A 118,661-nucleotide genomic window follows, 5' to 3' on the forward strand; every position below is an offset into this window, starting at 1 on the left:
CTCTTGGCTGGGCTGTAGTAATTCATTTTCTGCATCCCGTAATTATCTTCAGAGGCATGCACTGTATTTTATTTTCGGTGTTAAAACTCTTCGCTTCTGCAATGTCTATCACGCTGGCTTGATATCTCTTCACATTTTAGTACATTAGGAACTCGGAAAGTTGAAAGTGGGCCCCATCTACCACCTGTCGTTTTCGCAATTTTCTGTTTCTCCTTTTCCTGGGAGATTTTCTTTCTGAAGATCTTTGTTTATTGTTTCTCACTCCTCTCTCGCTCCTTTGTTGTCTTTTTACCGGCCTGGCTATCTAGGCTGGAAGGGACTCAGAAAAGAACTTCTGGAAGTGGAGATAAACTCAAAGCCAAAAAGGTGGGCCTAAGCAGTCCTAATGCAGTCCCCAAAGACACAGCCTGACTGGGAAGTGAAGTGGTTAGCTTCCCTGACTTTAGCGGAGGGCAAGCAAAACTGAGTGGTCCAGGCAGGTCGGTAACCCGGGCACGGCACCAAAGTGTGTGGGCAGTGAGGCTGTCCCTGCTAGCCCAACAGGAGGGCGCCGGAAAGCAGGGCGTGGCGCTGGCCAGTGCCGGACCGGGACACCGGCGGCGTAGGGGGCGAGGCGTGCTCGGGTCTATTCCGGGAGCGCGCAGGGCGGGGCGGGGGCGTCCTGCGAGCATCCTGTCTGGGGGAGGGGACGAGCCAGCCGCTGGGGCAGCCCCAAGAGCGCACGCCGCCCGTGCGGCAGCTGCTGCGCCCTGGGCTGGGCTCCCCGGGATCCCCGCCGGTGCCATGGACCGAGGCCGGGGTAAGTGGCACCACTGCGGTGGCCCGGAAGGGAGACCTGGGAGATCCGAGAGCAGAGAGGAGCTGAGATAGACGGGGAGAAGCGGCGGTGGGTCTTGGCGGGACCGGCACTGGACCCTTGGGCACAGGTGCCTCCTGCAGCAGGAACAATCTCGTGTGTGTCGTGGCCTAGGTCTGAGTCCCCTCGTGGGTGGAAAATTGGCGTGTTTAAACATGCTATTTCCTAACTTTATGAAAGACTCTTGAGGTCAGCCAACTACCCCCTCCTGGCCACACGGAGGGAGAGGGTTGAATACGGGGTACAGGTTATAGTCCTAGAACAGCCACACTTGTGGCTCCTACTGTGCGCCCTAGGAGAAGTCCCAGGACACCGAAGTTTTCGGCTGCTTTGGGAGAAAAAAGGGCTGCCTGAGCACGCTTCCGCGCGTCTGCCTGTGTTTGTTTGGTGGAGGTTTTAGAGTCCTGCAGACTACTGCAGCTGGGACTACCCTGGGGGCAAAGATAAAGGCTTCTCGGGGCCTTGGGGTGGTTAGAGCGCGCGCGACTTAATAAAGGTTAGGACACTGCAGCGGGCGTGTGCCTACTTGTGCACGGGAGTAGTGTCAAATGCCTGGGTTCAGGCGGCACCTCTGGAATCCAGAGATCACAGGTGTGAAGGCACTTGGCAAACAGAGTGTTGTGTCTTTACCAGGAGCAGTTTCTATTGTTGTTGCTGTTAATGGAAAATTCCTCTCCCTTCCGACAATCAACTTAACAACCCTCCCCCTTGCTTGCTCTGATGCGGCCCCAGGGGCAAAAGGGAGGGTTTGGGCTGGGAGGAGCGCTTGAGCAGGTGTGTAAGTTCAGAGGGCCTTAGAGGACCCTCCACCCCGTCCTCTTCACCACCCTTCTCCAGCACAAAATCCGCCTTCTCCTTCAGGGTCTCAGGAGAGCAGGCTGAGGCATGATTTGAAGGCAGTTTTCACCTGTTAACTGACTTCTGATCGAGGGTACACCCACACACCAGGGCAGAAAAGCAGACTAGGCACTTCCCATTCCTTCTGCTTTCCCCCAATGCTCCAGCCTCACATCTAAAGCCAGGGTCATCCTCATATGTTGCATACCATCCTGTCTGGTTCCCTGTACCAATCAATGGGGCCACTTCAAAATGCAGTCTCCAGACGTCTAGCAAAGAGGTGGAACCTCCCTGAGCATTCAAGGACTCTGACCTTTTCTACCTTTTTTTCTTCTCCTGCATAACTCTTCTCACAGGGTCCTGTTAGTTTTGTAGTGTTAGCTTCCTGAATCTTGCTCCCTTCACCGGAAGTGAGTTTCCAGAAGCCAGGAAGCAGAGCTTGTGAGACAGTGTCTGGCACATGATAGGAACAGACCAATGTGATTTATCAAGTGAGATGAAGCATGCTTCTTATGCATCTCAAGCTAATTCATCAGAATGTCTATTTTTTGTTTGTTTTGTTTTGATTTGTTTTTCGAGACAGGGTTTCTCTGTGTATTTCTGGCAGTCCTGGAACTCACTCTGTAGACCAGGCTGGCCTCAAACTCACAGAGATCCACCTCCCTCTGTCTCTGCTTACCCCTGAATGCTGGGATTAAAGGTGTGCACCACCACCGTCTGACCAAAAGAATCCTGCAAAATTCTCACAACAGCACTGCTCTGTGACCTACTAAAGGCCATGCCGACCCTTGAGTAAAGCGGTATGTGACCAGAGTACACACAACCAAGTCACCCTTGTTTTCTCCCTTGAGAAACAGTTTCAAATACTGTGCTAAAAGCAAACGGGGATTAGAGTTGTGTGAATTCGAGTGCAAAATGCGTCTTTAAGATAAAGTATAAGACTTCAGAAATTATGTTAGCCGACTGTGGCGGCTGGCCTTATCAATTTGACACATTCTAGAATGACCTGAGCCTCTCAGTGAGGGATTGTCTGGATTAGGTTGGCCTATGAACACCTATGCACATGCCTTGGGGGGAGGGGGATGGAGATTCCCTTGGTTCTGTAAACTGATGTGGGAAGACCCAGCCTAACAGTGGGCAGCAGCACTCCCTAGATGTGTGTTGTGTGGACTGTTTAGAAAGGCAGCGGGCGAGCTGAGCACCACAAAGCATGCCTCCTCTCTCTGCCCGTGCCTGTGGAGGTGACTTGCTGCTCTAAATTCCTGCTGCCCTGGCTTCCCTGCAATAACAGACTGTCACCTGGAATCGGGAGATGAAACAAGTCCCCTCTCCCCTAAATTGCTTTCGCCGGCGTATTTTGCCATAGCACAACAGGAAGCAAAAGTTAGACATAGCCTTCCTTGTTGTGCCCCCCATACACATCCTTAGGTAAATGCACACCCCACCACCACCACCACCACATCAAGGAAAGTTTTTAAAAGGCAGGTCTCATTTTAGCCTCTCCCACCATCTCAGGGTAGGGTGATCTTGGGCAGGCTAGGGTCGCCTTGGGCAAGAATACCAACCAGTGTTTGCAGCTACAGCAGTTGAAATCACCACTGGCCCTAGGCTCCCTGTTCGGTCTTTCGCCTTGTGTGCTCTCTGAACAGCTCATGGGTCAGAGGCTGTCCCCTCTCAGGAAAGCTGGCTGTGACACAGTTCCAAACACCGGGTCTCTTTAATAACGGGATCTCTTTTCTCAGCTCTCCGAGCTGGTAGCCCAGGATCAAGGTCGACTTTGGACGAAGTCTTTTCCTGGCTTTCGTCTTCTCTCTGGGTTTTCACACACCTCTTCTCTTCTTAGATGCACACCAGCTCCCTCAGATTTAATGGCCGTTCTCATGACCTCATTTGACCTCAGCTACCTCCTAAAGGTTCTGGCTCCAAATGCTATCATATGGGACTTAGGGCTTCAGTATATGAATGGGTTGAAGGTAGGGGGGTGGACAGGAGATACAAGTCCATCCAGAACAGCCACTGACATTGATCTGCAGTCACTTTCTGTGTGAAACACAGAACAAGGCTTAAACACAGCCTTGATTTTAAGCATACTGCTCACTACCTCCATGGTGGCAAGGGAATAGCCAAGCCCTAAACAAGACTAGATTCCAAATCTTCTGTCTCGGTCACCCTGTGCACGTTCTCTGACACAATTATACCATCAAACCTCCACAGAGAGAATAGGAGCAAACCTGGGAAGGCGGGATTTTCTCTTCTCACAGCACAACGCCTTGGAGAAGCAAAGCAGAATTCACACAACCCCGTCATAGATGTAGAATCTCCCTTCCCTCGGGGTTCCCTGCGGTACGCCAAAGAGAACTGGACACCGGTGAGGTAGCACACAGCTAGGCCTCACGACTCCCACAGGACAAACTTGTGAACTTTCTGGCCCCAGATGAAGCTAAATATGGAAAGCGAGACTGCCCTTTCTTGGAGATACATGTGAACCATATGTATACAGTGTGCGAGGGGCACTCAAGTGCTTGGCGGTCCTCAGTCAGCTTACCTCCAGGGGCTCAGGTTCAGAACTCATGCCCCACCGTGTCAGATGTTCAGCTTTTTCTGTTGCCAGCACAATGGCGTGGGGAGCTGTCAAAGGAAGTGAGGGTATTTGTGAACAAGACCAACTGTGAAGGAGAGATGGGAGCTCACTTTTCCAGCTAGCGTCCCTATAGGAGAGGCAGTAGGATTGTCTTGCAGAAGCTTCTCTTAAAGGCTTGCCAAAGGCTGTGTGGGTTGCGCTTAGAGGTGCATCAATCAAAGAAATGCTCAAAGCTGGAAGCTGGGTGTGGTTAGGGATGCTTGGCATCCCAGACTCAGGAAAGCGAGGCAGGAAGAGGACTACAAACAGAAACGCGGTAAAGAAATGAAAAAGAGATAAAGCAGGTGTTGCTTGGGCACACCGTGAGGCAGAGGTCAAACAGTCTTCACCCAGTACACCTGATGTTCCAGAGGATTCCAGTAACACCTTCCCACACACTGTAGAGAACAGGGCTTCCAGGTTGCATGCAGCAGCGTGGCATTTTTGGGATTGATGGACTAGTGTGTGAAGATGGAGTCAGGGGAGAAGAGGGTGTGATGTAGTTCAGGGCAGTTTAAAACCAGTGAGCATGTGGGGTGACCCGGTGGGTAGAGACATTGCCACCAAGCCCGAGTACCTGAGTTTGATCCTCAGAACTCATACAGTGGAAGGAGAGAATTGACTCACAGGTTGCTCTCCGGCCTTGGCATGTATGGTGTGGTTCGTGACCCCCTCCAACCGTATGTGCTTCTCTCTCTCTCTCTCTCTCTCTCTCTCTCTCTCTCTCACACACACACACACACACACACACACACACACACACAGTGAAAGGTAAAGAGAGTACGGAGGAGTAAGCAGACCTCAACCTCTCTCTGGTTTCCCACTCTACGCCGCCATCTTGTAGTGCCCCCTCCCCCACCCCCCCCCTCCCGCACAGCCACTACCACCACCACCAGGCCTTTGTTATCCTGCTCCGTTCCTGCTAACAGCTCACTTCCTCCTGCTGCTGATGGTTTTACTCCTTCCAGCTTTGAGTACTCTGTTCCTTCCCTGCCTCACTCCAGCCGCCCCTAGTCACTGTGCAAACTTTTCTTCCCCAGGGAAGTGTTTCCCAGTTCCCAGCTGCCTCTGCTCGCCACTGCTCAGAGCACCCTGTGCTGCTGGTGGTCATTTCCACAGCTGCAGTTAATGCAGCATGTCTTGTACTGTTGGTAGGAGCTCTTTGAGGACAAGCATTTCCTAGCTTGTTCGCAGCCTCCTCCTCAGTTCCTCCTGCCATGTTCGGCACTTAGGAAATGTCTATCAAGATGGTGAAGAAATGAAAGGGAGCGGATCCAGTTCTGAGTAGACCCTGAATGCGGTCATTTTCCACACCAGGATTTGCCGTTTCGGTGATCGTGATTTGAGGGACAGAAGTATGGGCTTTATCACGACACATTGCTTCCTCTGTGCCGTCAGATCCCAGATCCTGTTGACTGTTATTGGGAAATGTTATTGGGTGGCTGCTTCTCCTATATCCTGTTCCCCCTACAGGGTCTTCCTGTTTCTACTGCGGACTTCTCCAGCGTGCCTCAAGGACTACTCCCTGTGTGTCTAAAGCTGTGTTTCCCTAATCTACCTGGGCTCCAAACCATGCCCCTGTGGAGCTCAGAGAAAGCACACTTCAGAGATCCCATCCAGGGTTCTGGGATGCGATCTGGAGAATCTGCATTTTGCAAAGCCCTTGGGTAAAATTGTTCTCACTGGTGAATACCACAGCTCCCATACACTGCTCTGCCATGCCCTTTGGCCCTGCTCATACACCCTTCCAGGATTTCCTGTTGCCTGCCCTAGGTAACTGAGGGCTATTCAAAGGCCTTTTCCCACCTTTCAACCAAGTGGAGCTCTGCGGTCTGAACCTGTCCCTCAGTGTAGACTCCTACCAGCTAGTGAACTGTCTGTCCCAGGTGAAGCTAAATGTAGAAAGCGAGACTGCCCTTTCTTGGAGATACATGTGAACCATATGTACACAGAGCTTAGCATGCGAGGGGCACTCAAGTGCTTGGCGGTCCTCAGTCAGCTTACCTCCAGGGGCTCAGGTTCTGAACTCATGCCCCATCGTGTCAGATGAGCCTGCAGCGTTTTCTTTTGCCAACACAATGGCATGGGGGGCTGTCAAAGGAAGTGGGGGTTATTTGTGAACAAGACAAACTGTGAAGGAGAGACAGGAGCTCGCTTCTCCAGCTAAGCATTTTTGGGAAACTTTGGTCAAAGGCTCAACCGCCCTGTGCCAGTGGGCATCAATGTATACTGCCACTTCACCACAGTTTCTGGGCGGGGGAGGGGAACGCCCTGGGAAAGAAGCAGCCATGTGATAGGAGAATCATCAGACTGAGAACTGGTGCTGGAGTTCCTTTTCAGATACCGGTTCATCCTTGAGTTTCTCTTCTGTGGCTCATCCCAGCCGTGGCAGTAGCCCTAGGAAGTGGACTGCACAGCCATTCTCCTTCCATAGGTGAAGCGCCAGAAGTTCAGCACCTTCCTGAAAGAGACCAGTCCCGCATCACCCGCCTGTGGGGTCTTCTGCCACAATCCCCGTTTTAGTTCCCCTAAGACTTTCAGTTACCAGTCCTCCTCGGGAGGCCAGGCTTTTAGAAGATTCCAGTTCTCGCTGGCACGTGTCTTCCATTTCCAGGCGAATCCCAACATGTAGGAGTGTCTTCTGCATTATGTCCTCAGGGTCCAACCGATGCCAAACGCTGAGTGTTTATAGTCACAGCCTACTCACGTTGACACTCACCATGACCCCAGTCCGTGTAGATACTATCATCCCCATCTTACAGATGAAGCTCTAGGGTCTTTAAAAGGCTGTGTTATCCACTCAGCTCTGTCTGCCTGCAAACCTAAGTTCCTTTCTCATTAGCATACGTTTATCATACAAGATGCTACATAACGGCATTTCCTTACACGTGTATAGTTTACTGTGGCCTTAAATGCCCACAACTACCAGCAAGAAGGGGACTATGACTATCAGAGCCCCCAGTTACCAGCCAGAGGGGTACACAAATATTTCCTCTTCCGCTTCTATATTGTTTCTTCTTTTGTTTGTTCGTTTTGTTTGTTTCTTGAAACAGGGTTTCTCTGTGTCGGCCTGGCTGTCCTGGAACTCTGCAGACCAGAATGACCTAGAACTCAGAAAATCTCTTGCCTCTGCCTCCCAAGTGCTGGGATGAAAGGCATGCATCCACCTCCCGGATCCTGTATTGTTTCTTAAATCTAGATTGCCCACACGAGGAAAAAAACCAAACAAACAAACAAAAAAAGCAAACATGTATTTGTCTTCATGAGTCTGGCTTTCTTCACTCAACATGATAATTTTCAGTTCCAGCCACTTCCCTGCAGGTGACATAATTTGGTTTTGGTAGCTGAGTAATGCATACAAACCTCATTTCCCCCAGTTCATTCACGGATAGGCACTGGGGCTGATTTCTTAGCTTGGCAATTGTGAACGTGCCACAGTAAATGTGGTGTGCACGCATCTCTGTGTCATGCAGACTTTTGGGTCTTTGGACATACCCAGGAATGTCCTACCAGATGATATAGTAATTCTAGCTCTTGGGTTTTGAGAAACCCCTTCCCTGATTCCCATTGTGGCTGCATCAACTTTCTTTCCCCCCAGGATTGTATAAGGGTTCTTTTCTCCCCACCTCTTCACAGTCTTGTGTTGTTATTTATTTCTGAGCTGCTGGCCACGACGGAGGTAAGATGGAATCTCAGTGTAGTTAGCAGTTTTGTATTTCCCTGGTGGCTAAGGGTATCTGACATCTTTTCGTGTACTTATTGGTCATTTGTACTTCTTTTGAGGACTATGGTTCACTAGCTCATTTATTAACTGTACTATTGGTTCTTTTGCTGTTTAATTTTAGGGTTCTGAATAGTTTGTCTGGTATTAACCCTTGTCAGCTGTGCAGCTGGCGCAGTGGTCTCTGGACTCTGTTGAACATTTGCTTTGCAGTGTGAACCTTTTTCTTCTCATACTGTCTCATTTATCTTTAACATTGTTTTCTTGATGTTTTGTATGAATGTTGGGGGCAGGGCAGTGCTTACTAGGTAAAGACCACAAGGTAGGGATGGGACAGGTACTGAGAGAAGGAACTCCGAGCCATCCTGAGGGACACCCTCCATCAGTGAAGGGGTACAGACAGGCAGCCCTGTGAGTTGAGGTGATAAGTCTTCCCCCTCCCAACCATCCCATTATAGCTGGTGTTTAGCATTAAAGAGGCCTTCAGAGGCTGATCCAGGAGGGCCCCAGGCTGGCTTAGCCTTCCATGTAAAATTCCATTCCGGAATGCCAGTGACTCCCGGTCATGGGGGATAGAGGGGCAGCACTGGCCAGGCGTGGTTCTTCTCCCTGGCACAGCTGTCAGGCCATGGTGGGGGCAGAATGTGGCACCACATTGCGGTCATTCCAGCTGGGGGAATTCACCAGCAGTCTGCTGCCCAGGAGGCAGGCCAGGGGGCTTTTTATAGCCCTCTAAGAACCTGGAGGAAAACTGATCTGTGAGAGAGCAGCGGAGCACTTGTCTTGTCCCGGCACCTTCTCTCATTCGCAGTTCCCAGAGGACCACAGTCCTGGTTAGGCAGGAGAGGCGGCTAAGTGAGCCTTGTGAGTTAAGGAAGCAGGTGCGCTATTGGAGACTGAAGACGGGGACACAGCCGCTGGCTCTTTGGGTCACCTTCTTGGGCTTCAGTTTCTTCACCTGACAGATTACTGCGCAATGACTACCAGAGTGCAGTGGTCAGCAGACTCAACCCACAGGCCCAATAACAGATTTATTAGTGCTGTTGATGAAGAACTGTGCCCAGTCCTTATGTGTGTGTTGTTGATGAGCTGGTGCAAGACCGCAGCTGAGTACTTGGAACAGACCCTATGCATCCTGCAAAGCCTAAAACACATGAACCGTCAAGGCCAGCGGTTCTCAACCTGTAGGTCACGACCCCTTAGGGGGTCTAACGACCCTTTTGCAGGGGTCGCTTATCAGATATCCTATGTATCGGATATTTACATTACAATTCATAACAGTAGCAAAAATTACAGTTATAAAGTACCAAGAAAAATAATTTTCTGGTTGGGGTCACTACAGCATGGGGAGAACTTTATTAAAGGGTCACTGTGTTAGGAAGGTTGAGAAGCACTGGTCTAGGCCTTCCCAGAGGTGTTTACCCGCTCTTGGGGTGTAGAGAGAGCGCAGAGCATGCTGGGAACACTGAAAACTGAAGCACGGGCTGTAAACAGTGCAAGAAATGGGAACAACCATTTCCCTCTGTTTTCCAGATTATGTTTAGCCTCAAAATTATTTTGCAAACAAAATTTTAAGCAATGGAGAGTTACACTGGGTGAAGTGGGAGTACTGAGTACAACAACCTCCCTCTGTCTTACTCCCAGCACAGCCCCCCCCCCGCCCCGCACCCCGTGGAAGCCAAGCAAACCCCATGGGTTTTGCCCAAAGAACACATGGAAACCATGCGTCCTCCCTGGGTTTTACAGTGGGGACCTGAGGTTCAAGGGCAGGAGCTTTCCTAAGGTCTGTGACAGAGCCCCCAGGTGGCATTGCACAGACCCGTCTCTTCTGGGGACAGGCCTGTCCCTTAGCTGTGCAGAGCCTGCCGTTGGTGTCGGTGCCCTGCTGATTTAGAGTCCCCAGGGGTCAGATCTGAGGCTCTGCTGTACACTTTGTGGGAACCTGCCTGTGCATTACATCACCGCGGCTGAGTCAGGTTTGAGAACCTATTTTCTGAGAGACCCAGAACCAAAAAGAAAAAAATTACAATCTTTATTTTTTATTATTTCATTGGTCCAAAGAGTTTTTTTAAAAGCCTCAGAGTGTATGTTACAATTGACATGTTAATTTATTCACTTTTTTTTCCCTTTCCTGAAAAAGCTGTTATTCAGTAGATAAAAACATCTTCAAATCGGTGGCATCTTAGGAGGGAGAAATTATGATAATTTATACAAAAGCTTTCTTTTGAAGATGGAATCAGATTCATTCATTTGTAGAATAAATATTTACCCTTCCTGCCCATTCTTGTTGGAGGGTGTGCTGAGGGCAGATCCTGCTGATATGAAACCGAGGAAGATTTTTTTTTTTTAGCTGCACTTGAACCAAGAAAACCAATCTCCTGGGACCGTGCCAGGAAACCAGAGAGACTAATGGCGTTTCCTCGCCTCTAGCTAGCAGCCAGGTGTGGCTCTGAAGGGCTGTAGGGAGCAAGCTCAAAAGTGAGACCTGAAATCATATCTGGTTGGCACCCATCAAAGAGAACACATAAAGGACCAGAGGGACAGTGTCAATTGACACTTTGTAGCCAAGACCCTCAGAAACACTGCAGATGGTATTTCAGGTGGGAGAAGAGGTAGAGAGGAGAAAGAGAGGCCCAGAAGGTGCTGAGGAGCAGGCAAAACCACATGCCTGCAGCCCAGAACATCAGCAAGAAGCAAGCAGGGCCTTGGGGACCTACACACACACACACACACACACACACACACACACACACAGTCTCTGGTCTCCAACAGGGTGTGTCCTATTCTTGGAGGCTGTGCTCCTTATGGTGTGCCTAATTATAGACACAGATAAGACCAGAGTCAAGGGCCTTAGCTGCCTGCTAGTGTCTAGTTACCCCTTTCGGATCCTGTCTGTACCTGTTTTCACTTAATCCTCTGTTTCTTCCACGGGAGCCATCAGGAGGCTCCAGGCAGACATGGGAAGGTGCTAAAGCATTCTAGTTCAGTTCTTCAAAGTGAGGCTTGGAGTGCAAGTTTGTATCTGATTTTCTTCCTTAATAAGCAAGAGAGAAACCCTAGTTCTTCCCAGCACCCTCAAGGCTCTCGCTCATGTACACCCTTTATTGACACTGGAGGGAGACAGCAGGATTGGGGATGCTCTGGGAACTGGGTGAGAGGCCATTCTTGTTATAATCTGGCCAAGAATCTGGCTACATTCTGCCTGTATCCTGAGAACTGGAGTCAGGCTAAATTCCAAAGTAAAGGTTAATTTATTTTGCTGAAGGAAATATCAAGACGGGAGCATTCAGGCTGTAGTGTGGTTACTCTTAACTGCTCTTCTTCGGGTCCTTAAAGAGAGAAAACGAAAACAGAGCAGAGACATCAAAGAACCGTGCAGTTTGGCAAGAAAAAGAATTGAGTTTAGGACTGCAGACCATGCCGAGGAGCTGCTGAATGGTTAGAGGTTCTAATTACAGTTCCCCTTCCCCAACTCCTCCCAGATCCTTCCCACTTCCCTACCCACCCAAGTCTACACCCTTTCTCTCTCACCAGAATACAAACAGGCATCAATGTAATAATAATAAATAAAAATAGAGAAAAAGAGTAAAGGAAAAAAATCACAAGAAACCCCCATGCAGGTGGTGAGTTAACATACATATTCTCACATACAGAAACAAAATTGGAAACCATAATATATAAGCAAACGATCTTAAGGTAAAAATAAAATGGTAACTAACAAATAAATAAACACCTAGACAAAACATTATGAGATTTAAAGAAAAAAAAACCCTCCAAAAATACCATTGAGTTGGTTTTGTATTAACAATTGGGCCTGCCCTTCAGTGTGGTTTGTATATCTAGTGAGACTCCATTAGAGAAAATTAATTTTTCTTTTGAGAGCAGTTATCAATTGGAGGTAGCTTCTGGTTGTGGATGGGGGTTGTGCTACTTAACCTCTCCCTTTGGGACCCCATCTGGCTTAGACCTGTGCTGCTCTGTGTGTGCTGCCGCATCTGTGAGTTCATATGCGCAGCAATCCTGCGTGTCTAGAAAACCTTGTTTCCCGGGTGTCATCGTCTGTCCCCACTGACTCTACAGTCTTTCTGTTCCTCTGCCTCCTCTTCCTCTGAGTCCCAGGGGGAGGAGTCTGATGGAGACAGCTCATTAGAGTATTCCAAAGTCTCTCACTCTCTGACACTGCCCAGTTGTAGGTCTCTGTATCTGTACCCATTTATCGCAGGAGGAATCTTCTTGAGATGGGGTATCTTGTTGGGCCAGGACTTGCTAAGTATTAGGGTGGTGGCCAGTGAACCCCAGGAACCCGCCTGCCTCTGCTTCCCCAGAGTTGGAGTTACAAGCTTTTGTCTGAGCTCCTTTTTAATATCTGAGGCAGCTCCCAGTGTTGTTTGCTATGATGTGTTCTCTTTCTGACCTGTGCCCCAGCCGCCACTGCCCAGAAGCCATGTGACCTCAAGCTAGGTGTTTAACATCTGTGTGTCCTTTTCCTCATCTGCAGAATGGAAATGATCGTAGTAGTGCTGTGTGGATCCAGAGCACTGTACGCAAACCAGATCACCCCTCATTACTGCCTAAAGCCCCCGCCCCGCTTTCCTGATGGGCCCTGCTCATCCTCTGACTTAACCAACATTTATTAGAATTTGATCCCTGGAAACCATGGTGGAAGGAGAGAACTGACACCTGAAAGTTGTCCTCTGACCTCAGCTCTTGTGTCATGGTATGTGTATGTCCATATTCTCACACACCCATCATAAACACACATGCATGCACACATGTGTACATGCACTCATGCACGCATACACACACATGCACACGCTCACACACCCATCATATACACATATACACACATGCATTCATACATGCACACACTCACACGCATTATACGCATACATGTACTCATGCACGCACGTGCACACATGCATACACTAACATACCCATCATATATACATGCACACACATGCACTCATACATGTGCACACACTCACACATGCATCATACACACACATGCACTCATGCACGCATATACACACATTCACTCATATACCCATCATACACACACTTCCAAAACACACCCACATGCACACCCATCATGCATATACACATGTACTTATAATTGGATGGCCCAGAGTGGTGACGTTGATCTAGAAACTCTTTTGCCTTAGTCTCCCTACTTCTGGGATCATGGGCCTGTGCCACCACGCCATCCTGTGAGAGTTGTTTTAAAGGCATGTGTTGCCTTCCTGGACAGGTAAGGCCACTCTGCTCACAGTTGCAGAACAGAGTTATCCCATGTCCTTCTCCACTAAGTTGTGAGCCCATGAGGACAGCATCCGTGCTTCACTTAGTGTATGTCACATTGGCACAGTTGTTGCACCTGGAGAGGGGCCAGCAGATCCTTTTCAAATGTTCTACCCAAGGATGGACAGACTCCTGGGTTGGTGGGGAACCTTGAGCTGAGTGCTCCTTGGGTGGAGGAGCAGTGCCGAGACCACAGCATTAGGTGCACTGTATAGAGGAAACTTCCAGCACAGTGAATTGTGGATACACTGTGGACTGTGGTGAGAAGCACCCAGAATCAAGTGGGTTTTCCTTCCTTTCCCCAGCCATCAAGGCAGCTGATATTCTTGAGCAAGCGTCTGTTTTCCCACCTGTAGGACAGAGATCACTCAGAGGGGAACACAGGCAGGAACAGTGATCAGACTGGGGCAGGCACCCATGAAGCAGCTGGAAAGCCTTGTTCTTATTGATAATGGTGCTGAGTTAGTGATCACAACTGGTAAGACAGATAGTTCAGGTAGGCTGTGATGCTCAGGGTGAGCACTGAAGGACCCTTTGGACTGTTTGCCAGATTGCAGATCTGTTTCCCTGCTTCCCTTTCCCTTGCTAGCAGAAACCTTCTGATGTGTATTGGGTTGTTATGAAGTTGGCCCTGGGCCAGGAAAGTCCCAAGACTTCCCCTTAGGAGACCTCAGGGGAGGGTCAAAAAAAAAAAAAAAGGCCATGGAATTAGATGCCTATTAGATGCCTGTGTGTCCAATGATCACAGGCACTTAGAACTTCACTTAACCATTAGACTTGGAGTTCTGCCCCTTTCTCTCCTCCCGAAATGGGAGTTCTCTAGGCTCTACTCTTCTCAGCAAGGTGACTTAATTTTAGGCACCTGCTCCCATCTGAAGTGTTTACCCGGTCCTAATTAGCCACTTCTGACCAATTGCTCTTCTTCCACTACTTATAAGCTCCTTCTTGCTTTAACAACCGACGAACATTGCATCATACCCTAACCCCTTCCAGCCCTCCAGGGCTCAGAACACCATCTTTCTTTTGGGACACAGAATTAAGAGTTGTTGTTTCTCTTTGGGATCTCATGAGTCGGGCTTCTGCTGGCCTTATTTCTCTCCATATTTTGTCTTCCATACTCCCACGAGAATGACCCGCTAAGCTCTGTTTACAGCATCCTAGGGCTTCTCCAGCTCCCAGCTCTTCCATATTCCTCTGGCAAACCAAAAGTCAACAAAGCACACAGTTAGGTCTATCACATAGTAGTACCCCCACTCTTGGTACTAGTTTTATGAATTACTTTTCTTATTATTGGGACCGAATATCTGACGACAAGACACCTAATTTGGCATGCAATTTGAGATGGCTTTCGGTCATAATAAGGCTCAGCGTGGTTAGCATGAGGAGGCTGTGCAGTGCTCTCCTGGATGCTCACAGCAGCTTTATTATTTCCATTCTGCACATGAGAAAACAGACATGGTTTTAAGTTAAAAAAAAAAACTTATTTAAGAAGTTAAATACCTTGCCTGAGGCCACAGGCAAGGAGGTGGCCACTGGAGCAGCGGTCACGAGAAGACAGCGCTAGGAGGTGGTCTCAGATAATAAAGGACGGTTAGACGAAAGCTGGACAGAAAGCATGACTGTGGAACGGATGGTGACATCGGTCTGCAGGGAGGAAGTAGGGTGAAAACTCAAGGCCGACTCCCTGGTGATGTACTTCCTCCATAAAGCCTTTATAGCATAAGGTTCTGTAGCTTTCTAAGACATCAGTTGAGGACAAGTATTCAAATATCTGAGCCACAGCACAGAACAAAGCTATGTGTATGGCTGCTTCCCATTGGTGCAGCCTGAATTTGCACACAGCAGCTTCCCATTGGTGCAGCCTGAATTTGCACACAGCAGCTCCCCATTGGTGCAGCCTAAGGCAGCTGTTGATCCTTTTCTGCTTGCTTTCTCACACTGAGGTTTCTGCCTCTGCCTGAGCTTCCGCATGGGTCGCTACTGAGCCTTGCCTCCTGAATCTTTATGGAGTCTTCCACATGGTGAGAACCATTATTGGCCACCACATATTTATAGTTCATGAGAATTGACGAGTCTGCAAAACCTCAGTTCACACAGTGCTCGCATGCTAAAGCGAGGCAGTAAGACTTTAGTCTCACACAATAGGCAGGCAGTTATGATTACCCACTCTGCTGTCGAGAAAACTGAGGTCCAAACACATGAAGCAGCTTGGCCAAGGCCATGTAGTCAGTGAGGAGGTGGCCAAGATTTGAGCCGCTGGATTCTGGCTCCAGTGCCTGTGTTTTCTCCACTGTACCAAAACACAGCACACCGTGGGCAGCCAGAAAGGTCTCACACTGGCACCTGTGGCCTCCAGCAAATTCTGTAAGCTCACTGGATCTCAGAAAAACTGAATTCCTACCATACAGTGATGCTACAGAGAGGGAGCAAGCGCAAGGTGAGGCACAGAGATGCAGAACAGCGTGTAGCTGTCAAGAGGGAGGAACACAAGGACAGGCAGCAACATGCACACATCTCTCTGCAACGTGATAAAGTAAGAAAGGGTTATCTATAGCATTAGACCCTCTTAATAAAATTTATAGTTAAAACTTTAAAATAGGAATTTTCAGGCTCTCGCCTAGTTACACCAAAACTCTGAACAAAGGAAGCAAATGCCTGAGGAAGGCAGCTCTGAAAATGATGTCAGAGAGCACAAAGTCCAGGGCGGTCAAGATGCTGGCTTAGTGTGGAGTGACGGTGGATGCTTAGGACAGAGAAAATAACCGATTACAAAAATGATAATAATAACCGTTACATAAGTCACAGCTAAATGAGGATGGCTGTGTATGGTCCAGTGATAAGAGTAACTTGTGAGGCTAGAATCAGAATCAATCCCGTTTTCATCTTCCTGAGTCTCCAGTCTCTTCTTATAGAGCCTCCCAACAAGAAGTGCTTAGTAGCGAAGATGGCTAGAAAAAGATTCCGGTATACATACCAGAAGCTTCAGTTGAGTTGGGTCTGAGTGCTAATCACAGCCTGTGCTCCGTGTCTCTGGATAAGTGACTGTGGCCTCTCTGAGTCTCACGGGGGTCCATTCATAGAACAGCAGATCCTACCTTCCTTACGGGCTCAGGAGGAAAAGCTTGGTGACACACGCGGTGCTTAGTGCCACCTCCGGAACATCGCTGAAGAACTGCGAATACGAGCTGTTGTTTTACGGGCGCCCCTGGCACTGCTGCTGCTCCCCCTACCTTTGGTGAGGGAGACAGTGTAGACTGTCCAAACGGAAGCAGGCTCCCATCTTGAGTGGGAGAAGGAGCGGGTGTCACAGTTTCCCACTTCCTCCTAGAACAGTTTCCGTTGTGAGCTAAACAGGGAGGAATCCACAGACAAAGGAACAATTCTGGGAGAGCCCCATCCCACAGCCAGAAGTTATTTCCTCAGAAATGGGAAGTTATAGGCAAGCCCCCACCTCCTCCCATATGCAAGGAAGGTTTCCCTGGGACTCAGAGCTAGGAACTGGTTCTCCAAGCGGGACAGAATTGCTGCTGGGGATGGCAGTGAAGACCCTGGACTTCCCTGAGCCTGTCCCTCAGCCTGACTCCTAGATAGGGCCACCAGATATGCCCACATGACTGCTTCCCCATGATCTGTGACCTTTCTGACTTCCTATCTCCCTATCTTTCTGAAATCGCAGCAGGTTAAAGAAATATACTAGTCTATCATCCTGGTATTAACACTGCTTTAAAAGTCCAGTTCATTCCCCATCACCCTGCGCCAGCACATCTGGAAGTTCCACATCCTCATGCCTAGGAGGAAAATGATGCTCAAAGAGGTTAAGTTGCTTACCCCAAATCACCCTGAGTAAATGAAGGGAGTTAAAACTCAAACCAGGTCCTCTGAGACCAAGTCCCCAACCTATACACACACCCTCCTCTGTCCTTCAGCTTCCTTCCTCCAGAGTCCTCTCCGGCCAGGAAGCCATTGCTCTGATTAACATACACAAGCCTTCCAAAGTGACTTCCACAGGGTCAAGACTGAACTCCTGAAAGATGCTGAGCACTGGACCCTAGCTGGGCAGGCAGGGCGTCTCTACTGCTTCTTTTCCAGTCCATTTATACCACGCTCTTCCTATATCACAGGACGACAGGCAATGTTTATTTTGATGGGAAAAAAAAACCCTTCTAGTCTAACCAATGCTGCTGTCACTTCCAGCATTTTGCCCACTGTCTGGCTGTTCCTTGGTCTTCAAAAGAAGCACTTATAAAGCTACAGGAAGAAGCTGGGGCCCCTGTAGCCCCAGTCAGCAAGTTGAAAAAGACCTTCAACAGGGAAGGAGAGTTTAAACCCACAGATCAAAAGGACAGTTCTCCTAGCCTTTCCTGTGGTGCTGGTGGCCCCAATTGAGCTCCCGTGAGAGCACCATTCTGGAAGAAAGACATCACAACCAGCCCCTCTCATTCTGCCATCCTCCCACTTATAAAGTCCTCACCTATAAAACATGGCTAGCCCACCTGGTACAGGTTAATGCATGTAAATATCATGTAAGTCTCTTAAAGCAGGTAAACCCACTCATGTTGGCTGAATACTTACAATATACTAAATGCCGTTCAGCATATGTTCTCCTGTGTCAAGCCCATTCCTACTGAGGGGCCATACTTGTGGGTTAATAGTGGTATATGTACAGCAGAGGGCTATTGGTCTCAGACATGCAAGGCTATGAAATGGGGGAACAGGACTTGAACTTGGGGGTATATTACTTGTCCTGTTGCTATGACAGTAGCAGCTTATAGCAGAAAACATTTATTTGGGCTCCTGGTTTGAGGTCACAGACTATCATGAAGGATGTGGTAACAGGGGCGTGGGGCAGCTAGTCCCGGAGTATCCAGCAGAGAGCGGTGGATCCTGGCACCTCTTATTCAGTCCAGGTCCATAGCTTGTAGTGTGGTAGCACCCACGTTTAGGGGAGGTTTGCCCACCTCAGCTAATCCAGTCTAGACGCTCACTCTATCACAATCATGTCCAGGGGTTTGCTTCTGTGGTGTCTCTGAATCCCACCAAGTTGACAGTCACAGTGAAACCACCACAGGCCGTTTTCTCAGTATCTTCAGACTCCCACCATTTCCAGTATATGTGTCAGAATTGACGCCCACCACCAACAGACCGCATCCCGCAGTCATTCGCAGCTGTATTCCCATGGGAGATACAAGGCAGCACACAGTCTTTGGGAGCTGAGCCAAGGGAGCAGTTGGACTTTGGTTTCCTTTTTCAACCAGAGTTGTTTGTTTGTTGTTTGTTTTTGTGCTTTTCTTCTTCCAAACACCTCTTTACTATGCTGAGTCGCTACTGGGATGGATGTGATTGTTTAAATCACATCAGCTAGCTGCTAGACTTTATCAACACAAGAAAAAAGTCTGTGCCTATAAATTCATTCCCTTCACCATTCCTTCGGCATTTACTTCATACCGGGCATGAGTATGCTCCTGTCAACATGGAGGAGACACAAATGAGGGAAACTGACCCCTCCCCCAAAAAGACACACAAGGACAATGAGGACCGGATCCCAGCACTGCATTAAACACCCAGTGTGATGATGCTCATAGCAATGCTCGGGAGGATCGGAAGTTCAAGACCGAGGCTACGCTAGGGTACGTGAGATTCTGTTCCCAAAACACAAAACGGTAAGGGGGTTTCCATTTTACTACGTGAGGGCTGGAGAGATGGCTCAGCAGTGAAGAGTATCTGCTGCTCTTCCAGAGGACCTGGGTTGGGTTCCTAGCACCCACATGGTGGCTCACAACCATCTGTAACATCAGTTCCAGGAAGTCCAGTTATATCTCTGGCCTCTGCCACCACCAGGCGTATACATGGTGTACACCCATACATGCAGGCTAAACACTTACATAGAAATAACTAAATAAGGGGCTGGAGAGATGGCACAGTGGTTAAAGAGCATTGCCTGCTCTTCCAAAGGTCCTGAGTTCAATTCCCGGCAACCATATGGTGTGGCTCACAACCATCTGTAATGAGATCTGGTGCCCTCTTCTGACCTGCAGACATACACACAGACAGAATATTGTGTACATAATAAATAAATAAATATTTTAAAAAAAGAAATAACTAAATAAATCTTTTAAAAAAAAAAAGTTTGACCACAGGAAATGCCAGAGGGAGAGCGCTATCAAGATATGATAGCATAAATTAGGAGAAAGCAGTGTGGCCAAAAGAACAGAGATTTCCCTGAGGAAACATAGCAGAGTAGAGAGCAGAGGCCTACTTGGCAGTCAGAGGAGGGAAATCTGGAGGCCAGAAACACGGAGAATGTCTGGGCTGAAAGGATGAGGACCAACCAGCATGGGCATCCTGGGCAAGGTCTCCCTGGTCATAGGGAGACTCCTCCCTCATTTATCTCCAGACCCCAGTGCTCAATTTCACATCTAGTAGGAACCCCAAGGTTTTCACAGGCCATACCCTATTCATGGACCCCATTAATACAGTACACAGAGGGTTGTCTCCTCCTTCTTCCTTCCTTCCTTCCTTCCTTCTTTCCTTCCTTTCTGGTTTTGGTTTTGGTTTTTGGTTTTTTGAAACAGGGTTTCTTGTGTAACAGTCCCTGCCCTGTCACTTTATAGACCAAGCTGGCCTCAAACTCACAGAGATCTGCCTGCCTCTGCCTTCCAAGTGCCAGGACTAAAGGTGTGTGCTATCTGACTTGGCTTTTGAGGGGGAGGGGTTCTGTCAGGTTTTTTGTTGTTGTTGTTGGTTTTTTTTTTTTTTTTTTTTTTTTTAGACAGGGTCTCTCTATGTAGCCCTGGCTGTCCTGGAACTCACTATGTAGACCAGACTGGCCTGGAACTCACAGAGATGAGTTCCTGCCTGTCTTTGTCTCCTGAGTGCTGGGAAAAAGATGTCTGCCACAACGATGGTTTCAGACATCTTGATGAAACAGTTCTAAAGCAATGTCTGGTTCTCTCTCCAGGGAGATGGCTATGAGAAGGAAATTGGGTCATTTTGCTGCTTGGAAATTTGTGTGAGCCGAAAGAAAAAATTGTAGGTCCTTCACGAAACCTCGCAAATGGCTCTTCTTACTTTCCAGTTTAAAATTGTGTTGTGGCTTCTCTGACATCAGACAGGGTGAATTGTCTTTGTGATCTGTCAAGAGGCCTGTCAGGTAGTGGGGCTGGGGAGAAGTGGGCAGGACTAACTTCACACCCAGAGGAGTCCAGGCCCAGTTTCTTTAGCCTGTGGCTTGCAGAAGGGTTTTGAGGTAGACCCGTTTTCTCTTTGAAAATGGAAATTGGGGCTGATTACCTTTGAGCCCCCTCTATACACCCCACATTCCCAGTGTTCTTGCTGGAGTCCTGTGCGTCCCAGTTGCTAAGAATCCTTCTGGCTGAAGCTTTGCTTGAAGTCACTCAGGGCTCTGGGCAAGTGACTGCTTGGGGCCCGAGGTTTAACCTCTGATACATGGTACCCTGTTTTCATTGTTTCAGCAGGGTGTGCGGAGAAGCATAGATCATTGATCTTGGTCCTGGAAGGGTTCTCCCCAGGAACAATACACACTCAGAAGTTTACTCCTAGGTGTATCTGGAAATTCCACTTTTATTTGAGAAAACTCTTCATATCCCAGAGAATAATCACTCATTATCTCAAGCGATTCAATCTTTTCTCTACAGTCACTTGAAAACAAAAAAATCAAAGACTTATGGACAATTAGACCATTTTTCCTGTTTGGTTTTAGTCTTTAGAATTTATTATACCTCTCGAAGACTAAACTAAACCAAATAAATGTATTCTAGATAAACTTCAGACATAAAGATTATTCTGTCCTGATGTGCCAAGTCCTTGCTCAACTCTGTGGACTTGACCGGGGCTAAAGAAATGACAGACAGACACCCACGCGCGCACACTGTAAAGCTGGGATCTGGTAGACTGCACCCTCTGGTTGAGAGACGCGGTACTCTGGAAGCTTATTGTGTTTATTTTATACAGGAGGCAGGGTATATGGTGTGTGTGTGTGTGTGTGTGTGTGTGATATTTGTGGTATATGTGTAATCCATGGCTAGATCATAAAGACACCAGCCTTCAGATTGGGCATCTGGAAAGAAACTATGGCAGATGACTTCTGTACACATGGCCAACTTCACACTTGGACCAAAGGAAGGCTTTGCCATCCCTCTGAGCCTCACCCCTGGGACGCAGGGAGACTGCCATATTTCCCATGAGTCTGAGGCTACTGTTGCCTTAGACATGGCTCGCCCATGTCGGCAGCACGCATTCACTAGGGTTTTCCATGCTGATATCCTAGTCTGACCCACCAAAGACTCATGTTGCCTGGACCGGGAGTAAAGGAGAGGGACAAGTTATAAATGGGTGGCTGAGAACAGTAGAGGCCTGGCTCATGGGTGTCACTGATGGTCCCTCTAACTGAAGAATCATGTCCCCTCACTTGGCTTTGAACCTCTTGAGTAGGGAAGGGGCTCAATGGCTTTCTGTCGCCACCATTGCCAGCTCAGCCCAGGCCCATAAGCTATCCTAATGGTAGGACTAGCAGGTCCCTGTTCTTGCATTACGTACCCCCTCCCGACACACACACACACACACACACACACACACACACACACACACACACACCTGGAGCGCCTTTCTGGGAGAAGACATAGATGAAGACTGACTGTCTGGTCCTATCACTACTTCACCTTCACCTTGTGGGTCAGGAATTCTTAATATTCTCTTTGCTAAGAGACTGGAAGCTTAGGAAAGTTTGGAAATTTTCCCAGGATCCCCCAACTGGAAAATGGCAGTGGTGGGAGAGGAGTCCACAGCCTCCCGGACACGATTCCACGTAAACGTCAGACTCAGGGGAATTGTATGTCAATTTCACACTGGATATTTCCTTTCCCTCGACTAGTTGTGTGACCACAACCAAGTCACACAACCTCTTTGACCCTCGCTTTGTGGATCTTTAAAATGGGAGGGATGGGCTAGGTCATCAAAATATCGTTTTCACACCTACTACTGTGTGCCTTGTGTTAAGTATAACTCATTGTCCACACATATCATCTGGCCAATGCTTTGGAATTCAAAGTTCTGGAAGGTGTTAGTAAACAGAAACAACTTTGACCACAGTGTACAATACAGCAGTCGCTTACTGAGTGTTGCCTACAGGCACAGCAGGGCCTTACCGAGTCCCCAGAGCTCTGAGCTTAGGGGTCCTCTTGAACAGCAAGACCAGAACTCAGCACAAGTGCAAAACACAAGAATCCAAGGACTTGGGGGCTGGAGAGATGGCTCAGCAGTTCAGAGCACTGGCTGCTCTTCCAGAGGACACACAGGTTCAATCAATTCCCAGCACCCACGTGGCAGTTCACAACTATCTAAAACTCTCTGTCATGTTCACAACATGTCAGTTCCAGGGGATCTGACACCTTCATGCCAAAGTACATAAAATAAAATTTAAAACAAAAAAAGAATCCAAGGACACATTTGGGGTTAGACCCAGATCACTAGCCACCGCACCAGACTCTGTCCTGAAGTCACTGATCACCTTCTGTAGGAGTGTCTATCCCTTTGCTCGTTGACTCTCTGGTATCCAGAGAGGGCAGTTCAGTGGCTTCTTACATGATAAAGGTTTTCCTTCAGTCCATATGATTCTCTGATGCTTGCTGGCATGTTTTGCAGACACTGAAATTTGCATTGCCAGGGCAGAAGCACCTGAGTCCTTGCCAAACACCAGCCTCTAGACCCCGGTGCCTCTGAACTCCGGTGCAGATCTATCAAGTCACTCTCTGGCCGAGACGACCAGGAGTCTGCATTTCCAACAACCCTGGAGTCTTAGTCTACCTAAAACTCAAGGCTGCTGACATGGTGGTGGTACAGTATGTCTTCTGCATGACACCCAGAAGCCTTCTCTCTAATGGAATTCTCTGATGGTTTAAATCCCTTAGGAAAATCCCCCACAGCAGGACCATACTTCTGTATCCATTGTTCTTGAGAACACTCTGAACTCCATTATCCTGGAAGAGCCTGGTGCTGGCTGAATGGTTTTGTGTCCACAGTGTTATGTAACATTTTCTCTGGGACGTGGTTCCGTGCAGGAAAGCTCCTCTGAGCGCTGTTGCTGCTGTGTTCAGGGCTGTGAAGTACTGGTAGGCTGCCTGTGGAGATGGCCATGTAGCAGAAACCTCACCCCTCAGAAAGAATCTCACAGATGAAGGTGTAACCCAGCACCCTCTGCAAAGAGGATTTGGAGAGGAAGTCCGGCATTGCCTCTGCCACCTCCCTCCTGTCCTGGTGTGGTTTTTTACTGTTTTATCCCTAGGGGGTCCACCACCCAGCTACAAATAAACACACAGAGGCCTATTCTTACTTATAAGTGCCTGGCCTTAGCTCGGCTTATTTCTTGCCAGCTTTTCTTAAATTATCCCATCTACCTTTGTCTCTGGGCTTTTGTCTTTCTCTATTCTATATACCTTTCTTTACTTCTTGCTTTGTGGCTGGCTGGGTAGCTGGGTGACTGGGTAGCTGGTCCCTGATGTCCTCCTCTTCTTGGTTTCTTGTTCTTTCATCATCTCTTCCCAGAGTCCTCCTCCTGTTTATTTTCCCTGCCTGCTAGCCCCGCCTATTCTTTCTCCTGCCTTTCTATTGGTTATTCAGCTCCTTATCGGACCAATCAGGAGTTTTAGACAGGCAAAGCAACACAGCTTTTTTTTGTTTGTATTTAAACAAATACAACATAAAAGAATGCAACACATCTTCGCATAGTTAAACAAATGTTCCACAACATAAACGAATGTAACACAACTTCAACTAATATTCCACAACCCCCTGGCCTCCAAGCTGTTGGGTTAAGCTGAAGTGTGGTAGGAGATTAAAGCATGGGAGTTTGAGCTTTGAAGAAAAATCCAAGGCCTGTCCTTGGCACTTATTTCTCGTCCTTGGCACTTATTTCTCTTCCTTTGAGCTTCGCTTTCCTCTTTCCTAGAGCAGTGGAGGTTGTCTTCATTACTGTTCTATTACTGTGAAGAGACACCATGACCAAGGCAACCTATAGGAGGAAGTGTTTAATTGAGAGTTGGCTTCCAGTTTCAGAGGATTGGTACATTATCATCATGGCAGGGAGCATGGCAGCAGGAAGGCAAGCATGGTGCTGAAGCGGTAGCTGAGAGCTCACACCTAGTATAACAGTTATAGCCAGAAAGAGAGAGGGAGACTGGGCTTTCCAAGGCTTTTGAAACCCAAAGTCCACCCCCCCCCATGACACACCTCCTCCAGCAAGGTCATACCTCCTAATCCTTCCCAAACAGTTCCTCTGCCTGGGACCAGCATTCAAACAGATGAGCCTTTGGGAGTCGTCCTCATTCAAACCACCTGCGCAGCACAAGGTGACTGCTTAGCTTCAAGGACTGGTCTTGTTCATTTACTGCAAGCGGAGTTTTCTCTCTGGGAAGCAGAAAGCATTGTGTCTGCATGTTCTCCGTCATCTTCTCCCTTAGCTCCTCCTTCTCCTCTGTCTAGTTGGATTATAGTGACCCATGTCTGTTCAGTAATCAGTCTTTGAGGTCTGGGAGGGGGTAGCTCAGTGGGAGGGCACTTGCCTAGCATGTCCAGGTGCCCTGAGTTTAATCCCCAATGAGGAGACAGGGTACTTAGAAGTCAAGGCTTTGCGTGTGTGATCCTGTCAAAGACCAGAGAGGAAACAAACTGCCTTGCAAAGCTTGGTACTAAAGCCGCTGTGATAACCTCAGAGAATTCCCTCAGAACCTAGTTGTTCCTATAGAAAGGGTAACCAAGCGCATGCAGGGCAATAAATATAAGTACGGCTTCTGGAGAAGCCAGACTGATCCTGCCCCTGGGCACTTGCCTGGGGATTAGAAACACCTGGGAATCCCAAAATATTTTCAAGGGGACCACAAAATCAAAGCTACTTTTTTGTTGCCTTTTTGTTGTTTATAGGGATCTCACTGTGATTTCAAGCTAGTCTCTAGCTCCTTGGTCTCAAGCTACCCCCTTGCCTCAGGCTCCCCGATGCTGGAACTTCAAGGGTGCACTGCCAAACCTGGCTCAAAAGTATTTCAACATAGCACTAACATACAGTGTACCTTCCTCGTGCTCTTTCTGCACAAGAGCAGGTACAGTGTCTAGGGGTCTAGGGGCACACGTAAAGATGGCAGCTCTGAAGGCTGCTGGGATGCATGTGTATCTTTGTGGTGGACCAGCCTCTTGGTCTAATTGTCATGCAGCACTGATAGGCACAACCCACTGCAAATGGGAGCTTCTTGGGACCTGAAGAATTTCTAAAAGTATAAAAGAATTTTGGGATAAAAAAAATATCAGAATGCCTGGTATAAGGCTGTTCTGCCCTAGGGTGCTGACAGGGCAGGGGAACAAGGCTACACTGTTGTGTTTACACACTATGAGCATATCCCTGTGAGTGGTTATGTATGGATGTGAATATCAGCTCACGTGTGTGAGTATACAGACAGATAGACAGACACAAAGAGAAAAGAGAAAGCCTGCTGGGACAATATCCTCTTTATTTTCTCTAACCCCCAGAGCAACCAGCTTGCCATATATGTCCTACAAATATTTTGAGATCTTAACTGAAATCCATGCATCCCTGAGGTCCAGCGAGGTCCATGAGTCCTTTGGAAAAGATTGCCTTCCAGGTAGTAGAAGTTTCGCTGCAGTAAAACTTTAAATGGTTCCTGCTCTAAAGACAGGAGCTCCTACCCCATCCAGACCCTTCCCTCTGGGGCACTGGGGACTCAGGTCCTGGGGACAGCAGGTCTCCTTCTCTGCAACCTTGGGAGTCCACAGCTGGGAAGCAGTGAGCTCCACTCCTTTGAAGCTGTGCAGGGCATCCTGGGAAATGGGTCCTCCCATCAGACCACTCACAGCCTGTGGGGGTGAGTTAGGAAGTGCTCCAAAGGTAGCTCCAGCATTGCCAGTGGCTGGAATGCTCTGAGGCAGTCGTCCCATCTGGATTGTCAACCTTGATTTATTTGTTCCATCTTTAGGTTAATGCCTACGTGCCACAGAGAGATGGCATCACTGCCTGTCCTCAACAGTGCCACTGTGCAAGAGATGTCTCTTTGAAACAAAGGCCAGCAAGAAGCACTCTGTGGAGCAGGCTGCAGCCTAGACTCTTAGGAAGTGAGGCACCTAGGTTGGCCCGCACTTGGGAAGCCAACATGAGTGGGCTGCATTCAGGGGCAGCAAGAATGCCTGAGGCGTGCTGTAAAAACCCCTCGCAGTCCCCTGTGAGGTGTGTTAAGGTTTGCCCGATTAGAGAGGAAGAAACCGAATCACTGGGAAGTTAAGTAGCCTGTAGAAAGCCCCACAACCCCAGACTGAACCCTAGTCCTCTGGCCCAGGGTCACCGGTGTGATGACCCTCCTAGGATCCGAGCCTCTGCAGAGTCACATCGACGCCTCCTTGCCCAGTGGATCTGAACTAGAAACTACCGGACCTGAGAGTCCAAGCTCTTCTCGGTGCTTCTCGGTGGCCTCTCTATCTTAGTTCTTTACCTAAAACGTGAGGTGGTCCCGACATCTACCTCAGAATTGTTGGTAGGTTCAAATAAGACGCTTCAAGGCAGTATAGTCCCCTGGCTAAGCAAACGGCGCAAGGAATCGGTGGAGATTCCTCATAGCTATTTGTATTTAACTACTTAGCGTCTTCATTTCATCCTTTATATAACAGGGCCAATAATGATCTGAGGGTCAGATGATAGAAGATAAAGGCTTATTCGCACAGCGCATACTAGCTGTTCGACACAAGTTACCATGTGTCCGTCATAAAGCAGGGATGTGTTACAGCTGTTATGAAGCTGACCATTGTCCCTAAGGCAAAAGAAGTCCTATATGGGACAGAGAAATGCCGATGACATAATGGTCTTGGCATGCTCCCGCCTTTAAAGGACTCTCCGCTCTGAGATCTCATAATTCGCTGGGGTCTCTGACCTGGGGAACTTGTCAGGAACACAGAATCTCAGCTCCCACCCCAGACCTCCTGCAGAACCAGAATCTGCATTTTGGCAAGAATCCACATGATTCCTGTGCACACTTAGGCTCGAGATGCACCCATGTACGGGAGGAAAGAACAGCGGTGTTAGTTCGGACTACGGAGTAGGAAGGGTTAATGCTCCGTTTGGCTCTGTCGCAGGAAACAGAAGGTTCTAGAGATTGAAGCATGTGAATGGATGAAGCAGAAAGGCTTCCTTCCTGCCTGTGTTCTGGGCAGCTGGGGACGCTGGCTGAGATACGTTCGGAGCTCTTGTGCCTGCAAATCAGGCCATCCTGCTCCTGCCCAGGGTGGCCTGGGCTCAGAGGTGCCAACCTGGAGGCCCAGTCAGTCCGCAGACCAAGGCCATCTGAGGTCTAAGGCAGAGTAGGAAGGCTGGAGGAAGGCCACTGGGTTTTGAGCAGGGCCTTCCCCAGAGAGGTTGGGGACGAGCTGTGGAACAGCTGTGTGGAGGGCCCTGTCTGTGTCTCGGTGGTAAACAAGGCACTGTCTTCTGGACCCTGCCGTCCTGGCCTCCAGTGGACAGGAACAAGATCTTAACTCAGGGCTTGACTGTCCCTCCCCAGTGCTGGAGCAGCTCATCCCAGAGCTCACTGGACTCCTCAGCCTCCTGGACCATGAGTACCTCAGTGACAGTACCCTGGAGAAGAAGATGGCCGTGGCCTCCATCCTGCAGAACCTGCAGCCCCTCCCAGGTCAGCCCCGAGGAGTCCCACTTAACACAGACCGCAACGGTACCATTCACCCTGGAGCCTGTGTAAGGGATGTCTAAGCCGGTGCCTGGTTGTGACCCAGCCCCCACCCCTCCCCTGTAGTCTCGGTTGTCCTGTGTGTCCTCCTCCATCCCCAGCCCTCCACAGACTCACACGGAGCTTACGTGTTCATATATTTACCACACATGATCGGTTTTCAGCACAACGCTCTCACACATAACACACTGTATACACCACACATTACACAAGATAAGCACTAACATATACCATACATACATACACACAAGCATATGCTTTGGCTACACTGTAATGTATATGTGTGTGTATGACATGCAGTTGCACATAGACATACACTCCTGTATGCTATCTGACACACGCATCCCCACAGGTTAAACAGTTCCCACAAACTTTGTGCTTGCCCCCTCTAAAAATGTGTATGTGTGCCTCGCTGCCTACCGAGCAGCTTGTCTCAGCCTCTCGGAGATACTTGCAAGTCAGCAGACGGCATACTGTCTCTTCATAACTCACAAACTGTACCCCATCCTTACCAGACTCCAGGAGTCTGAAGGATGAGGTAACTCTGAGCTGGGTAACTCTGAGTCATACTCTCCTCAAACAGAATGTCACCTGTTGCCTCACAAGATCATTGGGGTGGGGGCGGGGAGGCAGGGACAAAGTTCCTCCTCACTGGAGCCCTTTTTCCTCGCCAACCCTGAGCTGGCCTGTAGCAGCTTAGACTTCTGGATACCCTTGTGTGTGGAGGCAGAGATCGCCATCACAGTGGCCGTGCAAAGAACTAGAAAGAGGTGGGGTAGCCTTCTCTCCTCACTGGCGTGTCCTCCTCCCTCAGCGAAAGAAGTCTCCTTCCTGTATGTGAATACTGCAGACCTGCACTCGGGTCCCAGCTTTGTGGAGTCTCTCTTTGAAGAATTTGGTAAGTTCCCTCTCCTGAGCTTGACCAAGAACACACACACATACACACACACACACACACGCATGCACGCACATGCACACATACACACCGGGTCCCCCTTGTGCTGCTCTTGACTTTCACCCTGAGCCCGGGTAGCTCTGAGAGCCTCTGTCTGTAGTTGGAGACCTACCCTAAGCTTGCATGAGGGAATGTGCCGGCCAAACAGCACAGCACAGCCATGGTCACCCATCCGTTGTGGCCCCTGAGCCTGGCTGAGAGGTCCAGCATCTCAGCAGGAAATAGGAACTTGACCAGGGGAGAGTGAGCCTGAGAGCAGCCAGCTTGGCTTGTGGGAGAGAAGGAGCCATGCAGCCATCCTAGTAAGAAAGTGCTGTTTATCTCGGGAGAGATGTATGGTCTAGGAGAGTTTTGAGACAACAGTCCCTGTACGTCAGAGAGATGTAGGAGCCCCATACATATACAGGAGCCCCCCATGCCTCTGTGTCATGTTCTCAAAGACCTCTAAAGCACCCCACAAAAATGTTCTACTGTGACTTCTATCTGGAAGCCAGGCAAGACAGATTAGCACGGCCGACCTACGGAAGAAGCCCAGGGCACACTCTATTCAGCTGCTTGTGCGGGTTGCTAAGGATGGAGGAAGAATGGCCTGGCTTTACAGGCAGGCCTCCAGACCCCAAGCCTAGCCCTCTTTCTCCTCTGCCACCTTGGTTTTCTCTGTAGACTGTGACCTGGGTGACCTTCGGGATATGTCGGATGATGGGGAGCAACCCAGCAAGGGAGCCAGCCCGGAGCCAACCAAGAGCCCGTCTCCAAGAAGTGTAAGTCCTGACCCTGACTAACAAGGGAATCTGAGTTTTTCACACCTACAAAGTAAAGGATTCGTTCTAGTGTTCCCAGCCTCGGGACTACAGAGTTAGAGACAAGCTTTGCGTGTCACACAGACTCTCAGCATCATCACCGCCATCACAGGTACTAGTCGTTAATTCACTTATACACGCATACAGCAACCAGATGTGCATGGCACGCTTGCTGTCCCCATCTCACAGATAAGGCTCAGGGAGAGGGTTAGGTGATGCACCCAGTGTCCTGCAGCGAGTAAAAGAACATGCTGAGCTGAAAAGCTGAGGCTTCCTGACCCCAGATTTCACTGCTCCCTCAATTATAAGCCTCGTGTTTACTTGTTCTGTTGTTCCTCGTGTGGTGGCAGAGCTCACACCAGTGTTGGAGCACTGTGGGTGCACCCACTCAAAACAGCCACTCGGGGCAATTTGCAAAACTCTTGGACGTTATAAAAGCGCCCCGATGCTTACAGAATTTACAGGAGCAGAACAGCATGAATGGGCTCTCCCGTTGCCAACTCTGAGTCTAGTAGATGTGATGGCTATGCCAGGTACAGCATCCCACGCTGTAATCCCAGCATGTAGAAGGGAGAAGTGGGAACATTGCAGCTCAGGGCCAGCCTGGGCTACATAATGAGACCTCAACATACAAAAACAGCTTAGAGCTTCACGTTCAGACTGCATCCTTGGAACCCTGGCCTCCTGGCAACCAGCCTCCCTCCCTCCCTCCCTCCCTCTCTCTTCTCACCTGTTCCCCTCTGCCATGTTCACAGCTGTCTTACTTCACAGGCCTTATTTGTTCCCCTGCAGGCAGCTGTTGTGCCTCCACCACTGCCCAACAAGCCTCCCCCTGAGGATTACTATGAAGAAGCCTTTCCCCTGGGGCCCGGCAAGTCCCCCGAGTACATCAGCTCTCACAGTAAGTTCCGGTCCCCTCGTGGCTTACAGAATTCCCTCCTTGAGGAGCAGCAACTCATAAGCCACTGCCTGCCCAGCTCCATCGCCCTCCTCTGGGATGAGCTGCCCTGAGCTCCAAACCATGGGACCAATAGCATGGCCAGGGGCTTGGCTTCTAGTCTCAGTTCTGTGACTTGAGACGGACCCTTGTCTTCTGAGGATCTCTGATCTCCATCCTCTAACAAGGAGGCGCTAGCTCCATTCATAAAGTGCAGGACATAAGTGACAGATATCAGTCCTGCTTCCCCTTCTCTCGCCCCTTCAGCCTGTAGTGTCATGGTTTTTCTTCTGTGTATACATATGGATGATCGCGTTACTAAGTCAGGACATCATAGGATGTGGCCTACGGCCTAAGCCAAGCTTCATGGTTCAGCCTCCAGCCCTAGAGAGTCACCCAGTGGTATAGGCAGAAATAGGAGAGACTTGATTTATTATAGTTCAACCACCTCTTTAAAAACTATTAATATTTTATATTTGTTGTGATCTACTTACAGCATAATGCTTGCAAATAGCATATATATAATTTATACATAAATATGTACCAAAGAATTCTGTGTGTGTACTTTTACTGATGGGATAAATAACCTTAGAAAATCTCTTAAATTAGCCACAAAAGAGAGTCCTTGTTCTCCCGTTGACTTCCCCAGTGGGCAGCAGGTGGCCCTCCCTTTGCATAAGGACCAGATGCGGAGTCCTCTACTCAGCAGAGGGACTTGACAGTGTCCAGAGAAACTGGGTTTAGATGCCCAAGCATGCACGGCTGGGTTTGCAGCTGGTAATGTCGGTGTTCCACTTCCCTGCTGTCCCACAGCACAGCGGAATGTTCTCCACCCGCCAAACTGCAAATGAAACAGGTCTGCCCCGTGAGAAACTATAAACTCGCATGATCCATGTGAATGACCCAGTCATGGAAGAAAACCAAGCACAGAAGGCTCTGCAGAACACGGTTTCATTTGTTTGCTTTTTCTAACAGGATATACTCACTTGTGCATTGGTTTTCACAATTTTTCTAGGATGTGCAAGAAACTCATAACAGGATTTTCCTATGGGAAATTAATAAAAAAAAAATCCAGGTGGGGTACTGGGCAGATAGCTCAGTGGCAGAGCCCTTGTGCAAAATAAATAATAATGATAGGTAAATGTGATGTGTAATTTGAGAATACTTATTTAAGTCAGTTTGATGCCATTCACTAAAACCCCAGCTACTACGAACCTGAGGCAGGAGGATTACTTGAGCCCAGGAGTTTGAGGCCCCGTCTCAATAGAAGACAGTGAAGGGGGAAGGGAGAAAAGGAGGAAGGCAGGAGATAAGTAAATCTGGGTGAAGGAAAAACGTTCTTTTATTCACACTCTTTTGCACTGCTTATATTTTCCCATGGGCGAAGGTGATAAAATAGAAGATTAGCTGTCTGTCACGCTATTTTGTAAAGTGTCCGTCCCTGGTGTGGCGTGCATTTAGCGTTACACAGCCGCCACTGCTGTCTAGTTCCCAAGCATTTTCATCGCCCCCCAAAAGAAACTGGATCATGAAGCAGTCCCTCCTCAGTCCCTACTTCTCCTCCCCAGTGCCCCCAGCCTCTGCCGTTTCTGGCCATACGGCTTTGCCTATCCTGGACTTTTCATATGAAGGGAGTCACCTGACACGTGACCTTTCTAGATTGACATCTTTCACTTAGCGTAGCATTTTCAAGATCTGTCCAGGTAGGAGTGTGCATCAGAATAGGTTGCCTCTGATGGCTGATAAACTCTTTTCTGAGGACATGCCACATCTGGTGTATCTTTCCATCAGCTGATGACATTTATCGTGTTTATACCTTTTGCCTGTGGAGAGGTTGGACCAAGTGATCTGTGGCCCTCTTCAGGCTATGAGTCTCCAGATGCCTATCGCAGAGGTGAAGCAGGCAACTTTTCCTCTCTGGTTCACTAAGGGCAAAGGAAGAGGGAAGGGACAAGGTACTTGCAGGGACCCAAGTTGCATGTCAAGCGCCTCGGCAGAAAGAGGCTCCCTAACTTTCCCAGAGAGTTTACTTCCTTCATACAAGGCAGAGACGCCCGCTCCTGGGAAGGCTGGAAGGGAAGGCCTCAGGAAGACCATGGACCCAGTCAGGAGAGAGCCTGCCACCAAACCAGCCAGAGTGTCCCTCCTCTCTCACACACAGTGTCCAGCCATGGTATTCGTTTTGCCCCCACATACCCCACTCCCCCATCTGCCAACTCCAGTCCTCCTTGCACACCATGCTGCCAACATGTCGGCCTCAGAGAGGCAGAGGCGGGCTCCGAGACTCGCTTGGGAGTGAGCTGAGTATCCCAATAGCTAGGGACTTCAGTACAGCTTTCCTCAGGAAACAGATGGACAGGAGGAACCCAGAGTCAGCGCTCTGAAGAACAGTATGATGAGAGCGTGAGCCAGCCTGGCTGAATGAAGGTATCCGGCTCAGTTCTGATCCAGACTCAGCAATCTCTATGGGGCCTGCTGCCCCATGTGTAAAATGGAACCAAGCCTCCTTTCTTGCAGCAGGTCCCCTACGCCCTGCAATACCTGGACCAGAGCTATGACAAGGACATTCACACACACTCAGTGCCACTGGGCAATGAGCGAAAACATCTTTGAGCTGGGCCTTGAAGGGTGGGGAGCGATTCTCTGATAAAAATGTAGGAAGGCAGAGAGAATAGGATGAACATAGACCTGGAGGTCTGGCGAGGCCCAACAAAGCAGTTTGTTGTGACGAATATGGAGGGTTAAATGAGGAGCCACAGCAGACCAGGTGCCGAAGTAGAGTGCCCCACTCAGGCCGAGGCTGCCTTGAGCCCCCACTCTCTGTCCCTGGGACTTGCCCAGCCCTGCCCCTGAATTCTACCCATGTGTCTACAAGCTTGACTCTTTCGAACACCTCCACAGATGGCTGCAGCCCAGCCCAGTCGATTGTAGGTGGCTACTATGAGGACGCGGACAGCAGCTACCCCACCACGAGGCTGAACGGAGAGCTGAAGAACTGTATGTACCAGGCAGCTGCTCACACAGCTGTCCTCCCGAAGAGCTGGCCCTCGGCACGCACACACCCACAACCCCTTACCAGACTGTGATCACCAAACAGGTCCCAAAGCCCTTGTTCTCAGTGGGTTCAGTGGGAGGGAAAAGAAAAAACACTGGAATGGGGGAATCACTTGAGTATTTCCCTGATCTAATTCTGGATGGCTGATCTTGTCATCAAAAAGTTCAGTTTCCTTGTCTGTCCCAGGGATTTGGATTTGGAGGGTGGTCTGAGACAATGGCTGTGAGTGGTGATGAGGTCAGGGCAGTAACAGAAGTTTACCAAGCACTGACTGGTAGAAGACACTTAGCTAAACATTGTCCATGCCACGGGGTCCAAGGCACCAGGTGAAGCAGCATCTGGTATATATCATGACTACATAGTGGTGAGGAACTCCAAGAAGTGAAATCACCAAGATGCTGTCCCAGAGGCCGCTCCAAAGCAAAGCTTTTGAGTCAGGCCTCTAGTCCATCCTTGTCCTTCCTCTTCCCCCTGTAGCTCGGGCCCAGAGCAGGCTGCCCGCCAGGGTTAGAAGGGGCACGGAGACCGAGGGTCCTTTCCTGTGACACCCACAGACAATGACTCTGACGCCATGAGTAGCTCCTACGAGTCCTACGATGAGGAGGAGGAGGAAGAGAAGGGGCGGCGGCCCAGGCACCAGTGGCCCTCGGAGGAGGCCTCCATACACCTGGTTAGGGACTGCAGGATATGTGCCTTCCTGCTTCGGAAAAAAGCGCTTTGGGCAGTGGGCCAAGCAGCTGACGGTCATCAAGGAGGATCAGCTACTGGTGAGTGCCTCCCTGGAGACCTGTGGGTGTGCCTGAGGGTGGGAGTGGTCTCTGCACAGACCCTTAGGGCACAGTACATCGAGCTCCAGCACACGCACACTGCACACAGAGCAAAAGAGTGAGTGGTTCTCCTTCATGATGACTGGAGAGAGTGAGTTCCAGCCAGAGCTACACAGAGAAACCCAGAGTAGGAAAATGAACATAGTGTGGAAAAAGATAGTAGCTTATTTCTCTCTCTCTCTCTCTCTCTCTCTCTCTCTCTCTCTCTCTCTCTCTCTCTCTCTCTCTCTCTCTGTCATGTTTTACTCTGTCTGCAAGCCATGCCATGCTCAACACATGGCTTTGAAACCTTTTCTCACCCTGAACAGTGAAAACTGACTGCAGACCAGGGCCAGTCCAAGGGTCATGATAGGTGTGTTTCCAGCTTTTTGTTTGGTTTGGTTTTTTTTGAGACAGGCTGTCTCTGTGTAACCCTAGCTGTCCTGGAACTCACTCTGTAGACCAGGCTGGCCTCGAACTCACAGAGACCCGCCTGCCTTTGCCTCCTGAGTGCTGGGATTAAGGTTGCACATCACCACCCAGCTATGTTTCCACTCTTTGACCTCCCTTTCTGTATTTTGCTTCACTGCCTGCTGCTGCCAGGCCCTCCCGCCCAGAGGATACAGAGTGACCAGAGAAGACAACCAGTCTCAGCCCAACTCCAAAGGGAACCCTTTGATAATCCTCCTGTACGAGCCGGGCAGTGGAAGGGGGTTAGCTGGAGTGGAATGAGAGGGAGGCAGAAGGGTGACGATAAATCAAAATCTAGGCATGTATGGAAATGTTATTCACTGTGAACCCCGTGATTATGTGCTAAAAACTTAAAAACGGGTAGCACAGCTCAGTGGGTAAGGGCGTTTGTTACCAAGCCTGACGACCTGAACTTGACCCCTGAAACCCGCCTGGTGGAGGTTGGGAACCAACTCTACCAAGTTGCCTCTGGCTACTACATGTTTACCGTGGCACACATGCCTCCGTTCCCCCATAAATAAATAAATGAAACAATTTGAAAAAGAAAATTCATAGTCTGATTTCTTTTATAACCTAGTTGAAGGCTCTAAATGAAACACTGGCAAACAGAACTAAATGCTTATAAAAACACAGGACCACTCCCGGTTTATTCTAGTAACACAAGGGTGGCTTAACACTCAAACTATCCTCCCCTACTCACTGTGTGTTTGTGTGTGTGTGTGTGTGTGTGTGTGTATAAACCTGTGAGCTTTCTTAGCATTGTTTAAAGGGGCGTAGGTTAGGGGTTATTTATAGGAATGTAGACACCTTACCAGTATATACCCCTATTGAAAGAAATGCCTCTCCCTCCCCCAGCCACATTATCTACTTACAGATCACCTTTTGTAGCAGTATTGTCAACTTCTGGTGTCAAGGTTAAGGTTGGCCTTCTGGTAAGAAAGCCTGCCTCCCCAAGGTCAGCCCTGCTGTACCTGTTGGGATTCCACTCCAACGTTCTGCCACGCAGCCCTTTCGGCTGGCATCCTCCCAAGCCAACCTATTTGTTCTCTGGTTCTCCAGCCCACATGGTCTTCCTAGTATTGTGCTATAATCTGCCTTTTCCTCACGGACAGCTGTGCTGGAAGATTCCCAGAGACCCCCTCTCCAGCTTCTCGCTGTGAGGCATCGCTCACAGTTGGCCCCGAGGGAGGAATCTACTCTTGTGTGTGTGAGGGCCTTACCCCTCCCACCCCCTACTGCAGGAAGCTCTGACCCCCTTCTCTCCCTGCGCAGTGTTACAAAAGCTCCAAGGACCGGCAGCCGCATCTGAGGCTGGCGCTAGATGCCTGCACCGTCGTCTACGTGCCCAAAGACAGCAGGCACAAGCGACATGAGCTGCGCTTCTCCCAGGGGGCCACAGAGGTGTTGGTGCTGGCTCTGCAGAGCAGGGAGCAGGCAGAGGAGTGGCTGAAGGTATGCTCGCACAGGACACACTGGAGGCTGCCACCCTGCACTCCCTTCCTCTCTGTCCCCAAGCATGGGGTTCTGACCTTTGAAGTTACAAACCTTATCTAGGGGAGAAGGGATGGGGGGTACATGACTAGGGTTCATATCAAATGGGCCTTGGATACTCACAACAAGCAGGCCTCATGGAGGAGGTCTATACTCTCCGTTATTTAACTTCCCTATATAGCAACCTACTGTTAGCCCAACCTACACTCCTGGAATGGTCTGCTTGATGCCTTTAAAACTGATTTCATCATTAGGCCAACTAGCCCTTCTAATTTAAAAATAGGGAGAGGACGAATCTCCTTTGTGTTTTTAGTTGGGAACGTGCATTGTTGTGATAGCCACTGGAGTTCAGCATCTTTCTGGTGTCAGAGGGTGCCACCATGTATTAACCACTTTGTACCGTCCAATGTGCCAAAGCCTCATGCAATGACCATTGGAGCTGTTAATACTGACATTCAAAGGTGAGTCAGCTGAGGCACAGAGAACTTAAAGTGGTCGCCAGAGGTCACAGGCAGCATCACATGATTGGGACCAAGATGTGACACTAAGTAGGTCTACTCCAAAGTCAGCTTGGTGGCACCGTAATGGCGGGGGAAGACTTTGATGGTGCATGGATTTGAGTTCAAGTTCCAGAGAGCCCTAAGACCTTATGCAAATGGCATTAGTTGCCCCGTGCCTCAGTTTCCTCATCTGTTAAATGGTTCTTTTAAGGATTCAACAAGAGTTAACACAGTGCCTACCAGGTAGTAAGTGAGCTGTAGCATTGGTTGGCTTCTGGTGGTGGTGGTCATGGCACTATCCTGCCCCCCAGTCCTCTCCAGCAGACCCCCATCCATCTACTCCACTGGACACCCCGCTCTCCTCTCCTACCTTCAGGTTGGAACAATGAAGCCAGAGTCCTCCTTTTACTTCCTCCTCCCTCCTCCCTTCCTTCCGGTGATAACCAGCTCTCCCTGGAATGTTTGGTATTCCCATCCCTACCTTTGTGTCCAGAGGGGAAGGAAGGGAGAGAACTTGCCTTCAGGAGCCTCAAGCTTCAGGGTCCCTGTGAGCCAAACATAGGAGTCTTAGGCCCAGAGTTCAAAGGGATCTGCCTGGCTGTGCTGGTCCTCTGTACTGGTCCAAGGCTTACCTACCTAGCAGCCACACAGCCTACTTCAGGGTCTGCTCTGCTGCCTCCTACCAGCGCCTTTACCTCCCAGGTCACATCATCCTCACCTGTACCTTGAGGATCACAGACCACTGTGGGGATAAATGCTGTTGTCTAGGAGACCATCAGACGGTGCCTTCTTAGCCCTGGCTGTCCCAGAACTCATTCTGTAGACCAGGCTGGCCTCGAACTCGGAGATCTGTCTGCCTCCGCCTGTGTGCTGGAATTAAAAGCGTGTGCCACCACACCAGCTTAGATGGTGACTTCTTATATTTTATCATCTGCATGCTTATTCCTGGGACCCTGCGTAAGTGAAAGGACCCCGAATCAATTCCCCGTGTCACTGAAAGCAACAGTCCTAGCTGTCACTTAAGCCCCTCACCTTTGTGAGTCTTCAAGATTCACATCTCTCCTACCCACGGCCTCACTCGCCTCTGCAGAGAGCAGTGTTCTTATAGTAGGGATGTGTATAGAAAGCCCTTCCAGACAGGCTCGGAGAATAAGTTTGCATGTGTGCAGATGGCTGTTTCAGCCCTACTCTGCCTCCTGGTGGCCCTAATTCATCTTCACAATAGGCTTGCTCCCACAAATCCCAGCCATGCTTCTGTCCTCAGAGCTTTCCGGCACACCTGTCCCCAGCCCCGTGTTCTCTTCACAGGTTATCCGTGAGGTCAGCCGGCCGTGTGGGGGAGCAGAGGGCTTGGAGGCCCCCAGATCTCCAGTCTTCCTGTGTAAGCTGGATCAGGACAAGGTATGTCTGTCTCCAATTGACTTCTCTGGGTCAGATAATGGGCACTAAGCACAGGCCACACACACACACACACACACACACACACACACACACACACATCCCTGTGGCATCCTACAAGCTAAGCAGCAAAGTGGCAGGTGCCTGGTGGTCAGGTTAGTCTCTGCGACAACATACCTGCCATAAACAGCCAAAAGAGGAATGATTTGTTTCGGTTAAGCCACTCAGTCAGCTGGCAGCGTGCTACAGGCCTTGGGCGAGGCTGAGCATCGCCAGGGTGCTGTATTGCAATAATAGGAAGAGGTGGGAAACAGGGAGACAGGCAGTGCAGCTCACCTTGTAAGAGAGAGAAAGCAGACAGAGAAGCAGGAAAGAACCAGGTGTGTGTCTTCTCAGGCCAGGCCCTGGCCTAACAAGTTCCACTGCCTTCGATCAGTTTCAGAGAGCTAAATTTAGCCATGAGTAAATCCACTGAAGGAAGAGAGCCCTTAGGATCCAGTCGCTTCTCAGAAGTCCCACTTCCTGAATGCTTGTGTTGGAGACGGGTTTTCAGAAGGGAACACTGTAACCAGGTCCCATAGTGAATAAGGAACAGAGCTAGCATTTGAGCCCACACAGGCTGCCTCTTTTAGGGAGACTCCGCCCTTACCAGACCTTCTGCAGAAACCTGTATGACCCCTGATCGCACTACACTATCAGTCCAATGGTCAGGCAGGCATGAGTCAAAACCATCATACTGTATTATATCTGCTACCCTGGGAACATGCTAAAAGAGACAGGACTAGGTTCCTGGTGAGTGTCAGGGAGGCATGATCCTATCTCAGAGGCTTAAGAGTATTCCCAAGGAAGTGATGCCTCAGACAAGGATGAAAAGGGCAAAACTAAAATAAAAAGGTGCTCTAAGCAGCAGGGACGGGCAGAAGAAGAAGCAAGAAAATGTGGAACTGAAAGTGGCCTGTGTGGCATGGTCTAGAGATGGGGAGCTGTGAGAGCTGGCTCTGGACAGGGATGGGAAATGGACCTGGGAGCTTGGGATGGCTGGAGTGTTAGGGAACACGGATTCCTATGAAGTGAACTGAAGGAGAAGCCCAGCCCTGCCCACACTTAGCTTTTACCAGTTAGTAAGGTCGTAGGAAAGCAGCCCTGGAAGAGGGGTATGAGCGTGCAGGTACACACTATGATACAGCCAGCACTGGAAGAGGGGTGTGAGTGTACGGATACACACTATGATACGGCCTCTGGCACAGTGCAGAGGCTCCATAGAGCAACAGTAGGTCAAGCCGTGCAGTGGAGTTCTCTGCCGTGGTTGAGTGGACCAAGAGAGGGTAACTGATGTACTATGGTGGTCATTGTGGTGGAAGAAGAGCTGGGATGTTGTGTTGGTGGGGTCTCTTTCCACGGGATCACGAGATTGAAGGGTCATCCCTGAATTCATTACAAACTCATGGTCTTCCTCTGTATCTGTTTCCCATCTTGGTGGAAAAGTTGCTATATGTGGGCTGGAGAGATGGCTCAGTGGTTAAGAGCAATGCCTGCTCTTCCAGAGGTCCTGAGTTCAATTCCCAGCAACCACAAGGTGGCTCACAACCATCTACAGTGAGATCTGGTACCCTCTTCTGGCCTGCAGGCAAACATACAGGTAGAGCACTGTACACATAATAAATAAATAAATATTTTAAAAAGTTGCTATATGCACACTACTGCAGAACAAACAGGGCTGTAACTTCAATTTCAAAACCACAGACAAGGTTCTTCAAACGCTCATTCACTTTCTGCTTGGTGCCTCCCCATACCCACAGCTAATAGGGAATAGTAGCCCTAGGATTTCTTCCATGATTTCTGCTCTACCTCCGTTGTAGCATATGAATTCATGAATGAATCAATGAAGGTATGGCTATTAATAGACTGGCAACAAAGCTTTTGTGTGTGTGTCTGTGTGTCTGTGTGTTTATGTTTGTGTTCCTTCATTCTTTCAAGATAGATCTGTAATGGATGTCTACTGATCATTGGGTCTTATCACAACTTCTTTGAAAGCATCATCACCCCTTTTCTTGTATGCTATCACCTTGGTCCATCCCTTTCTGGAACTTCATCCTGATCAGTTTGCCCAGGGGCTCTTCAGCATCCACGGTTGCCTACTCTTTTTTTTTTAATGTTTATTTATTTATTTATTATGTATACAATATTCTGTCCGTGTGTATGCCTGCAGGCCAGAAGAGGGCACCAGACCCCATTACAAAGGGTTGTGAGCCACCATGTGGTTGCTGGGAATTGAACTCAGGACCTTTAGAAGAGCAGGCAATGCTCTTAACCTCTGAGCCATCTCTCCAGTCCCCACAGTTGCCTACTCTTGTCCATCCCTGCAGTGCTACTGGATTACATTCACATTCCCTGTAAATGCTTGCCCTTTTTCATTTGCCAGATATAGTGCATATTCCAGGACGTCACTGTCAATGCATTATAATTAGGGCTTCCCTTCTCCCCATAGTGTAACCTGAAGACATGATCATTGCTGCCTTCCTGATAATGCTGGGGTGGTATCAGATACATGATCGCTGTTGCTTAGAGAGTTGGAAGAAGACTGGGCTTCTAGGGGAGCTCTTCTAAGAGTCTCACTGATGTGAGGCTGTCTGTGTCCTTCCCCAGAGATTGTCCCAAGAGAAACAGAACTCGGACTCTGACAGCTTGGGCATGAATGACAGCAGTTCCACCCTGAGCCGCCGAGAAGCCTGTGAACATGGTAGGAGTCCACTGTCCATGCTGGAGAATGTCAAAGATGGGAGGGACTTTGCCACAGGTACACAGTGGTAGAGTTATGTCCTGGAGACCTGAGTAAGGCCACTGGGCCTTTCGTCTGCGGAATTACAGGCTAGTCCCTGTGTGCAGCTTGCAAGGGCTGCTGGGAAGGCCAGAAATGGGTAAAAGTGGGACTTTCCCCGTGATCCCCTGTGACCCACTCCTGTGCTGCCAGGCAAAGGGAAGAAGAATAGCCTCGCTGAGCTAAAGGGCTCCATGAGCAGGGCTGCAGGCCGGAAGATCACGCGCATCATCAGTTTCTCCAAGAAGAAGGCGCTGGGCGAGGACCTGCAGACGTTTTCCAGTGAGAATGAGGTTCCGTGCTGCGGTAAGTCCTGACACAGAAGAAGAAAGTGCAGGCCCTTGAATCCAGGCCCTGGGGCTGATGCCAGGAAATCTTGGCCCCTCAGCCCCTGATCTGTTCCTCTGGATGGCTAGGCTCCACTCTGTCAACATCCATGCATGCATCCCTTCACTCCCATGGGTGAAAGGATTGCCCAGGGAAAGGGAAATCCACTGACTATCGTATCGGTGACTCCTGTGAACTCAGTCAAACTGCTATCCATCTGTAGGCTCCAGCTTCCCCTGCTAATGTGAGAGAGGCAGCATCTCACGTGCCAGGTGTGCTGGCCTTGGTGATACATACCCATAATTCCAGAACTAGGGAGCTGAAAGCTGCAGGATCAGGAGTTCAAGGTCATCTGTATGTCTACATAGCAAGTTCAAGGTCAGAGGCCAGCCTGGAGTTCACGGGACCCTATCTCAAAAACAACAACAAAAGTATATGTTTCATGTATATGTTTATGTAGCTTATATCCTGGCCTTTATAAGCTAGAAAAATAAAATAAGATTTACACAGAAACATGGCTGCTGCCTTTGTGGAGCTAGAAGGACCTTAATGCAGTGTGGGAAACTTTGCAGAGACTGGAGTTACTTGCTGGGAGGGTCAAGCATCTTGAAGGGCAGTGGTTTCTGGTTTATCTACATATATATGTAAGTGTATATAGATTGTAGTCTAGTCTGATAAGGAAATTGGAATTAAAATGTTAAGTACTTTTTAAGATAATACATCTTAGTAAAAAGTGTCTGGCAGAGAAGGCATTGCTTCTTTCGTACAAGTGCTGTGGTCCATGTGCTATAATCCAGTAGATAGTCACCTGTTTTAAAGGGGATGGGGTGTGTCTCAACGGCAGAGCATTTGCCTAGCTGTGTGAGATTCCAGGTTCCATACCCAGCATAGCAAAAGATAAAATCATCTATTTCAGATATGCAGAAATACTATATTAGCTTAAATGCTATAATTCTAGCTTAATGGTGGTGGTGCCACACAGCTTTAATCCCAGCACTCGGGATGCAGAGGCAGGCAGATCTCTGTGAGTCCACGGCCAGCCTGGTCTGCAGGACAAGTTCCAATACAACAAGGGCTACACAGAGAAACCCTGCCTTGAAAACCAATAAATAAACAAATAAACAAATTGATTAATTAATTAATGCTGCAGTTATAAAGAAATAGTTCATGGTCATTAAATCATAACATGCTGTGGTAAAGAAAAAAAAACAATAAAAATAAATAAAACCCTGAAATGCTCAGAGCTGATTCTAGCTCCCTCTGTGGTCAGCTGCACAGCTGTCTGCTTAGGTTTACCAATCCTTACGGTGGTGGCGTTTCTGTGTGCTGCCGCTAGGTGCCAGCACCATCCATCACTTTCCATCTTAGCAGGAATTTCAGTTTGGCGGAGTGTAGGGAGCAGCTGCTGCTTTTGTAGGCCTTCTCTAGGATTGTCGGCCATTTCCATCACACGTGGTGTGGTCCTGGGGCCAGAAAAGGATGCATGACTAGCATCGTCAGGGAGCACTCACAGCCGGGCAGCTGAGACTTAGAGAGGAGGATGCCTAAGGTGCCAGGCCTTCCTGCCAGCTCGATCACAAGGTTTGCCCAAGGGGCTATAACAGGTCATTCGACTGTCTCTTTTTCCAGGCTACCTAAACGTGCTGGTAAACCAGGGCTGGAAGGAACGGTGGTGCCGCCTCAAGTGTAACACTCTCTATTTCCACAAAGACCGCACAGACCTGCACACCCACGTGAATGCCATTGCCCTGGGGGGCTGTGAGGTAGCCCCAGGCTTTGGACCCAGGCACCCGTTTGCCTTCAGGATCCTGCGCAATCGGCAGGAGGTGGCCATCCTGGAGGTGAGAGGAGAGAGTCAAGGTAGGGGTAGGGGGTGGGGGTGTCAGCTTGTGCCCACTCTACCACAGGAACTTTGGGGAAAGAACCCAACGTGCTTGCCAGGTGACATAGGGGACACCAGGGATGCTGGAATTCCAAATAAACAAGGAATCGTGTTTTTCATAGGAAAGTATCCTGGGTGGTTTGGAGACACACCTACACTGAAAGGTTATTTGTTGTGTATCTGAAGTTCAAACCCAACACAGCACACTGTGGTTTTCTATCCTAATTCTGGCAGCCCTAATTCTAGATCCCAGGTTTGCTTATTTGCCCTGCCTGACCTTACAGTTCCAGGTCCAACAGGCATCTCCTGCGGTCTGACTGGGATCTGATTCTGGAGTTCTCTCTCAGACCTTCCCAGCAGGAGGCGTCGACCTCAGAAAACCCGCTGCCCTTCAAGGTGCCCGTCCCTGCCCCTGAGCAACTCCAGCCTCTACAGAGAGTTTCCCCACACAGAGTTAAGATCCTTCCGGCTCCATACTGGCAGGGCCGCAGCCACATTTTCGGACACTGTTTCTCTTTCTAGACCTCTGCACCGTGTCCCGCACACAGTGAGCTCAGCAGGCCCATACATGAGTGCCGCCTGCTCACCGGCCCGTCCTACCAGCTGGCACTGCCCTCCTCTCTGAGGCTGTTCAGAGCACACACTCCGTGTGACAGCCCTCAGGATACTTAGAATTCACAATGTTGACACAGGAAAGTTCAAATGTCCACCTGCCCACGTTATAGACAAACAGGCCAGGGCAGCCACGTGATTTTTCAAGGCTGGAGGAGTGTCTGTACCCTTTCCATCTGCCTCGTTGTTTTTCAGCTTCAAACAGTATTATCTCTCCATCTTCCTGTTGAGTTTTTTGTTTCCCTTAACTACAGAGTTTTCTAAGGTTTTTTTCCCCCTTTAAAAACCATGCTTCATTTATTTCTTTATTTAACTTTGCCATTACTAGCTGACTGGTTTGGGAATGCTCTTCCCATCAGAATTAAGGATATGTTTAACTGGCCTGCAGTTTATCCTAGGGAATTTTCCATAAATGGTACTGTAATGCTTTGGTAATTACAGTCTAAGAAAATTTTGAGTTATATGAGCTATTTCCTATGTAGAGAATTAATTATAAATATGGAGGCTGGAGAGATGGCTCAGCAGTTAAAAGCACTTGCTGCTTTGGCAGAGAATCCTGTAGTGATTCCCAGCACCCACAAAGTGGCTCACAGCCATCTGTAACTCCAGTTCCAGGGGTTTTGGCTTCTGCAGACACCAGGCATTAATGCAGTACACATACATACGTGCAGGCAAAACAATTAGTCATACACATAACATAAAAATAATTTTTAAACAATATATGTTTTCGGGCTGGAGATGTGACTCAGTGATAAAGCCAGGCCTTGAATACACAGGGCGCTCTGGGTTTGATCCCCAGCGTGGAAGAAGGAGAGGGAAGGAAGAAGTTTCGAGAACCCTGAATTGTTTTTACATCCAAATGGTCAGATATAAAAGCCCAGAGGATGGAGGGTAGGGATATGCCATCTTATAGGAGTAATCAGGGAGGACCCCTCGGAGGAAGTAGCTTGTTGAGGAAATACTTGAGAGAATTCAGGAGCCTTGGATTCCGGCATGTGTGTCTAGTCTAATTCTTCCTCCTTCACTAAGTCCTGAGGACTTAGAAACATTTGTGGGTTTCTATGACGTGAGCAAGCAGCCAGAAGGCTTCACGGTGTGAAAGTGAACTGCACTGTGCCTCCTGTCCCCAGGCAAGCTGTTCAGAAGACATGGGCCGCTGGCTCGGGCTGCTGCTGGTGGAGATGGGATCCAAAGTCACCCCAGAGGCCCTGCACTATGACTACGTGGATGTGGAAACCCTAACCAGCATTGTCAGTGCTGGGCGCAACTCCTTCCTGTAAGGGTGATTCCAGGACGCACCGCTGGTGGTGGGGGGAGGGGTGTATTCCTCCCTCAGTTCTGCGACCCACCCCTGCAGGGGTATCCCAGCCAGGCTCCTTTCAGCCTTGAGCATTGGGCGGAAGGGGTGGGGCAAGCTCAGGAAGTCTGCTTTCTTGGGAAGGATAACACCTTCGCCAATGTGGGAAGCATGGCCTGCTGCTTGCCATTCTGGGATCTGTCGGCTGACTTACAAAGAATGATGGGAATGAGCCACCTGTTGTCACTTGTGAAACTCATGCATGCCTGTGCAGTCTTCGCAAGCGCGTGACCTTTCAGCCTACATTAAAAACTGCTGCCGGGGCTGGAGAGGTGGCTCAGTGGTTAAGAGCACTGGCTGCCCTTCCAGAGGACCCAGGTTCAATTTCTAGCACCCACATGGCAGCTCACACCTGCCTATCAGTCCAGTTCCAGGGATCTGACACCCTCACACAGATGATACGCACGTGGGCAAAACACCAGTTCACATAAGAATAACTAAAATGAGTAAAATTGAAAAGAAAGAAAAAAAAGCAGCTGCCAACATCCAGTGAGAGAAGACGTGAAGGCAGCATACGCCACAAAATGTCACCAACATCATTAAACTTTTCATGTTCTAGGTATGCACAATCCTGCCAGGATCAGTGGCCTGAGCCCCGTGTCTATGATGAGGTTCCTTATGAAAAGGTGCAGGTACGATTATTCCTACAGCTTAGTAACATGCCAAAGGCTGTCCTTCCATGTCTTCTCTCCCCTTCACTACCCACTTTATCCTTTGCTTCAGAGAAATTGCCTTCACTAACCCGCCCGCTCTCAGTGACATGTCCTGTGCCTTCTGAGAAAAATAACAGAAGACAGGTACACTGCAACCAGAAACTAGTGGGTGGGTGGCCCTGCATCTAGAGGAGAGGGAACAAAGCTGCTGAGGACACGGCACACCTGTGAGCCAGGACCCTGCCTGGACTAGAAGATGGCTTGAGTCCTCATTTCCATGATCCCCCTTTTCTAGAAACATCCCCAGCCTGCCCTTTTGTGCCCAAGGTCTTTCTTCACTGCAACTTGAAGGTTTTGCTTGGTTGCAGAAAATCTAATAGCTGGGTAGTTTAGCACTTCATATATAGCCGGGTTGCTATATATATGTGTGTGTGTGTGTAAAGATAGATAGATAGATAGATACTTATATACATACATACCTATATTACCATATGGTGGTACACGCTCTTAATCCCAGCACTCAGGAGGCAGAGGCAGGTGAATCTCTGAGCTCGAGGCCAGCCAGAGCTACGTAGTGAGATCCTGTCTCAAACAAACAAACAAAAACCTAAACAGTTCAGATATGATATGAAGGCTGGAGTCAGAGGGACCTTGGCTTTGCATTTCAGACCTCCTGATTCCCACTTCCCACCTCCACATGGGTGAGTATTTTGAGAACAAAATGTAGTTATTTGTGTTTAAAAAAAAAAAGAAAGAAAGAAAATAGTGCAGTGCCCAGGCAGTGCGCTGTTCTGCCCAGAGAAGTAACAGTACTGTTCCTAATAAGGTGGTTACGTGACACTAATGTATCGATCACATCAGGCTTCAAGACCTTCGCTAGAGTTGGAGCATGGAAAATGCTCTAAGAGCACAAACGCAGTCAGTTTAATAAGGTGCATCGCCTCTGCCACCGGCTCCTCTCTTCCATGCCTTTGCTTCCTTCCTTTTCCTCCTCCTCCTCTGAGGGAAGACGGCATTAGCAATTCAGAAAATAGAAGAACGCTTTCAAATGATAGAAGGACAAAATGCCTCTCATAGAGGCAGCCACCCGCAGTTCCCTGAGCCCTCTCATTTGTCCTCTCAGTAAGTACACCAACTTAAGGTTGCCTTTTACCTCGCACAGAAAGGTATGAGGTTCAAACCTTTATAGGTTTGAACTGCTAGTGAGGTAGCCTATGAACTGTAGAGAGCTGCGCAAGTCTATGTCTCTAAGGCCCAGATCTCAAGGGAGCTGGCCGGAAGCTCCCTGTCTGAACTTAACCTTCTACCTCTGTCCCCCTTGCCCAGGATGAGGAGCCCCAGCGCCCCACCGGGGCTCAGGTGAAGCGCCATGCCTCCTCCTGCAGTGAGAAGTCCCACCGTGTGGACCCGCAGGTCAAAGTCAAGCGCCATGCCTCTAGTGAGTTCTGTGGTCTTTTTCCTGCTCGAGGGAGGGAGAGGAGAACACTGCAGGGGCCTCAGTACCAGATTTCTCCAGGGGTAAGGGAGCAAAATGAGTAAAAGCAGTCCATCCGTAAATAGTCTACCCTAAGGAAAGGAGTGGGGGCTGGGCAGTGTGGGAGCACTTGCCAGGTATGGGAAGATGTAAGGTCCCAGTATCCAGCATAGCAAGAGAAACAAAAAGCAAGTGACCATAATAGTATGGCCAGAGAGCAAGTGAATAGCAGAGGGAGGTTTGTGGCGAGGCTGGAGTGCTTGGGTCCTAATTCCAGAGGTAAACTTTGCTTGGCTTACTCAGGAGATCCCACTCAGCATTTCCTAGTTACTCAAAAGGTCAAAAATTAAGCTTCATGTGGATTCTTTTTTACTTTGAGGTAGAGTTTTCCCTGTGTAGCCCTGGCTGTTCCGGAACTCACTCTGTATACCTGGTTGACCTCGAACTCAGAGATCCACCTGCCTCTGCCTCCCAAGTACTGGGATTAAAGGTGTGTGCCTCCATCACCACCCGGCATGTGAATTCTTAATAAATAGATGCTAATTTAAATGTTTTTATATTGCATGGGTATTATCAACTGTATAATAGTTGAGTGTTTAAAGGTGTATAAGCATATATGGGTATATGTGGGGGGGAGAGCTCATCTTTTCCAGAAGATCAAAGTTTGTGGTCTCTGATCCAGGGTAGTAAGCAGATAATCAGTTCCTCCCCAGTCCCTGAGCAGGTGTGTCACAAGATTTACAGCTCACTCTGTCCCCATCTGTGCTCTCCAGAGCACACAAGAGACTCACTGAAGCCATCCTAGAGCGAGCCAGCTTCCTAGAGGACAACGTACTCTTTCTTAAGATTTCCTTCCCATGCACCTGAACATTCTAACCTTTGCTTTTTGAAGACTTCTTTTAAAAAACAAAGCGAAAACTTTTCTGTTCCCTCGTTCCCTTGCATTAGTGTATATAAATCATAGCTCCTCAGACTGGGGAAACCGGTCTTCCGTTCTCACTTGGCTGAGACACTGCTATGTAACTTTAAATAAGTCCTTTCTCCTCTCTGGTCCCCTGAGGAAGGAAGAGATGCATGGTGTTCTTGATAAGCTTCTTGCTTAGGCGCTGGACATACAGGGCTGTGAAAAAAACATGTTTAAAATGGAAAACCGTTCTTCATGTAATTGACATGCTGCGGTCCCGGCACTAAGGAGACAAAGACAGGACAATCCCTGCAAGCTCCAGGCCAGCCTTGTCTGCATGAATAAAAAGACCAGGGCCGCACAGTGAGACCCACACCTTGAATCCCAGCACTCAGGAGGCAGAAGCAGGCAGATCACTGTGAATTTGAGGTCAACATGGCCTACGTAGTGAGTTCCAGGACAGCCAGAGCTACATAATGAGAAATTGTCTTGGAAAAAAACAAAAAATAAAATATAAATCGATGGATAAGCAAAGTAGAAAATTGAAGTCACTATGTAAGATTAAAGAAATCATAAAATATCAACATCAACAAAAAGTATAAAACCTAGACCTGCTTGCTTTGTTTGTTTTTAAATCAAGTCTCTCACAAGGGCCCATACGGTAAGAGCTGTGATGCTGGGGCTGGTGTAGCTAAGGACCATTGGCCTCTCCGTCCGCATCCCAAGGGCTGTGGACCATGGCTGAAGTCACAGGGCTCCTGGAGGGTCTCGAAGCCACATGATGTAGTCCAGTGACGTCCTGAGGCCCACAGGAGAAAAGCTGCCCTGCTCCTCAGTCCGCTGTAACAAAACATCCTAAGCTAGATGACCTTTCAAAAACAACAGCTTGTTTCTTCTAGCTTTGAAAGCCAGAGTCCAAGTCAGCAGGCGTGGCATCTGGGCCAGCCCCCCTCCCTTTTGCATAGATGGCTGTCTTGCTCTCCTCTGAGGCCACTGATGTCACGTATACAGATTCTGTGCTCGTGACCTCATCACCTAGAGTAAGACACGGGTCCAGCTTGTCTCTAGTGCCACAAACAGTGGGACCTAACCTTTCGGTGCCTGGCTTCCTTGGCAGTAAAATGAATGATGAGCAGAGCCAAGTACGTTACACGATGGATAGGGGAAGGCTAAGTGGGAATTCAGGCAGGTGGCTGAGCAGAGCATACACTGCGTGAACAGCATGGTCCTGTGTGGTTGCTTGCTGTCCACCGTGGTGCTGGACCTACAGCACACTCCTGGGGCTTTCTCTCTTCCCACCCTTTCCCAGCAGAACAATGAGCAGGGCCTGACACTGGCCTGGGTCTGATCTGAGTTATATGTAGGCATCTTCCTCTGTCACAAATACCTGAGACTTGACTCATTCAAAGCACACTTTCTTTTCTTTTTCTTTTTTTTTTAATTAATTTATTTATTTATTAAAAATTTCCACCTCCTCCCCTCCTCCTTTTTCCCTCCCCCTCCCCACCTCCTCCTCCCACTCTAGTCCTAAGAGCAGTCAGGGTTCCCTGCCCAGTGGGAAGTCCAAGGTCCTCCCCCCTCCATCCAGGTGAGCATCCAAACAGACCAGGCTCCCACAAAGACAGTCGATGCAGTAGAATCAAAACCCAGTGCCATTGTCCTTGGTCAAAGCACACTTTCCACAAAGCAAAATGGGTTAGACATCGCAAAGTTTGCTCTAGTATATGATACTACTATCATTATTTCCTGACATTTACTAAGCACTAATTAGTTGCCGGGTACTATAGTAAGTACTTTTTCTTGATTATCTCCTTTAAACCTCACTGCCTCCTGGAAGCTAAATGTTATCAGTGTGTTTATTTGTACGTAAGGACACTGAGGTTTTGGGGAAAGGCACAAAAGCACACGGATCATATTTTGGTGTGACATCACACACCCAGCCAAGACAGAATGCCAACCCAGGTCTGCCTGTGCTGTGCTGCTCCCCTGGTCTTTCCTATTTCCTCAGAAGAGCCACACTAAATACACTTACATGAGTGGACCTAACCATGCATATGTTGCGGATGAAGTTGAGATAAGAGGCAAGCTAACGCCACATGTGTGCCTCCCCAGAGGTCAGATCTGAGGACCTCTTGCTGTCCTGTACCTCTGTAGGTGCCAATCAATACAAGTATGGCAAGAACCGGGCTGAGGAGGACGCCCGCAGGTACCTGGTAGAAAAAGAGAGGCTGGAAAAAGAGAAGGAGATGATTCGGACGGAACTGATGGCTTTGCGGCAGGAGAAGAAGGAACTGAAGGAAGCCATCCGGAACAACCCAGGAACCTGCCAAGGTGTGGCCCTGAGTGCACAGGGGAGGCTCAGCCTGACCTCACCTGGCACAATAAGGGGAGGGCTCTTACATAGATCTCCTGGTTTTCCACTCAGGAGAGGTGGGCTTCACCCCTTCTCATTATCATTCATCCTGACTTAAGACAGTGCTGGGAGTTTAGTGAGTGCTTCCAGGTAGAGCATGAGAAGCCCCCTAGTACTGTAGACCTCCCTGGGTAAGAGACAGCCTGACTACAGCAGCGAGGAGAGCAGAAGCATGCCTCGGCATCTTGGTAGTCAGACTATTTGGGTGCTGCATTTATTCACCCAGATGTAAGCCAGTGGCCCAGGGCTAGGTTTGATGAACACTGATCTTTTCCAGGATCTCCTTCTGCAATCCAGTGATTTCACCAGGCCCTGCCTGCTCTGGGCTTCTCTAACCACATTTTCCACTGTGTTTCTTTGCATCCTTTACCTAGCGGCAGTTCACCACACTTCTGACTGGCTGTCTCCCACATGTTCTGGGGAGTAGGAAGTCCTACCTTACAGAACACACATGGGTCTTTTAGAGCACTGAACCTATGGGCCCTTCCCTAAGAACAAAACACTTCATCAGAATGGTACAGACAAATTCAGTGGCCCAACCCTAGAGCCCATCCGTAGATCACTACAGGCCTAAGATAAGGACTTCTGGTAAACCAGAGAATGGATACTTGGAACCTTGTGTGGTAGAACACAGCTCTGGTTCCAGCAGGCAAATGGATCTCCATGAGTTGGAGGCCAGCTTGATCTACATACCAAGTTCAGTATAAGGAAAATGTGTGGGACTAGGGATGTAACTCAGTGGTGGAGCACATGCCCTTGCTAGCATGTGTAAGGCCCTGGACTCAGTTCCCCATAAACAAACAAACAAAGGACAGGAACTTTCCAGCGGTAAGAGCCATGATTTGGGACAGGCTGACGACTACCCCAGCCAACGTTTTTATCTGTATCGATTTGCAGTATGCAAAAGTTAGTCTATTCATTACTTTTGCTTATATTTGTCATACACATATACATATAAGATTACACAAGTGAAGACCTTTGCCTGTTTTCTTCACTGATCCACCCCAAGGGTCTAGGACAATACTTGGTACATAGTAAGAATTCAATAAACCACTACTAAAGCAATGAATGAATGCATCTAACTTGACTATAAAGCTTTCTAGTGGAAAGGATGGAGATGATTCTCGACTGAGCTAGAACTGTGGCTCCTTGGTAGACTGCCTGCCTGACATTCACAAAGTCCTAGGTTCCATTTCTGGCACCACATAAACCAGGCATGGCAGCACACACCATAATCCCAGGACTTTGGAGGCAGGCATTTTCCATTATGCAGTCTGAGGCAAGTCTGGGCCACATGAGACCCTATTTTTTGAGTGTTTTAAGATTTTTTTAAAAAGGTTTTTATTTGTTGTGTATACAGTGTTCTACCTGCATACATACCTGCAGGCCAGAAGAGGGCAACTCAGAACCTTTGGAAGAGCAGTCAATGCTCTTAACCCCTGAACCATAACTCCAGCCCCCTTAAGATTTTTTTAAACAGTTTTTTTTTTTTTTTAAATAGAGGGCTGTAGATGTAGCTCTGTGGCAGAGCCTTTCCGAGTGTGCAAGCACTTAGGTTCAATCCCTACTCCTCCACATACAAATGGAGCTTCTTCCCCTTTGTGCTGACATAGAGACTGTGCAGTGCAAGCCTTCACCCAGTCCTCCGAACACCCCAGCAAAAGGGGAGCCTCTTCCCAGTGACCACCACCAAAATCTCAGGCTTCACTCCATTTGAGCCAACCCTAAAGTCTAAACCCATCACTGTGAGTGGAAGATGAGAGGTGATCGTGGGCCAGGCCCCTGAGTTACATGGGACCCACCTACTCAAACTGTAGGGAATGAGTGGGCAACTAAGGTTTTGCAGTGGACTATTAGGGTGCTGTTTTCTAAAGATGGAGGCTAGGCAGCTAAAGACCACCACAGAGTGTGGCTGGTAACCCACCCCAGAATCCATCTTTTACCTACACCCACACCGCTAGAAAGGTCCTCCGGGAGAGACGGCAGCACCTGAGGCCCCACAGACTTTCTCATCAGTTTCTCTGGGCTCAGGAGCGAAGGTGAAGGCCATGGAGGAGGCTGTGGCCACTCTAGAAGCACAGTGTCGTGCCAAGGAGGAGCAGAGAATCGACCTGGAGCTGAAGCTGGTGGCTGTCAAGGAGCGCTTGCAACAGTCCCTGGCAGGGGGCCCGGCCCTGGGCCTATCTGTGGGCAGCAAGAACAAGAGCCAGGTGAGTCCAGTGCCTCCCCCAGGGGGCGGCCACTTCCGAGCCCCTCTCTGCCACTCCACTATTTGTTCTCATTCCCAGTTACGACAGTCAGAAACGTTTCCTGAAAGTTCCACATATCCCAAGAAGGGCAGGACTACCCCCATTAGCCCATTAGGAAGCATTGCTATAAATTGCCAATGGTCATTTACATTCTTCATCTGCTTAATACTGAACCACTAGAGGGAAACATATGCATATTGGTGTGCTTGTTTGTATAATGTCTGTCTTCTGCCCCAAGTATTTTGTGTTTTCATTAAGACTTGAGGGATGAGCACATGCCTGGCGTAGATGAGGCATTCGGTTAGATCCCCAGCACCAAACACACCCCACGGGAGTTAGACTGTGCTTATCATAACCCTGCCCCTTACGGAGTCTGGATGATAGGACTATGCCAAGTGTTTGCTGGATGATTCGATGCCCTCTCTGCGCTCAGACAACGAAACTGGCTCGTCTGTTAAGTATGAGCTGTGCTCCTAGCTACTCCCTAAGAGCAGACCACACCCCGTGATCTGAAGCCACCCGACACTTCCTCTCTTTGGGGGCATCCTCAGCTTCATTTTACAGATGGAGAACCTGATTCACAGAGGGCTGGGGAAGCAGCTGGAACCCATTCCTTCTTAGCAGCTACTGCTTCTTAGCAGCGCCCTCGGTGCCTTCTCCACGCCGCCTTTGATCCTTTTAATTATCCTCTGGAGGTAGAAAAACATCAGTCTTTTCTAAATGCCTTGCAGGGTTGCCTGTTAAGATTTCACACTACCTTAGTCAGGGTCACTACTGCTGGAGGGAACGTCATGACCAAGAAGCAGACTGGGGAGGAAAGGGTTCTTTGGCTCACACTTCCACATCACTGCTCATCATAGAAGGAAGTCAGGACAGGAGCTCAAACAGGGCAGGAACCTGAAGGCAGGAGCTGATGCAGAGGCCATGGAGGTGGGGGTGCTGCTTATTGGCTTGCTTTCTTCTAGAACACAGGTCATGAGCCGCAGGGATGGCACCACCCACAATGGGATGGGTCTTCCCCCCACACACACATCAATTACTAATCAAGAAAATGACCTACATGTTTGGCTGCAGCCCAGTCTTATGAAGGCATCTTCTCAATTGAGGCTCCCTCCTCTCAGAACCTTGTGTCAAGTTTACATAAAAGTAGACAGCGCACACACACACACTTAACAGAGTTGAATATTAAGCAGTTATCTGGAAGATTTAACAAGTGAAGATAGGGTAGGCATTAAGACAATACCAGGGAGAAGTTAAACGCATATGTATGAAGCTCTGTGTTTAATCCCTAGCAGCAGCACCCAAAAGAAATGGTGTAGCTATGGGATTTGAATCCCAGCTCTCATACTAAGCAACCATGTCACCCTTCACAGAAACTTGACCTTCCTGATTTCATCTGTAAAATGAGGCAGTTAATAAAAAGTACCTACTTCACAGGTTTATGGGAAAGCCCATCCATACAATGCCTGCCTGGCGCGTAGGGAAATCTCTGTGACTTTGCCTGCCACTGTCTTTACCCCCAGCCCCCAGCATCTTCCGCCCCCTACCCTGTTCCGTGCTGGTGTGCTTGCCTACCGCTTTCTCATTTAAAGTTCACTTTTCCTTCTAAGCGCAGGTTGGGCGCAGGTAGACGGCACTGTATCTCACCTATTTACTGGTTTGGTTTGGTTTGCCGTGAACAGGAAACTACAAATAAACCCCAAAGCACTGCCCCCGAGCAGTCTCTCCCTGTCAACTGTGTTTCTGAGCTGAGGAAGAGAAGTCCATCCATTGTCACCTCCAACCAAGGAAGAGTGCTACAGAAGGCCAAGGTAAACCCAGAAGGAGCTCAGCTAATGGCGACTCACTGGTCTGGATCTTTTTATACAGGACCCATCCCAAAATCCAGAATGCCACCTAGAGAGAAAGGTGGGGAGCTGCTGGTGCAGCCATGTAATAAAGTCAGAAGACTCCTTGCCCTGCATTAACATGGTTCTAACAAGATGCCATCTAGCATTTCTAGGTAGTGAGGAGACAAGATCAGGGGTAATACCTAGCCAAGGCTAAGCAAGAAAGCAACACAAAGACACAGAGGCTCGGGGCTCACTATATGATGCTGGTTCTTTACCTCTTCGTATAATTCTTGGGGACAGCTGTTAAGAACATTTTGATGGGCTGGAGAGATGGCTCAGAGGTTAAGAGCATTGCCTGCTATTCCAAAGGTCCTGAGTTCAATTCCCGGCAACCACATGGTGGCTCACAACCATCTGTAATGAGGCCTGGTGCCCTCTTCTGGCCTGCAGGCATACTCACAGACAGAATATTGTATACATAATAAATAATTTTTTTTAAAAAAAAAAGAACATTTTGAGCTTTAGAAAGGTATGTATTGGAAACACTGCAACACATTTTTCAAGCATATGAGTAACATGTACAGCATAGAGTAGAAAATGCCTTGTATCAGACCACATTAGGCTTTGCCACCAAATGAGCTTGTGCCAAAACACCTAGAAAGTATGCCTGTTTCAGGGTTTTCTGGATTTCAGAATACACAGGTAAAACGGTGTAGAACTGAAAAACAAATTCAGTGTTGAACACGATGGCGCACGCCTACAATCCTAGCACCTGAACCTGAGGCAGGGGGATCTAGACCAGCCTGGATTAGATAGTGAGACCCTATCCCCCCCCCCAGAAAAAGATAGCCAGCTCAGCCAGTGTGCCCAGTAAGCCACTGCGAAAGCTACCACTGACATCTGCCTGAGCAGTGTGATCTAGAAGTACCCAACCTTACTAAGAAATGTGGAGACCAAGGGGTTTCCTCTTCTTTAAGATGAAAGGCTATACAGCGAGGAACCCAAACCAGCCTTTCTTTCTCTTGGGGACTTGGGAAGATATGACTTCACATGCATACATACATGAAGACTGTGATGCCAGGTCATAGTAAGTACTGTGAAGTAAAATAAGGCAGAGGAAGAGAAGAAGGGTGACAAGCGACTGGGGTGGCTATTTTCACCATTGATAGCCAGTGCCTTTGCAGAGGGTCATACACAAGCCATATACATATACATATACATATACATATACATATACATATACATATACCAGGCGAGAGTGTGAGGAAACCAAAGGGGGCTGGAGGGACGAGTAATCCAGAAAGAAAGGAGCGTGTCCCAAGTCCTCCCTTATTTGTGGACAAGCAGGCGGAAGGGTGAACACTAAGAGTGAAAGACAAACGCTGGGCAGTGGTGGCGCACGCCTTTAATCCCAGCACTTTAATCCCAGGCAGAGGCAGGCGGATCTCTGTGAGTTCAAGACCAGCCTGGTCTACAGAGCTAGTTCCAGGACAGCCAAGGCCACACAGAGAAGCCTTGTCTCGAAAATAAAACAAACAAACAAACAAACAAACAAACAAAAAAGACACGTGTTCTTGCAGAGGACTGGGGTTCAATTCCCAGCACCCACCTGGTGGCTTACAACCATCTCTAACTCCAGGGATCTGACACTCTCTTCTGAGCAGGCACACATATGGTGCACAGACGTACAGGAGGCAAAACATGCATATACATACAATAAACAAATCAACAAAATTTAAAAAAAAAATCTGACTAGGTGTGTAATCCCAGCACTTTGGAGGATCGCTGTGAATTTGAGGCCAGCCTGATCTATATATAGTGAGACCTTGTCACCACTACCACACAACAGAAGGCTATCCTGACTACTCTGCTGGGAATGGAGAAAGGGACTAAAGGTCACAGACACTGAGGAGCAGGGCCCCGTGGTCTCTGGCCTGGCCAGTGGAGCTAGTCATACTGATTACAGTAAGTGCTCTAACCTACAGTCGCACTAGAACCTCAACAACTAACTTTTCCCCATCTTTCTGTTCTCTAGGAATGGGAGATGAAGAAGACCTAGGAAGGGTGAGAAGTCCATCCTGAAGGAGTATCAGCTTGTTCATCTAATGGGGAAATGCTTTCTTCACAAAGACATCAGGAAAAGACCCGAAGCACCCAGAAGATCAGCTTGGTCATCTGCATGATTTTAGGGACTGTGGGAAGGGAGAAGGGGGAAAGCATCCTTCTGGCTTTACAGAGGGTGGAGGTGGGAGTGGTGGGAGATAGACTCGTTCGTTCGCCGTTGTAAAGGCTTTGTTAGGTCTCTCTGCCTTCTGAAGCAATGAAAGCACATGTGAATAAGCCATCCCATCCTTTCTCAGCATCCGTCCCAGTCCTTAAGGCAAAGGAAGACAGCACTGAAGCACTGGTAGTGTCATGATGAAGAAGACGCCCCATCACCTGAAATGGGCACTTAAGGAGACTGCATTTCTATTGGGCCTTACAGATGACCTCTGAGCAGGGGTAATGGACTGGAAAGTCGCTATATCCCTGTGTGCACAACAGTGAACAAAAGCTATTAAGAACCTAAAAATTCCACAGTCACCCGGTGGTGGTGCCACACGCCTTTATTCTCAGCACTTGGGAGGCAGAGACAGGCAGATCTCTGTGAGTTCGAGGCCAGCCTGGTCTACTGAGTGAGTCCCAGGATAGCTAGGGCTGTTACACAGGGAAACCCTGTCTCGAAAAAATAGAAGAAAAAATATTTCAGTCATTCTTCATCTGTTTTGTAGCCTGGCAAAGTATAGCCACTAAAACCTTCCATATTTGAGCATTTTAAAATCATGAGTATTCAGAGAGTAAAGAAAGTTGAACATCTGGCCTATTGTAAAGTTGTAGAAGTATGGAGTTCAAATGCCCACATACTGTTGCATTCTTTGGAGGATGGAGTTATTTGCTGTCAGTCAAGTCCTTACCTATTTAATGTGACACCAAGGCCCCTGGGTTTATGGTTGGAAGACTAAGTCTTCAGCCTAATGAAGTCTTTATCTTGTACTAGGAGGCCCACAAGTCTGGCTCTGTATCTGCTGTGACGTGAAACTATTGAGGAAAGCCAACAGGATGATGGCTCGCTTCTGCTCACCATGAGGGTGCTAAGCCTCTCCCAAACACTTGATATTTGTATAGGACCTCAAGTCCTAGCATCGTCTTTTCTATGCCGTTCATGACTGTCTCAACACTGGGCGTTTAGGTCGATTTTTAACATATTCATCTCCAATAAAGATGAAAATGCTCAACTCTGAGAGGTCGGAAGATAGCTGACAACTGGGGGTTAGAGGAAAGATGTGTGTCTCAGAATAACCAGTTGGCTAGTCTTGGTGTGTTACCCACCTAAGGTTTACATACTTCAGCCTCATTGAAACCTTGCCAGCCTTTGCAGTAGCTTGAGACCAGAGCAGGAAAATCAATCACCTCACTGGTAGGACAGACACATTGGGGTCATGGTCCTGGATCCAGATAGGGCAGATTGCTGCTAACTGAAGGATAATCTCTTCGAACCCTCCCCCCCCCCCCCCGCCCCGGCTCTCATGAGAACAGGCTAAGTGATTGTACTCTCCTCCCAAGAATCCTGGTGGGTATCTAATGAGACAATTCATGAGAAGCATCTTCTATATTGTTTAAGGTTAGAAATACTCAAGTCAGAAGAGGATTTTAGTATCAGCTAATTGAGAAAGGTCTGACTCAAAAACCTTTGTTCTTTCTGTTAAAGAAAAAGTGATTTATCAGATAGTTACAGCTACCAAAAGGCATCCAATCCAAAGGGAGGGCTTTCATTCCAAACTGCACTTCTGTGTCTTCAGTGACTAACAGCCCACATTTGCCAGTGCGCATGTTAAGATGGATATTCTGCAATGGTGCCCACCACTGTGTCTTAAGAATCTGTCCCACTCTTTCTTAGGCAGCTATTTTAAGGTTAAATTCCTTTTTCAAGAGTAAATCTTGGGCTCAAAGAAGGAAGGGCCCCGCATCATTAATCATTAACACACATGAGGACACGCCACCTGTCAGGCACCAACAGCCTGTGTCACCTGAGGCCCATGCCCAGGGCACACCTAGTGCTCACCTTGACATTCAACAGCTGCCTTCTTGAAAATGTTTCTTCTCATTTTCAACAAGAGGTTCTGTATTTTGTTCTTGTCTTTTAAATAATGTAGCCAGAATCCAGCAAGATAACTCGGGGTATCAGGGAGCTTATTGCCAAGCCTGGGGACCCGAGTTTGACCTCAAAACCCATATGATGAAAGGATGGAACCAACTCCCATAAGTCACCCTCTGACCGCCACACAAACACTGGCACTCATAAACACACACATACACACACACACACACACCACACTAAATGTCAAAATATTTTTAAGATAGTGTAGCCAGCTCTGATATTTATTGCCTTTCTAAGCATTATGCCTGTACTTTACACTAAGATTCTGTGAGATCAGTCAAAATAATTTTTTTTTTTTGCAGTTTCATGTAATTCTAGAATCCTTATTTCTTAACTCCAAATCTTTTGCCTCTTCTGTGGCTCTCCATTCAGAAGCACACTTGCCTTGCACCTAATAAATATATGAATAAAAGCCAAATACAAGGTAGCCTGGTTTACATAGCAAGTTTTAGGTCAATCAAGACCTAAAAACACTGTTTTAAAAATGCACATATGCACACAAACATATGTACATGAGTAAATGGATACATATGTGTCTCCATGTGTGTACATGTGGTCTGAGTTGTCTAGCTAAAAGAACTGTGAGCAAACCGCTAAAGCGGACACCAGCTCTTGTACTTGGTTGTTAAAATGCCTTCTCAGACCATAGTTCTGAGAGGAACTTAATGTTCCAGCCTTCCCAACACTGAAGTGTTAGATTCTTCATGTCCCTCATCCTCCCTGGAGAGAGCCTTACACTGTTCAGAGTCTCAAGTGTCTTATCTGAAGGGCTCATAACCTCCCCACCAAAACTGCATTCTCATAGAGCACCACATGAAGACGACAATGGTGTTGGCTGTCACATCTAAGATCAAAGGTACAGAAGACTTGTCTCTGTCCTCATGGAAGCCATGAACTGGCAGAGGACAAAGTCTGACCCAAGTTGCTAGAGCAGAAGTAAGCTATATTTTGGTAAGGATTCAGAGTGCTGAAGGAACATGTCCCATTCCTCCTTAAAACTTTTTATCATTTTAACCTTAAGGTCTACTCAGGAATTAAGCTTGAAACTGCAATCACAAGTTCATTTTCACACTCAGACACCTCTTCATCCAGAACCACTATTCTTTTTTTAAAAGAAGGGTCACATTAATCCCAGAACTCAGGTGGATCTGAGTTTGAGGTCAGCCTGGTCTACAGAGCTAATTCCAGGACAGCAGAGCTACACAGAGAAATCCTGTCTGGTCTGGGGCTGGTGAGGGTTTCTCATGTATCTCTGACTGGCCTATTCTATTTGATGTGTAGGTCTGGCAGGCCTCAAGCTGACAGAGATTTGCCTGCTGCTGTCTTCCAAGTACTGGGATTAAAGTTGTGCACCACTACACCCAGCAAAGCCCTGAAATATATCTACATTTTGGGCTTGCAAAATGGCTCCCCAGATAAAGGGGGTTTACCACCAAGCCTGATGACCTAAATTCAATTCCCAGGACCTACACAGTGGAAAGACAAAGACTATTGCAAATGGTCCTCAGACTACATGTATTCATGTGTATACCCATATACATACATACACATGTAAAAAAATAAAATTTACCCACATCTTCACTGACATCATCCAACTTCATTAATTCATTTTGCAAGTATTTATTGATCAGGGAAAAAAACAGTGATCATGACACACCACAAAACTAAAACTCTACATTGCAGAAAAAACAAAATACTAAGAAAATAGGAAGTAAGCACAGAGACTTACACCAGCTAGTTAGATTTCTCTGTAACTACACTGTCTATGGTGATAGGGGGTGAGATGGCAAACCCACCTCTGAAGATGGTGAAGTACGAGCTCGGGGCTTCATGTAAGACCCTCTGTTAACAACCATAGTAAAAACATTCTGTCCTCTCTTGCCAGGGCTATTCCAACAATTCCTCTTCTCTACCTCTTTTTACACTCTTCAATTTTCTCTGAATGGCAAAGGGACTTTTTTTTCTCCAGTACGTCTGGCATGTGGAGGCATTCACTCTGAGCTGTATCCCCAGCTCTCTTGTATTGAGACCGCCTCACTAAGGTACCCCAGCTGGACTTGATCTTGTGATCTTCTTGCCTTAGCCCGGAGTGGCTGGGATTACAGGCCTGAGTCATACCTGTTGTCGAACTACTGCAACCAAAATCAGGCAACAAAATATAGCTCTGCCCTGGAAGCACTTAGATTTTACTAAGCAGAAACAACTCAACACACAGTTAAGTCAGAAAACTATCGTCGAAAGAAAAATCGTGAGAGTGACTGGGGAAGGTGCAACCAGGCTGCAGTATTTACTCGCTCACTAGACCGGTTTAAGCCAGTTCTCCAGTCTGAAGTTATCACACGCTCTCACGGGATTTCATCTTTTGCTTTCAATACTCTCCCTCGTCACTGGCTTTCTTTACGGCTATAGTCTAGTCTTTTACAGTTTTGTACGGGCGTGTATTTATTTCGGGGCGTACATGACTGGGCCCGGAATGAAGTCAGAGAAGAAGCTGACGAATTCTTTTTTTTTCTTCCAGTGGGTCCCAGGATCGAACTCGGGTTGTTGAGACTTGGCAGTCAGCGCCTCCGTCCGCTGAGCCATCTCGTTGGCCTCGGTTCACAGCGCGTGCCCCTCGCGTTTAGGCATTGGTCACATTTTACATTTATTGCCTGTCATTTCATATACGCTCCTCGAGGATGAGGTGAGAGCCGCCTCGCTCACCGTGAACTTGGCACCTACTATGAACCTCTTGGGACAAGCATCCACCTCACCAACTCAACCCCGAAAGCCCAGATTGCGGAGCCCAGTCCGGAAGAGCAGTGTGGCGCACAGGAAACCGGAAGCCCCTGCCTACACCGGGGGAGGGGCGTGGCTTTCCGGAGAGCGCGTCTCTCCGCTTGACTCGAGCACGCGTGCGCGGTTCCGACGTTCCGGTCTGAAACATGGCGGCGCGGTCGTTGTGGGCGGTGCAGCGGCTGCAGCGCCTCCTGGCCTCCGGGCTTGTGTCAGAGAGCGGGTAAGCGGGGCGTCGGGGCCGGGCAGGCCGTGGCGTGGGCGCGGCGATGGGCAGCTATGGGAAGGAAGGCGAGGGCTAACTCGGCGCTAGCGAGGACCGGCCGCAGGCCCCATGACCCGGCGTCCACGCCGCGTCTCTAGGAAGGGAGGCTGAGGCCCATCGGCGCGCTTTTCCCGGTCAGGGAAGATAAATGCATCCGAGGCCACGTCCTGGGAGGTAGAAGCCAAGCAGTACTGAATCGGAAACGTAACTCGTCCCTAGCCTCTGCTCGCCTCTGTCTTCCAAGGATGTAGTGGGGTTCTTAGCCAGACTCCATGTGGTCCAGTCACTCTCCAGCTCTCGGGAGCATCGTTTTACTTGTGTGTAAAAGGAGAGCCGTGGCTCATTCCCCAAACGCCCCTTCCACCACTCTTAGGGGTACTGTGAAATTCGTGCCGTCAGTGGCCTGCAGAACTATGGGTAGTCGCTTTTTATTATTTCGTGTTTACTAACTTGAGGAATCTAGAATTTAGGAAAGTTTACTAACTTTTCCAAACAAACCTTAAGGAAGTTACCTCGCCTAGAAACCAGTCGCGGTTCTGGAACAGGTGTTTTTGTATTAGTGAACACGGTTCATTATTCTCAGGGGATATTCCTGAGAACGGATTTCTTTTTAAAGGCTGTCTATGAAGAGTTCGAGAATTCTGACTTGTAAATTAGCTGCGGGGAAATCCAGGAAATTTGCATGACCTTTTGTCATTCTTTTTCCGGTCTTGATGCACCTGATCTAATACACCCGCCCTACCAGAGTTGTGAGGCCTTGGGCGGGGTGGTTTGTTTTCTTTCCTACCTTTGGCAGTTTGTTGGGTGAGGTAAGGAAATAATCAGAGAATAGTTTCTTCTGAAGGAGTAATTGAGCATTGACCTCTTCTCTTCAAACTGACTGTTTTGACCAGCATTCTGTTTATCCAGGATAAATGTGGTTTTCCAGGAGGGCTGGTCTTTTTGGCCATGTATAATTTGCCCCTATGATAACTATATTTTCTGAACCAAATATTTAGAACCATGTGGATACATGGTTTAATTGGATATCAACCGTTAATAAAACTCAGGACCAACCTGTAAAGTCTGGGAAATGCCCTTGGATTGTGATGCCAAGCCAGCTCTTCCCTCTGCCCAAAGTTCTCTCCTTAAAGCAGACTCCTTTACTCCCCATCCCCTTAAGCCTTTGTTATAATTTCTACCATCTCAGTGATCACTGTCCATTTTATGTCTGTTCGTATAAGTAATGAACTATTTGCTTTAAAGAGCTCTTGAACCCACAGATTGATTAACCTTGTAGTTTTTCACTTGGAATAATTAAGAGGTCAGAACTGCCGCAGTTGAAGATCTGATCTAAACTAGGTCCAAGTCTACATTTCTGTGTAAACGAAACTAAATATCAAATATTTTCGTGATACCAAGAGCAAGGGCATTTTCCTCTGCCCATAGTAGCCAAGGGTGGGGTGTTTTTTTGTTTGTTTGTTTTATTGCAAGGTCAACTGGCAAGGAGGACAGAAACAGAAAGTTTACCTCTTTTCCTTGTCAATTGGTGGGGAAATTTATAGGCAGAGAGAGGCTGTTTCTAATTTAGGTGGTGAGAAGGAGAACAATATAGGGTTCTTTTTTTTTTTAAGATTTTATTTATTTATTGTGTATACAGTGTTCTGCCTCCATATATGCCTACGTGCCAGAAGAAGGCACCAGATCTCATTGCAGGTGGTTGTGATCCACCATGTGGTTGCTGGGAAGTGAACTCAGAACCTCTGGAAGAACAGCCAATGCTCTTAACCGCTGAGCCATTTCTCCAGCTCCTCTTTTTGGTTTTTCGAGACAGGGTTTCTCTGTAGCTTTGGAGCCTGCCCTGGAACTAGCTCTTGTAGACCAGGCTGGCCTCGAACTCTACCTCCCGAGTGCTGGGATTAAAGGCGTGCGCCACCATCCGGCTATAATCTAGGGTTCTTTTGTGCCAGCATAGATGTCATCTTACCTCTTCATAAGTCATGTGCTTATTAGGGGGAGGTTATGTTTTGTGCTGAGGGTTTTGAGCTCATGATATTAAAATGTCATTTGCAAGCAGACTGGCTGTGGAACTGTTAACACTTCTTTTGTGGGAAGAAGTTTCAAGACAGGATTTCTCTGTGTCATCCTGACTGTCCTGGAACTCACTGTGTAGACCAGGCTGGTGTTGAACTCACAGAGATCCGCCTGCCTCTGCCTCCCAAGTGCTGGGATTAAAGGTGTGTGCCACCACCGCCTAGCCGGGACTGTCCCTTTTTAAAGTGCTCTCTGGCGGGTGGATGTTACTCATGTCTCTTCCTTTGGGAAACTGTGTGCATGTTTAATGCTGATACCTATTCTCAGTTTATGCTTCTGTTCACAAGGGAGGCTGCAGAACATAATATACTGCTCAATGGCGTTGCTGCATTTGCCATTTGGGTCTATCTACAGCATCTTTAAATGGAAAATGTTCCTACCTACATGTCTTCTACATTAAAAGCATTTGTGCCCAACATAAAATGGCTCACAACACAAGTGTTTCTTACAACCCCCAAGGACAGCTATTGTAGAAAGATCCCAGAGATGTCTCAGACAACAGTTAGAAACACTAAAAGGGGAGCTCTACCGATTGTCTAAACAAGGCCTTGTTCACATTAAAATTTTTTAAGTAGATTACCTCACTGTAGAGTTGACACTGGCCACCACAGGACAGAGAAGTAAAACCTAAGGTGCTATGTGGAAAGATGTCATGACAGGAAAATGGTTTGGCCTGTGCTAATGTGGGGGTGAAGGTATGTTTGTGTTTTTCCTGATGGTGCAGAATAGCTACCTGGGTACCTTCGAGGCCTGTAAAGACCCGATCCACTGAAGAGCCTGGCTCCAGGTGTGAAGAGACTAGATCCCACAAAGAGTGGCTTTGTAGCACCTGAGGGCAAGAAGACAGACAGCCCAGAGTGGTGACACAGGGATGGAAGAGGCCAGAGGGTAAAGGGGGAAAAGGCACCTTTAATGCCTTCTGTTCTGGTGTTAGGCACTGTGGTGAACTGCCGCTGGACTAATAGTGAAGATTCATCCTGCACATCTGAGAAATAGGAAAGGGAGATGTAGGAAACAGAGGAAAACCCTGAATGGGTAAAGTCCTGTGTGAATGTTTGTGGTGACATGAACAGGCCATGTCAAAGACCCCAGAGCCTCAGGCCCATGGAGGAATGGCAAAGCCTCCCTCTAGGGGTTGGGTGTGAGTATTACCAGTGTGTGCAGAAAAATGTCCATGTAGCTTCTCCCCTCTGGATGTTTACAGTTTAAAGACTGTTCCTCTACAGAGACTATACCTACTAAGATTAACTAAACCTGTCCCCTTGATCTAACTGTATACCAGAAGCCCCGCCTCCTGATGGATCTGTATGTAATAACCCCACCTCCGTAGAGGTTGAACAACTCTACTGATAAAATGCTGAGCTTCCAGAGTGCTGTGGTTTTTTCCAACAGTGAGCCTGGACCACCTGACCCCATCTTTCTGTCTATCTTCTTTATTCCCTCACTGCCCCAATGAGGTTCATTCCTGGTGGTAGGCTGGACATGACAGATAATAATAGCATTTGTTTTGTAGAAGCAGTATTATCATTCTAGTAGAAAAGAAAAAATCCAAACGTCCATCAGTTGACAAATGGGTAAAAAGGTGTGGCATATCTACACAGTGAGCTATTAGTAATAGAAAGTAACCAATTACTGGTAAATGCAGTTGGCGGGGTGCCTCACCCGTTCCCAATGAGAAAAACTTTTTTAGTGTACAGCTGTAGACTCTAGCTAAAGCCCTGATCTGAATTATTTCGTGTAGGGTTAGGCATTATCATAATCTTCAGACCATTTTGGTTCTTTTTATCCCCATGTCAAAGGAGATTTCCCAAAGCTAAGCAGGTTTTACAGAAGCTGAGATTTGCAAGTTTCTAGTTAAGACAGTTTTATCTTTAGCTAACATCTGTCTAATCAGTTGTTGGTGATGGTTGCTTCTCAGGGGAGAAGAGCAGATGTGATCCTTTTGGGGCTAAGGTGGAGAAGCCAGCAGTTTAGTTTTAGCTCCTGTGTTTCGGGGAGAGTCCTTTATGTTCTTTTCTTATTCCTCTGTTACCTAATATTTCCTGTTTGTCAGTTAATTCATTCTAGTCCTATTCCTTTTAATTAAAAAAAAAAACTTGTTGGTATTTTTCTCTTATCACAATTACATGAATGAACCTGAAACACATTCTAAGTGAAAAACTGCTTCTAAGTGATCATCTATTATGATTCTGTTGACATTAAGCATCCATAAAAGACTTGTCTATAGAAAACAAAATATTAATCAGGTTTACCTGGGGCAAACAATGTAGGAGGCAATGGTAAATGATGTGTGAAATACAAGCCCTTTTATGTGCCAAAGATGTTCTGAAATTGTGATTTCACACACAGACTCTGGACATGGTAAAAATGTTGAATTGTACATTCTAAATGCTAAATTGTGTGGCATGACAACTGCATATCGTTAAAACTTTAAATGTATGGGAGTTTTCCCTGCATTATGGCTGCTCCAACTGCGCACCTGCTGCCCACAGAAGGCATTAGATCTCCAAGAACTGGAGTTACAGGTGATTGTGAGTTGCCACTGCTTAGATGCTTGGAGTTGAATCCAGGTCTTCTAGAAGAGCAGTCAGTGCTCTTAACTGCTGAGCCGCTTTTCTTCCTTTAATGGTACTTTTAAGAGCACTTTAAAATCTAGTCAATAAAAACGTGAGGGGGATGAAGCAGAAAAAAAGCTTATAGGACTTCGTAGCATCTGTCACCAAGACTAAAGACTATGAAGAGTCAGCGTGGGGTGCTTTGGGGGCTCTAACTGTTGTTGTTTGCCTTTGTATGGTGGCATTTTTTCATTGTGTGCCACTGCCCTACCCCACCCTCTTAGGGGATGGCTACACCCATTCAGCACTGCCACCCAAAGAACTGCTGGGGAAGACTGCAGTTCTGAGGACCCTCCTGATGTACTCGGTCCCTCCCTTGCTGAACAAGCCTTAAGGCTAAAAGCTGTTAAACTGGAAAAAGAAGTCCAGGATTTAACAGTGAGTAATAGATTTTATATTATTTGTTATTTATTATCTTTTCTGGTTTAAATGTTCAAGCAAAATTTTTTGTGTTTTTTGTTTTTTTAAATGAACTTTCCTTTAAAATGGTTCTTTACCCCTCTTCTTCCACTACTCTCTTGCTGGGCCTATTTAAAAAAAAAAAAAAAGTCTGGTTTTTAAAAGCCACTTACTAAGGGTGGGGCCTTGTTTTGCTTCCCTCTTGTCTCCCAGCACTTTAGATAACTGATTGGTTTGGCAGTTAAAGGTGGTGTGGTGCCTGTCAGGTGATGGAGAATAAATATTTGCTGGGTGTGTGAGGTCTTTGTACTCTGGTAAGCAGAGAACATCTGACCTACTGGACATAGTTGTGATTGAGCACTGTGAGAAGAGATAGCTGAAGCAGAGTAATTACGAGGCAGAGTAAGGCCCCTCAGGACTGCAGGGTGCTGGGAAGCATGTCTACTGAGAGCAATTAAAGAACCCATGAACTAAAGAGAAAAGAGGAACAAACAGGATGAGTTAACTGCCTTGAAATAGGTGATAGGTTTTGGTTTTTTGTTTGTGTGTTTGTTTGTTTGTTTTGTTTTTAAGATTTATGTTATGTAAATGTTATGTTCTGTCTGCATGTTTGCTTACACGCCAGAAGGCATCAGATCTCACATTACAGATGGTTGTGAGCCACCATGTCGTTGCTGGGATTTAAACTCGGGACCTCTAGAAGAGCAGTCAATGCTCTTAACATCTGAGTCATCTTTCCAGTCGCAGTGATGAGTTATTAAAACTTATTCTCTGTCATGTGAGAGTTCGGGTCCATGAAAGAAAGGTTGGCAGTGTTGCCTAAATGTGAAACTGTTTGCTCTGGATAATGAACTTGAAAACTGATGTGTTCAAGCTAGTTGTAATTACTTACAAGCTACTGAAGAGTAAATAGAAAGGATGAGATTTATAAAGTAGAAGTATTCTTTCCCACTGACTTCTCATCCTTTGATTTTGCTTTTGTCATTTAGCTAAGATACCAGAGAGCTGTTGCTGATTGTGAAAACATAAGGAGACGAACCCAGAGATGTGTGGAAGACGCCAAGATATTTGGTGAGAGATGATTCATAATAGAGTAAATTTAGTTGAAGGGCATGTACCTTTGTAAGCACTTTTGTAAACTAATTGTGGTAGAAATGCATCTGAGACCCCTAACTGATACGTTCCATACCTCCCACCCTCCCCACAGGCTTTCTCTGCTGCACATGGAAGTGATGTCATGTTAACCACTGTATAATAATGCCGGCCTTTGTTTTTCTAAGGGTGTACAGGTGCTACATTTCCAACATTCTAGTGTGTATACAAATAATATTTTTTAGTCATTGATGAAGCAGTGAATCATTGCAACATTCAAGAGGAAAATTCAAAGAACAGGAATGCTAAAGTTTGTGTGATGTAAGCAGCATTGGTCTGTATGCACAGGGAAAGTCCATACTACTGTGGACAAGAATCCTTTATTGCTATCAGTGCTCTGCAAGTCAGTTCTTTATAGAACAGCTAAAACTTGAATGTGTGTGTTTGTGTGTGTGTTCGAGCACTTGTGCACATGTGTGCATGTGTATCCAAGTCTATAACAAAGCTCCACAGATCATAGCCAGCCGCCAGTTAGTAGTTTTGAATTTCATGATTTTTTAAAAATTCATATGAACTTATTTTCTCTTTATTTACAAAACATAGTTTTTTTACTTTTGCCTCTTGTCCCACAAATCTTAAAATACTTGCTGTGTGGCCTTTTACAGAAGAAAGTTGTTGGCTGCTGAGCTGTGGAAATGTCTTGTTCCAAGTAGAACAGTTTTAGCAGTGGAGGAACTTCTGATGTCCGACTGCTTGATGAGTCAGATGGATGGACACTAGAAGTCAGGCATTGAGGTAGCACTAGTTTACTATGAGTTTATTCAGGAAGACGCTTGGGAATGAATTCATGTTAACTAACTGCCGAAGAGTTTGGTAGTTTTCCAGTTTATTGACTTAAAGCAATATGTCTTGCCAAGGACACTACAGAAATCATTTGCCTGTGGAGTTTCCTCCTAGTGGCCAGAGATACTTAGGAAACTGAAGGGGTTGAGATGAGCATGGAGGGAGAAGGAAAGTATAATTTTCTTTTGGTTTATGTCTTTTGAGTCAAGGTCTCTCTATGTAACCCTTGCTAACCTGGAACTCTGTATAGATCAGGCTGCCCTCAAATTCACAGAAATTCCTGCCTCTGCCTCCCAAGTGCTAGAATTAAAGGCATAAGCTACCACACCTGGTAGAAAGTATGCTTTTTAACTAATCTGTCATGTTAACTATCTGACCTCCTTGCAAGCATAGTTTTAACCCAGTAGTTAAATTGGGACTTGGGAGATGATTCAGTGGATAAAGTAATTATTTTGCAAACATAAAGTCCTGAGTTGGGATACCCAGAATTCATGTGGGGAAAAAGTCAGGTATGTGACTAACTCCAGTGCTGGGGTAGGGAGGAGACAGGCAACTCACTGGACTCTCAGTTTGGCTGAAATGTCTAGTTTTGTGTCCAGTAAGAGTCTTCATCTAAAAAAACTAGAGCAAAATATCCAACGTTGACCTATGACTCCCACCTGGGTGCACGTAGAGGCAAGCATATGCATACATCACACACAAAATAGTCATAATACAATAATGAGAACGCAGTCAGAAACTGCTCTTCGGTGTTCCAACAAGAACTTGGGCTTCTGTTTAGCCAAATTTCCACTACTTCACTCATTTAGAAGCAAAGTCTCCCCTGGCAGTATGCAGATCAGCACAGAAGCTTGCTGCTTTAAAACTTCTACTGAACAGCTGAGAATGTAGCTCAGTGGCAGAACCATGGGCTTGGGCTTAATTCCCCAACACAAAAAACCAGCGTCTGCTCTCAATCGGGGCTTGTTTCCTGGAAACACCTTTCCTGCCTCCTCTCCTTCCCTGATCTAGATGATGCCACGTTTCCTTGCTTGACACTGGCACTTTTTTATTTTCCTTGTGAGCCCATCTGCATGCCTGTAAGTCAGTGGGCATGTTGATAGTATGCTGCTGTTGGGCTGATGTGCCCTGTTTTCCTCAAGAAATTCTACTAGTAGAGTCTGGTGCCCTGGGAAGTTAAAAGTAGAATTCCTTCCTCTCCTTTGGTCTGCCGCATCTGGTCAGTTTTCTCAGGTCTACCTGTCAGTGTTTTTTATTGCTTGCCTGTGACTAGTCTAGGTGGCTGCCCACCTTGGCATAGCAATAAACATGTCAATAGATAAGTCTACTCTTTACCAGCCCTTGCTGGGCGTTATGCCATGGATGTCCAGTGGTGACCATTCCTTATCCCAATCAGAGTGAGAACACTGGGAACTTGCAACAACTGGCTTTACTTTCAACTTGGAACAGTTCACTTGCTCTAAAAGGTTTCTGTGGACCTTTCCCAAGTCTCCCTAACAGGCCTCACCTCGTCTGTAAGTGTGCCTCACCTTCCTAGCTAGGTAACCACGAACAAGTGGCTCTCGCCATCCTTAGCATAGTGTTGGCTTTTCTTATTTTGTGTTCTCCACCCTCACCCTCCCAATGAAATATTCCTAGCTTATCTTCTTGAGAGTGGCCTTTGCACAACTAAGATAAGCCTGTTTTTAGTCTATTTTATATAGGTGTATGTAGCCCAAGTTGTATCTCTTCCCAGTTTCCCAGTAGACAGACAGACACAATTTGCAAAAACTGACTCTGACTTGTCAGTTGAGATTGGATGGTTAAGCTGATCCCCAAGTCCTGCATAGCAACCTTCCCACTCTCAGAAATACTAAGTGTGGAGTGTACTAGCTACCTCTTTGCCTACTCCAGGTTCTACCCCTAAGGACAGCGTTGTTCTCAGACTTGGATCTGTTTTCTCTGCAGGAATCCAGAGCTTCTGTAAGGACTTGGTGGAGGTGGCAGACATTTTGGAGAAGACTGCCGAGTGCTTTTCAGAAGAAACCAAACCTGAGGACCACAAGCTTACTCTGGAAAAAGTCTTTCAAGGACTGTCCCTTTTAGAAGCAAAGCTGAAGAGCGTGTTTGCCAAACATGGCCTAGAGAAAATGACACCGATTGGTGACAAATATGACCCTCATGAGCATGAACTCATATGTCACATGCCAGCAGGTGTTGGGGTACAGCCTGGCACTGTGGCATTAGTACGGCAAGATGGCTACAAACTCCATGGCCGCACCATTAGACTTGCCCAAGTGGAAGTGGCAGTGGAGTCTCAGAGAAGGCTATAAACAAGCCCCCAGGAACTAACTCTCGCAGGTTCTGGCACCTGTGTCTCCTTTATTTATTAAGCTGATTTGTATTATACATGAGGTCCTTCGTGTGCTCCACTTTGGATTTAGTCATATTGGCTTTATCTCTACAGTATCTTATTGGTTTATGTGGCCTGTTTGGTCTCATCAGAAATCCTGCCACTGGGCATTTGAACAATGTGACGAGTGTCCTATGGCCTTTTTCAAAATGTTTACAAAAACATTAAGTTGGTACTCTGATGACTGAATCCAAAATCCCTTAATTGTGTTTTCAACTAATTTCTGGAATTAGTGCAGCATCGTGTGTCTTATATTTTATGGGAAAGGGAGATGGTAGGGATTGGTGTGACTTTTAGGTACTTAGATTGACAAAGCTTTACCCTTGTATAAATTTAGATCATTTGGGTTGACATATAGAGAGAGTTTTCAAGACTTTTTTATTTCATTTTTTATGTAGTCATCTTTTTTTACTTGTAATCCCTGCTAGGGGTCACCCATTGTTCCGTAGCTGCCCCTTTCTCATCCCTTTTGGAAGGGCTAAAGGGTCGGTCGGGCCAGTCTTCCTTTTTTCTTGTTTATAAGGTGTGCTCATTTACTAAACTGATCTCAAGTCTATGAACAGGTAAGCTCTGGCTGCCTTGACAACACAACCCACTCCCAGGGAGACCAAAAGCCTCCATAAATCTCAAGTTGGAGGGTCCATCATGGGAGGCCAAGCATAGTAGCGGACTGTTCAAAATTAAAAATAAAGTATTAGGGTGGATAGGTTTTTTTTTTGCAATATGTAATTTACACAAAAGTAATGCTGCTGTCTCATCTCACTTGCATGCACTCTGATGAACTGGACCATCCTCCTTTCTGGATTAGGGTGGGGTGCTTCTCTGGAGAGGACAAGGGACTTCCTGTAGCAACAACAAAAATGCGAAGTCTTCAGCTACATTGCAAAACTTTGGGGATGCTTAACCCGAATCAGCTGCTGTCATCTTCACCATTCCAGTTTTTAAATCCTGAATCAAAAGCACCAAAAATTTTATATATATATATATATAATTGAGAAAAAGAACAAAGTTGTCTCGGGGTTTTTTTTCCATGCACATTTTGTCAAGAAAAGGTGTGAACACAGCTCCGTCATTGTCCACCTAGAATCATCTGCAGTGCATGAAGGAAGGGCCGTATTCCTTCTATTCCTCCTTGCTGAACCATTTCTTCTGGAAGGTAGACAGTAGGCCATGATGGAACTGCCTATCCACATGGAGTACTTGCACTTGGGGAGAATGGCGTTGATCTTCACGGTACTAGGAGCCAGAGCAGTGATCTGTATCCTATTGTAGTCGATGCCTGGGTACATGGTGGTACATGCAGACAGCACTGCGTTGGCATAGACGTCTTTGCTCATATTGACATCACACTTGATGACAGAACTGAAGATAAGTTCATGGACACCATAATAGTCCACACCCAGAAAGGAAGGCTGGAAGATAGAAGAGCACCTGGGGGCAGCAGAATTGATCCTTGCTAATAATGACAACCTGGCTGTCGGGCATAACTCTTCTCCAGGAAAAGGATGCAGCAGCAGGCATGCCTTACTGGAAGTCCAGGGCAAAATGGCACAACTTTATGATATTAGATCAGTTTCCTGTTTGGCTATGACGAGGTTGTAGCCATGTTTATTCTGGAACTTCATGGGTAGGTCCTGTAGCTGGGCACTGTTGGGGGTGCCTGTGTGTAGAATCCATCATGAAGAATAGTTCCTGTAGATGAGCACTGTGTATGTGTGTCCGTCTCTGGAGTCAATCATGAGGAAGGTGATACCATCAGAATTGTACAGACAGCACAGCCTTGGTGGCTGTGTGAATGAGTGGAGTGTTGATGATCTTGAACGTATCTGGGTCGTCTTTTCATGGCTGGTCTGGGGTTAAGGGAACCTTGGTAAGCAGCAAGTGCTCTTCCAGGGCCACACTTGGTTCATTGTATAAGATGCAGTATCATCTCTGTTATCCAAGTTGTTGACAGTACCACTCTCCATAAATACCTGAGCATCAGGATGCTTTCGGTCTGGACCTTGTTGCCCATATAGGAGACCTACTGGCCCATGTCCACCATCACACCCCAGTTTGGTGGATAAAACACCATAGAAGCAAGAGAGCCTTGGATGCATCCTCGCCTATGTAGCCAGCTTTGTACATGCTGGGGTCAGTGTAGCAGTATCTGCTTCCATGGCAAATGGTAGCTGGTCGAGACTCAGCAGCAGAGAGACCTGTGTGTGTCAGGTGAGTGTGGGTTCTACAGATCCTCTTCCTTTATAAGCAGTTATATTCAGCCCCTTGGGTATGAAGTAATTTTAGACAGGCAATACCAGTGGCAAAAGACCTAAACATGACTGTATAGGTAATTACCTACAATGGTTGGTTCCACCAACCCTTACTCCTGCCCTTTGTCAAATTTGCTCTGGGAACTTATATTAGATGTCTAGGGAAGTAATGGACAAAATGCTGGACTCCCAGGAATTTCTCATCCAGTAGTGCTGAGGTATGCCTCTTTTCCTTTGTGGTTGAGATTGACAAATTACTACTTCTCACATCAACAAACTTAATTTGTGTTTTTAGCAGTGGGGATTGAATGCAAGGTCTCCAAGAATGCTAGGTAAGCACGGCAGCTGAGCTCTGCTCCCAGCCCTGGCAAGCTTTGTTTCCTAGTTTTTAAATCCACCTTAAGCCATATTTGTTTGAACATCTATCTCATCTTTTATGTATTAACCTTGTAGATTTTATGAACCTGTATATATTTTTTTAACATCTTAGCTGATGCTGTATAAAAGATTTTACTAAGTTAGCCAAAGGAGCACTAAGGTTCTCCTAACAACCCTGCCAGGCAGGCGGGATAGCCTTGGTTAACAACTGCCTGGGAAAAGCAGTGCTGGCCTGTCTTGGGATAACCTTGACAATATTTTATATTGTAAATTTCCCCATTTGTCCAAACAACCACACCTTGTCATTCCTGGCTCTGAAATGTGGTTAATGACTCGAAGTATACCTTGGAGCCAGGAAACTATAGGCTGCCAGGGATTTCTGTTCAGGGCTGGCTCTCTTTCGTGCATTAGCCAGAAGCAGTCGCCTACTGACCTGCAGGTTTTCTTTTTACTCATGTAGTGGTGGAGTGAATTCTCGTGGGAAGGCCTTTCAATTCTGTAACATAACGTTACCCTTCCTGCTGTTTCCGAAGCTCAAAAATGTAGTCGGTTTTAGGACAAACTCAAGAGGCAGCCCTTCTAGATTCTTTGGACTGCCAATTAAACTGGCACAAACTGGATGAATGAGAGGAAAAGCAAATTTCATTGTCTATGTGAACACAAGAGTCGTGCAAAATCTGAGAGTCGGCCTCAGAAAACTGGTGCTTTGATCACATCCTGACCTCCAGAAGAGGCCTTCTGGAAGACAGAACTGTGATGAGTGTGGGTGGTCTCAGACGTCTGGAGAAACCCTTTGATACATAAAGCTGTCAGTGTGGATTTCCTTTTAACTACTGCATTAAAAAAGAAAGTCTCTCAGCTACTCCCATGACTGCAGTTTCCCAAAAAAGCAGCACAATATATAGCAAGACTATTTTGGGGTAGCATATTCTAGTCTCAGACTAATTTCAGGTGGTGAGTTAACCCTCAAGAGTATGAAGTCATCCTCCTTTGACCTCCATCAGATATAAACACCCGGACAAAGATAAGACTTGGAGATGGTATAAAGTGTACTGGGAGCAATAAATATTACTTTTTAAAATTGTTTCTTTTTTATCTTTTACACAGTGGTATTTTGCCTGCACGTGTATCTGTGTGAAGGTGTCGTCCTAGAGCTCAAGTTTAAGATAGTTGTGAGCTGCCATGTTGGTGTTGAGAATTGAACCCAGGTCCTCTGGAAGAGCAACCAGTGCTCTTAACTGCTGAGCCATCTCTCCAGCCCCCACATTTTAAAATATATAACCATATTTTATGTGTGTGTTTTGTCTCCATGTATCTCTGCACCATGTGCTTGTGGAGGCCAGAAGAGGGTGTGAGATCCCCTGGAACTGGAGTTAGAAATGGTTTGAACACCATGTGTAGGTATATCTAATAAGTATTTATTGTAGACTGAGATATGGTTCAGTGATTAAGAGTATTCCGACTGCTCTTCCAGAGAACCCAGCTTCTATTTCCAGGACTCTGCAGTCAAAAGATTTTCTTGGCAAGGCATTATTTTACCATTTTATTAAGTGCCTGTTTAAGGAGCAGTGAAATTCCACAATATGAATTTGCCCCCTTTGTCTTCATTCCTACAAGATTGACAGATGGAAACAGTGAGAAAATGGGCCATGTATATTTTGCAGTTACTTGCTGTCCTTGCCAGTGAACAAACAGACTGTTGTTTTACGAGTTCTGTTATCTAGAGTGTTCTGATCTTTCCACACTTGCAAGTAGATCAATGTTAGGTTCTTTTATTCTGTAGTTTTGCAGGCTTAAATCATGAATTCACAATGAGATTAAGCTATAATAACAGAAGCTCAAAGAAGGGACATGGAAGCCAGAACATTGTAGTAGAACTCAGAATTGGTACCATAGACTTTGAGGGCAGTTCTGGTACCTGTGACTTCTGCCACCAGTCATCCCATGTTTACAAAATGGTTATAATTCATGACACTGAGAATTACATGAAACTCCAGTAAACTCTCCTGTTTTGTTACTTAAATTATCACAGTTTTCCTCACATTTTTATGATTGCCTAAAGTCTAGGGGAAAGGGAAGACCGGCTAAGTGATTGTATTAAAAATAAATTGTAAGCTAACCTGCTGTGACCTATGTGGCTTAGGTCCTGGGACCCTGCCTAGGGTTGATGAGGGAATAAAGAACAGACAGACATACAGTCACACACAATAGTGAAGCCAGGATCAGGGGGAATTCTCTAATGCTGCCTCTACTACTGGGTGTTCATTAGGTACAGCACAGGGGAAATGTTAGCTAGTCTCAAAGGAAGCTTCTGGAGACCAACAATCCCAGCTGTAAACATCCAGGAGGAGGAGGAAGCCTCAGTTGTTAGTCTTTGCACACACTGATTAGTCTTCCATAGACACTTGGACTCCAGGGAAAAGCTTTGCCAATTTTCCATGGGCCAATTAAGACCTTGTAGTCCTCAGCAGGCCGTACCCATACCAAAATACTCATTTAGAACTTTGCTCCCTCAGGCTTCCCCACCATTACACCGACTGTCTTAGGGTTCCTGTTGGTGTGATGAAATGCCACAACCAAAAGTAAAACGAGGAGGAAATGGCTTGTTTTGGTTATACTTGTATATCACCGTTCATCATCAAAGGAAGTCAGGGCAGGAACCTGGGGGCAGGAACTGTTGCTGAAGCCATGGAGGAGTGCTGTTTACTGGCTTACTCAGTCTGCTTTCTTGTAGAACCCAGGGTGACCACCTAGAATTGACTGAGCCCTTTCCCATCAATCACTAATTTAGAAAAATGCCCTTCAGGCCTGCCTAAAGTTGAATTTTATGGAGGCTTCGAGGTCCCCTCCCCTCAGAAGGCACTAGCTCTTGGTCGATTTGATGTAAGTCTAGCCAGAACACTAGCCATAATACATTTTTCCCTTCCTGTTCTGTTGTTTGGTTGACCTTGTTACAGAAATAAACACTTTTAGGCTGAAAGAACGATCAAATTGAGTCCAGACCTTTAATTATTTTCATCTTGATGGCTTTACCATAAAAGCCCTCGGTGTGCTGGGCATGGTGGCCCATGTCCTTGATCATAACACTTGAGAAACAGAGACAAGAGGATCTCTGTCAATCTGAGGTCAGCCCAGTATACATAATGACACTATCTTAAAATAATGGGGGCTGGAGACATGGCTCAGTGTTAAGAGTCTTGACTGCTCTTGCAGAGGATTCCGTTTCAATTCTCAGTACTCACATGGTATCTTATAACCAGCTGTCAGTCCTAAGGGATCTGATGCCCTCTTCTGCCCTCTGAGGATACCAGGCACACAGACATGGATGGATGCAAAATGCCCATACATCAAAGATGAGTGAAATTTAAAATTTAAAGCACCTTGGCTTGCAGTTGACATGTAAGGAAACAGATCAACTTACAAAAGACTTGATGTCCTGGTGCTTGGGCTAACAAATCTGCCTTTCCTTTGGTGAGTTGTTGATTGCTCACACCCACGACAACAGGCTTGATAAATGAGAAAATGCTAAAGGAAAATCAAATAGGGAAAGATAGGATGATGTATGCTGTTAATATAAATGCCTTTATAGCAGCTGAATTAAAATAACAGCAGTTCAGGTGTGGGCGGTTTGGTTTGGTTTTCCTAGCGCTAGGGACAGCATATAGGGCTTCCCACCCACCTTGCTGTGCTCGGCCATGGAGTGCTCTACCATCAAGTCATAAGCTCAGCCCTAGTGCTGGTGTGCATACAGGCTTTCCACGCCCTGCCTTGAGTTAATCTTGTATGTTTCTTCCTGATTTGTTTGTTTTTCTGAGATCTAAGCCCCATTTCTTCCTGCTTGGTTGCCTTTTCTTCTGTTTGCTTCCACGCCTGCATTGACTACTGAGATTCTGCTTTGCCCTTTGTTGTGTAGCAGTTTCCTCAAAGAATTGAAATATTCTGTGGTGGTTTGAATGAAAATGGGCCCCATAGACTCATAGAGAGTGACACTACTTGAAACGATTTAGGACAGGTGGCCTTGGTGGAGTAGATGTCACCTTACTGGAGAAAGTGTGTCACTAGGGGTGCACTTTGGGGTTTCAGAAGCCCAAGCCAGTGTCTTTCTTCCTGCTGCCTGTCAATCCAGATGTAGAACTCTCAGCTAACTCTCCAGCACCATGTCTGCCTATGAGTCGCCATGCTTCCTGCCATGACGTAATGTACTAAACCTCTGAAACTATAAGCAAGCCCTCAATTAAATGTTTTCCTTTGTAAGTCTCGCTGTGGCTGTGGTGTCTCTTCACAGCAATAAAACATTGGCTTAAGACACATTCCATCCTGATTATTAAGAGGGAAAGTAAGTAACTCAAGATAGCTAGAGGAAGTCCCTGAAACTATCAGATTCACTAGGTCTCTCCCTCTCCAAGAGTATGTGAACAGTAAAGACTTTTGAGAGTTACACTCAGACAAGCCAAGTTACAAAGAGGATTCTCAGATAAGCCTCCCTCACCTCCTGGAAGAAGCAGAGACCAGGAGACGTGCCTTGAACAAAGACCAGGTAAGCCACCAGGAAAGGACGCCCTCCAACTTGAGCTGCCTGCAGACTGTGTGGAGTTCCAGGTTCCCGGCTTTGATGAACTGTCATCTGTACTGTGGTGGGCTTTGGTGATGGAGCTCTCTACAAATCACTTCTGCTCCTCTAAGTAACCCCAATAAAACTTCTGGTTCACCAAGTCATATTTTGATGATACTCATATTTTGATCCATTATTGGCTCCCTATCTGGGGTAATAGGTTGTGTGTGGTGTGTGTGTTGTCTCCCCTGGGAAGTTTGTCACATAACACTCCTGGCAGTCCTTTGTGATGTGAGAAGGGGCTCAGTTGGCAGGAGTGCTTTCTCTGCAAGCATGAGGACCTGAGTTCAAGTCCCCAGCACCCATGTAAAAAGCCAGGCAAGAATGTATGTACCTAGAACCCCAGCACAGGATGGTAGAGACAGGCATGTCCCAGGTTGATGGTTGGTTGCCTGACCCAAATGAGCTTTGAGTTCAGTGAAAGACCCTACGTAGAGGAAGACACCTATTATTCTCTGGTTTCCACATATGTGCATGTGTTGCACATGCCTACACACAGCATGTACCATACACACATTCACTAAACTACTGCATTTGTCCTTGATCCAACTTTCATCTTCTGTATATTCTATCAATTTCTAACTGCCTGCCTCAGCCTCTCAGTTGACTTCCATGAACCAGCTTCCTTGCCAAATGGCCATCTTTAGATTTAAGCTTTCCTGGGATTTGGCCCTGCATCTTCATCCTTCCATGTCTATCTGCATACTGTACTTTTACTTTTGACTCCATAAGCCATTGTTTCCTGTATTCCCAGAGTGTCAATAAGTATATTCTTATTCCCATCCTACCCAGCCTTGGCCCATGTTCTCAAGTTCACTGCCATGGTTTTTAAATGATCCCAGTGGAGCTGGAGATAGTTCAGAGGTTAAGAGCTCTTGCAGCCTCTCCAGAGGACCAAGGTTCTGTTGCCATCACCCATACCAGGTGGCTCACGACTGCCTGTAACTCCAATTTAGGAGAACCAATGCCTTCCCCTGGCTTCCAAGGGCAGTGCACACATGATGCACATATACTCAGGCACACACATACATGTTAACAAATCTTTAAAATGACCCCAGTGGGTTTTTTTTTTTAAGATACATGGAGAGTTAGTTCCTGAATTCATTTTTGAGTCTCATTGCTTTGCAATTGTTTGGCCCATATGATATGGTGAAAGTCACACTTTGGGTTTCTGGACCAACCCTTAAAAATAGCTGGGCCAATACCATCTTGTCCACCAGTGGGCCATCATGCAAGTGGGACTACCCTGTACATTTGTGGATGAATCAAAAGAGTATGACTTTGGTTTTGGGGTGGTTCATTATATAGCAGCAGATAAGTGATATGGTTCGCTCACCTCATTCCCAGCCCCAGCTAATTATTTTGCACCTCTGTACCCCTAATTGTAATGGTTTTACTTGTGTGCTTGCTTGTTTTTCCTCTTACCAGCAATTTTGAACCTGATGATCTCATGCATGATCAACAGGCTGGTAGAGTTAGAAGAACTAGCGGGGAGGCTGGGCAGTGGGTGGCCCACACTAATCCCAGCACATGTGAGGCAGAGGAGGCAAATCTCAGTGAGTCTGAGGATAACCTGGTCTACAAAATTGAGTTCCAGAACACCCAGGACTGTTATACCAAGAAACTCTGTCTCAAAAAACCAATTATAATAATAATTAATAATAAAATTAGTAGAAAATGCACAGTTCTAGATTCAACAATCACAAAAAAATTCCAGTGTTACAAAGTGGAGAGCCAAGATGAATTTTAAAGTAAATATGATAAAACAACACTGTAAGTGGTCAGCCCATAAGAATACCTGACACAAAATGATAAGTAAATGCTTGTTTAAAATAAGGAAGAGAAGATGAAGAAATGGTCCGGTAGTTAAGAACAATTGTTGCTCTTGCACATCAGGGACCCTGGTTCAGTTCCCAGTATCCACACATGGGTGTGAACCAGGCTCTAGGGGATCCAATGCCTACTTCTGACATTGGAGGACAGCAGACTGCACACAGCGCACATACAGACGTGCAGGCAAACTCATCAGTTTTTAGATAAGAAGCTTCAGACCTGTAATCCTAGCAACAGAAAGCCTGGTAACCAGCCTGGGTTACCAAGAGAGACCCTGTAATATCTCCAAAAATATGGGCAAGCCTATAATCCTAGCATTTGAGAGGTGGAGGCAGGAGGATCAAGAATTCAAAATCATCCTCCACTATCCTCCAAGCCAGCCAAAACTACATGAGACCTAGTATCTAAATAAGTAAACAGATGCCTAAATAAAAATAAAGGAAGGGAGAGATGGTAGAAGGCAGGGGGAAGATGATGTCGAAACTGGAAGCAAAAACGAAGGCTCCAACGCAGAAGTGCGTGTTTCGGCACTTGCACGAAGAAGCTCATCTAATCGTGCAGATCACCAGCTTGGTCAGCAATTCACAGCTCTTTAGGGACTAACAAGCCCCTCAAAGGGATTTCCCCTCCATTATCTCACGTGATCATCACAAACAAGAAAGGCCTATATTATTGTGCCCCCTGGAAACAGCTACCAAGAAGGCACATCACGAAGCTAATAAGCGTGGTTAAACTCCCTTCTGTGCATCTCCCAGCAACTGGGCCCTGGTCCTGATGTTGAGCTCCAAAGACGTGCACACCTGCGCCTGAGCAGAATGAGCCAGCCAATGAAGAACCCGCATCCAAGGAGGCGGGACAGAGGCGCTGCCAATGGCTGAGCCCTCCCTGAGACAGATGTAGCTAATGGAGACCTCGTACTGCAGAGGGACGGTTGCTCGACCAATGAAAGGCTGGGACCAACCAGGCAGCTAGGCCGGACGGCCAGTGGGGCGCCAGGGCGGGGCGCGCAGTCGAGCGCCAACCGCAAGCGGGGTTCCGCAGCGTGCAGCCCGGTCACCACCCGCCATGGCCCGCGCTGTCCCGCTGCTCGCCATACTGGCCATGCTTCTCACCACCGCTACTGCAGGCGGAGACGCCCCGCCCGGAAAAATCGGTGCGGGAAGGATGTGATGGAGTGCTCGCTGAGGAGGACGGGCGGGAAGAGGGTTTGCAGCTGACCTGGGGCAGGGGAGGGCTGCTCCCGAGAGGAGCTGGGTGCAATGGCTAGGGGCTGGTGGGCGCGGAAGAAGCGTGCACAGGGGAGGTGCTGATGGGGAGGGTGGCGTGGGCATGAGGAGGGGGCCGCCTGGGAGGGAGAAGGCCCGGGCAAGAATAGCCACTGACAGCTGTCCGCAAGGTGCACGGTCACGGAATATTTACTTCTTGAGAAGCTCTCGGGTGACAGGAGCTGGGCGGTGGCCTTTGCAGGGGTCGGCTGAGCGCCCTGTGTGTTACAGCAGGCTATGACTGTGGTTCCTTCAGGACGCCAGGCCCTTGATTAGGATGAGAAAGTTCTGTGTCTGGAGGGCGTTTGGCAGGTTCTGCGGGCTCTAAGAAGGCTTCCTAGAAGTAACATCTAACGAGAACTTCCGGTCTGTAGAAGGTAGTTCCTTCCACGGGACAGAACAATAAATAGATTGCTGGGGGTGGATTTGCTGAGTCGGATGAGTGTGGAACTTTTTTCACCCTCAGGCTTGCTTAGACAAGCGTTCTACTGCACAGCTCCACAGCCCAGTATGGAGAACTCTTAATGGCAGTCATTTTTTTATTAACTATTATTATTTGTGTGGTTCCCCAACATTTTATTCCGAAGTTCTTCAGACATACAGCAAAGTTGAAAGAATTTTACAGTCTTACCCTTGTGCCCACCACGCATTCATTCTGTTCTTTGCACTGTTCATATTTTGCTGCATTTCCAAATAAATTGCAGGCACCAGGATACCTCCCTTAATACACCATGTGTAGTTATTGTCACTGGTTGGTTTGTTCACAACTTTTTTTTTCTGCCTTTTGTTTTAACTCTGCATGGCTCGAAGTTTCTCAAATCTCTTTGCACATGAATTCCCACAACCAGAAATGCTGAGTTCCAATATGTGGGAGGACAGAGTAATAATTCCACTAGGCTGCCCCTGTGAGCCCCAATTGACAGGAGTGCCTTGGGACATCTGAGATGATGTGGATTTGCCAGGGCCAGTACCGTGTAAGAAAACTACAACAGGCCACAGAGGGTTAAGGCTGGCCAGAGCATACTGGAAATTGATTTGTGACTAAGAGTCTACACAAGAGAGAATCCTGGGGGCTACGGTATTAAGAGAAGGCCTAATGGAGGTTGACTTCGGAGCAAGCTTGGAAGGATAATGAGTTAGGCAGGTTTAGGAACCAAGGATGTGCAGTAGTTTTTCCCGGGGATGGGCAGCAAGGACTCACCGCAACAGAACCAAATGGCAGTTCCGTAGCTTACAACCTGCCTCCTTCCAGCTTGTCCCCAGACATACCTCACCCATCTTCCCGATCGATGACAAGCTGCCCTTTAGCTTCTTAAACACCTTCAACCCCCTTGGTGGTTTGGGCTGTACCTAGAGAGGAGGACAGGGCCTCCCATTAAAGGTCATAGTCCTTAGGCTCCAGCAGGATCCTGTCTCCATGCTTCTGAGTGGTCCTAGGACCCTTTAGAATCCCCCTCGGTGCCCTTCTTTCTCCTCTCGCTGACATGCAGATTTTCTCTAGGGTCCTGCTCAGATGCTTTCTCTTTGCAAAGCCTGTATCTGTTGCTGCCTTCTCAGGATCCCTAAAAGCCTATGTCCTACTTGATTATGGATCGTTTTAGCTGATTGTGCATGAGTCTCTCTACCCATCGGCTGCTTAGGTTCCTGGAAACCCAACCCCCTCTTGGTTCATCTCTGAGCCTTGGCACATCTTATAGGACAAAGAGCAGTATCTGTTAGGTTTGTTCAATAAACCTGCTCACAGTGATAGGACATCTTACTTATAACCGGGGGGAGTGGGGGTTGAACATGGCACTTCCAGCCCTTGACATGTCTGTTTCTTTGGAGAAAATAGGTAATTTGGGACTCTATCCAGAGGAAGAGGAGGGAAAGAGAGCAGAGTGGATAAGAAGAAAATGAAGGGTATTCCTGGAAATAACTCTTAAGTACTGAGAAAAAGGAGTTGGTTAGTTCACCGTGCAATAGATGTTTCTGGACTTTATTATCGGCCAGGGTCTGGGGACAGCATAACCCTGCTTCCTCTGTGTCCTCAAGCCATTTGAATATGGTGTGGCAAAGGCAGGGGGAGCTGCTGGAACATGCATGGGGGACACCGGCCTCTCCTTAGAAGGTGGCAAACTGGGCTAACTGTAGCACCTGGGGACTGGAGAAGTCTTTATCTTCTCGCCTGGCTGGAGGGGAATCCTGGACTGTCAGTGGAAGGAAAGCCGTGTTTCAGATGTTGGGCAGACAGAACTGCCGGCAAGGCAATAGCCCAGCCCAAGGGTTTCATAACTGGTTCATTCTCCCTCGGGACTGTTTGTTGACTACTGTCTGTCTAGACAGTGGTTCCCAGCAGCACCAGGTGGTAGGTTGGACTTTGACCAAAAGGCCTGTAAAGGGCCAACAAGTAAATATTTTGGGTATTCCAGGCCATTTCACAGTAGTTTCCTACTGACAGTACGTGAAAGAAAGGGTGTGGCTTTGTTGGCAGCTGTCAGCAGCACCAGGAGGCTGAAAGGAAGAATCACTTGAGCCTAGGAGTTCAAGGCTAGCCTAAGCAGTATGGTGAAACACTACCTTAAAAGACAAAAGAAAGCCTGCTGGGCAAGAGGCAGAGACAGGGGGATCTCTATGAGTTCAAGGCCAGCCTGGTTACGTAGGGAGGTCTTGTCTTTAAAAAAAAAATTCTTTTTTTTGTTTTTTTTGGGGGGTTTTTGTTGTTGTTGTTGTTGTTTTTCAAGACAGGGTTTCTTTGAAGCTTTGAAACCTGTCCTGGAACTAGCTCTTGTAGACCAGGCTGGCCTCAAACTCACAGAGATCCACCTGCCTCTGCCTCCCGAGTGCTGGGTTTAAAGGTGTGCGATTTTGGCCTGTGGGCTGTAGCTTGTTGATCCTGAGTTAAGAAATGTTTTTTCAGCCCACTAACAGAAGTGCTTGGTCAGTAACTGTTTTCACCGATTAATCCTGAATTTATAAGAATCTAAATTTATTCTCTATTTTCTTTAACATTGACTGACATATAGAGAGGGGCAGCGTGCATGCCATGACTCGTGAAGATGGGGACAACTTGCAGGAATTGGTTCTCTCATTCCAGGTTCTAGGGATCAAATTTGGGTCAACAGGCTGGCAGCAAACTTTTACATGAGCCATCTATTGGCCCAATTTATATTTCTTTCTCTCCTCGCCACCCCCCTTTCTCTGTTTAGTTTGGTTTTTGAGACAGGGTTTCTCTGTATATCCCTGGCTGTCCCGGAACTCTCTATATACACCAGACTGGCCTAGAACTCAGAGATCTGCTCGACTCTGCCTCCTGAGAACTGGGATTAAAGGTGTGAACCACCACCGCCCTGCTCAGTTTATTCTTTTTTAAGAGCATTCTCTAAATTTTGAGACTCTTTCCTTCTCTCTTGCCGGTGGGGTCTTCCTTGGATGAGGATGGCAGTAGGTGCAGTCGGAGGACCAGTCTTTGATTGTTCCGTTTAGAGCATCTGAAAACTCGGGCTGTGGATTCCCCCTTTGAAATTCCATGAGCCTGCTAGGTGCATGTGCCAGGAGCGTCCACTGTGCACAGGGTAGTGCCTTACTAACCAGCCTCTCTCCTGTTGTGCCGTCTCTCCCTCCCTGCCTTGTTCGGGCTTGCCGACAGCTGTTATTGGAGCTGGGATTGGGGGCTCTGCCGTGGCCCATTTCCTTCAGCAACACTTTGGACCCCGAGTACAAATTGTCGTCTATGAGAAAGGGGCTGTGGGGGGCCGCCTGGCCACCATCTCCGTCAACAAGCAGAACTACGAGAGCGGAGCAGCCTCCTTCCACTCATTGAGCCTCCACATGCAGGACTTCATCAAGCTGCTGGGTGAGTGTCCGGCATTGGGGTCTAGTGCTCGGTGCCTCAGGCCCTTCCCAGACTCCCCCAGGTCCCTTGCGGTCATGTAGTCATTTAGCTCCATCTCCTCATTTTACAGATGGAGCAGCTGAGACCAGAGAGGGGAAAGAACTTGCCTGAGGTACACAGTGAGTTAGTTGCAGAGCCGGGATTAGAACTCAGGTTTGACTCCCAGGCCAGTCTCTCCCTTTCAGTGTACTGCCTCTTAGTTATTGTCATCATATCAGCATCCACATCCTACATCCTTTATCTACATTGCCCACCAGACACTTGATACTCTAGCAAGTGGTATGGGGACATGACCTCAAACCCAGCCAGCCTTTAGGATGAGAGTCGATCTCCCTCTTAAAAGACTGGAACTCAAATCCTTAATACCCTTCAGCTGAGATGCTAAAGTGATGAAGTTGGGGCTCAAAGTCAGCATCCTCTAAACTCCAAATACGCATGCTGTCTGCTGAAGAAGTTCCAGTCCTCTGAAGTTGTCCTGCAGGATCGCGTCTTGTAGATACACAAAGTGCATACATGCAGGCTCATTTGTCACGGCAGGGTTTGCCAGAGCAGGATTTTGAAATGTCCTTCCTGCCCACCCTCTCTGTACTTGGAGTGAAACACAAAGCCATGTAAGTACATAGGAGACTGTTCAGGATGCAGGATGTTGTATGTGTTGTGTCGGGGTGGAAGAGACTAAATCATGGCCACATACATGTTCATGAGTGGAGTGTTCTTTGGAGTGTAGAATGCTGAGAAGCTAGAAGGAGCTAATGTGAGTTCAGGGATCCATAGCAAAGCCAGCCCTGCCCTGTGAGCCTTTAGACATTCTGGAATGGTAGCATTTCCCTCACTCTTGGCTGAGCAGGTCCCTGTTGAAGAAAGTACAAAATGGTACATGGTTTTCATTTTCTTACTCACTAGGAAGAGCAAATGGTTTTCTCGGTGTATTCATTAGCATGCTACTTATAAACAGGAAGCACAAAGGAACAAAATAGTTCCAGCCCTTTGCATCAGGAAGGTCCCAATGCAAAAGCTCAAGGCACTGTTGGGCCTCCTGAGGGCCATGAAGGGGAGCTGAGGGGCTGCTGGTCTCCGCAGGGCTGAGACAGCGGCGTGAGGTGGTGGGCAGGAGCGCCATCTTCGGCGGGGAGCATTTCGTGCTGGAGGAAACCGACTGGTACCTGCTGAACCTCTTCCGCCTCTGGTGGCACTACGGCATCAGCTTCCTGAGGCTGCAGATGTGGGTGGAGGAAGTCATGGAGAAGTTCATGAGGTAGGGCTGGGCGGAGCTGCAGAGCAATGCTAGGAGGCCAGGGAAGCTCTCAGGAGGGAACTGATGGATTGGAAATTGTGCAAGAGTGGTGAAGGCAGACGCAAGGACCCTGCACAACTCAGTGCAGGCTCAGGGAAGCCCCAGCCTGAGGAGTGTGTGGGACAGGGCCCCTGGCTTTGCGACACTACTCCTCGTTCCTTCCTCTCACCAAACCACCGAAGCATGAGTTGCAAACTCAGTCACTTACAAAGGCTAAAGTGGGGTGAGCAAGGCCCCTGGGTGGAAGAGAACAGTGGGGTGGGGTAGCCCGAAGAGTAAGACCCTCTGAGGGAGGCAGCCAGAAGCAGACAACTGACTAGCCACAAGGAAACATGTCATGAAATTTTCCAGCTTTTCAGTGTTTATCACCAATTGACTTTGTGAACCAAATGAAACATTTATGCAGGCCAGATGCAGCCTGGGGTCACCTATTTGCAAGCTTTCTGCCCCTACTTTGTCCCTCTAGAATGGTAATTCTCAAGCCGGGTGGTTGTGCCTCACGCCTTTAATCCCAGCACTCAGGAGGCAGAGGCAGCTGAATTTCTGTGAGTTCCAGGCCACACTGGTCTATAAGAGCTAGGTCCAGGACAGGCTCCAAAACTACAGAGAAACTCTGTCTCGAAAAAAATAGAATGGTGATTCTCAGCCTCTCTAATGCTGTGACCCTTTCAGTTCTTCATGCTGTGGTGACCCCCAACCATAAAGTTATTTTGTTGCTATTTCATAACTGTAATTTTGGTACTGTTATGAATTGTAAATATCTGATATGCAGCCCCTGTGAAAGGGTCATCCTACCTCACAGGTTGAGAACCGCAGCTCAACCTGTGAATATTCTCTTTTCTCCTCTTTCCTCTTGAGTGCCAGCCCCTCCCTGTCACCTCCAGATACAGAGGACTCGTGGTCTGCGCCTGCTCTGTACTGACAATGCCGAGCAGCCACTCCTCCTCTGTATCCCCCTGCCCCCTCCTGCTTCCTGGAACCCTGAGCAGAAGTTGTCTGCCCCTCTAGCCCCATCACAGACTCCCCTCAGTGTCAAATGTCCAGGTGTGGTCACATGACACCCTTCTCTACTTTCTTCCGCTCTCCACTCCCTTCCCGTTCTATGATCAGGCCATACAAGGTGACGCTTCTTCCTTACATTCTCCAGATGTCCCTCAATGTCTCCTCCATACTTCCCTTTCCTCTTCTTCCTCCTCCTCCTCTTCTTTTTCTTTTTCTCCTCTCCCTCCTCCTCCTTCTTCCCCTTTCTCCTTCTTCTTTCTCCTCCTCCTCCTTCTTCCCCTTTCTCCTCCTCTCCCTCCTCCTCCTTCCTCCTCTTTCCCCTCCTTCTTCTTCTTCCTCCCCCTCCTTTTTTTTCTCCTCCTTCTTCTTCCCCCTCCTTCTTCTTCCTCCTTCTTCTTCTTTCCTCTTAAACTTATTCCTGGATAATTTTGTACATGGATGTAATGCATTCTGGTCACAGTCATCCTCCCTCTCCTGTGCTTCTTCCTCTCCCACCGAGGCCCCGTCCCACTGTCACGTCTTTGGTTGTGCTTGCTTGGCTCTCCACCACTTAACCAGGGCTGCTCATGTGGGTATTGGTGTGGTGCGGGCCTCTGGAACATGGGTAACTCACCAGTGAAGACAATGGCTTCCTCTTCTCCAGCAGCCCTTGACTGCCTTTAGCTTCCTTGGGTGAGTCGGGGCCCCTTGAGCTGCTCACCATCCGTGACTGGATGTTTATAGGGCTCCTTCTGGTGCTTCTCTCTGTAGGCAGCTGCCGTTGCTGTGAGTGTGTAAGTGCCCCAGTCACGTCATGTTCGTAACACTGTTCACAGCCCTTCTCCCCACCGCCCAGCTTTTTTTTATTTATTAAATTTATTTATTATGTGTACAATATTCTCAGTATTCTGTCTGCATGTATGCCTACAGGCCAGAAGAGGGCACCAGATCTCATTACAGATGGTTGTGAGCCACCATGTGGTTGCTGGGAATTGAACTCAGGACCTTTGGAAGAGCAGGCAGTGCTCTTAACTGTTGAGCCATCTCTCCAGCGCCCCCCAGCTTTGTTTTTAAAACCTTTCTTCTGACTTCGTTTGACACAGTCTCACTATGGGGTCCAGACTGGCTTCAAACTCCTAATATTCCTGTCTCGCCATCCAAAGTCCTGGGGTTGCACGATTTCCATCGCATATACAGTCACAGTCAGCCCCCCTTTTCTCCATTTCTTTGCCCTCTTGTCGGTTTTAAGTAGCCCTGCCATGCTGACCGTTTCCTGCTGTAGTAAGTCCAGCCAGTCTTCTTCCAGCCCCACGTCCCTGTCTTCTTCCAGCCCACATCCCTGCCTTCTTCCAGCCCCACGTCCCTGTCTTCTTCCAGCATACGTCCCTGTCTTCTTCCAGCCCCACGTCCCTGTCTTCTTCCAGCCCCACGTCCCTGTCTTCTTCCAGCCCCACGTCCCTGTCTTCTTCCAGCCACACGTCCCTGTCTTCTTCCAGCCACACGTCCCTGTCTTCTTCCAGCCACACATCCCTGTCTTCCAGTCCCGCGTCCCTGTCTTCCAGTCCCACGTCCCTGTCTTCTTCCAGCCCCACGTCCCTGTCCACACCCTGGGCACTGCTGTCTAGTAGCGCAGTTGAAAATCAAGCCCAGAGAAGGCAGCAGTTCCCAGACAAGCTAATCCAGAATATATCAGCAGGTAGCTCCCATCTGTGCTAGCTCTGGGGCTGGAAAGAATAGTAGAGACAAGACAGGAACTCTGGGCAAGTGAGAGCACTGCCAGATCAAGTCAGCAGTGAAGACAGTAGTGGTCTGAGGCTATTGCCATCAGACCCAGCTTGGACTTGAAGCCAGGACAGACTAGAAGCTAGTCACTCACGTTCAGAAACATGTCAGCACCTTGGGCAGGAAGTGTAATATAATTGGCATCTAGCCACATGAGGAAGCCAAATCCTTTGAAATCCTGGATTATTTGTGTCTCTGCACAGTCCCTGGCTACCAGTGAGGAGGTACAGACAAGCGTACTGTAGCCACGGAACAGGCCAAAGGGATAAAGGGGTAGACCTCTAGGGCCTCATGCACAAAGCCCTCCAGTCCCACGTGTCTCCTAGGATCTACAAGTACCAGGCTCATGGCTATGCCTTCTCGGGTGTAGAAGAACTGCTCTACTCCCTGGGGGAGGCCACCTTTGTCAACATGACCCAGCGTTCGGTGGCCGAGTCCCTTCTCCAGGTGGGAGTCACGCAGCGCTTTATTGACGATGTTGTCTCTGCTGTCCTCCGGGCCAGCTATGGCCAGTCGGCATCAATGCCTGCCTTTGCTGGTAAGTGCACAGCCCTCAGCCTGCCTGTCTACCTTGCCCACATACTCAGAACAAGCTGGGTCCTATGAAAACCATTTTTCTGGCTTATTGCCATTACCCCATCATTTTTTTTCTTTTTTAACTTTTAAAATCACACTATATTAAAGCGGGTTGCCCTGGTTCGTGGTTGGGAGGAGCCTTGTCTTGGCGGGAAAGCCCAAGATCTCTCCTTCCTCCCTCCCATTCCCAGGAGCCATGTCACTAGCTGGGGCTCAGGGCAACCTGTGGTCCGTGGAAGGGGGCAACAAGCAGGTTTGTTCCGGTTTGCTGAAGCTCGCCAAGGCCAGTGTGATCCAAGCCACAGTGACCTCTGTGACCCTGCACACTACAGGTGAGTGAAGCACACAGGAGTTATGCCCCTGCCATTCCTAGCCAGCCCTCCTCCTCTTCTGTACCTCAAGCAGAGTGTTCCTGCTGAGTATTTTTCAGAAAAATCAGGGAAAGGCCCACCGACCACTAGAGGGCGCTGCCGCTCTTCGCGCCAGGGCCAGGAAGCTTCCTCCATGTAGCTACTATTCCTTTGATCTCTGATAATTTGAGTGGCATCCTTACCTCAACCAGTCAGCAACAGAACCAGAGATAGCCTTAGGCCTTCTAACATCCAAACCAGTGCTCACCCAGCAGCGGCATCAATATGGAAAGAAGGGACAGCCGAGCTGCCCCTGACGCCAGAGTCTCTCTGCACCCCCAGTGCTGGGTCCTGGATGGAAGGAAAGTCAGTGGGTTGGAGCGAAGGAATAAGTGGACGTTTGTGTTCTCTCTCCTACTAGAAGGGAAAGCCCTGTACCAAGTGGGGTATGAGAGTGACAGGGGCAACAACTCTGAGTTCTACGACATCGTGGTCATTGCCGCACCCCTGCACCTGGACAACAGCAGCAACAACATCACCTTTGAAGGCTTTACTCCACCCATCGATGACATTCAGGGCACTTTCCAGCCCACTGTGGTCTCCCTGGTCCACGGCTACCTCAACTCTTCCTACTTTGGCTTCCCTGACCCTAAGCTTTTCCCCTTCGCCAACATACTCACCACAGATTTCCCCAGCTTCTTCTGCACCCTGGATAACATCTGTCCAGTCAACATCTCAGCCAGCTTCCGGCGGAAGCAGCCCCAGGAGGCAGCAGTGTGGCGAGTGCAGTCCCCGAAGCCCCTCTTCCGGACTGAGCTGAAGACCCTCTTCCGTTCCTACTACTCAGTCCAGACGGCGGAGTGGCAGGCCCACCCCCTCTACGGCTCCCGCCGCAGCCTCCCGAAGTTCGCGCTCCATGACCAGCTCTTCTACCTCAATGCCTTGGAGTGGGCGGCCAGCTCTGTGGAGATGATGGCCGTAGCTGCTAAGAATGTGGCCTTACTGGCTTACAACCGCTGGTACCAGGACCTGGACAAGATTGACCAAAAGGACTTAATCCACAAGGTCAAGACTGAACTGTGAGGGTTCCAGAGAGAGTCCAGGAACTCGGCCCCACACTGAAGATGGAGCCCATCTCAGCAGCACGGGGCTAACTAGGCCACATTCATGGGCTGCTCCGCTCTCTCTGCCACGGTGTATTGAGCAGATGTCCCCTGCGTGGGTCCAGGTGACCTACCGTCTGCCTAAGGATCCTCTTAGAGGCTACCTTTTTTTGTTTTTTAAGGGAGAAATTAAGAAAAGGGAAGGAAATTCAGGTCAGTGTTGGGGGGCGAGGGTTGGTGGTTTTTTTTGTTTGTTTCTTGGGGTTTTTTTTTCTTTTTTTGTTACTGTTTTTCAAGAAGAAATAAAAATTCAGACTCCAATCCACTTCTGACTTGGTTTTCTCACTAGAAGCCAAGATGTCTGAGAGAAGGACTATATAGCAGAGAACTCAGCCTTCTTTCCTTTCCGTCTTCCATTACCAACCCCCCAAAGGCACAGCCTACAGTAAAACATTTACCACCAGCTACCTAAAGAGAAGGCAAGATCAGAAAATATCAGCGTTGGGATGGACTGTTTGGTGTGGGTTCCAGGTCAGAATTTCTTTCCAGACCATCGCCGCACCTCCCAGCAGCAGAGCGTATGATTGACACGACATTTACCCTGACATTGCCGTCAGTAGAGCCCTGGGCTACCTGTCAATCAGGTAGAAAAAAATGGAAACAGGTTGAGCCATCGGAAGAAAGGAAGCTCTTGACGGCCCATGGAGGGATTGGCCTTTCTCTTTATGTAAGGATACAGGAGTCGTGTGATGAATCTGTCTTGCCCAGGAGGCGAGTCCTTGGATGGTAGAGAGTGGTCCAAACTCATCCCTGAACTCCCCCCTCCACCCCAACCCCTGAGCAGGGTGGAGGGGGGCGTTGGGGGAAGGATGGAGTTCTTCAAAGGTTAATCTGGTGCTTTCTCTGCTTCTGGCTTCATATAGAGAATTGTGCCTTGCTTTTTCTGTAACTATAAAGATCAGTAGACTGGGGCTGGTGATGTAGTTCAGTAGCAGAGTGCTTGCTCAGCATTCGTGAGGCCTTGGCTTTGACACCGCCCAACCATTACAGAAACAGATCAAATAAACATTCAGGGTCACAGGCGTAGCTTGGTGGAGGGCATATATTTGGAATGCATGAGGCCCCAGGTTCAAGTCTCAGCACCACCACACTCCCAAATCAGCTTTTGAAGTGAAACTTGTCTTTGTTGCTTTGGACCTGGGCCTTTCTGCAGAGGGAACACACAGGAGTGGAGCCAGTGTGGGGTGGGGGCACACACACACACACCACACACACACACACACACACACACACACACACACCACTCGGACTTGTTAAACTGTGCTTTAGGGGAGAGGCTTGGAGGTACAGAGGAAACATGGCTGCCAGAGGATCATAGCTCAGAAGCTTGCCCAACAGACAGTCCTGAGATTCATCTGGCTGTTTCCTCCTGCAGGGAAGGCAAGAGCTCACAGAGACAGCATAACTTGTCTGAGGTCTCAGCTCAGTGTTATAGAACAACCCAGTCTGGCGCTTCGCCTTAACTGAGAGCAGCACAAGAGCAGAAACCCCTCCCGTGCAGTTAGCCTCACACCGGAACGAAGGTTCATGCTTTACCAGGTGATGGTGGTGGCAGTGAAGATATGGTGTGCATGTGGTGGCTATTACAGAAGCCATAAGACTGGCACCCCAGTAAAACAAATTTTGGCTGAAGTAGAAGAAAAACAAATGAAAACTCCCTAAACAGTGAAGGCCTTACTGGGTAAAACGATTTGAGGCCATGTGCAGAGCACAGGGCAATCCCCGGGTCCCTCTCTCACAGCCAAAGACTGTGTAGTGTCAACAGGTCCCCCATAGGCCGTGTGGACTAGCCCTGCACCAATGACTGTGGCCAGAGAAGGGCCGAGTGCTGATTGGTTGGGCTTCAGACACTGGACCAGTAATAGGGCGATAGAGTAAACCAATTTGCTTAGAATCACAGATTCGAATAATAATCATCTTGGGAGCAGAGGCCTTATCCAAATGTCACGGCTGTGGGGGTACCTATACACCCCCAAATCCTCAAGTTTAGTGACGTCAAATCGTGTGATGGTGTCTTCCAAAGAACTTTGAAATGCAGGTGGTATAGGCTGTTATTGTATGCCTGGTATTGGGCCAGAGGAGCAAAGACAATACAAAACATACTCAGCTGACTCCGCCCCCTTGGGTCCCTCAGGAGAGTATGGCTTAGACCCAGGGCAGGTCCTTCCCTGGGCTGGGACTTCATGCTAAGGCTAAGCTGGCTGCGCTTCAGAGCCCTCCTTTGCCTGAATAGGCAGGCCTAAACAGCTCCAAACCAAAACCACTCTCAATGCCCTGAGGCCTGTTTGCCCAAGCCTTCAAGTTCATCTCATGGTCTCATCATTAGCAGGACAGATCCCAAAAAGGGGACCACAGGCCAACTGAAAGCATCCTGGGGCCCACCTTGCCTTCTCAAGCCAGAACAGACATTCCCTGCCCAGGCCTAGAGAGGCCTGTGAGTCTGACCAGCAACGCAGAAGGGCACCACCCTTACCGTCTGTAGTCCACAGTATAATGAGTACTTAAAAGCCTGCACACAGGGCTAAGAGCATCACTCACTCATAAAAGCCCTGCCTAGCATGCTCAAAGCCCTGAATCATCACATCACTGCCTGTAATCCCAGCATTTGGTAAGTCAGGCAGGAGGATCAGAAGTTCAGGGTCTTCTGTGGCTACATAGTAAGTTTCAGGCCAACCTGGGCTACATGAGTCTGTCTAGGAAAAGAAAAGAAAAGAAACCCACAAAACTCTACACAGATATTCTACTTTGTAGAGCAGATGACCTGAGCTGTCTTTGGGGCTAGGGTGCTAAGGAAGGCCTTGCTCCCACCCACCCATGAAGCAGCGCTAAAGGAAGTAAGGAGGCAGACAGTAGGTCCCCTGGAAGCCTCTGCATTTTCTCTATGTCATGTTCTAGGAAGTGTGTATTCAGCTTTAGACCCAAGTAAGTTTCTAGATTCCTTATAGACTCACTTTTCCCAAGGCCTGAGCTAAGAGACCAAGTTTCAGGCCAGCAAGAGGGTCAGTAGACTAAGACAAGCTGGCAAGCCTGAAGACAGTTCAACCCACAGGGTGGAAGGAAAGAACTGACTCCCAGAAGTTACCCTGTGAGTTTCACAAGCGCATGTGATATGCGTTTGTACGTACAGTCTTTCTTCCTCTCTTGCTCTCTCACTCAAAGAAACAAACAAACAAAAACCCTTTTTTTAAAAATATTATTTTTATTGTGTATACAATATTCTGTCTGTGTGTATGTCTGCAGGCCAGAAGAGGGCACCAGACCCCATTACAGATGGTTGTGAGCCACCATGTGGTTGCTGGGAATTGAACTCAGGACCTTTGGAAGAGCAGGCAATGCTCTTAACCGCTGAGCCATCTCTCCAGCCCACAAAAACCCTTTTTAAGAGAGGCTTTTACACATTTAAGTGCCAGGATTGTAAAGACTGGGCAAGAGCCTGGAGATAGTGAAATCTCATCCGCTCGCTTCAGATAAGGAACCAGCAGTAGGGAAATTTTTCACCTTGTATAACAAGCGTATACTAAGCATCTCTAAGATTCTAATGCACCCTCTATAAGGATGACCCTTTCTCGCCAAGAAGAGGGCTTCCTCCTGCCTACACTACCCATGCTCCCCCAGGACTCCCGCAGCTCACCTTCTCCCACAATGACTTCCAGTAAAGCCTTGGAAATTGTTGTACCCATCGCATGGGCCTATGACCCAGAGAGCACAGGGCTTGGAGGATAGATAACTCAGTGGTAAAAACAACTCCTTAGCATGGACAAAGCCTGACTTTGATACCCTGCCTTTTGGGGTACACATAGATCCAGAGCACATCTGTGGGAGCCTTAAAGACAAGCAACCCCTACAGACGTGGCTGCTAAAGGGATCGGCATGAGCTGGCACGTGGAGTCGATTTTCCATGTGTCTGGAACCAGGCCAAAACTTCCCAGGGTAATTTTAACCAGTATACACTCTACAACAATACCAAAAAAGGTAAGTTACTTTCCAGCCCAGACAGGCACATACCTAACCATTGGCTTTTCGTGAATTAGACAATTAAAGCATTCCACGCTGAAGCTATTGTACATACACGGGCTCAAGCAGCTGAGTGAAATGTTCCCACAGTGGGCTATTGACCCTTTGTAGGATGTTAGCTCTAACGTGCTAGCTCATCTCACCCACAGAAAATAGCCCAAGCCCCTCACAGCTGTCCTGGGGGAGGTAAGGTATTTTTAGAGCCCAGGACAGCTGATTGGGGATTTGCTGTGGGATTAGAAGGCACAGGGGGGCAAGATTCAATTACAAGGGGAAAGAGCTAGTATCAGGGCAAGACCCGGTATGGGCTTTAGGATAACCCCATGTTGCCGGGGTTGGTCAGTAGAATGTTTTGATGTGACCCGGTGGTTCTCCAAGTGCGGTCACAGATGGCAGCATCGGCACCCCCACAATAGTGGAGATTAAAAGAAGCCACAGCACTCAAGTGGAAAAATAGCAAACCCCACCTAAGTCAGCGCCTCTGAGTACTGAGCCAGAAGTCTGCCTGGACAGACTGACATTTTGAGGGTCGCAGATACTGGTACCCAGTGCTGCAGAAAAGTGGCCGGGTGAAAAATGGCCTATCTAGTTTGCCTTGCATCTCTTGGGTGTTTAAAATCAGACTTCCCCTTCCAGAAAAAAAAAGAAGAAAAGGAGGAGGAGGAGATGATGATGCTGATTTTAGGACCTCTTGGGCTACCAGAGACCCTTTAGAGGGAGGTTAGGTCTGCTCTGCAAAGAACCCTGGGGCTAAGGGCAACCCTTCCCATCTGTGGCAAGGGTCATAGCCACAGCATCCAGGAGAGGCTGAGCCCTAGCTTGGCACTGCAGAACCTGGAGCCGCTTCTTAGGACTGTGTGTCTTAGTAACTTGAGTTAGCTGGGTAGTGTATTGGCTTATGACAGCCGTGTTCCAATTATACAGCTGCGACAGGGAAGAGAGCAGAGGAAGTCTGCCACCATCCCAAGAGATAGAAATGGACGCAGTATTCGTTTCCTGAGTCTCATGTATCCGAGGCTATACTCATACCCAAGGGTGGCCTTGAATTTCCTGACTTACCCACCTCCAGACTACTGGTATTACAGATGTGCACCACCCTGTTGGTTTTATGTAGTGCTAGAGATGGAACTCGGGACGTCATTTGTGCTGGGCAGACTCTTTAACTGAAGAGTTAAATACATCCCCAGCCCAGCATTTTCTAATAGCCCGATTCACTCTTGAGGGCTGAGTCCTGGGAAATGCTCACTCAAACTGATCTGCAATTTGTTTCCCAGGGATATCCAACCCGGACACAATTTCAACTTCCTAGTCACAAGGAGCAAGCCCAATGCCTTCCATTACAAAGGACAACGTTTACTGTTTATCGGCCTTACAGGAACACAGTGGGTGCGGGGAGGGAGGAGTCGCAGTGGCCACTGGCTTGGTGGCTCAGAAGATGCAGGTGCAACCCACCGCGATGGTCTCCATGACGACGCGGTGACGGCAGGGCCCAGGGCGCGGAGGTGGCGGACAAAGGCGGCGGCGCACTGGCACCTGGCTGAACACTGGCACACTCACCATGCTGCGGTCCTCCTGCATGGTGAAGGGGTTCACGCAGCCCAGACAAAGGCAACGCGCCTCGGGCAAGTCTGCAGGAATGCGGCTGGGGTCGTGGTTGATGCTGAGGGAAGAGAGAGGTGGTGGGAGAGAGCAGGGTGAGCGCCACCAATAACAACAAAGGGAGCTGCTGAGTCATCCCCAGGGTGTCCTATGGAGTTAGGGTTAGGGCTAGTGACCAGGATGTGTTGTAATCAACTTTGTCTTCCCAAAAAAAGGAGACCCCGATTTGGAAGTCACCGCTAGTCAGGTTCTGTCACCACTGTGTCCCCAGCTTCCTCCTTTTACCCAGTAAGATCCCACGGGGACCATGGAAAAACCTAAGCCTTCCCTCTTATCTACCCTATTTTTATATTGTGGGGAATTAATCTACAGGGAGAAAATGTTCACAAGTGGATGTAGAATCTGCATTGGAAGAGGATCTGGGCCTGTATTCTATTGTTTTACTGAACCTCAGAGACTCAACAAGTTTTAGGGTGTTGTGGTTTGCTTTGGATTGATTCGGTTTTTCCTTTATTCTTTGTTTGGTTTTGTTTCGTGGGTTCTGTTTGCTTTTTGTTTTTGAGACAAGGTCTTGTTTTGTAGCTTAGGGTGACCTCCTGCCTGGAATCCTCTTGCCTCAACCTTCCCCGTGCTGAAATTACACCATGCTCAGCCCAACAAGTTGTTGATTTTTTTATTCTATCATCTATCTATCTATCTATCTATCTATCTATCTATCTATCTATCTATCTATCTTCCATTTATCTATCATCTGTCTGTCTGTCTGTCTGTCTATCTGAGACCAGAGGAGTCCTTACAAGGAGCTAGAGGACACCTTGTGGGAGTCAGTTCTCTCCTTCCCAATGTGAATTCTGGAGATTATATTTTTATATACATACAATGTTTTTGTTTTGGTTTGGTTTGGTTTTTGGTTTTTCAAGACAGGGTTTCTCTGTGTAACAGCTCTAACTGTCCTGGAACTTGCTCTTGTAGACCAGGCTGGCCTTGAACTCATAGAGATCTGCCTGTCTCTGCCTTCCAAGTGCCGGGATCAAAGACGTGCAGCACCACCTCCTGGCTCACATACTGCGTTAAAGGCAAATCGGTCTTAGACTTGAGACACTCATAGTGAGATCCTTCTGAGGTTGTCCCAGACCTAGAATATCTTTCTTCTCTGTCTCGATTTCCTCCTCAGTTAAACACGAATGAGAGGTAAGAGAATTTAGACCTAGGACTATCCGGTGTCAGTCACCTCATTTTGCTTGGGAGCTCCTTGGAAATCAACTTGAAGTCTCCTGAATGAGCCTACAGTTTTACAATCTCCCTGACTGGCACCCGGGCACAGTCAAGTAGGAGCAAGATGTGGTCTGAAGGCCCTTTGCTGATTGCACTGTCATAGTCCAAGGCTATGCCGCTCAACGCAGTAGCCACTGGCTACATGCTCTGGCCTAAATCTGAGTCAGTCTATACTAGTCCTTCAGTCTCATTCCAGCGGTTCAGTAGTCACCAGGCCACCGCAGTGGACTTCATCCCAGGAAGTTCTGGCCAACAGTGCTATTCTAGAGTCTTAGGGATATCAGCTGTGTAGCCAGCAAAGCTCTGGGCTGTGTTTGTGAGTGAGCTAGCTAGTTCTTCACTTCATCAAATCCATGTACCTTGGGCCTCTTCTGCACGCTGACCTAGGGGGTGGAGATGGACACACAGACGTTGCCTCTGTAACCCAGGGCCACAAAGTGTTCCCCAAGTCAAAGCAGGGGGCCATGTGCCCTAAGCATGGATAGGCAGGTGAAACTCTGTGATCCTAGGGAGTCTGACTGGGTGAACACGGGAACCCTGAGGTGGTTCTGAGGCAGATTTTAAGAAGGCACCTCTCTAATGTGAAAAACGTGAACGTAGCCAGCAGACATGGACCACCATGCTGGACAAAGTACTTTAGAAGCCCTACATTTGGGACCCGGAGGATAAAAAGGCAGAACTGTGTATGTCTATCTGTGTATAATAGCCTGTGAAGTACATGCCACCATTACTCCCACTGACAGCTGGGGAAACCGAGGCTCAGCAAAGCTATTCAACTGGCTGAAAGATGCAGAAGAGGGATTAAAATTCACCTGAATCCCAGGTCTTGAACACAGTGCGTGGGACAGCGGAAACGGTGGCCTGCTGGGCCCAGCCCACCTACCTGTATCCCCAAGGAGACAGGCTTCTCTTGTTGGACAGCCACAGCTGCAGGTTGACCTCGCATTTCCTCTTGGCAGTCTCCGAGCTGTTCCTCAGCTGAGCTACCATCTCCCCAAGGTTCCTCTCATATTCTTCCATTCGAGCGTAGGGCTTTCCGCGAGAGACCAGGTCCAGCGGCACCTGGTGAGGCCCAGGGGCCAAGGGGCCAGGCCGCCCTTGCCCCTTCCTTTTGCCTTTGGTGTTTCGGGGCTGGCTTGACCCCAGGAAGATAGAGACGGCAAGAAGGAGCAGCTGAGAAAGAAGGCTATTGGTCAGAGGCCAGAACCAAGTCTCTCTGGGCCAAGGCTTAGGATTAGGGCAAAGAAGAGAGAGGTCTCTGTGTTGGCCACCTTGTGTATGGACACTTGTGCTGGGCACTGATGACACTCCCGCATCTTGAAGTCTTTGAAATCAGGTACCTCTGGAAAATCCCCCTGCCCACTCTAGTTACTCAATCTGCAGACAGCTCCACCGCCTCCTAACTGGCTTTCCTAAGCCTGCCTGGCTCCTAACCAACTCACTGTATCAAGGCCAGTGGCGGTCATTGAAAAGCGTTTCTGACATTGCCACCTTCCCCCTTAATGTCCTTCCTGAGGCCCTCTGGGGGCCAGGATCTCCTGTGTCCCTTCTGGCCTCCTCTGCATTGGTGCTCACCATGTTCCTTGCTGTGGGAGGGACTTTGCACCCTGCCCACCAAGTCCTGCCTTTTCCTTCCACCTTCTGAAAACCTTGCCCAGCTGTGGGCTCTAGGTCACTGCCTCAGCATTGCTTCTGGACACCTTGGAGTCGCCGCACCCCACATGTCCCTAACACATCCGCAGTTGTACTTGGATATATAATTCTTTGATATCTCCTTAGCTGCTCCCCCCAGGGACAGACTCCCTTCAAAGCATCTCATCTCATCCCCTGTGCCTGCGTCTGCAGAGTGAATAGATTCCACCACCTCGCCTGCCCCCGGACCTCAGGGACCTCCATGCTGTTAACTGTGGGGGGCAGAGCAGAAAGGTAGCAGGAGTGGCAAGGGCAGGCCATGGCTGGGGAGCAGGGCTCTCCCTTGGAGCAGCAGGGAGGCTGGGCCCAGCTTCTCTGGAGACTCATCAATGGACTAAGAAGGAGGATTCGTGAACAGAAGCAGCCTAATGTCTTCCAGGGACGTGGAAGAGGGAGAGGGGGTGTTGAGCCGCCTATAGGCTTTGCTGAGAGGAAATGAGTTGAAACAGAGTGGGCGAGAAGGAACACTGCATGGAGCTGGCGGAGCTGGCGCGTGGTTCCTGTAAGGCTTCATTTCCAGATCTCTCTCTCTCTCTCTCTCCCTCTGTGCCACACACACACACACACACACACACACACACACACACACACACACCACCCCTCCACCTCAGCACCAGACAACGTACCTCACCCTATTCCAGCTCACTGTTTCTCATTCCATTTCTGAGTCTTACCAGACTCTGTGCCTTCTCTGCACCTTGGCCCACGGGGGGAGAGGGGGTGAGAGGGGGAGCAGGCCTGGTTTATCATCCAGGCTACCCAGCAAGCCTTAGAAACAAGTCCCAGCCTAGCCCCTCTTGGCAGAGCCACTTGCTGGCCTAAAAGCCACAGCAGTGAATCAGGTTGCTAAATTCTTCCCTTTGGTCCCCATGTTCTGCAGCAGAAATAGTTCCCTCACTGCAGGCCGTCTCGGGTGAGCTGCCCACACGTTCCTCAACTCACCTTGCAGGGGAAACAGATCAAATTCAACATCCCCTCCCTCAGTTTCCAGATGGGAAACAAAGACAGAAGGATTTGCCCAAGATCATGCACGCTGCCCAGATCCCAGAAGCCTGTCTGGAAAAGCTCTAGCGCCCGAGTCTGCCCAGATCGCCCGGGACACTTCCTCCTGAAAGAGTTCAGTGTGACCAGGCTGTGCCCAGAGCTGTAGCTCAAGCCTTAGGCCATGACTGCAGCCTGAGACCAGGCTCTGTTTCTCTCTGGGCCTGGAGGAGAGGACAGAGCTGGTCCCTGCAGATTCCAAGGCAAACACAGGCAGCCATTAATCAATGGGGGAAAGAACAGCTACAGAGAAGGGAGCACCACGTACCAGGCTGTGTGGCCAGTTCATCCCACCAAGCCCAGGCAGCAGGCCTGCAGCTGCCACCGGCCAGGAACCCCAGATGCCGCAGAGAGAGAATAGCAGCAACAGGATGGACTGAGGCAATTATAGCTCCACGGGGGGCTGCTGGGGGGTGTGGGTGGGTGGGCTCACTGTCAGCTGGGAGCCTTGGGCCCCCAGCTGGCTGGGTCTTAGCAGCACAGTGGCAGGCGGTGAGGGGTGTGGGGGTAGGCCAGGAGCCAGGCCCTGAGGTGCCCAGGGGCTGTTGACCGAAGGACAATGTCCTGTGTGTCTGGTGGGGCCCTGGCTGATGGCACCTCCGCCTGTGGCCTGCGGCCGGCTGACCAGCCAGCACCCACAGCGCCAGTTAAGACAATCAGCTTCGTTTGCTTTGGGGATGGCCAGGGGGAAGGGAGGGAGGAGGATGGGCTGCTGGTTGGTCAGAAGAGAAAATGTACTGAGACTGTCTTCTTGGTCCAGGGCCAGACAGTACTATCTCCCAAGGAAACCGCCTCAGGTTCTCCAACCAGCCTCAGGTGAGCTCATATCTAGTTACAGGCGGGGAAACTGAGGACCGAGCAAGAAGGGAATTGGCCTGGTATTCCACAGTGAATTAGCAGTGTCAGCGCTGGGATTTGGGCCTGGTTCTGATCCAGAACTCAACATGCCTCCCTACACTGTTTGTGTTGGGATATTTTCTGCGCAGTTCTAGCCCTCCGTGAACAGGTCTCCGAGTCTGTGTGCTCTACCCAGGCCAAGGTACAGATACCGAAAAGCTTCATGGGGTAACATTTGCCATCTTGCATGAGAGATCTCCCCTTTCGGGGCCTATCCCCTGTCTGACCACTGTTTATGACCTTCCTTCTCTCTCAGCCTCGTTCCATTCTCTCTATAATGAGAGTCACGTCCCAGGAGTAGCAGCCCCTGCTGATTCCTACTTACTGTCTACATCTGTTTCCATATCTCTCGAGACTGCTACAAAGAATAAAGAAATAGGCCATGTCATAGCTGACAATGCTTGGCACAGAGTGAGCGCTCAATAAACACTTTACTGTTTATTATAAAATGATGCTGTAATGATTATAATTATTACGTTTCTTATTATAAACAGCAGCTGTCTTAGTATTAGGGCTCATGGGTCTTTTACACCTCTCCCTTGTACCCCTCAAACCAACCCTGCTGTCTGAGACACTGCATGCAGCCTTCCTAAAGAGGGTTCCAGCTTCATCAGCTCAGGTGACCCAGGGTCCATGGGGCCCCAAACGCTAAACTGACAGCCAACCCTCTGTGGCTAAGGCCACTCACCTTGAGTGAACGGTCAACTGAAAGTGAGCGAGCAGTAAATACACTCCCTGGGGGGTGCACAGGGGTGGGGGCAGCAGAGGAGGAAGGGGTGGGCCAGCTCCCCTGTCTTGTCTTGCTGAGGGCCAGTCTTGGCCATTTACAAGAACTAGGGAGGGGAGGAGGGCAGGGTGAGAGGCTCCTGAATGTCACAAGATTAATCTGTGCAGGGCAGGTTTCCACAGCATAACTGAGGAGCTGGCTGGGGCGTGAGCTCCTCGAGAGATACCACCATATTTGGTCAAATACTAGACAGGGCTCTGTGCTGTCCTTGGAAACTCCAGAGGGCGGGAGACTCTGAAAAATACCTCCTTGGGCAGCAAGCCCCCACCCCCAGCCTTGGCTGTCCCAGCCCCTCTTATAACAAACGAAAGGACCTGGCTGAGGGGTGAATGGAGGCAGCCTAGCTAGTTCTTTGCTTTCTTCTACAGCTATCGAGGGGCCCACGATAAGGTGAGGAGATTGAAAAATATGTACTAGGATATGGAGGTTCCTCTGCCTTTCAGAACCCCAGAAATATCCATCCTATTACTTGCTAGTACATGGACCCTTCCTTCTGATCCCTAAGGACGAAACGCAGCTAATAGAGATTCCCAAATAACAGAGTCTAGTAGTGCACGCTGTGGTGGCATCGCATGTGAAGTGGAAGCAAAAGGACCAGGGGTTCAGGGACCGCTTCAGCCACACATCATATTCAAAGGCCAGTCTGGAATACAAGAGACCTAGTCTCAGAACATACCAAGAAGAGAAGGTGGGTGTCGATCCATTCCCAGGGGTTTAGTCCAGAGATTTGGGCTCAGGAAACCCAGGAGTCTTCATTTTTAATACAAGCCAGTCTGGAAGCTACAGAGATCCTTGCTTCTCATGTAGCCCACGCCCCATCCAGCGCTAAAGTTCAGAGAGGATGGGCCTTCCCAGGTTCGCAGGGGCTTTCCCAGGCTCACACAGTATTTGTGCTGGATCCAGAAGTAGAACTATCCCCCTGGTTCTACCCACTGGTCCTCCCTCAATGCTTTATACTAACAGCCTTGGGCTAGGCTGAGCCTCCTTGTAGTCTGTAGTGGACGGAGAAGCTAGGTCAGTACTTCTGAGAACTCATGATTGCTTACAATGGGCCCCAGGGACAGCAGAGTAACTGTCACCAGTTTCCCCATTCCTGGACTGTCTTGAACCAGAAAGGCGCCGCTTCCTACAGCTTTGACCTTGAGAAACCACGGTAGAGTCATTGATTGTCCTGGAGTGATGTCTAGAGTGTAGACCTGTGGAGCCCAGTCTCAGAGTTTGATGCAAGGCCAGAAAGGAAAGTGAAGAAACCAGGAATTGAGGTCTCCATCTGCCTCGTGTATGAGGATGGAGTCCTTGGGTCTTCATGAATAAGGGTTGGAAGCACCTGTGAAGATGCACGGATGGGCAGCCAGCGGTAGCAGGGATGCGGAGATCCCAGGCACCTCTACTACAGACCTGCCGGGAGCCTCACTGCACTCACCACTAGATGGCGCCAACAGAAAGCCAAACAGCCTTGAAGAGCAGCCCGCAGCCCGGTTCCTTCCTCTTGGAGTAGCCGCTGAAGCTGCTAAACCGGAGCTCGGGCGTGTGTGCAAGGCCTGTGCCTGCCCTGGCTTCCCAGCAACAGTGCTGTTGAGGAGCAGTGTTAAAGGTGTCTTCCACATCAGAGCAGGCATGGCCAGTGGAGGGCAATGACTGAGTGTCTTTCCTTTTTCTCCTTTGGGGGTGGGGGATGGGATTAAAGACAGGGTTTCTCTGTGTAACCATGGCTGTCCTGGAACTTCTCTGTAGACCAGGCTGGCCTCAAACTCACAGAGATCAACCTGCCTCTGTCCCCGAGTGCTGGGATTAAAGACGTGTGCCTCCACCTCCCATCTGTGACTGAAAGCTTCTATCTGCTGACCCCAAAGTACCTGCTTCCTTTCTTTGGGCATCTACTATGTACTAGGCCTTTAGTATCTGAAACACGGTATCATAGTCTCAACAAATAGTAACTGCAAGCCTGGGGCAATAGTTCAATTGATAAAAATGCTTGCCACATAAGCATCAGGGCTTTGGTTCAATCCCCAGAAACTAAGTGGAGAAGCCAGGAGTGTTGAAGTTCACTGTGTACTCTAATCCAGTGTTGGGGAGGCAGAACCCAGCAGATCCCTACAGCTTGCTGGCCAGCCAGCCTAGCCTACTGGGAAAACCCTTAGCCAATGAGAGAGCCTAGCTCAAAGACACAAGATGAATGGCCTCTGAGGGATGGCATCTGAGTTTGTCGTCTGGCCTCCTCCACATGGACCCGCACACATGTGCACATACATGCATATATGAGTTAAGAGGAGGGCATCCATCAGTAACTGGGTGTTGGGCAGGCGCTAACTCCTCCAACTATGTTGGTTCATGGGAGAATCCCAACACACCTGTAGTGCAGTCACACTTTACTCTCTATCGAGACTTGGGGAATCTGAGGCTTAGGACTTAACTATTTAAGTTTAAGTTAAACTTAGTCTACTTAACTATTTGCCCAAAGTCACAGAAAACACAAAATAAGTTTGTTTTACCCCTACATCTCCTGCTGCAGTGCAGGTAGAAGACCCTGCCCCTGAAGGGGAGGACTGCCTATCAAAGGGGATCTGTAACACCTCAGCCTCACCCAGCATTCTCGAACAACCCAGATGGGGCAAGGTGAGGAGCTCAGGAAAGGAACTACATACAGTTCTTGGGAGATGGAAAGCTCCCCAGCCCAGGGGCGGTTTAATTATAACATTTCTGGCACATAGAAAGCACCCGCTAAAAATGTGATACATTCAATCAAACCAGTTGTAACGCAGGATGGCGATGCTGGAACTCAGGATGAAAGGTGGGCGCTATGGGACCTAGAGGAGCAGGGATGTCCTCCAGGGTAGTGAAGACTCCCACAGGTTGATGGGTTTTAGTCTTGATCCTCTCTTCCTCATCATAGCTGTGTGACTTTGGGGAAAGAGTTGGTTTATCTGATCCTTTGTTTCTTCTGTACAATAGAGATAATGATTTGGGGCTGGGCTCAGGTTGTTGGAATGCTTGCCCAGTTGGCACGAAGTCCTGGGTCCAATCTCTGACACGGCACAAACCAGGTGTGTTGGCTCGTGCCTGTAATCCCAGCATTCAGAAGGCAGAGGCAGGAGGATTAGAACTTTAAGGCCATTCTCAACTGCATCATAAATTTGAGGCCAGCCTAAGCTACCAGACACCTTGTCTCAAAATAGTGAATTTTCAATGGGTTACTGTAAGCATCAAAGAAGAATGCATCCTACGGTGCTTTGTGCCATGCCTGACAAACGCGAGCGTCCAGCTAGTGATAGCAGATATTGGGATTGCACTTATTAAGATAAGCTTTAACTTGGGCTTCCAAGGGTGCCTTTGGAGTATTCCTAAGTAGAAATCCGGCATTATTGGGTGGGGATGAGGCGAGAGCCAGTGGAACAATACAGAGGTTTCTCTCTTCAATGTACACACTCCAGAACTTCAACCAGGCCAGGAGGCCCCAGACCCCGATCCAGGGGGTCTAGTTAAGGCAGGAGGAGGCTTATGGGCTCTTTTACTGGCAAGAGCCCCCAAAGCGCATCCTTCCAGGAGGTCCTGCCTCCTCTGCCATGCTGTTGTCCCCTCCCTCCTGGGTAGGAATCCTTCTCCCAAGCCCTTATTTGCACAAATGCCTGCCTCACTGCTCACTCCAGAGTCCCAGCCAAGAGGGTCTATTTTAAGCTCCAGAGACAGGAACATTGTTGGTGGGAATAGCCCTAACCAGCCGGCTCCCAGTTTTCAAAAAAGGGAAAGGCTGGGTGAATGAGACGTGTAGAGGGGCAGCCACATCAGCAGGACCCTGGGCCCAGGCCAGTCACTAGCATCTGCACCCCAACGGGTGGATGTCAAGCAAGTGTGAGCTGGAGTCGGTTCTCAGATGACCGACTCCGAGATGCCCGTCGGCCAGTGTCCAGCACTGACAATACCAAGGCCTTGCTTCTAGGCTGCAGATTGACTGTGTGTTCTGCTTTGTGTCCCAGCGCTCGCCATCCAAAGACATCGCCACAGGCGGGGACACCTTGCCAGCTCTTCCTGTGTAGGGTCTTCGCTGGTGACCTCCCTGCCTTCCAGAGACATTCTTCTCTCAGGATACACATTCCATCTTTGACGTAACAGACACTTTTTACGTGTCTGGCCTCATTGGGCTGTTCTCGTAAATAAGTTCCTTGTGCATTTTCATGATCTATTCTCACTCTTTGATTTTCACGAAGACTATTATTTAAATCCTAGACTTTGAACCAAAGTAAAGGACCCCAGCCCAAGGCTGGGAGGGAACAATGAAAATGAGGTCATCTGTGTGATATGCCCACCAGTGTGCCATGAACGGCCTAGCTACTGTTTGCTTGCACATATTTTGTTCTTAGCTCTGTCTGATCACGTAGCACAGCATAATTCTAGTCAGTTCAGTTCTAAAACCTTGTAGTTCCCAGAGAGACCTCAAAATAGAAGTAACAACCCTAAGGAAGAATGGGCCCCCATGTGCTTCAGCCAAGAGGCAAGAAGCCTGGCTGGAGACACTGTGTAAGACAGGTAAGGGATCAGCCTCCCCAGATTTTAGAAGCTCCCAGCATGGAAAAGTCCTGATCGTCTGTACAGGCCCTGGGACCTAATAAACATGGCCCAGCTGCCTGCACTCACTCAGGCCTGGGCAGGAAGGAGCAGGATATAAACAGCCTGCGTGCATAGTCCCGGCACCGGGCCGCCTGCTCACCCGCACATCCGCACCTCAGACCCAGGGGATGTTTATAATCTGCTAGAGCCTCCAGGACTCTGACGCCCAAAGTCACCACTCAACCTCCCCCATTCCTGGGTGGGTCTGTGTCTCTTTGGAGTCGGAGATCCCACTACCCAGCAAAGAAAGGAAAAAAAAAAAAAGGAACGAGAACAGCCTCACAGTTCAAGCCCAGGGAAAGGGAACTAGCCAGGCTGTAGGCACAGGGGAAGAGATGGGCCAGTCAGCATCTTGCTGGCTTACAACAAGGAGTCTTGGAGTGATGTGGGCTAGAGTGAAGGGCTGTGCCTTCAGCAGTTCAGATTTAATAGTAGGCCCTAGCTGCGGAGATTGGTACTAAGCTGTTTTATTAGAGGTGGCTCTGTGGTGGGGATCTGGGGGCGTATGGCCCTGAGGGTAGTGTCTCAGTGTCTTTCTGCGGTTCCCAGTGCCATCAGGGAGCTCTGCTTCCAGGCAGTGGGTGTATTTTATTCGCCTGCGCTGGAGAGCCTGGGGCCAGGATGACCATGCAGATTTGCTCACATTCTCCCCAAGGGCAGCTCACAACCCACCGCAGGGAGAAGAGACAACTCCGAACACAATCTTTTACCTACCCCTGGGCAAGGAGCCTTGATAGCCATTGCCAAGGCTCCTGCCCCATCCTCCTGACCTCCAGAGAGTTCATAGGTGTTTAGTGTTATGACTCGCAACCCAGTCTCCCTGGCTGTGTGGTCTGTATAGTCTGGAGGAAACAGTGATGGTTAAATGTAATCTCCAGCTAGTGAGCAATGCCCTTTGAGGCTTCAGCCTGCGGGCAGTGAAGAGCTTTGGAGCGTCCCCAAGGGGTGGTCTACCCACTTCACTTAGCAAGTGCACATTAAGCAACTGCAGTGTGCCCAACGTGTCCTAGGCACTGGGGGTCAGCACGGAATACTTCCACTAGCTTCTAGACGTGTGCTTCGGCGGACAGTGGCAGATGTGACAATACCCCTGGCTTCAGGGGCAGCAACACAGCTTGGAAGAGCTCTGGCTGAACACTTCTGCTCGGCCTTCTGCATCTCCCACATTCCTTGGCAACTGGTGGTTCCTCTTCTGAGAAGCCTGGGACCCTGGACTCAGTTCATACGGAGAAAAGCGCTGTCCCACGCATGTGAAGTCTCACCCGGTTTCCATGGGAGGTCAGTTCTCTGGACGGCAGCAGGAAAGAAAAGCCAGCCTGTGTGATGCCGGCCATTTCTGGAGCCTGCCTTCCAGGAACGAAGTCCGCCATCGCTCTGTTGTTGGAAGGAGCTTCCCAGCCCCTGGCTCTGGAACACACAAGATGTCCCCTGCCCAGGTTGTAGACAGAGTCAGGTGACCACTGCCTGGGGGGGGCAGTAATACTCCTCGCGGGCATGCGGCCCCCTCCACTTTAAAAGCTGTCATTCCCGTGACTTCATTTCCTCAGCACAGGAAGGAAAGCGCTATAAATATTTAACAGAAGAAGAGAGAGTCCCAGGTAAGAGACGCGACCTGCCCATGGCCATACAGTGAGGAAAAGAGAGACAGAGGTTGGCATGAAAGCTGGGCCTACAGCTTCCCTAATCTTTGCCCTGCTTTAGAGAGAGGTAAGGGGCACCAGGGTGTCTAAGGTCAGAGGCGTGTGACCGATCATCAGATGGCCTCCCCTGAGGGCCAAAGGCCAGACGAACGATTTCAAACTCTGTTCACAGCTGCCTGTTCACATCACCACGGCAGAGGATTTATCTGTCAGAGGGTTTCATGCCAGAGAGCCAAGACACTGAGTCAGAGGTCAGGCTGACCGGCTGGCTCTGTCTTCCCAATGCGCTCTCCTGGTGACCACGTGGCTTGCCTGTTATACATGGCTATGTTCGGAGGGCTTTCTCTCCCATTCTAGCATTCCCTTGCTTTCGCCCTGTTATCTTGGCCCCCAAGCTAGGTCTGGCTGGGCATTCTGGAATCAGTGTCTTCCTAAGGACATTGCAGACCCCCTCTTCAGTTTTCAAGTTCTACGGGACCAACAAAGGACATTTTTCTGGCACTCCTATCAAAGGTCTTTTGGCCTTCTGTGTCTGAACCTTCTTTCTGCTGCCCATACATTGACTGAGAACGCACAGAGCAAAGCTGATACCCCTCTCCGTGCTAAGCAGTCACAGTCAGGATAAGTGTGGCTGTGCTACAGCAACTAGCAGCCCCCAAATCTGAAAGGGTTGGTGCAGCCAAGGCACCCTCAGCACCTATGCTCCGTGACCTATACAGGTCACAGAGCCGCTTCCATCAGAGATACAGAGATGAAAACGTCCCCTCACACTTGTGACCATAAACATCGCAGCAGACTTCGAGATTTGTAGATGGCTCATCTACAGAGACCAAGAATATTTTGGAATAGCTATCCCAACCGCACACTTCGTTGGGGTAAAAGTCATCTATCCCTCCTTCTCTTTTTCAGTGCAGTGAAGGGAATCATACCCAGGGTCTAGCAAGTGAGAGGCAAATGCTCTACCACTGAGGTTCACCCCCAGCCTCTCCATCTCTGTTAGTTTTTCATCTCTAAAATGAGGGTGATCAGAAAGTACCCATTCCGCTCCTTTGCTGGGAGTTGAGCTAGTAGGGTGGAGGTTAAGTTATCAGTATAAGAGCCTCGTTCCGCCGGGCGATGGTGGCACACGTCTTTAATCCCAGCACTCGGGAGGCAGAGGCAGACTGATTTCTGTGAGTTCGAGGCCAGCCTGGTCTACAAGAGCTAGTTCCAGGACAGGCTCCAAAGTTACAGAGAAACCCTGTCTCAAAACAACAACAACAAAACAAACAAACAAACAAACAAACAAAAAAAGAGCCTGGTTCCTAGAGCTTTCTGTCAGCTCTCCTGACTGGTGCTGCGCTAGTTTAACGGTGTGACCCTTTCTCCACAGGGCGACCCTGGCTCTCCCCGTTCCCCGCGTTGTCCCACTTCACCCCTGTCCTGTTGTTTCCGCTTAGTGCCTGTCCTGTTTTTGTTCCTTTGTTTTGTTTCTCATTGCCTCTCACTGGAGGGAGATTGGGGACTGGATAGCGAGGCAGAGAACGGTGTGCCCGCGTGTCTTTCCAACCCCTGCCAGCGGCATGTAGCTCCAGTTCACAACCAAGTTCTTTGGTGTCGAGAGAAGGAAAATGGAATTTGGGGAAGAATTCTTGCTTGAGATGAAGCCGTGGTAAGCACAGAAAACAACTGTCCTTTGTTGGAGCTGGAAAAGGCTTTGAAAGCAACACCCATTGGCTCTTTCTTTTTTCTTTTTTTTTTTTTAAAGGATGGACAAACAGAAGTCCGAAGAGGACCAAAGTCTGATCAGTGTCACACAGGATTTAGGAGTCACCCGTTAGGACCAGAGCCCATTTCCTTTACTCCAAGCTTGGGACTTTTCATGTACCACCTAAGGGGGCAATATGCTCCACTAGCCAGATAGAGTGGGAAGGGACCGCCTTGGAATCATGGCAAGTCCACTGTTCACAGGGCTCTCCTCCAGCGGAGTTATAAAGCCGAGAGCTTTATAAACATTACCTTATTAAGGCTTCTTGGAAGCCCAAGGTCATAGCTCCTCTGGGTCATGGGACACCAGCTGCAGGTCCAGTGAACAGAGGACCACGTAACATTTTTCACTTGGTTTAGCAAACCTGGTTTCTAATTATAGGATTTGTTTTACAGTCCCGAGTGGTTTATGAAGGAAGATTTGGAGTCAGTAGCAGTCCTAAAGGCAGGCTGAGAGTGTCAGATGGAAAGACTGGGCAGGGTGGGGATGTCTGGAGGGAGGAGAGGCCCTGAAGCATGGCAGACGGTAGGGCAAACACAGCCTTTGGGCAAGCCAGGCAGGGAGGGATGTTAATTTTCTGTCTCACCGGTCATGTTGCTCTCAGTTGGAAACCCTTCCCCCAAACCCCATAGAGCATAACCCTCTGGCACCTGGAGAGAAATGTGGCGCTGACCTACAGCAAACAGGTAGAATGATCACCTTGTTAGTCCTGCCGCGGTACCACGTCCATCCATCACCATGGTCACGCTTCTTATCCGCAGAGACAGGGAGCGGATACCGATTGGGGGTTCGGGGGAGTTATTATGAAGGTGAATAGCATCCCGCTCCTCTGCAGCCAGAACTTGCCAGAGCTACCAGCCCCTCCATGCCGAGATTCGGAGGGCCCAGCAGATTAGTGATTTTTTTTTAAAAAGCCTTTCTTGCCCTGTTCTGAGTCCTTGTAAACTGTTTCCAAGAAGTTTCCTAGACTTCCCAGTAGGAACTGAGCTCAGTTGCTGTGCATCACTGTGCCAGGGGAAGCCTGATTAGTAACCAGTGTGTGCTGGCCTGGCTCCCACCAAGACACAGCCAGAATCCCTAAAACCAAGCGCTTCTGTCTTTATCTTTGAAACACCTAACCTGTCCATCATGATACTAACCCGAGTTAGTATCTCAGTCCCAATAAAGGCAAGGACAAATGCATGAGTGCATTAACTGCACCCCATTCTGGAATCTTCCATGCCTCCTAATGTCACACAGCTCTCATGTCACATGGTGCTGGCTTCTCTGCAGTGGGGTTGCTCCTGTCTGCATCTGCCAGTGGCATTGCTCTCCTCCACCCCTTCCCTCTTTCTTTACCCAGAATTCACTCTCAGAAAACAAGACAGACGTCCCTGGGTCCAGACACACCTAAAGGTGAATCTACCCAAAGACTTCAGTCACAAGGGCCAACGGTGTCCCTCTTGTTTAGAAACCCGGAAGAAAGGAGTTTTCTTTCTTCTCCAAAAAGGAATCTTGGTAAATACCATGTAACAGAAACGGGCGACTTCCCTGTCTTGCCATTATGGTATCCAGAGCAGTGCTGTGCACAAGAGATACTCAGGCATTTTTTATGAGCAAAGAAAGCAGCCGCCCTACCTGCAGCCCTCAGCAAGCAAGCTCGATGCAGGAGAGCAGACCCAGGACAGAAAAGTCCCTCTACACCCTCCTTCTGTGCCCTGCTCACACTCTGCCAGCTGAGCAGAAACTATGGGCCTTTGTCACAGATTGGGTGTCATGGATCCCAGTCACCCAGAGCACGGTGACCTCCAAACAGACGGAAAGCAAGGTTCCCTGGTTCAGATCCCTCCTCGGCCATTTATAAAGCAATGAAGGAGAGCGTGGGGCTGCGTTTGCACTCAGCTCCCAAGACACAAGGAAGGTGCTGGTGGCAGGAAGCATCATGGCTGAGAGATGACAACTGCTTTGGAAGTCATCCTAAGATAAACGGAACAATAAAGTGGGGCTGGAGAGACGGCTCGGCTCCCGCTTCCGCTCCTTGCTACTCTAGAACGATGGGATGGATGGATGGCATGGTAGGTAGATGGTCTCTGATTCAGGCTGAAGAGTCTTTGTAGTATCCTTTCTAACCTGCTCAAACAAGAATCTCCGCTGAAAACTACCTCGCCCAGATTCCTGAGCTCACTGCGCTGAAGCTGTTTGAAGCATCGACACATACATGGTCATGCATGTAGCAATGTCTCCTCACTCATGTCCGGGGTTGAATTGTATGCCTTTCTCAAATAAATATATTGAAATCTTAATCCTCCCCGCCACAGAATTTGGCCTTGTGATAGGTCCAGACTCCTTCTACCTGGGAAGTCCTCACCATGAGAGAATATGCTTTGAACTATGAGCGAAAACAACGTCTTTCTCCCGGGAGCTGATTTTGGCAGAGTTTTTCATCGCAGCAACCGGAAAGAGAACCAGGACAGGGGCTTTATGCGGAAACGGGGCTTTTCAGGTGTGACTAGGATGGACTCACATAAGCATCCAGTGAGACAGCCGTCTCTTGAGACACGGAAATGAGGCCCTGTGAACGTGGAGGAGAAATGGGAGGGGTGTGTCTCCACGTCGAGGAACTCCAAAGATTGCTTACTTCTTGGAAACTAAGCAGGAATGCGGCCCACCTTCCTTCTCATAGCCTAGAAGGAAGCCACCTTGTCCACCCCTCTGATTTTGGACATCTTATATACATGTGCACACACAGGCATAGACCACCACCCCACACACTTGGAAGCCGAAGGCCAGGAGAGCTGATGACGTCATAGTCAAAGGCTAGAGACCCAATGAGCTGCTGAATTTCATCCCGCAAGGCCTCAGGACAGCACTGGGAGCTCCAGGGTCGGAAGGCAGGAGATGGATCTCGGCTGAGGAAAGGGGTGGGGTGGACTCACCCTTTCTCCTTTCCATTTCATTTACATCTCATTGGATTAGAGGATGCCCAGCCACTCTGGCAAAATTAGGCTTCCTGTACTTGGTTCCTGATAGAAATAACACACTATGCCACACTAGTGTTTTACTGACTCCACAGGCATCACTTAGTCTAGCCAAGTGGAGTCAGCAGAGTAATCATGACACCCTGATGGTAAGAATGGCCTTGACCTGACAGGACAACGCTATTGTTATCCAGCTTGAACATTTGGGTGCACACTTACCTACATGCACACTCACCTGTATAACTGAGGGGTTCTTACTATTTATTTATGCTGTGTGTGTGTGCACATGCACACGCACTTGAATGCATGTCTGTGCACCACATGCATGGAGTTCCCTCAGGGCCAGAAGAAGGCATCAGATGCTCCGGGACTGGAGTTATAGACTGTGAGCTGTCATGTGGGTGCCGGGAATTGAACCCACATCCTCTGGAAGAGCAGCCAATGCTCTTAACCGCTGAGATAACTCTCCCGCCCCTGTGATGTGTTCTTTTGCACTCTTTGGTGTACAGTCAGGGTTGTCCCCAGGTTCAAATGATCAAGCCCCTGCCCCAATATAATGTAATAGCAATAAGTCTGACACACAGCCCCTCTGTCCTCTCCAGTGTTCTTACCACCCCCTACTTACACACGGTACCCCAGTTATGCCAGGTCTTGGTGGGCAGTGTCAGACCCTTTGGTCCTCTGAGTCCATTCACTGTGGTGGAAAGATATGAAGAACCAAGCTAGGCCAATCTCAGCAAGTTACTGCCTGAGTTGTGGGTCAAGTTCAGGACTCCCAGAGGGGCCACAGGGATGGCAGCCAATGTTCCCACTAGACCAGGAAAAGGCCCCATGCCAACTTTTAATGCAATCCATTCCTGTTTCCTGTCAGCCCCATGCCAGGCTGTCACAAAGTTTTGGGAGAACTATGCTACACATTGTTCCCTCCACCTCCCCAACCAGTCTTCCTTGGCGGGCAGCACAATGGATTTGTTGCTTCCTTCTCCAGGACAATGGGGCAGCTCACCCACCCCTGCCATTCCCAGTGATGTCCCTCGGGCGCTGCAGAGTGAGACTCTGGAAGAGAAAAAACTAATTCAACCTGGCTGCTCACACACTTACCCACCTCACTTACACCCAGATGCATCCTTTCATTCCAGTGACATTGTACCATGCGTCTTCTGCATCCTGCACTTTATAAAACCTCAATATGTTGTGGGAAGCTTTCTAGGGTGATGTCTTTGGGAAGTAATACATCCTCTGTTCTTTCAACTGACCTCCTAGTGGGAGTACATTTTTGAGAAGATGGTTTGATCACAAAGCAAATAATTATAAGAATTTTGAATTACTTCCTTCAAAAAAAAAAAAACACGTTGAACCGGGCAGTGGTAGCACACACCTTTAATAATCCCGCAGTCAGGAAGCACAGGGCTGGTCACATTGTGTCCATAGTCAGGAAGCACAGGGCTGGTCACACTGTGTCCACAGTCAGGAAGCACGGGGCTGGTCACATTGTGTCCACAGTCAGGAAGTACAGGGCTGGTCACATTGTGTCCGCAGTCAGGAAGCAGCAAGAGTGGGGGTCGGTGCTCAGGTGTTTTTCTCTTTTTCATTCAGTCTCAGCCCCTAGCTTGTGGGATAATACCACCCACATTCAGAGTGGATCCTCCAATCTCATAGATCTTCACCTCATAGACACTCTCAGGGAGGTGTTTCCATAGTGATTCTAAATCTAGTCAAGCTGACAGTGAAGAGGAGTCATTAGGAATTTCAGCAGTGAAAAAGGCATATGGCCTCGCCTCCCAGATTCAAACATCAATGAAGAAGGCAAGTGGTCTCACCTCCCAGATTCAAACAGACACCATTGAAGAAGGCACACGGCCTCACTTCGCTGATTCAAATAGACATCACTGATGAAGGCATGCAATGGAGGTTTTTTTGGGGGGGGGTTGCTTTTTGGTTTTTTTTTTTTCCTTTGTTTGTTTTGTTTCTATTTAGACAGGGCCTCACTCTATAGCCTTTGCTGGTCTGGAGTTTGTTATGGAGACTAGGCCTTAAATTCATAGAGATCTGCCTGCCTCTGCCTCCAAAGTGCTGTGATTTAGACATGTGTCTATATGTCTGGCTTGTTTGTTTGTTTGTCTGTTTGTTTCGAGATAGGGTTTCTCTGTGTAACAGTTGTGTCCATCCTGGAATTCACTTTGTAGATCAGACTGTCCTCAACCTCATTGAGATCCGCCTGCCTCTTCCTCCCAAGTGCTGGGATTAAAGGTGTGCACCACCACCAATAAGCTTATTTGGTTTTTTTTTTCACCACTCAGCTTGAAGCTTAACTTTTAATTTAGTAATGGTTTTGGTTTTGAGTTTGTTGTTTTGCTTTTATTTGTTTGTTTGTTTTCAGTTTTTCAAGACAAGATTTCTCTGTGTAACCCTGGTTGTCCTGGAATTTACCAAGCTGGCCTTGAACTCAGAGATCTGCCTGCCTCTGCCTCCCAAGTGCTGTTAACTTAGGGGTTATGGACGGTGCATAAAACATAATTTTTCTCACCTCTGAACTGTACCCTTGGGGAGAATAGGTAGGAAATCAAAGCTAAAAACAAGGAAAAGACTGGGGGTTGAAATGGGAAATAAGGGTTGGAGAGATGGCTCAGTGGTTAAGAGCACTGGCTGCCTTCCAAAGGTCCTGAGTTCAATTCCCAGCAACTTCTTGGTGGCTCACAACCATCCATAATGAGATCTGGTGCCCTCTTCTGGCCCGCAGGCATACATGCAGGCAGAACACTGTATGCATAATAAATAAATCTCTTTTTTAAGAAAGGAAGGAAGGAAGGAAGGAAGGAAGGAAGGAAGGAAGGAAGGAAGGAAGGAAATGAAATGAAATCCATATTCATTCTGAGACCCTCAGAGCCAGGAGGGACTTTCCGAGCTGTCATCCAGCCTCTGCTGCATTCTCTAATGGCAGAGAGCTTCCTGTTTTACTGAGAAAGCCTGTCCGCCCCTATCTTCCTTCATGTCTGTCTCCAATGATTGTTTCAAGGTCTTTCCTGAACTTGGGGTGTAGCTCGGGTGCCAGAGTGCTGTTCTAGCATGCACAAGCCGTGGGTTGGATCCCCAACACTGCTTAGATCTGTGTGTGATGGCATACACCTGGGATCTCAGCACTTGGGAGGTCGAGGAAGCATTGGGAGTTGAAGGTCAGCACTGTCCCACGGAGCAACCAACCTGGGCTATTGAGACCCTGTTTTCAAAACACAGTCTCTCCCGTGTCTCCACCTGTACAAACTAGACCCCTCTTCAGTCCCTTTGCAGAGGGAGAGGCAACCCTATCTTCCCTTTCTCTTTAGTCCACGCCATGACAATGGATTTTTTTTTTTCAGGGGGAAGGGGTAGGCAGGGATAAAGTCCTTCTCCATTGCCCAGGCTGGACTTGAATTCCTAGACTATCGCTGTCTTCCTGGCTTAACCTCCTGAGCAGATGGGACAATAGACGTGCACCAGCATACCTGACCGGACCTTCTGACAACCATACTGTTATCACAGGTAGACCAGACTAGTGTGATGCTGCAGAGCTCTTGCGTGGGCGCAATGGTGGGTCCCCACAGCTCGCATGCACAGCGCAGGCCTGAATTAGCAAGGTCTCCAGAGCGGGTGTTCCCTAGTGATTCTGTTGAGCTGGTTTTGCCTGCCCTCTGGGCTCTGGAGGTAGCGCTTTATTCTACTCGACTGGAACCCGGGGGCTGGAGAGAGGAAGCTTCCCTCCCAGCACACTAGTCAGATAGCTAACTCCCATGCGGAGACTGGGGAAGGGGACGTGATCAGCCTTCTCCCCGCCCCACCGCCTCTCACTTGCATGCCAGTGAATGCAAGCGTGGCATCGTCTCCCAGCCTGAGGAGGGACGCGGGGACATGAGCAGTGACTGCTGCGTGCCAGGCCCTGGGGAGTCGAGTGCTTCCTCAGCTCCGTTCTAAGGAGGAGGAAGGCTAGCTTCACAGATGTTAGCCCCTCGGGCATCTAGGGGTAGAGCTGACCCCAGCCCCCTCCCATCTCCTGCTCACACCATTTCCCAGGATGCACTGCCACCCTGCCAAGCCTCATGGCCACACGAAGGCAAAACTTCAGAGTGCCAGTGGTAACGGCCCACACTCAGAGCTGGGTGTAGTAGAGGCAGAAAGGAGCACTGGCCCGTCCACCTCCAGAAAACTCTTCCCTTGAGGACCAGGCGGTGGGTGAGGAGCGTTCTATTATTTTATTATTTTATTCCTCCCAGTTGATTGGGAGCCATGTGGGCCAGGCGTGGTGGGGGATGCTCGCCTTTAATACCAGTACTCAGGAGGCAGTGGCAGGTGGATCTCTGTGAGTTCAAGGCCAGCGTGGTCTACGTAGTGAGTACCAGGAA

The 118,661-nt window shown here is 48.5% G+C and overlaps 4 protein-coding genes across 8 annotated transcripts; 3 read left to right on the forward strand and 1 right to left on the reverse strand.

Annotated features, from left to right (window-relative positions):
* The first annotated feature begins 692 nt into the window (after window positions 1–692).
* Window positions 693–58,300, forward strand: Afap1l1 (actin filament associated protein 1 like 1). The gene is given in 20 exon segments (XM_048419715.3): window positions 693–799; window positions 27,903–28,031; window positions 28,900–28,983; window positions 29,704–29,801; window positions 30,633–30,741; window positions 33,679–33,774; window positions 34,387–34,538; window positions 34,540–34,599; window positions 36,382–36,561; window positions 38,409–38,501; window positions 41,145–41,238; window positions 41,470–41,622; window positions 43,273–43,484; window positions 45,268–45,413; window positions 46,054–46,126; window positions 47,474–47,585; window positions 50,680–50,856; window positions 52,970–53,148; window positions 54,870–54,998; window positions 57,055–58,300. Coding segments are annotated over 20 exon segments (2,316 nt in total). The 5' UTR covers window positions 693–783; the 3' UTR covers window positions 57,079–58,300.
* A 3,304-nt stretch (window positions 58,301–61,604) lies between these two features.
* On the forward strand, window positions 61,605–75,385 carry Grpel2 (GrpE like 2, mitochondrial). Of its 4 annotated transcripts, none has more exons than XM_087896018.1 (4): window positions 62,066–62,215; window positions 67,170–67,323; window positions 68,334–68,415; window positions 71,227–75,385. In XM_087896018.1, the coding sequence occupies exons 1-4, from the start codon at window positions 62,142–62,144 to the stop codon at window positions 71,589–71,591; spliced, it is 675 nt and encodes a 224-aa protein (XP_087752144.1). In that variant the 5' UTR covers window positions 62,066–62,141; the 3' UTR covers window positions 71,592–75,385. The 4 variants fall into 4 exon arrangements, with proteins under 4 accessions (XP_087752143.1, XP_087752144.1, XP_087752145.1 ...); XM_087896019.1 differs by lacking the exon at window positions 62,066–62,215 and adding an exon at window positions 62,290–62,431; XM_087896020.1 differs by lacking the exon at window positions 62,066–62,215 and adding an exon at window positions 63,908–65,218.
* A 6,358-nt stretch (window positions 75,386–81,743) lies between these two features.
* Window positions 81,744–92,296, forward strand: Pcyox1l (prenylcysteine oxidase 1 like). 2 transcript variants are annotated; one of them, XM_048419377.3, is made up of 6 exons: window positions 81,744–81,899; window positions 85,640–85,846; window positions 86,966–87,140; window positions 90,269–90,480; window positions 90,710–90,850; window positions 91,290–92,296. In XM_048419377.3, exons 1-6 carry the CDS (start codon window positions 81,812–81,814, stop codon window positions 91,949–91,951), a joined length of 1,485 nt encoding a protein of 494 aa, XP_048275334.3. In that variant the 5' UTR covers window positions 81,744–81,811; the 3' UTR covers window positions 91,952–92,296. The 2 variants fall into 2 exon arrangements, with proteins under 2 accessions (XP_048275334.3, XP_085555932.2); XM_085699806.2 differs by lacking the exons at window positions 81,744–81,899; window positions 86,966–87,140 and having other exon boundaries at window positions 85,710–85,846.
* Window positions 92,297–95,202: 2,906 nt separating this feature from the next.
* Il17b (interleukin 17B) lies at window positions 95,203–104,421 on the reverse strand. The gene is made up of 3 exons (XM_087896021.1): window positions 104,013–104,421; window positions 99,803–100,092; window positions 95,203–97,705 (listed from the first exon to the last, which is right to left on the reverse strand). Exons 2-3 carry the CDS (start codon window positions 99,937–99,939, stop codon window positions 97,474–97,476), a joined length of 369 nt encoding a protein of 122 aa, XP_087752147.1. The 5' UTR covers window positions 99,940–100,092; window positions 104,013–104,421; the 3' UTR covers window positions 95,203–97,473.
* Between the last annotated feature and the right edge of the window lie 14,240 nt (window positions 104,422–118,661).

The sequence above is a fragment of the Myodes glareolus genome, chromosome 13, assembly GCF_982192425.1.
Source record: "Myodes glareolus chromosome 13, mMyoGla1.1, whole genome shotgun sequence".
Classification (NCBI taxonomy): Eukaryota; Metazoa; Chordata; class Mammalia; order Rodentia; family Cricetidae; genus Myodes; species Myodes glareolus.

What these genes read in the sequence shown, in the direction of transcription:
- Grpel2 (XM_087896017.1), top strand. Translation starts at nt 61,940, where the DNA reads ATGAACCTCTTGGGACAAGCATCCACCTCACCAACTCAACCCCGAAAG. An exon ending in GGGCTTGTGTCAGAGAGCGG is followed by an intron (nt 62,216 to 68,333) that starts GTAAGCGGGGCG and finishes TTTGTCATTTAG; the next exon opens with CTAAGATACCAGAGAGCTGT. An exon ending in GGAAGACGCCAAGATATTTG is followed by an intron (nt 68,416 to 71,226) that starts GTGAGAGATGAT and finishes TTTTCTCTGCAG; the next exon opens with GAATCCAGAGCTTCTGTAAG.
- Pcyox1l (XM_048419377.3), top strand. Translation starts at nt 81,812, where the DNA reads ATGGCCCGCGCTGTCCCGCTGCTCGCCATACTGGCCATGCTTCTCACC. An exon ending in CGCCCCGCCCGGAAAAATCG is followed by an intron (nt 81,900 to 85,639) that starts GTGCGGGAAGGA and finishes GCTTGCCGACAG; the next exon opens with CTGTTATTGGAGCTGGGATT. An exon ending in GTCATGGAGAAGTTCATGAG is followed by an intron (nt 87,141 to 90,268) that starts GTAGGGCTGGGC and finishes CGTGTCTCCTAG; the next exon opens with GATCTACAAGTACCAGGCTC.
- Il17b (XM_087896021.1), bottom strand. Translation starts at nt 99,939, where the DNA reads ATGGAAGAATATGAGAGGAACCTTGGGGAGATGGTAGCTCAGCTGAGG. An exon ending in CTGTCTCCTTGGGGATACAG is followed by an intron (nt 97,706 to 99,802) that starts GTAGGTGGGCTG and finishes CTCTTCCCTCAG; the next exon opens with CATCAACCACGACCCCAGCC.